Source organism: Polypterus senegalus, chromosome 4 (assembly GCF_016835505.1).
Source record: "Polypterus senegalus isolate Bchr_013 chromosome 4, ASM1683550v1, whole genome shotgun sequence".
Taxonomy (NCBI): Eukaryota; Metazoa; Chordata; class Cladistia; order Polypteriformes; family Polypteridae; genus Polypterus; species Polypterus senegalus.
In genome coordinates, this window is record NC_053157.1 from 220,135,241 (window position 1) to 220,279,419 (window position 144,179).

The window sequence follows — 144,179 nt, forward strand, 5'->3', positions numbered from 1 at the left end:
TAGTTGAAAGGCAATGATGTACTAAACAGCTACAGGCAGATGTTTTGCTTCTGGATTGCTGTACACCACCACATGTTTAATTGCCTCCACAGCATCTTTCAATGAGTTGCTACTTACATGAAAACTCAACCCATGTCAGGTGCTGTGAACAGGGAAGACAATACATCTCCTTCCCTCGGGTAAAACAATGGGCAAAAATATATACAGTGCTGTCAAAAAGTATTTGTCCCATTCCTAATGTCCTTTCTCTTTGCATATTTTAAACAAGGAATAGCACGAACTTTTAGATGAAATGCAATATTTGAGAAAGTGAGCACACCATACAGTTTTTAAATCATGACTTATGGTCACAACCTCACAGACACACTCCCGGCTTCAAACATGACTATTTTACAAATTATCATATAAAATACAGGTGGAATGGTGACCCCAAGGCTGGGAATCTGCACCAGCAATCAGAAGGTTGCCACAGTTTGAATCCCATAAATACCAGAAGTGATTACACTCAACTGGGCCCTTGAGCAAGGCCATTAACCTGCAATTGCACTGTACTGGGTATGATGTTAATCTGCTTCCAGCCCTGCAAACAGGTCCTCCAACTTTACAACTAGGAAAACATGGGGACTAGTGGCAGGACTGGCACTCCAGCCATTGTAAAAATCCTCACACTGTTCTATTCAAAACTAGTGTAGTGCTGAGATTTTGCACGACTGCATTCTGGTAGTAATTTGGGATCCTGTGGTGGTTTGTCATGTGGCGGGTGCGGCAACACGCTGTATCAGTTGTAGCAGACGACCAGGGACCTTGCCCCACCGGGACGCTTGGAACAGGGAAAGACTGGGAGAAGGGCGATATCGCCCCAGGGCGCAAGAGGGAAGCCCCCCAGTTTCCATCAGGGGCCACGGATACGGAGCTGGGAAGTTCAACCCTGTGGGGGTCCGTGGCCACCACCAGGAGGCACCTGGATGGTTCCCGAGCCCTGGAGGACAGCACTTTCACCACACTAGGAAGTGCTGCCAGAAGACCATCATAGAGCAACTGGACCACATCCGGGACGCTATAAAAGGAGGCCATTGCATTCACTCAGGGCCAGAGTCAGGAGGGAGAAGACAGGAGCCAGAGTCAGGAGGAGGAGGTGGTCTCCTTTATACTGCACCCAGAAGTGCTCCAAGTGCTTCTTGATTAACATCCAGCAGCACTTCTGGGTGTGGTGGAAGTGCTGCATATGTGTTCAGCTCCTCTTCTGGCAGCACTTCTTGTTGTGGTGGAAGTGCTGTTGACCACCGTTACAGAGCTGTCCAGGCACCCAATGGTGGTGGCCACGTCCTCCCACATGGTTGAGTGTCCCAGGCCCGTGGCCCCTATGCAACCCGGGAAGGCTGCCCTCTCATGTTCCGAGGAAAAACTGCCCCTCTCCCGGTCCTTCCCTTCTGCCAGTGTCCCAGTGGGGCAATGTCCCCAGACATCAGTCAGACTGTGCATGCTCCCAACCTCTCTTATAAAATATAGCACAGTACCACAATGTAACTTTACTCTCAATTTTATTCTCCACTTCATCCCTGGCAAGTGTCATCCAGCCCCTGTCCCAACTCAAACTCTCAAAGATAAAGCTGAGCTGCTTCCTTTATCCAGGACCTGGGAGTACTTTTAGAGCCATGACAATGTCCCACAAAAGCACTTCCAGGTTAGGCAGAAGTCCTATGAAGTAGGGGCCATTAATCCATGTAACATCCCCCTGGTGGCACCCCAGGAATCCAGCAGGGCTGCACCATGGGACTACAGCTCCCAACATGCCCTGTGGGCAAGTGTGAAGGTACCTGCGGAGGCTGCCATCAAGCATTTCAGGAGATTTTATAATCCAGGTAAATTGCCTCCTCCTGTCCCTCCATTGTACTGGCATCTCCGCTGATTAAGGATCCTTGATAATCCTTAAAGGATTAAAGGCCAGAAGTTCACATGACCATCATCATCAAGTCCTTCCATGATAACCCTGAATACAATGAGGACTGATCATTTATGTTGTTAGGTAGAATGCCTAGAGGGGGCTGGGTGGTCTCATTGCCTGGAACCCCCGCAGATTTTACCTTTTCTCCAGCCGTCTGGAGTTTTTTTTTTTTTTTCTGTCCTCCCTGGCCATCGGACCTACTTTTATTCTATGTTAATTAGTGTTCTCTAATTTTAATTCTTACCTTTGTCTTTTTTCTCTTTCTTCATCATGTAAAGCACTTTGAGCTACATTATTTGTATGAAAATGTGCTATGTAAATAAGTGTTGTTGTTACTGATAAAGTCTTTCTGGGATGCCAGCATATTCATTTCTGTTGATCTCCCAGCTGTGGTAGGGACCACCTTATCTATATGACAGACCAGCCTCCCGGCCATCTAAGAAATCTTGAACCAGCCCAGCCGGATTTGTCAGCACATGCCTGCCATTCATTACACTTACTTTATGCATGGCACAAAGTTTCCATACCCCAATAGTGCCATAGCTTCAATTCTTGGTTATAGCACCTTTAACAGTAGCAATCGCAACACTTCCTAAAATTTGATATCACTCTTTCACACCACTGTTGAGGAATTTCAATCCACTCTTCTTTTCAGAATTGCTTTAATTCAGGCATATTGGTAGGTTTGTAAGCGTGAACTGCTAATTTCCAGGTCTTGCCTGCTTGGGTTCAAGTCAGGACTTTGACTGGACCGCTCTAAAACTTTAATTCTGTTTTACTCCTCCTTTCAATTGTAGGCTTGTTTTTTGTGTTTTGGCTCATTGTCCTGCAGTATGGCCCAGTTACGATTCAGGTTCAGATCAGAGAGAGATGATCAGATATTCTGCTTAATGGATAATTTTATTACTTAAGTTTATCAAGTAGCAATGTAGTAATGTTGTTATATATTGACTCTGGTACCCTTTATCTAATATTAGATTTTGTCTAAAGATCTGAAGACATCCATTGTGAGAAATACAAAAATAGAGGATAACAGGAAAGGGGCAAGTACATTTTTTACAAAACTATCTTTGGCACATTTTTAAGGTTTCCTTTTCACATTTCCTTTGTTTTCTCATTGAGCGCAAATATAAGTCACTGTGGAGGACCCATTTTCATTATAAGTTTCTGGGGCAAATGGATGTATGACACAATTGTAAAGAATAATGTTGACTTCAACAATATTGAACTTATTCTTTATTACCCACTTATCTAAAGACATTCCTGAGCCTCCTTAAGTCTCTATGTTATTTTATTAGTGTATATCAAAGCAACATCTAAAGCATCTCTGAATCAATCTGATGCAAGCCCTCAGAATTTAAAGCATATATGAGAAAACCTTAACTAGGCCCTGGAGGATTAAAGCTAGTGGATTTTTAAAGAACTTTTTTAGGTTTCATAAACAGTGTGCTAGTAAGTGGAAATAAAATGCTTCACAGTTTCCACAGCTAAAGGGGAAGAAACCTCAAAATCTATGATTGTATTCAGTGAAAAGATTAAAAATAAAAATTACATGAATTTAAAATAGACATTCCGGTCGTGTTCAAGGCAAAGTCTAACACTAGAGGAGGTTTATGTCTTAATTATTCTTAATTATTATTCATCTACTGTGAGAGCGCTCTGCAAATGCAAGCATCCAAACACTACGCACTGGATGTAATCAAAAAGATTTTATAATTAATACACAACTTACACAAGTAAAGCTGGTTTAGTTAGTAAACTGCCTTCCAAAAATCTCCTTTGAACCCTCAAGAAAAATTCATCATTAGCCTGTAAACTGTCAAACAAAGCAGGATTTTGTTGGTCTAAAGATGTTTAGAGGTATTTTTATATCTAAAGAGTGCAATAAAGCTTAAGCAAAGCAACTAAAGAGTGGTTAGGAGTTTACCGATTGCAGATGATAATAATAAAAAAATAGAAGTGTATACAAGTGAAGAGCAGCTGAGTATGCAGCAACATCTCACTATAGTTTTATGACAAAACAGCATTATACTAAAACAGCAGTCAACAGGTTGGAATTAATGTTTGTCATTTTCATTAGCAACCATCTTTCAATTCTGTATTGCATTATATGAATGTGAATATAATACAATTACTGGAGAAAAACAACAAGAAAGGCAGACAGACAGACAGACAGAAAGACAGATCTTTATTTGCACTAAGAGAGGAACTGAGCTTTTTACAAAAGCACAATAAATAAATATTCTTATGAACAACAACTCCTTTCAAATATACACACACACAAAAAAAAACTTCTAAATTGGAACATTTTGCATTATAAAGAGGTATTGGTATGGAGAAACCCCAATAGCTTTTCTTAACACCCTTCTATTGAAAAATTTCTTGACTTATTACTAGCATGTTACGGAGGGGACATGCAGCATTATTCGCAATGGCATTCAGTTTTATCTTAGTTCTCTCCTTCCCTACTACCTCCAGGGGTTCTAGCGTGCATCTCGTAACTGAGCCTGCTTTATTAATTAGCCTGTTGATTCGATAGGCCTCTCCAATCATTGAGCCTTACAAACTATGGTCTGCCCAGTTTTTCCAGGACACCATAGACTCACCCACCTGCATATCCCTGAGTTTACCCCTTAACAGGGATGGCTGGATGGTATTGAATGCACTAGCAAAGTCGAACAACATAATCATCACAATGCTGCCGGCTTTGTCCAGATGCCTTGGGGAGGTGGAAGATAATCACATCTTATACTCTAATCTTCGTCCAAAAGGCAAAGTGCAGTGGGTACAAGTGGTCTTTCACAAAAAGACTCTTATAGCCCAGTCTCTTGAAGGTCCTCATGATGTTGACGAACGTAAAGGCTCTATAATCATTAGGAGAAGAAATGCCAACCTTTTCTTTTTTAAACTGGAACAATAAAGGACAAGTCAAAGAATGACAGGACATGGAATTCTGTTCTAAGCACTGGATCCGTCACCAACTCTACCCTCCACAGCAATATGCTTTCCAGTAGCCCATCTGAACTAGCCACTTGTGTTGATAACGTTTTACTAATTTGATCTACCAGCAATGATGTTAACCAGTGATGATGATACTGACCTATTTGCAGTGTCCACCCTTATACTATATTGCATATCAGTTCATCTGTATTGTCTGGCTCTAATGTTTATATGCCTGTTTGTCTGTATTAGCTACCTTTTAAAAGTCTAATTGGAGTCTATTCCATCAGCATTGTAAACCCATATGTTTTCTTCATTATCCCTTATTAGCCTGGCCTAAGAATGAATATGACTATATAGTTAATTGATTCTGTTTTGAAAGGTTAATGTGCAGTTGGTAAGTGTACTTTGACTGACAATTCACTTGTCAAGCAATAATCCCATGAATCACAATCCTTGTCAGAACATGTTTTTTAAAGTATTTAGCTTTTCAGCCATATAAAATCACTAGCAAAATACCCGCGCTTCGCAGCGGCGAAGTACTGCCTTAATATACCAATAATTATTTGTTAAGGATCTCTTTTTATACCACATTGTGAGTTCGGCACCCTCCAGTTGTAATATGATCAAGCTGTGCGCTGAACTTACTCTTGAGCATGCAACATACAGTTGGCCATGTGAACAGTAATCTTGTTTCAAATCTCACAGCTTGGATTGCTGCTGTCATAATCGGTTTGAGTTTCATGGTTTGTTTCAATTAAGACAGAATTTGTAGGACTTGTGTTGAAGAGACATTCGGCATCTGTCAAGCGTTGTAAGTATACAACCAGTTTCAGCAATAACTTTACATCCAGCTTTTGAGAGTTTAAACATTCATAAACATCAAAGTGTCCACTACTGAAATCGTCACCTGTGAATCTAAGATGTTAAAGAGGCATTGGCGTTTGTCCAAAGGTGTAAAACACACTTGAAAGCAACAACCGAACAATTCACCAGCAGCCATCAACTCGCATGCAGATGCATAGGTGAAGGGCTTAAGCATTTCACTCTTCTAGTGCTCCTGTGTAGAATAATTATATCCTGTACCTTCATCAGTCCACACCTTGAACCTGTCCCAGTCATTTAATACATAAGACACAATGTTCCTCCGGATATCAAGAGTGAGCCTGATATGGCCTTGCAATATGTAATAAAGAGAATGGAAAAAGTAGGTGCCATCTCCGGGCATGGAAACCACTCGGTAAGTGACAGTTCTTTGATCGATGGTGATCACCTCGATAGACATGTTAATGTGGGTACAGTTGGAACGATAAAGGAAATGGGAACCTGAACAATGTAAAGTAAGTCTAAAATACCTACACAATAACTATAATCGTAATAAATGAACAATAAAACAGCGGAGAAGCCGTGGATTAAATAAAAAGGCTGTAGTTATCAGCAGGGAGACGTGAATCCCGTGGCGAAGCAAGGAAAGGAATGTAGAGACCGGAGCGACGGACGGCCTTATATAGGCAGGCAGCCAACAACGTGGGAGGCGTTGGGATGGGGGACCCAACGCCGCCTCACATGGTGACCGAGCTGCAGGCCATGGACGTATATATGTACGTAAGTAGGATTCAGTTAGCGCTGGGAATCTGCGTACCAAATTTCTTGAAGATGGGCCCATAAGTAACAAAGACTGTTGAAAAGTTCAATATGGCGGCCGACAGTGGCATCATACCACCGAAATAAGTACCAAATTTCAGCCTTCTACCTACACGGGAAGTTGGAGAATTAGTGACGTTGGAAAGTTCAATATGGCGGCTGACAGTGGCGTCATACCACCGAAATAAGTATGTACATTGGTTTCGGTTAGCGCAGGGAAGCCGCCTACCAAATTTCGTGAAGATGGGGCCATGAATAAGAAAGTTGAACATGGCGGACGTTGTTGACCGTTATGACCGTTATTCATAGAATTTCTAAATGAAACCTGCTTAACTTTTGTAAGTACGCTGTAAGGAAGGAGCCTGACAAACTTCAGCCTTCTACCTACTCGGGAATTTGGAGAATTAGTGATGTTGGAAATATCAATATGGCGTCCGACAGTGGCGTCATACCACCAAAATAAGTACGTACATCGGTTTTGGTTAGCGCAGGGAAGCCACCTACCAAATTTTGTGAAGATGGGGTCAGCCATCTACCTACACGGGAAGTTGGAAAATTAGTGACGTTGGAAAGTTCAATATGGCGGCCAACAGTGGCGTCAATACCATTGAAATAAGTATGTACATTGGTTTCGGTTAGCGCAGGGAAGCCACCTACCAAATTTTGTGAAGATGGGGCCATAAATAAGAAAGTTCAACATGGCGGACGTTGTCGACCATTATGACCGTTACGGGTAGAATTTCAAAATTAAACCTGCTTAACTTTTGTAAGTAAGCTGTAAGGAATAAGCCTGCCAAATTTCAGCCTTCTACCTACACGGGAAGTTGGAGAATTAGTGATGAGTGAGTGAGTCAGTGAGGGCTTTGCCTTTTATTAGTATAGATAATATCAAAAGCAACACAGTACTTTAAAGGATGAAAAAAAAAAAATCACACTTAATTTAAAAATGAGGAGGAAGAGTGAATGTTTTCCTGTACAGGAAAATACACCCATGCCCTTATCTTTAATGCTAAATTCCAATAATGGCGATTTTTCACATTGGTACAGATCTTCAGTTCAGATATGACACTAGTCAATTTTCTGGAGTACCGACAAGCCATTGATGCATAAGGAGGTAGATTAATTCTTAATATGGCACAATGCATAGCACCCTTTTTGGTTAAAGACAATGATTTAATGAGCTCTGATGGATCAAATGCTTTTTTCTTGTTCTCAGTAACTGTCATGAAAAAACATAATTCTGATAAAAGCATTGTTATTTATTAGGCACAACAATGACAGCTTTATATGACTTGTGTGTTTATCTCAGACTGTGCAAAATCAACAAGGGGAAGATACACACTCTAATAAAATATACATATCAAATTCTGAGAATATTGAGAGGCTTCAGGTTTTGGATTCACAAAACCATTAACACTGTGAAAAATAACATAATAGAGACCCATAGAAGCAAAAGCTCAGGTATTTAGGATGAAAGAACAAGCAAATAAATGTTCATAAGGAAGAGGCAGAATGAAGACAGGATATGCAATTGAGTCAAAAATGAGAAGGAGATGCTATTGAGAGAAAAGGATATATCAGACTGTAACTGAGTAGTATGAAGTGGTATAATTCACTCATTCGTTTTTTGAACCCATGTTTGCTAGAAAAAGGTCATGGTTGAATAGGAAAACCCTTCATTAGGTTATTAGACGGACACAAATCTGAAGAAGACATTCATCTATTGTAAGATGAATTCACACACCCATACACTCTCATGCCACTTCAGCTTGGTGTGCCCAATTAGCTTAACTGAAAGTCCCATGAAAGGAAACTGTATTACTCAGAGGGAACTGAAATCAACTCGTGGAAACTTAAAATAACAGGTATCCAGCTAGTAAATGAAACAGAATCTGGGTGCTGTGGATATTTAGAAATTATTACCAAGACAAATGATTAAATTATTATGCACTTAATTCATAAATAAGCCTTACTTTAGCCTGGATTCAACATCCAAACTTTGAGTCATGTTCTTTCTTGTTGTCTGTGTTGAATGTGTACAGTTGTGCTTGAAAGTTTGTGAACCCTTTAGAATTTTCTATATTTCTGCATAAATATGACCTAAAACATCATCAGATTTTCAATCAAGTCCTAAAATTAGATAAAGAGAAACCAGTTAAACAAATGAGACAAAAATATTATACTTGGTCATTTCTTTATTGAGGAAAATGATCGAATATTACATTTTTGTGAGTGGCAAAAGTATGTGAACCTTTGGCCAAGCACAACTGTATATGCTCCCTGTGGGTGGGTTTTCCTCTCACATCTTCAAAAATGTACAGGGTTGGCTGACTAGTGACTTCAAACTTATCACATGTGCATGTGAGAGTGATTTTGGGTATATATAAGAGTGGGTTCTGAAACAACCTGGGACCCATGGCCAGGGGGTATTTCCTGTCTTGCAACACATCTCTTTGGTACTTGAAATTAAAACCTATTTTATAAACATGGCTACCTGTATATATTATTGTGCATTTGCAAGATTTAGATTGGAGGCTGTTTGTAACATCAAAGCATCTGAAATATGTCACTACTTCTTAGTGCAATTCAATTCAAATCTTTCAAACTATACAATTGCTATATCGTCACTGTAGCAAAATTTAAAAAGTGTTTGTTTTTCGTCCTTCTGTGCAAAATGTGCAGGGAAAACACAGTAGATGTTACAATGACACTACAGTCACAAATTATTAAACAGATCAACGACAATTTTAAAATAAGTACACAATATTAAACAGTTCTCAATCAAAAAAACACAATAAATAAATAAATATCAGATATAAGCATGTAACATTTTTCAAACAACATGTAATAAAATATAACAGTAACATTTTTTGTGTATAATTAAGTGCAGACTCATATAGGTTTTTTACTAAAATTTAAATCTCTAAACTAAGCTAAAACTTAATTCTCTTTTCATACATTTACCTTTCTTTCATGTCAGGCTGAGTAGTTGAAAATCTGACACATTTTTAGTTGTGAATTTCAAAACTATTAAAAAAAAAAGTGGAAATGATATTCCATTCCTTGAGATCCTAATGTTACATATTAAAAAATCACCTATAGTTATTAATTTACAATCACTCTGAATACAACCCTTTATTCTTTGTTAAATTTAGAACATTAGAAAACATTTGACAAGAACAGGTCACTCAGCCTAACAAAGTTCAAAGTCATTTTTTTTTTAGGTACCTAAAGTCCTACTGTCTACCACACTGCTTGGTAAATTAATCCAAGTGTCTATGGTTCTCTGTGTGAAGGAAAGATTCCCAATCTTTGTCTGAAATGTACCCTTAACAAGTTTCCAACTGTGTCCCTCTGTTCTTGATGAACTCCCTTTAAAATAATGGTTTCGATCCACTGGACTAATTCCTTTCATAATTTTCAACACTTCAGTCATTTTCCCTCTTAATCTTCCTTCGCTAAAAATTAAAATTTCAACTCCTTTATCTTTCCTCATAACTCATCCCTCACAGTATATTAATCAGCCTAGCTGCTTGTCTCTGGACTTTTCATAGCTCTGCTATATCTTTTTTGAAACCTGGAGATCAAAACTCTTGGATCAGTACTAGGCTTTTGACTTCAGTATCGATAGCCAGCTTTTGGATCCAGGTAATAGTACTGAAACACTACTAAAGCAAATAATGGATAAAACCCAAACTGTCTACCATCAGCCACCCAGATCCACCACTCAATCGTGTAAATCTGTGTTGCGCCATATAAATGTGTGTCTCCCTGTCTTGCTGTTCCCCTTTGAATTTGCCAATGCTTTGATGGAAGAAGGAGAAGGAAGGGATTGTCCCCTGTAGAGTCTCCACTGTCTTGATAATCATGAACGTCCCAGTGATGTCAATGAATGGCAGGAGGGAGGGCAGTTTTGGTCCATGGAGTATCATACGCATCAAGGAACAAAAGAAATTAAAACTAAGCACAAGGTCTTTTAAAACTACCTTTTACTTCCAGTAGCAAAAATATTGAAATGCTAGTACTAAAATATTATAAAATATTTATAAAATATATATTTTTTTATTATTATTTATTATTATATATATTTATAAAATATATTATAGTACTAGGGTGTTGTACCGTGTTAGCCATTATGAATGTAGAGAGGAGCCAAGCAAAATGACACATTTTATTGGCTAACTAAAAAGATTACAATATGCAAGCTTTCGAGGCAACTCAGGCCCCTTCTTCAGGCAAGATGCAATTTACTAACAATTAGATTACACATCATCAAGTCGAGTTGCCTCGAAAACTTGCATATTGTAATCTTTTTAGTTAGCCAATAAAAGGTGTCATTTTGCTTGGCTCTTCTCTAAAATATATCTATACAGTAATCCCTCGCTATATCGCGCTTTGACTTTCGCGGTTTCACTCTATCGCGGATTTTAAATGTAAGCACATCTAAATATATATCACAGATTTTTCGCTGGTTCGCGGATTTCTGCAGACAATGGGTCTTTTAATTTATGCTACACGCTTCCTCAGTTTGTTTGCCCTGTTGATTTCATACAAGAGACGCTATTGGTGGATGGCTTAGAAGCTACCCAATCAGAGCATGTATTACATATTAACTAAAACTCCTCAATGCTATAAGATATGCATCCCGCGTGGAGCTTAATTGTTTGCTTGTCTCTTCCTCTCTCTCACCCTCTCTGACATTCTCTGCGCCTGACGGAGGGGCTGTTTGCTTAAAAGACACTGACGCTCCTCTAAAAAAATGCTGCTTTATTGAGGTGCTCGGCATATTTAAAAGCACCAAAGCACACGTATTGATTTTTTGATTGTTGCTTTAATCTCGCTGTCTCTCTCTGACGTTCTCTGCGCCTGACGGAGGAGATGTGAGCAGAGGGGCTGTTTGCACAGGGGCTGTTTGCTTAGAAGATACTGACGCTCCTCTAAAAATGCCATGGCAAACTTAAAAGCACAAGTATTGATTTTTTGATTGTTTGCTTTTCTTTGCGAGCGAGCTCTCTCTCTCTCCTTCTGAAATTCTCTGCTCCTGAAGAGAAGAAGATCTATTTGCATTCTTTTAATTGTGAGAAAGAACTGTCATCTCTGTCTTGTCATAGAGGGCAGTTTAAACTTTTGACTAAAGGGTGTTATTTCATGTCTAGAGGGCTCTAATAATGTTAACAGTGTGGGAGAGTTTATAAGGGCTTAAAATATATAAAAATAACTACACAAACATATGGTTTCTACTTCGCGGATTTTCGTCTATCGCGGGGGGTTCTGGAACGCAACCCCCGTGATCGAGGAGGGATTACTGTATATATAATTCACTAAGGCAAGACGACCATGGAAAGCACGCCGGAAGGGGCGTGGATTCACTAAGCCGCCGACAAGTGAGACACCTATGGCGCACGCAGGAAGGAGCCACACCCACCAACTCCAAGACCATTGGATACGACAACTCGCAGAGCCACGCCCACCAACTCAGACACGACGACACAGAAAAAATGGCGTCATTTATGTTCGTCTGTCGTAGAGGCAACATGCAGCTCCGACCCACGCTGACTGTTCATAGAGGCATGTTTCTCGCGGAGGTGAATCTGGACTGTACAAAGACGACAACGACTTGAGTGTCGAGTTGGAGGTGGGCACATAAGCAGGCGGTGCATACTGAACGAGAAATCAGCAGACTAGCATGACGGAGGGAGCGGAGTTAATGTCCTTCTCCTCCCGTTCCACCCTCCACACCACACGGACGATTGTGTGTTGGTTCGTTCCGTGCATTGGTTAAAACCCAATGAATGAAGCAGTCTTTAAAAACCAATAAGCCCTGTGCCTCTGTTTCATTACCATCTCACCTGCTTCACCAATGCAGGCCCCGCAACAGGGCAGCCAACTGGGTAACCAAAGTCTTTGGGTTCAGGGGGGAGTATGGTTACAAAGCTGAAACTTAAAGGAATTGACGGAAGGGCACCACCATGTGTGAAGCCTTTCGCTTCATTTGACTCAACACAGGAAACCTCACCCGGACACGGACAGGATTGACAGATTGATAGCTCTTTCTCGATTCTGTGGGTGGTGGTGCATGGCAGTTCTTAGTTGGTGGAGCGATTTGGCTGGTTATTTCCGAAAACGAACAAGACTCCCGCCTGCCAAATAGTTACACGACCCAACAGCGTTCGGCGTTTAAATTCTTAAGAGGGACAAGTGGCTTTCAGCCACGTGAGATTGAGCATTAACAGGTCTGTGATGCACTTGTATGTCCGGTACTGCACGCGCGCTACACTGAATGGATCAACGTGTGTGTCTACCCGGCGCGGGGAGCCGTAGTTAAGCCGTTGAATCCCATTCGTGATGGAGACCGTGGCTTGCAATTGTTCCCCATGAACGAGAAATTCCCAGTACGTGCGGGTCATACGCTCGCACTGATTACGTCCCTACCCTTTGTGAAAGGTCGTGTGACTTGGTGGATTATATATAAAAAAGCAGCCGGAACCGCAAAGAACAATGAAAAGTCAACGTGGAAACCGACTGAGACGGTGTTTGGAAAATTAACAGTCAGCGTGACTCACAGGTGCGTGTGGACTGTACACAGACGAAAGCGACTCAGGTAGGGAGTTGGGGGCGGGCACATAAGCGGGCAGTGCGTACTGAACGAGCACCGTTCAACCCCGTCCTTCGCTTTGGAAGGAGAAGGCGCGACGGCGCTCCTCCGGTTTTCGGTCACGGACAATTGTATGTTGGTTCGTAGCGCACATTGTTGCAATGTTACTTTTCTTGGTGGTTTATTAAATTATGGATTTTTCAAATGTTTATTTATTCCTCTGTGCTTAAAAATCATTTAAAAAGCGGCCTGATTATGCGGCGTATGGTACGCCGTGGGTTGGCTAGAATTATAAAATATTTTATAATGCTACTTTTTTAGTACAGGTGTATGGTGCAACACTCTCTAGGTGCAGAAATGCTAGTTTGTTATAAAGCTTAAGAATAATTTAGTAACCTCTGACGTGAATTATCTTTTGATTCAAAGAAGCTTGTGTATATGAAAACAGGTTTAACTAGAAATGATCTAACCATTTTTAAGACCTCTGGGTTGGAAATTTATTTGAATAAAAATGTACTCTTTTCAGTTAACTCACTCATGGCATGTTATGTTACACTTTCCACTGACTTTCCACTAGCTAACTCAGAATAATATACTGTAGGTATTTGCGAGTCACAGTTACAAAGAAATGTAAAGATCTTTTTATTCTCAGCTTCTGCACAATGTTGGTGACATTGCTATTTACAAAGCACAAAAAAGTGAACAGACCTGAAGGAAAAAAAGACCCAAAAAACAAGGATTTTAAAACTACAAAAATGTCCATAAAAAGGATGAGAATCCTGAGACATGAACAATTCACAAATGAAAAGACACGGCCAGTAAAAGGAGCAAAAAAAGGATAAAGGCATAACCATAAAAAATCAAAGAAACTCCATTATCTAACAAATGAAGGGGGTAAAAAGAGCAACATTCACAGCAGGATAACAGAACACAAATAAAAATGTCCTTTAAATACTAGGCGGGGAAGTAGTCCAGCTACATTTTTGGAGGCCATACCTTCTAAGTCTACCTCATAAAGGAAATAGAACAGGCAAACAAATAAACTGCACGTATATTAACATAACACAAAAATACCAAAAAAGTAATAAACAACACAATTTATTTCAAAATCATATTCCAAATTTATATACAACAAAGACAAATTTAAACCAAAACACAAATCATAACATACAGAATAATATTTTAAAAAACCAAGGCAAGAACACTGGCTGAAACATAACACTTGAAAAGCATTTATCATGAAGGTAATAGGTAGTCATTTCTTCATCTCCCTTTTCCTATAGTAGAAACAATTAACATTATTAAAATGCCCATTTACATTAATACATATTTTTTTCAAAGTCTTGAATAAACTGCAGGTCTGTTTATATGGAAGAGAAAAAGGCCTCAGAAGCAGAAGGTGTCATGATGTTACTGATAGGTTGGCAATATATTTGCAATTCAAAACAATGGAGGAAAACAGAAGGTATTGGGAATGCACCTTGCTTTGTGCTCCAGTCATCGATAAATATCATCAATTTACTAACAATTAGATTACACATCATCAAGTGGAGTCCACCATACTATTATCTTTAAAAAATTTAAAAACTTCAAACTTCATAATCTCCATTAACTAAAAAGGATCAGCTCTTTAAATTCTCTCTTTTTTTTTTGTAAATTAGCTTTCTTCACAGAGTGGCTGGGCTCTCTCCTAGAGACAGGATGAAAAGTACAGACAGACAATCAGGAGAGGTTTGGCATACAACAGGCGACCCTCCACATCGAGAGGAGCCAGCTGAGATGGTTCAGGCATTTGATACGGTGTCTCCTGGGGCGCTTCTCTATGATCAGCTGGAAGGAAACCCCAAGGTGAAATCACGGCTGACTTGGAGGATTATACCTTCCAGATGGCCTGGGAACACCTTGTAAACCCACAATATGAGTTGGCAGGAAAGGGAAGTATGTGCTTCACTGTTAAGACTGCTGCCCCTGTGACCCAGTATTGGATAGGCTGCGGAAAATGAATGAATGAATTATTACAGACATAAAATCTGCATGCAGTACTCCAGGTGAGGCCTCACTAGTGCATTATATAGTTTGAGCCTAATCTCCCTTTCCTGTACTCCTCACATTAACGGTGCTAACCTTTGATTTGACATCTTAATGGTTTCTGTACACTGTTTCATATCATATATGCAAATATATCATTTTTACTTCCAACATGTAATTACTTTCATTTACTTATATTAAAATTCATCGCACACAAATCTATGTATACCCGGATTCTGTTCAAGTCCATCTGCAATGATTTAGCAGATTCTATATTACCTGCTATTCCACGTGATACCATCTACAAATTTAATCAGCTGTTTTTGGTATTGTTATGAAGATGATTGTATCATTCATTCATTCACTCACACACACACACACACACACACACATATATACAGTGCATCCGGAAAGTATTCACAGTGCATCACTTTTTCCACATTTTGTTATGTTACAGCCTTATTCCAAAATGGATTAAATTCATTTTTTTCCTCAGAATTCTACACACAACACCCCATAATGACAACGTGAAAAAAAAGGTTACTTGAGATTATTGCAGATTTATTAAAAATAAAAAAGCTGAGAAAGCACATGTACATAAGTATTCACAGCCTTTGCCATGAAGCTCAAAGTTGAGCTCAAGTGCATCCTGTTTCCCCTGATCATCCTTGAGATGTTTCTGCAGCTTAATTGGAGTCCACCTGTGGTAAATTCAGTTGATGTGACATGATTTGGAAAGGCACACACCTGTCTATATAAGGTCCCACAGTTGACAGTTCATGTCAGAGCACAAACCAAGCATGAAGTCAAAGGAATTGTCTGTAGACCTCCGAGACAGGATTGTCTCGAGGCACAAATCTGGGGAAGGTTACAGAAAAATTTCTGCTGCTTTGAAGGTCCCAATGAGCACAGTGGCCTCCATCATCCGTAAGTGGAAGAAGTTCGAAACCACCAGGACTCTTCCTAGAGCTGGCCAGCTATCTAATCTGAGTGATCAGGGAAGAAGGGCCTTAGTCAGGGAGGTGACCAAGAACCCAATGGTCACTCTGTCAGAGCTCCAGAGGTCCTCTGTGGAGAGAGGAGAACCTTCCAGAAAGACAACCATCTCTGCAGCAATCCACCAATCAGGCCTGTATGGTAGAGTGGCCAGACGGAAGCCACTCCTTAGTAAAAGGCACATGGCAGCCCACCTGGAGTTGTCAAAAGGCACCTGAAGGACTATAAGACCATGAGAAACAAAATGATCTGGTCTGATGAGACAAAAATTGAACTCTTTGGTGTGAATGCCAGACGTCACATTTGGAGGAAACCAGGCACCGCTCATCACCAGGTCAATACCCTCCCTACAGTGAAGCATGGTGGTGGCAGCATCATGCTGTGGGAATGTTTTTCAGCGGCAGGAACTGGGAAACTAGTCAGGATAAAGGGAAAGATGACTGCAGCAATGTACAGAGACATCCTGGATGAAAACCTGCTCCAGAGCGCTCTTGACCTCAGACTGGGGCGACGGTTCATCTTTCAGCAGGACAACGACCCTAAGCACACAGCCAAGATATCAAAGGAGTGGCTTCAGGACAACTCTGTGAATGTCCTTGAGTGGCCCAGCCAGAGCCCAGACTTGAATCCGATTCAACATCACTGGAGAGATCTTAAAATGGCTGTGCACTGACACTTCCCATCCAACCTGATGGACCTTGAGAGGTGCCGGACAGAGGAATGGGCGAAACTGGCCAAGTATAGGTGTGCCAAGCTTGTGGCATCATATTCAAAAAGACTTGAGGCTGTAATTGCTGCCAAAGGTGCATCGACAAAGTATTGAGCAAAGGCTGTGAATACTTATGTACATGTGATTTCTCAGTTTTTTTATTTTTAATAAATTTGCAAAAACCTCAAGTAAACTTTTTTCACATTGTCATTATAAGGTGTTAAGTGTAGAATTCTGAGGAAATAAATGAACTTAATCCATTTTGGAATAAGGCTGTAACATAACAAAATGTGGAAAAAATGATGCACTGTGAATACTTTCCGGATGCACTGTGTGTGTATGTATGTGTGTATATATATATATATATATATTGTCAGGGATGCCAGGGGCCATGACCCGGCCGGGACGCCAGGAGGGACCGGAAAAGGGTCAGAACCCTGCCTGGATCACGTGGGGTTTGCCTTCCGGGTTGCTTTGGGGGCCACGGGTCAAGGGCATGGAAGCCTTTCCCTGTAGGGGCCCGTGGTCACCGCCAGGAGGCACCCCAGTGCCTTGGGGACTTGTTGCCCCAGCACTTCCGCCACACCAGGAAGTGCTGGGGGGAAGATTTATGACGGCGCCCGGAGAGCAGCCGGGAGGACAGCCGGCACTTCCGCCAGGCTGGGGCGTGGCCAAGAGAGGAATGCCGGGAACACCTGGTGCTCATCCGGGACTTGTATAAAAGGGGCCGTCTCCCTTCATTCGAAGCTGGAGTCGGGTGGAAGCAGGACGAAGCTCAGGAGGAGAGTGGAGGCGCCAAGACAAGGCATTGTGGCCAGGACTGTTTGGATTTGGGGTTTGTGCACGTGACTGAGGTCTGAGTGACCATTGGACTGGGTCTTTGTGACCGTTATTAGTTGTAAATATTGTATTAAATAAACGTGTGGTGGTTTGAAAACAACATGTCCGCCTGTCTGTGCCCGGGTGCCGTTCACAATATATATATATATATATACACAGAAAGTATTCAGACCCTCTTCAATTTTTCACTCTGTTATATTGCATTTACTAAAATCATTTAAATTTTTTTCCTTATTAATGTACACACAGCACACCATAAAGACAGACAAAAAAAAAAGAATTTTTGAAATTGCTGCAGATTTATTAAAAAAGAAAAACTGAAATATCACATGGTCCTAAGTATTCAGACCCTTTGCTGTGACACTCATATATTTAACTCAGGTGCTTTCCATTTCTTCTGATCATCCTTGAGATCACCTTCATTTGAGTCCAGCTGTGTTTGATTATACTGATTGGACTTGATTAGGAAAGCCACACACCTGTCTATATAAGACCTTACAGCTCACAATGCATGTCAGAGCAAATGAGAATCATGAGGTCAAAGGAACTGCCTGAAGAGCTCAGAGACAGAATTGTGGCAAGGCACAGATCTGGCCAAGGTTACAAAAAAATTTCTGCTGCACTTAAGGTCCCCAAGAGCGCAGTGGCCTCCATAATCCTTAAATGGAAGACGTTTGGGACGACCAGAACCCTTCCTAGAGCTGGCCGTCCGAGGGAGAAGAGCCTTGGTGAGAGAGGTAAAGAAGAACCCAAAGATCACTTTGGCTGAGCTCCAGAGATGCAGTCAGGAGATGGGAGAAAGTTGTAGAAAGTCAACCATCACTGCAGCCCTCCACCAGTCAGGGCTTTATGGCAGAGTGGCCTGTCAGAAGCCTCTCCTCAGTGCAAGACACATGACAGCCCGCATGGAGTTTGCTAAAAGACACCTGAAGGACTCTGAGATGGTGAGAAATAAGATTCTCTGGTCTGATGAGACCAAGATAGAACTTTTGGCCTTAATTCTAAGCGGTATGTGTGGAGACAACCAGGCACTGCTCATCACTTGTCCAATACAGTCCCCACAGTGAAGCATGGCGGTGGCAGCATCATGCTGTGGGGGTGTTTTTCAGCTGCAGGGACAGGACGACTGGTTGCAATCGAGGGAAAGATGAATGCGCCAAGTACAGGGATATCCTGGACAAAAACCTTCTCCAGAGTGCTAAGGACCTCAGACTGGGCGAAGGTTTACCTTCCAACAAGACAATGACCCTAAGCACACAGCTAAAATAACGTAATGGCTTCACAACAACTCTGTGACTGTTCTTGAATGGCCCAGCCAGAGCCCTGACTTAAACCCAATTGAGCATCTCTGAGAGACCTAAAATGGCTGTCCACCAACGTTTACCATCCAACCTGACAGAACTGGAGAGGATCTGCAAGGAGGAATGGCAGAGGATCCCCAAATCCAGGTGTGAAAAACTTGTTGCATCTTTCCCAAGAAGACTCATGGCTGTATTAGCTAAAAGGGTGCTTCTACTAAATACTGAGCAAAGGGTCTGAATACTTAGGACCATGTGATATTTCAGTTTTTCTTTTTAATAAATCTGCAACAATTTCAAAATTCTTTTTTTGTCTGTCAATATGGGGTGCTGTGTGTACATTAATGAGGAAAAAATAATTTAAATGATTTTAGCAAATGGCTGCAATATAACAAAGAGGAAAAATTGAAGGGGTCTGAATACTTTCCGTACTGTGTGTGTATATATATATATATATATATATATACACACACACACATATATATACATACAGTATATAATATATATATATATATAATATATTATAATATAATATATATATATATATATATATATATATATATTATATTATAATATATATATATATTATATACTGTATGTATTAATAATAATGTATTATATTATTTCTATTATATATATATTTTATATATATATTATATACTGTATGTGTGTATATGTGTGTGTGTGTATATATATATATATATATATATATATATATATATATATACATATACACACATACACACGAGGTGTGGCAGAAAAGTAATGAGACTGATTTTTTATTTACCAGAGTTTTTATTTCACACGGACTGAGTCACACGGACTGAGGTCAGGTGAATAAGGGGGCTGGGGAACCACAGGAATGCCTTTTGAGATCAAAAATTCTGTTATGGAAAGGGCAGTTTTTCAGCACCATTTTGGCACAGACCTTTCGCATGTGCAAATGTTCAGTCAAAATTTGATGAACGGTAAATCTGTTCAAATTGAATTGTTCACTCAACATTCTTAATGTTAAACGACGGTCTGATCTCACAAGAGTGTTCACACGTTCGATGTTTTCATTGGTTTTCGAAGTTGAAGTCCTCCCTGAACGGTGTTCATCTTCAACGTGTTTTCTGCCTTCCAAAAATGATTTGTGCCAGCGAAAAACTTGAGCTCGGGATAAAGAATGTTCCCCATAGGCCTGTTTTAAACTTTTCAAACATCACACTTGCCGTTTAATGGCACAACGTTGCTCCAAATTCCGTGTTCCATTTCGCGTGACGCAGAACCAAAAACACAACTTCGCTAATAGCAGTCACAAAAATCACGTAGTTAACGGAAGGAGTTGAAACTCGCACTGAGCTATGGGAGGGTACTGATACACGTGCTCTATCAAGGACAACAGCGCAGCGTTGCCAGATCGCTTGCAGTGTTGCCAGTCTCATTACTTTTTTGCCACACCATATATACACATACATACATACATACATACATACATATATATATATTAGTTACAGTCCAGCTCAGAATTATACTTCTTGTGGGAATAAACATAGTGCATGCAGTACATGAAGTATTCATAGTTTGTAGGCTGCAGTCTTAAAGGCTTGTGTTAAACCTGTAAACCTTGAAAGATCGTGGTAAGTGCATCTTTAAAAACACACCACTACAGTTCACAATTTCCCCCATTTATGCATTGGATTACCTTGCCCATGCCCAGCTTTAATGAATGTGGGTATTTTCTAAGTGTAGTGAGTATGAGCGGTTTGTTTTTGATTTCCAGCACACTCTATTAAGAAATTTGTTTAAAGATATCTCAAAATCACTTAATGAAATATTTCTTATTCTTTCAATATTTCTATCCAATTTAAGATATCCGAGAATGAATTTTAATTATCTTAAAATACACAGGGATTTACTCTGAGGTATCTTGAAATGCCCTTCCGATTTATGAAAATGGGCAGTAAACTATTTTGAGATATCTGAAAACACGTTTCAGATATGTTAAGTTGTATTTTTTCTGAAAATGATATTCAGATATCATGCAATGAAATTATATTAGTAGTTTAACCACATTTAAGATATCTCAAATGGAGCACAAACACATGTAAGATATTAGGAAACGAATGTGGGATACCTAAAAATACATTTCTAAATACATCTCAGACATGAATCAATGTGACCATTTCTGAAATACCTTTTAAGACATCTTGATTACATTTAAAGATATAGTATCTTGAAATAACATCCAGACCAGTTTGAAATATCTAAAATATATTTCCAGATATCTTCAAACAACCTCCAAAACAATTCATGCATATCACAAATGATTTTTTAAAATAAAAGAATGTTGAATTGAAGTCTCTTTAAGATATATCATTTCGAAATGCGTTTGATACAGCTGATTGAAACACCAGCTTCACTTCACCAACTGATACATGCAATGATATCACTCCTGCAGATCCTGAGATTGATCTATCTTTATATATTGTACATTTTTTTAGAAAAAATATACATATAACATTTTTATCTTATCTTCATTTGGCAAGGACCTCCCTTCCCCACGCATGTCTTTCTACTTTGACTTATGCCTTGGTGTAATCTGCAAAGCTACAGTCCTTTCTGTTTAGCTATTCATAAACAATAATGATAGGCACACCTCAAAACCAGTTCTGTCCAGACACAAAACAGATGTTTGGCTGCACTTTAGATTTGCATGGCAATTGGTGCTCAAACCAGAGGATTCAATAGACTTGAAGCTTGACAAAATATTTATATGCAGGCTTCCAGCTATTTAACTGGGAACTCAAAAACAACAGTAACACTTTTCATCTGTAAGGATATACTGCCTTAAAACGTCATTGACAGAGAAGGCTTTTATCACCTTGTACACAAGCTTAAAATTGAAACTGAAAATTGAAACTGAATCGGTTTCTGGTTTATCTGAATCAAATCAAAAAGGCAAAGTGTGGCCAATATCCAGTCCCAGTGTTACATCCCACTGAAAGTACTGGGATGTAATTTTAAGATACCATGAAACCCATCCATCCATTATCCAACATGCTATATCCTAACTACAGGGTCACGGGGGTCTGCTGGAGCCAATCCCAGCCAACACAGGGCGCAAGGCAGGAAACAAATCCCCGGGCGGGGCATCAGCCCACCGCAGGGCACTCGCACACACACACACAAACCAAGCACACCCTAGGGACAATTTAGGATCACCAATGCACCTAACCTGCATGTCTTTGGACTGTGGGAGGAAACTCGCGCAGACATGTGGAGAACATGCAAACTCCATGCAGGGAGGACCCAGGAAACGAACCCGGGTGTCCTAACTGCGAGGCAGCAGCACTACCCACTGCACCACCATGCCGCCCATACCTTGAAATACATATGAGGTATCTAAAGAACAGCAGATAATCTAGAATCAGATTAGTATAAATTCTATTTGTTTTTTTAACTGAGAATTGTTCACTGTGCTCTGCAGATGCACTCAGTGATGAGTGAAATGCAAAAAATAAGTTGTACTGTATTGTGTTGCATAGTTGGCCTTGAACAGAATTCAAAGATTTGAAATTATCTGGCAGATTAAAAGAGTTCTGTACAAAGCAGTACTTTCAGGATTTTGAAAAGCCAGCAAAATTTCTTTTTGCACAAATCAGGTGAATAGGATCAGTGAAGTATTTTGGGTGGAATGGACTGTTAATGTCAAATTGCAGTCATGTGAAAAAGTAAGTACACCCCATGAAATGTGTGTGTGTGTTTTTTAATATATGTGAACATATCAAGATTTGATCTTCATTTAAACAGTACATTTATATAATGGTGATGTTAAAATGTTTTTTTTCCAATCATTTATTCATATTATAAAAATGAAGATACATTTTCCAGAGAAGAAAAAGACATAAGTAAACAACTCTGCTCTAACAGCCGATTTTGCCCCCTTTGACAGAAACAACCCAAAGTAGATGTTTCCTATAACTGTATGCCAGTCTCTGAAATCAACTAGGAGAAAGTTTGTCCACTCCTCCATGCAGAATTTCATTCAGCTGTGTGATGTTTAAGGGGTGTCTTCAATGCCCAGGCTGTTACAAATCTTCCCACAGCATCTCAATGGGATTCATTTCCGAGCTTTGACTTTGCAACTCCTGAACCCACCATTTCTTTGTTGGTGGAATTACTGACACGTTTAGGGTCAATGTCTTGTTGCAAAGTCCACTTTCAGTTGAGCTTCAATGTTCTAAATGCTGGTCTCATAATATCTTCAAGCAACCTCTAAGCAGCCCCAAACCATAATGTCTCCACCACCATGCTTTACAGATGACATCAGGCTCATTTGGCCAAATGCAATCTTTGGTTTTTGCCAAGATTATCTTCTGGAACTGTGGCCAAGTAACTGTCTTTGCCTTGTTCGTCCAGAGGACATTGTACTGTTCTAGAAGTATTGGCCTCGGCCTAGGTGTTCATGGTCAAACTTTAGTCTTGTCCTGATGTTCTTTCTTGATGGCAAATATTTCCTTCTGGCACACCTCACATGTACATTTAATTTGTGTAGCATCTTTCTAAAAGCAGACTCATGCACTTTGACATCAACAGTGGCAAGAGCTACTTGTAAGCCCCCAGATGAAACTGTGCGGTTGTTAGAGATTTCTTTCAGCATCTTGCATTCTGCTTTCAGGCTGAACCTGCTGAGGCAGCATGGCATGCACAAATTGACAATTGTCAATTGTCAAATCCTCTTCACTTTTATACAGTATGATCTTCCAGACAATGGAATGCTTGATTTCCAATTATTTGGAGATCACTTTAAATTACTTCCCATACTGACAGGCATCTGTAACCTTCTTACTGGAGGCTTCAGAGAGCCCTTTCGATCTTAGCATGGTGATAACATACATTTCAATGCCAAACAGCAAACCAAACTAAATGTCTGGTTCAGACATGATCCACTCTAATGATGTTCTAATCATCTGTACCTTGTCTGGCGTGTATGATTCTAACTTTAGAGATTTGAGGCAGTGGTATATGAAGGGGTATACTAACTTTTTCCACATGTAAAATTTGCCTGTGTGTTTATTTAAATTACAAGCTTACAAAATGTGGACTACAAAATGTAAATGTGGCGTGATATTTGTTAAATTATATCACTTTTATCTAAAGATGCTATTTCAATGAAGTTCACATATTAAGTTGAAGATCAAATCTTGATATGTCCACATATGTTAAAAAGAAAAAAAAAATATGGACATACTTACTTCCTCACATATAGAATTAATTTTAAAATATCCTAAAATCCATATCAAATATCGGAAAATGCATTTTGAGATATCTAAATAATAACTGAGCTTGCAACATTATACAATTATTTTACTATTCTGTAAGAGGGATTAAGTATTTAAAAAAATATATCCTAACCTGGGGACTGGTGGCAGAATTGGCACTCCAGCCACCATAAAAATCCTCACACTGGTTACAGTCCATCTGAACAAGTGTGGTGCTGAGGTGTCACCCATTGCATGGCTACACTCGAGTCCAAATCTGGGATTCCGAGTTGGATTGTCATGTGGTGGGTGCGGCAATGGGCTGCATCAGCTTGTGCTCCTAACCTCTCTCTCTCTCTCTCCATTATTATATTCTGGGTTTATTCCAGACAGCCCATCTACTGTAAATAATCATTCCAATGCATTTGCGTTACAACAGAACTTGACTGGGATCAACCTAACTTTTTTAGAGAATAAGGCAGTCTGCCTTAGATTACATTCATCATTTCTAGGGCAATTTTACATAATGGATAATTACAGTCAGATTTGTATTTATTATTGTTATTTACTGGAAAAAGAAGTTAAGGGAATCACTAAGGAAAAAAATAGTATGGTAACTTGTATGATGTCTCCGTTCATCAATATTTTATCCATAATTAGCAATAGACACAAACAAATGCAAGCCTTGAGCATGAGATTAACTGAAAGTTTAAACTTGGTTGCTATCAAACACCAAGATAAATTAAAATATAGAAGAGTAAAGACATCAGGACCACTACCAAATGCACAACAGTTAACAATTGTTTTACCCTTAAAGACTTACAGATGTAAAACATGGTCATTAAAAACAGCAGATAGAAAAAAAAAATTGACATTTTTGAACTGTGGTGCTGGAAGAAGTGGTTCTGAACTACATCACAAATAGGAAAAGCCTAGACAGAATTAAAAGCAGTGCAACTCTGGAAGGCAAGATGACCAGACAAAGGCTGACACACTTCGGTCATGTTAAAAGCGCCAACTAGCTAATGCTGGAAATGGTCAGTGGGACCAGGAGGAGAAAATGTAAAGAACACAATGGCTCGACATTGTCAAATACGACACCGATATGTGCATGAAAGGACTGAAGGAAACTGTCAGACACAAGAATACAGTACATGGAGACATCTTGACAATAAAGTCAACAGGTGTCTGACCTGAATTAATGTATGTATTCAAATCAAATTGCCTGATAATTCATTACTGTTGTGACAGATTAAGGGTATTGCTCGCACCCTTGTACCCTCAGACACCACTTCAGACACCAGATAAAAGTCCAATTATTATTTATTATTATTATAATAATGTGCACAAAGCATGCTCCTCTCCACAATTCCCAATAAACAAACAATACTCAAATAACCAATAACCAAATCCTCCAATCTCCCAGACGCTTAGCCATCCTGCCTCCCAGCTCAGCTCCCCGTCAGGGAGCTCCCACAGTCCTTTTATATTCCCTGACCCGGAAAGTGTTCCCTATCTCCAGTCCATGTGATTCTCAATCACTTCTGGGTCAGGTAAAAGTTCTTTTCTTCAACCCGGAAGTCCGTCGCTCTTCCTATGACGAACCTCCGGGTCACAGGGCACGAAGAAGCCCTCGGTCCTCCCTGCAGCTCCCTTCTGTGGCACCCATGGCATCCAGCAGGGCTGTGCATAAAAACCACATTGTCCATGATGCCCTGCTGGTCTTCTGGGGACCTCCATGCTGCAAGGAGGGCTCCACCTGGCGGCTTGGGGGTATTGGCTGGGATGAATGGATGGCCATATCTTACACTGTTTTATTTTGATGTGATTGACTGCACTATTCTAATAAACACAATTCTCTACTGCACTCGCAAATTCTGTTTGACTCTTGGGATCTATTCTTAGTTGGTTTACTTCATACTTATCAAATCATTTTGAAATCAAGTCAAATCATCATACTTATACATATGACAAAGCTACCAATCATTGCTGTCTGCAGATAGTATGGTGGAAGACCTTTAGAGTTCTGCTCTAGGACCAATTATTTATGCTCTCGTTATGTTGCCATTAGGAAGCATCATTAAGAAACTTGTTAATTTTTGGCTATATAGTGACAATACTCATCTATGTCTTGTAGCACTGTGGAAACTGATAACTTTAAAAACTATTAACCTATAAACTATTTTAATTGATCAAATGACTACTTTGGTCCAAGTAATTGAAGTAGACACATGAATGAATGTGTGCTGTATTTAAATATTGAATCATTTTGTATATAGAATTTAAAAATATCAGGATATAAAAAAACTAAACTAAAATAACTCAAGAAGAAAAAAAATAATATCATTAAGTCAAAAAAGCCTAAGAGTAAAAAAAGACTTTTGAATAATAATGGACTTGTTACTATAATTTGATGTCAGCAGTCCAACATGAAACTAGACCAAATAATTAGGCTTTCGGGGTTTTTTTAGACCTCAGTGTTAGAATGGATCCACTATAAGATTTATTCATACACATGATCATGAATATAGCTGCTAGGTATAGTATATTTGGGATAAAGAGACTTAATAATGTTTGCAAAATATAAATGACACCAACTGAAAACACTTTACAGGGAATGGGCAGCTCTTGGATGAGTGAGATAAAACCAATATTCTATTCTGATTACACTTTCTTCTCCAAAAGGCCAGCTTCCCAGCAACAGCTACCCTATAGGCAGAAAGCTGTGTTGCTATGCCCAAAAATTCTCTTTCAGTTTGAATCAAATACATCATCTGCACTGGAGTAAAATAAAATGCATCTCACTAAGTCAGCCTGATTGTTTATTGAATATGATACATTTACAATTTAATGACATCTAGCTTTCTTTCAGATCCATGAGATGTCAATTAAAGACCTGCAAGGTGCCAGCCCTAGAATAAATATGTGGCAATGATTTAAAATTCAACTCACAAAATTAAAATAAAGCATAGCCAGTACATTTAACAGACTACAGTCTGAGGTATTTAGTTGGCCAATGTAGTGAGACACTATTGTATTTCAGTAACTCGTGAGTAACAATGCTGACAAGTGATAAGTGAACCCAGCAGACAATTTATGAAGGTCATTTGATATGTTTGGTAAATTTCTATAAGATGGCTCCAAAATTCATTTGGTGACATCATGGCTAGCAAGTGTCACTCTTCAAGCTAGGTCAGGCTAAATTTCAGCCAGACGTAGCACGTTGTTTACCTTCCACACACGTTTGGTGCAATTTTATTCCCAAAAAACTGTGTTTAACTTGCTTTATTAACATACTTGCCTAACAAGCCTCGTATTTGTAATATTTGAAGTAATACCGTGGTTCTAACCTTCGTTCCAACACTAGTCACTAGCATAAATTTCTCACATTAACCAGTTTCACAACACGAAGAGATCCATTGTTAAGCAGTATGCAGAAGCGGGTACTTTACAGCATTGCTGGCTTGTCCATTGCTTGACTTCCAGGGACGCTTACACTTCATATGTGAATACATTGAGCTAGTGCTGCTTTTGAACACCATCTGTTTTTTTACACAATGAAAAAACATTTTCTTTGATTTTTGGTTGAAATACTCCCACACAGAGGAGAATTTTACCCAGTGTTTGAAGAAACCTTCTTTGAAAAAATTGTGTTCAACTGCCGCCTTGACCAGTCTACTCAAAAACAGGCCAGAGAGTCGTAGCATGCTGGAACTCAATGTGGGGCACGAGCAGGGACAACTAGCCAATTAAGAAAGTATAATTTGGTTAAAATTTTTAGCCCATTAGTTGATTAATAACAGCAGCCCTAATGTTTTGATATGAAAGTCCAAATAAATATCGCAGATGGGTGTGAGCCCTCCAAAAATCTCTACGAAACGCAGGCCAAGACTTTCACTAGCCAGCCCAGATGAGCCAAATCTGATACAGTCAACCCCAGATTACTACCTGAAGACTTCGGTCTGGCTAGGCTCAAAGTGGAGAAAACAGGAAAGTTTATATATATGAAGAAATGTCCCAAGAAATATCAACTGCCCTATTAGAAAGGGATTTAACGTAGATCCTTGATATGTACATTTAAATTTATTTGCTTAGCAAACACTTTTATTCAGAGGTTCTTACAAAAGAGCTCAGCATAATCAAGTAAACATCAGTCTGGGGGTCTGTTGAAAAACAAGTGTTGCAAGACAAGGGTACAAAATTAGTCATCAGAAATGAAGAGCTTAGATCAAAATGCAAGTTTCAAAAAATGAAAAATAACCATTATCAGTAACACAGAAATTCACCAAATAAGAGAATCTTCATACTCCTCCTTAAAAAGTTCATATGGAAGTGGTCAGCCTGTTCCACCAGCTAGAAGCTGCATATGAAGAGAGTCTGGATTGAGCATTGCACATAAGCAGAGCTAAGTGGGACAGAAGGAGCATAGGATTGCTCAAGTGTCTCCAAATATACAGATGCTGACCCACTGACTACTCTGTAACCGAGCATCAATGATATGAACTTAACATGTGCTGCTACAAGGGCCGATGTAGTAAATCCAACCATAAACAATGCTTAACTGTTGGATCCTGTTTTCTGGCTGGGAATATAAACTGCAGAAATTGGCCCCAACTCCTGAAGCTTCACCCACATCCAAACGAGGCACATTTAAAAGGCTGGTACATAATTACAAATATCACAGAAAACACATAAAAATATGAATATTTTAAAATTAACAATAAAACAAAATATAGATAAATTAAGTCCATTAACAAACAATCTATAACAATAAAACTGAATGGCACATTTTCAGTAATGCTATCAATTATATGCTTTTGCATGGTAAAATGTAAAAAAAAAAATCATTCTGTTGGTGTTGGTATTTCAAAATACTGCAGTCAATAAGTATTTAGTTTGCTTTCACTGTTTAACCGCAAAGAATTTTTTTTTTCTTGTTGTTGTTTTGAACTTCCTCCTTCAGTTGCATAACTTCAACCAAATGCTTCCTGTAAATGCAGAATAGGGTTTAAGAAGCATTTTGTTACATTATGCTTTACAGAACTGTTTCAGTTATTTATTTATGAGATGTATTGCCTGAACAGCTTTTTTCAGATCATGCCATAGCATTTCAAAATAACTGCAGTCAGAACTCTGAGTTGGCCATTCTAAACCGTGAATTGTCACAACATCTTTGATTTACTACTGTGTTGGTTTCATCATCATTCCAAATTACACAACTTATATGGACTATTTTCAACTGATATAAAGTGTAATAAAATTTGAGCTAATTTTTTTGTTTTTGAAAAGGACCGAACATTGGCTAAAACAATTAGTGTCATATACCATGCAGTGCAAATAAATCTATCCATTTTAAATCTATTTAATCCATCCTCATTGTCATAAGGAGCATATGCATATCCTCAACATACTACACTAATGGGACATTCATATCTCCATAACACAGAATAATACAAGTTAACATACAGTATATACTGGGTAGGTAGTCCTGCATTTGCTCTCAGTATAGCCTAAACAAGAGTCAAATGCAAGACAAACAGGTCTCATGGTGTATCTCAGTATTGCTGGGTTTTAGGACTTCCACTACTACCCTACTATTGTTACCAAAGGAAAGCAAACAGGCCCAATCTGAGATCAAATGCCACTTATAGATCAAAACTGCAGCGACAACCAATGAATGGACACACTCCAAGTGGTTTAGATATGATTTTTACACACAAAGAAAAGTGTGCATCAGCAATGATGTCATCCAAAGAATAGCACAACCGTTTAAAGAAAAAATGAATAGTAATTGTCAAACAGAATGCAAAAATACAGGTAAAACGTTGAGGACATTGCATATGTTTAAGTTAGTTTGATCTAATTTTTCAGATGTAAAATCCATAAAGGTACTGAAACCATAAAAATGGAAAATACAAAAATATAGTTCTTAAGCAGAGATCACACTACATGACGTTCAGCATTCCAAAGTCACTAAATTGTACACCTTACATGACAGTTGTCTTATTGTTGCCGTAGTGTGCATATTACACCATCCAGCTCACATGAGGTTCATAAATTACAAGACTGATCTTCTATAATCCGGCTGCTTTGTATCCCATGTAACAGACAGTGAGATGACCTGTAAAATCCGCCTCAATCAGCATTTCCCTCATTCTGGACACTCTGTGCAGGTGGAGTAACTGGAGAACATGGTACTAAACTGGATGCAGCAGTGGCTCAGTCAGTATTATCCTAGGTTTATACACCTTAGGTTAGGCTCTTCTTTGTTTCCAGGCAGCTTGTAGCATTGCCACATAAAGTATATATTATTCTTTTCTCTATGGAAAATCCCGTTGTCAAAAAAAAAATATACGGAAGATAGGCGGGTTAAATAGAGAAGACCTTTTGGGAGGTACAGGGTTGTTCTTTACAATTTCCGCGGGTTGCCATGGAAACTGACGCACTATTGAAATAGAGGCGGGAAAAGGCAGAAGAGAGAAAAAAAAAGGAAAAGACTGCCCGAGTTTTATGGCGAAGAAGTGAAAGGACATGACCATTCTAAGTCCAGGACAAAGATTTGTTTTCGGGGAGCACCACAAGTCAACTGCAGTCTGGGGTGGCCACCTCGAAGTTTTCCCGATACACTGAGGATACCAGGAAAAGGATCGAAACAGTGTGAGCGGTAAATCTTTTTATTCTGGGATTGGCATGCCTGATGAACTGGACTATGGAGAAATAGTAAAACGAGAAAAACACTAAATCAAAAGGACGGAGGGGAAAGCCTGGGAATTATAGTTTCATGTTTTGTGTTCATAGTGTATATTGGGAGTGAGGGTGTTTTAAAAGTGTATTAATTATAGTTTTTTGTTTTTGCATTTTCATTTCTCTGTGTGGGTTTTTTAATATCGTTTTATTATTATAAATCACCTTTCGGCGTTGTATGAAGAGATTAAAGGCAGGGTGAGGTTGGCTTGCAATCTTCAATTAAACTTATTATCAAATCGTTACAAGCTGCCCCTCAGTTTGTATTCAGGAATTGTTTTGAGTCTTAATGAGAAGAAAACATGGCTTCTGATATTAGTCTTTCGCTAGTGTTCAGCAACACTGTAGTACATGCACATTCTTTTTATACAGAATGTACTAAAGTGATTCTTATTGTTGAGACTATGTGCCCCGATTATGAAAGCGTGTCCAGACTCTTCAGGCAACATGAGCTCACTGCAGTCCTTGTATACACACATGCAGCACAGCAGTCAAGGCAAACTCATGAAATGAAAGGTATTTGTGAACCTCTGCTTCATGTGAAACGAGTTTGTAAATGATCAGAAGCACAAAAAGTGGTCAGCTTTTACCTATACAGATATCGAATAATCAAAACCACAATTTCTATTTCAAATGACTACAGCTGGCTTAGAATGCTCTTGTCATTGTTGCCTAAGGAAGACAGCTGACATTAAACACTGCAGCGAATCTGAACATAAGCTGGTGTTCCTGTGAATCTCCCCACCTGCAGTGTGTGTCTGGCTGTGCCTGCTTCCGTTGCCCTATCAGTCACGCTGTCTAGGTAAGCTGGCAATAAAGACTGGCGTGTAATTTTTCTCGGATCCTCATAAATAATGTGACAATCTTCAATGTCAGGAATATCTGGCTACTTTTGGACTCCCTGGTTAGACAAGCTCTGATAACCAAGCTGTTACATGTATGCCTGTGCTCCATTCCTGGACTACTGTATGTCTGACAATAAAACCAAACTCAGTATCAAATGACTGCTGAATATGTACAAATTATTCATTAATATATTGGGTCATTTATGTTTTATTGAAAATGTTGTATACATATTAAATGCTTGTTTGCATTATTGAGCTCAAGTGTGGGAAAAATAATTCTGTTGTCTTTGCAACAAAGAGAAATAATGCAACTAAATTTTGTTTTTTTCTTTTTGTAACTGTAATCCATTTCATAACAGACTTAAATAATAGTGTACCTGTTCTGTTGACTATATAGTGTGGCCAGTATGTAGCCATTCTTACGGTGAATTCAGAAATTATTCAGATCCCTTCACTGTTTTCATATTTTGCTATGTTGTGGCCTTGTACTGAAATCATTTAAATTATTTTTTCCAATATCAAACAACACTCAATACCACAGAATGACAAAGTGAAAACAGGACATTAGAAATTTTTGCATATTAATTACAAATATACAGTAAATACAGTATCATATTGACCCAAGTATGCTGACCATTTGCTACGACACTTGCCCTATTCGATTTATCATCACTGCAGATTACTGTGCCTTGTTTGGAGTCCACATGCGGTCAATTCAATTGATTGGACATCATTAGGAAAGGTGCACTCACTTGTCTTTAGAGGGTCCCACATTTGACAATGCACATCAGAGCAAAAACTAAGCCAAGAGGTCAAAGGAATTGCCTGTAAAGTTTAGAGACATGATTATGTTGTGGCACAGATCTGGGGAGGACTACACAAAATTCTTTCATCACTATAGGTTCCTAAGAGAACAGTTATCTTCACGATTCTTAAATGACAGAATCTGGAACAACTACTGACGGAGGTGGCCACCAGACCAAACTGAGCAATTATATGAGAAGGTCCATGGTAACAGAAGAAACTAATGATCATTCTGGATGAGCTCCAGAGAACCTATGTGGAGACAGGAGAAACTTCCTGAAAGACGAGCATAGCTGCAAAACTCCACCAAACCGAGCTTTATGAGAAATGGTGAAAAAGAAGTCTTGCCTCTGTAAAAGACAGATTACTCAAAAAGGCACATAAAGAACTCTCAGAATGTGAGAAACAAGATTCTCTGGTCTGATGAAACCATGGTTGGTGTCATGTGTGGAGGAAACCAGGCATTACTCATCACATGAACAATACGATTCCAACAATGAAGCACAGCTGTGGCAGCATCATGCTGCGATGCTGTTTTTTAGTGGCAGAGACTGGAAGACTAGACAGGGATGTGGAAAAGTGGACTACAGCTATCTAATATAATAATAATAATAATAATTTTATTTATATATGAAGCTCAAAGTCTGTCTGTTTTTGTGTGCTGGGTGAATGAATCTGTTTGGTATACAGATTCATACAGTCGGACCAATCTTTTTCAAAATTTGCACATTTCCCTTATATGATCAGGGAAAGACTGTGGACAACACCCCAAACCAAATTTTTGGCCCAATATATCAATATTTACCATAGACTGTGTCTTGAAAGGCTTCCCCATTGCGCAGTGTTCTATACATTATAATAAGCATGATGATTATTTTTTTTGTAGTAATAATGTGCCACACTACCCTGCCTCAAAACGTGCTATACTGGACTCCAATCTGGTGACTCCCAGCTCAAACAGGTTACTAACAATCTCACTTCTTTGGTACTTCTTACACTTGTCCCTATTTGACTTCTTTCTGATCAGTAACAAAATCAGCATGACTACCACTTTACTCACCTTTTAAAACCCTTACCTGTTATAATGCACATAGTAACTTAGCTTCAGGTAACAGAGGTACACGTGTTCTCACACAAGGGAGTAACTGCTACAAACTCTTCAAAATAATAGGGCATTCATGCTATCAGAAAACCAGTTAAAAACTTTAAGTACAGCGGTGCCCAAAGTTTCTGGTCTAGTGGGTCAAAATGTAATTTACAAAGGGGGCAGATGGCCAGACCTGACGGAGGTGGGGTTCTGTCTATCATTATAGTTCTGTTTGTTCATGTGTTCTACATAAATATTTAAAGATCTTACAAACAGAATACAATTTTACCAAACTGTAGTGGAGATCTTACAAATACAGTATATTTTATGTGTTACAGTAAATGTGTTTCATTCAGTAAAAAAAAAAAAAAAAACTAAATAAAGCTACATAACTATTAGTTTAACTGAAAAGTACAACAAAACACCCGCAATTCTCTTTTTCCATGTCTATGTGACACAGACAAAGTGTTTTACTTTTGCTGCACTGTCATATCCTGAGGCATAACTACTATACAGTGATCTGCAGTATTGCTTAGCTTTTCCATGGTTCATACAATCAGCAGTCACGGAATGACAATATTTTACAATATCTTCCATGATAAATGCTTTTCCACTTTTGGCAGTCATTTGTTCAGTGTTTTTCTAGAACTTGTAGCACTCTTTTACTTACAAGAACATTTACCTTTGCTTGCAGTTAGAGGTGGTACTATGCTAGGCTTATAATGACTCTTACAATACATTAATGTTTTTAATTCTCTCATTCTCCCACTAATAGTAGTATTAGAATACATGCTGTTTGTACATACACACGGTTCCTCTAAAGCCCTCCACAGCCTCTACAATCATATATGCCACATCATTACTGTGCTGTAAACAACATATTACATACTTCAAATCAACAATGGAAAGGGAAAAAAATTGTAAAAACAGCACAAACCAGAAACTAAAAATCCAAACCATTATCAGTTCAGTTGACAGTGTCACTGAACACAAGCTGTAATTAAAAAACTGAATTTAAAAACTTTTCCTTCATAACTCAAGGTGCTAATCCTTTCAGAGGGTAGATATTTTATTTTTAACAATTTTATGCATAGTCTATGCACGGCTAAAGTGACCTATTTAGATAACAAGTGTACTGACATAATTACGAGATTTGTAGTCTGACTGGTCTAAACAGACTGTGTCTGTTCCTAATACCAATACCATGAGCATGTTTTGCTTCAATGCGCCTCCAAATGTATTCATTGAATACTGTTAAACTACACTTTCTTGGAAAAAAGTCATACTGCCTTTCCTCTGCCAACTTTCTTTAAAGTCATGATTTTAATTTTTCTACCAGCTCCTTCAATCTAACTTTATTTTCTGTATTAAGGACATAGCTACAAATATATTTTAAGGAGTAGATCACAAATATTGACTCTTAATAAAGATTAAGAATATTGCCATTATAATGGTTTGTACTGGATTTGAATGGAAAAAATTTACAAGCAGCACTATTTTGTGAAAATGAATTGAGGGACAAAGCAAAGTTCCCAAAGTTACCACCATTTTGACAGCTCTGACTTGGGAATTATTAGAAATTCACTTCTCATTATTATATAATAGTACAATGCTTCAAAGTTGGTAATAGATTTTTTTTTTAAATGGCTTTATGCTGTTTTAGGATCCAAGTAAGAAGAACTTCTTGTGGGACAGCAAAACTGAAATCAAAAACTGCACTGAAATTTATGTCAAATTTTTGACTGAATTCTGCTGATCTCAGTCCTTGCCAGAGAAACTGCTGTGGACTGAACTTACCTTTCTGTGCTCAATCAAAGCAGACGTTTCTGAAATAGAAGAAATCACATTTCTTTTGCTTTCTACAAATGTATTTCAAAGTTGAAACAGACTTTGAAAATGAATCACATAAAAGAATCTTACTCTGAAGCACCATTAAACTCCTACTTATTCACAAATGAAAAGAAGCCCACTGGAATATGGGTATGCCCTTTGAGCAACAAGATGAATGGCTCTTACTGTTTAATTGTAAGGAAGAAGTGAAGAGTGGTGAGCAAAAGGCAAGCCTCCACAGAGAAGGCTAAGCCACCCTAAAAGTCTCCATTATTCATGTCACATGTGACATGACATATATTCGAAAAATAAAATCATGAAGACTTCCTCTTTTATATTCAGAATACATAAACCTTTATACCTATGCAGAAATGGATGTACGAATGACAAGCTGTAAAGTGCATTTTTTTTTTACCTGTGACTGAACCAGCCACATTTTTAACAAAAAATACATCTTGTTTTTAAGAGCTAATATATAGCTGCTGCTCAAAAGAATGTTACATTGTTCAAAAAAATGAAAAATGAGAATTGAAAGGCAGATATGTTTATTCACTGCTCTAATGTGCATGGGTGTCTTCCTAATGTAAAGATAGCCACAGCTACGCCTCTGTGAAAGCATCAACTTGTCGGCTTGAAAAATCTTAGTTCATGTCCCATCAGCTGCATCCACATGAAAAAAAATGTATTCCATGCTGCACAACATGTTCCTGTCTAAGACTTTGGCATGGTTAAGAAAAGGATGCCTTTGTTAAGAAATACCATGTGTGAAAACCTGTCTGAATTAATAACATGAAGCAAGCACACTACATTTTTAACTCACGTCTGCTTACGTTATAGATTATTAAAGTCTGTTTTTTTCTGACATTATGTCTTTCTGATTCCAGTTGAATGAGTATATATCAACGCATTTTCCATCTCTTTTCACCAGCATTTATTATGATGGTCTACAAGGAATCTACTTGCAGGTTTTTACAATTCATTTTCCCTTTTTCTTTCATTATAAGAAATAAACTTCCCCATGACAGATCCTGCAGATAAACTTTTCATGAAGTATATCAAAATATGTAAAATCCATCAGTTATACGAAACTTAAAAATAAACAAAGAAAACTAAACAAACCAATAAATAAATAATCATAGAAAGTGCATTTCCCAAGTGTTTAATGGCATTCTCACTTACCAGCAACATGATACAGAATGACAACAAAAAATGTTTCGTGCACATGCAGGGTTAATCAGGGAAGGAGATGGAGGGTCCCAAATAAGTAAGTTCATATCCTGTTAGAAATTAAAAATAAAATAGAATATACATATGAAATATGAAAAATTAAAGGAGATCAGTCAGTCAGGCTTATTTGTTTTGCTAATAGGTAAGCCATCACAAAACCTAGATACTTCTTAAAGGTTATCAAGATTTCTACTTCAAATCCATGTCATTATAGTTTGCTACGGAGACCTACAACTTGTAAAGTTTCTGTCTTCAGTCCTAAATGCATTTTCCCTTAATTTCCATTGGTGCCCTGGAATACAGCATTCCCACTTAAGCTGAACTGTACTTTTTGAGGATTTTGTAGACCTGGATAAGAACCCAACACAGTCTCCTCTGCTCAAGGCTAAAGTATCCCCTTATATTCTGAGATGCACTTGGTTGATCCTTTCTGCATAGCTCAAAGTGCCGAGAAGTCTTTTTTGCAGGGTGGTGGCCATGAGTGCACACAGGACTCCAGATGTGATCTCACGAGTGCATTAGACAGCCTGAGCATAATGTACCTTTATTGATATTCTATAGTTTTTAGAATATAACCAAACATTTAATTGACCTTTTTAATAGCATTTATGCAATGCTCAGATGATAAAAATGTAGAGTTTGCTTCCTTTAGAACAATGCCTATCATCTTGTATTAACAATTGACTCTCCTATTGCCCATGTGTAGCACTTTTCTATGTTAAACTAAATTTTCCTAAGTGTGGAACCATGGGGCCACCTCATAGACAGCTAAATGGAACTTACAAGTGAAGAATAAATGTTGCTTTTGCAAGTTTTGTGAGAAGGTGGGATATAACCATTCCCTTGAATCGGTTCTGTTTGCTCTTAATTTGAAGTCCCTCTGTTATGCTAAAGAAATTGCCACAAGCAGAGCACTACGAATCAACTATCAAAAGAAAACATTAACTTCTAGCAGTGAACACATTAGACATCCATTACCAACAATTACTACCACAAAGGGTAGCACATCTTTTCCCCCCGAGGTCTGGAAAAAAAACACTATAGTATCACCAAGTGGCACTAAGTAGTGTGTATCACTTATATAAGTTTGAGAAACGATTTTGTTAATTTTAAGAATATTTTTAAAACACCCAGGAATGTCTAATTCACTTTACATTTGGAGCAGTGCTAAGGTAGGTGCTAAAAAAAAATAAAGAATAGAAAAGAAATGAAAAAACTCTTATCTCTGGCTACGATTCTGTCAAAAATCTAACCGGCATGTGCTCAAAAGTATTAAAACTAGTAAAGCAAGGCCCTGAAGGTTGTTTCAGACTGAAAAGAACAAGCACTAAGCCTCACGCTTTCTGTCTCATAAGAGCTTCCGTACTCCCCACGCTCTCCGCGCTTAAACATCCAGCAGCCACGTTTCACTATTTCCATCATTAAATGATCCGACCAATCGTCTGTTTAAGCCCCGGAGGTAAAGCACCAAATCCCTACATTGGAAACTCACCCATAGACACGAAGAAGATTGACAGGCACTTGCAACCAATTCTCCGGTGGCGCCACTTTTCCCTATATCCAAAATGCACCAATCATCTGTCTCTCCGCATTAATCTCGTCTTCCAATTTGCCAACGCCTTTTTTCCACGACGTACGCATTCTCATGACCGCCCCCAGCGTCAACCTGATGAGTCTAAACATTTTGAATGACATTCATTTGGACCACTCAGATTCAAAGTTTGACAGGCTGAACTTCCTGTTATTCGGCTTTATGAATGGCACGTTTTCTAGCCAATAGAAAATAGTAAAGTCGCTCGCTAGCTTAAAGCGACAGCAGTTTATCCTATGGAAGTGTTCACCAATGAATCAGTACCAAAAGTGGGTTGTCGCTTGGCAAATGTGTGATTGGAAACGGGGCGGGCACAGTGTTGCTAAGGCTGGGTTTAACGTGAAGTATAAAGGGAATATCATGGGCGCTGTAGTCGCTGTTTATGTTTACGTATAGTACTGTCATTGGAGTTGCGGGCAGTGAACTGCCCCTAAACTTTCTCACTGTCCTTCTTCGGTGGCGACTCTTATATATGACCGTTTTATCAATGTGCCACCCGCCCAATGGAAAAGGGTCTGCAGTGTGGAAAGGCGAGCGTCCCTTTACTACTGTTGCTGCTCTTGCTGCGAGCTGTGAACGGCACTTGCAGCGAGCTGGCTGCTACTTCCTCTGTAGGGCCTGTGGCTAGGGAGACTGGGCTTGGTAGCGTTGCAGCGGAGGTAACCGTGGAGGATGACGAATATGCAGGCTGGGGTGATGGAGACGAGCAGGTCGGCCAGACTAGCGGAGAGACCAGTGGAAAAAGGTAAGACGCGCAACAGAAACCAAAAGGAGACATTGCAAAAAAGTTATTTGTTAGTGCAAGAGCGAAGCATGCGAGGATTTATGTCAAGAAGGGAAGCGAGGCGAGAGAAAAGAAGTTGTAGTGTTGGTAAATGGTAACCAGAGAAAGTATTCCTGGGGGATCAAGGTGAAAAGTCAAGCAAAATATGATTACAATGTGCAAGCTTTCGAGGCAACTCTGGCCCCTTCTTCAGGCAAGATGTAATACAGAAACTGGAGTTCCCTGTGTTTATGTACACACTAGGACAAGAAACAACATTGGTAAATCTTTCAGTGAAAAATCTTAAATGTAAAAAATTAATAGACTCCTTCAAGCAAGTTCTCCGACCAGGGTAGCGCAAACAATCACTTGTCCATTTTCGGAACAGAGGAACGTTTCTGCGGTGGTACTGGTACTAGTATGTTTTCACCCACTCGGTTAATATAGATCACTAAACCATGCCACAGCTGCAGTTTTTGGTTTGATCTTCTACAGACTTTTGGACGCCGCCCAGCCTTTCTCCGATCCTACGTGCTATTCCGGGTTTGTTCACTTTGTACGATGGTGTGATATATCGATGTGCGTAACAGTGTTAATTCTGATCTGACGTGCCATTCGAGATGTATCCAGCTGCAGGTAGGATAGTTATTTTTAACAGATCTCGTCTGCAGCTGGAGTCAATTGGGCCGTTTCGTGTTTCCTCTACATTATGCAGAGTTGTAATGGTGTGTCCTGCCTCTGTGCATTATAGAATTCATTCAGCCTCGGCGGAGTGCCCTATATTTCACACTTTGGCTAAAACGCGGTTTTAGAACTGAATGACATTCATCGAGCCTCCAGTACATCCATTTTACTGATATCACTCACCAAAACAAAGTATAACATCGGCGGTATCCGCCTTTAACCAAAGAAAAATACTTCGTAAGTGATACTTCTCAGTTTGTCACTTGCACAACAGGAAGACAACACCAGTCTGCGTTTCTTCCCGTCTCAAATATGCTGCAGTACTGAAAAAGCCTATTCTTGCGGGACTGGTTCACCCTTTCCAGTTTGTTAGGAACAGAAAGTATTACATCTGCCAATAACTTTTTTTTTTTTTCTTCATGTGGTGTATTTTTTGTTGAGATTAACGTGCCTTTCATTATGTCACCAAAAACATGTAATAGAAAATGTGGCATGAAGTCAGATCTAAATAGAGATAAGATGCTTGTTTGTTTTTGTTGTTCTTTTTACATTTTTAATGTATTTTATTTAAAACACCAAAGCACAGTCACACCCAACTGAATAAAGATACACTGGTGAGCAATTCGACAGTGCATCTATTGTATTCCAAAAAAGCAAGACAAGCCATTTATCAAAATTAAAAGAAAAGCCACAACTTCTTTCAACTACCAATAAACAAGAGAGTTGTATAACAAAAGAAGCCTAATGTGATTACTCATATGTATTAAATAATTACCTTTTATATAGAGCTTTTCTAATCTCCTTGATGCATTTTAACAATGGGGAACCACTTTAACCACCACCAATATTCAGCATCAGCCTGGATGATACCACTAACGTTGTTGTGTTAGTACAGTCACCACGCTTTAGCTATTAGGTGGTGAAGGGGTGAGGCATAGTTAGCCAATAAGCGACAGGGGATGATTAGGTGGCCAGAATTTTCAGGCCATGGTGGGCAATTAGCTGAGATGTTGTTGAAAAACCCTTTTCATTTTGGTAGGTGCCCCAGGATCATTCATGACCACAGAGTGTCAGGACTTCATTTTTATGGTTCATCCGAATGACCGTGCCAGTGTTTACAGCACAGTGTCCCTGTTCATTGCATTGGGGTGTTAGAATCCACACACAGAACATAAGGCAAGCACCCTCTTATGGACTCACCAACATATCTGCCAGCAGCAACCCAAGCTTTTCCTAGATTGTTTCCCATCCAAGTACTGGCCGGGCCTGAACACAGTTAGCTCCCACTGGATTACCTGTTCTAAAGTACATAGTGCTGCTGACCCCTAGCAAAGTGCCAGCAAGCTATTGTTTGAAAATATTCATGCATTCTGGTCTAATTTAAAAAAAAAAAAAAAAAAAGCACTTAGTATTTCACAGAGAGAATTTTTGGATACTGTTTCTTCCAGTTAAATAAAACTAGTATTTGTGTGAGCAGCATAGTAATGGACACCACTTTAGATTTTCCAATAGACAGTGTTATTACATCTAGTGTTACCCCAGATATTATTATGAATGGGTATGGGGTGATTGTAAATCTTAGGCGATCTGAACGACATGTTAAAATAGTAGTCCAAAATAGTCTGATTGTAGAGAATTTCCAAAATATGTGACTTAATGAGAGGGCAATTTTTAGCAGTATTTATAATTCAGATCCCTTTTTTTTGTATACATTGTAGACTGTTTAAACAAGCAAGTTGTTGGGGGTTCAAATCCCTCCACTGACAATGTGTGACCATGAGCCATTCACTTCACCTGCCTGTGCTCCAACTGGAAAAACAAAAGAAATGTAAACAATTGTATCTTGAAATATTATAAATTGCCTTGGATTTATCAGCCAAGTAATACAAGCTTTATACAGTCGGGTCCATAAGTATTTGGACAGTAGCACAATGTTCATAATTTTCGCTTTGTACACCACCACAATGGATTCAAAGCAAAGCAGTCGGGTGTGATTAAAGTGTAGACTTTCCGCTTTAATTTAAGGGATTTAACAAAAATATTGCATGAGCTGTTTAGAAAAGACAGACATTTTTATACAGTGGCTCACTATTTTCAATGGCTCAAAAGTATTTGGACAGACTTAACATAATCATAAAAGTAACAATCATTTTCAATATTTGGTTGAAAATCCTTTCTAGTCAATGACTGTCTGAAGTCTGAACTCAAGGCCACTTCCAAGTGCTGGGATTCCACCCCACTTTACTGCGGCTGTCTTCAGTTGCTTCCTGCTTGTTGGACTTTCTTTCATCAGTTTTATCTTCAGCAAGTGAAACGCATATCCAGTTGGTTTGAGGTCAATGATTGACTTGGTCATTGAAGAATATTCCACTTCTATGCCTTGAAAAGCACTTGTTTTGCTTTTGCAGTATGTTTTTGCTCATTGTCTGTCTGTGCTGTGAGGTGTCATCCTATCAGTTTTGCAGCATTCTGTAACTGAGCAGACCACATACCCCTGCACACTTCACAGTTCATCCTGCTACTTGTGCCAGCAGTTGTATAATCAATAAACACCAGTGACTGAGTTCCATTCGCCACCATGAGGAGTTGGTTTGGCTAAATGTTGTGAAGGGGTTTATCTTCACCAATGACAGAATTTTGCGATCATCCAGCACTGTTGTCTGTGGTTTTCCAGACATTTTGGTGTTGCTGAGTTGTGTTCATTCTTTTAAAGATTGTACCAAATGGTTTCTCTGCAGAAAAATGGCCGTCATTCCTAAATGGCTTATACGGTATTTTTGTTACACTTCAGTTACATAATGATTGCTTAATTTCAATTCCATTGTGGTGGCAAAGTCAAAATTATGAAAATAGTGTCATTGTCCAAATACGTATGGACCTAACTGTAGATGACCTCAATCTTAACGTAATTATAATATTGTTTGCACAGTTTGAAATACAATGTGTTTTCTGAAAAGATGAGATCTTTTAGGGGCGAATGTCAAAATTTGATGAAACCTCTTTATCTCACTATGCCCTGTCTGTACATATGACAGTAATAACAGTATTGGTGTATGTATTAGCCAGTATTGCTTCAGGAAAGTGAGAAAACGTCCCCCTCCCCATTTCCCCTAGCACCCCCAAAATTATTTTTGAGACAACGTAAATGTGAAGACACTGGTTAATAGGTTCATACAGTCAATTTTATGAAATGTATAGAGTACAGTGAAATTCTAACTCTGCTGTTCAGCATGCAACACATTACCACACGTTGTGAATATTACGGCCTTATTTCGAAACTTCTGTCTTCCATACCTCAAAAGGCAGTTTCATGAATCCAGTACCCAGGGTCGTTGGTTTTTGTAGAGTCTGTGCATTATCCTTGTCGATGTGGCCTTGAATTCTGACTTTCCTCCTACATTCTCCAAAACATATGGGTTAGGGCAATATTTCCAAAAGTTAACTCTGTGTGTGTGTGTGTGCCCGCGCCCGCACACATACATGCATAAGTGGAGCCTGCAAAAGACTTCAGTTCTTCCCAGAGCTGTTTCCTGCCTGTGTGCATGATGCCTCTTGGGCAGGCTTTAATCCCCCATACACAACATATACAGTTAATAATACAGGGAACTGGATCATTAAACTGAACGTAACTGCAAGTACAAAATCAGAAGTTTGAGTTGGAATTCTATAAAGCACAAAGTTATCAAGGCTTGCCTTGCAAGTCTGAATTCTTAAGTTTGAATCACAGACTGATTAATGTTTGATAGAAGTTTGCATTTTCTCCCAGTGTCTACATAGGTTACTCCCTGGGTATAATAGTTTTCTTCTGCATTTCTAAAAATGTGAGCATTTACTTATTTTATTACTAGCTGAAATACCCAGCGTTGCCCGGGAGGAAAATAAAGTGTTGTTTTTTTTTTTTTGTTTGAGCAAAAAAAATGATTAAAAAAACACAACTTTAAAAATAAATTAACAAACAATAAAGACTCACTAATGTGCTTGTTTTGCGGTCTTGTATGTATGTTATCATCCAGCTGACGCTCAAATCCGGCCAACTGTATTTAATTTGAACAGCAACAGGGGTGCGGTGGTGCTCAAACATAAAGAATTCTGGCAGTCGCCTACTATATACTAACTGTGTAAGGGATCCTAGAAAGTATTGAAATCGTCAGAACTACTCTGGGGCCAGCGTTACCCGGGAGGAAAATAAAGTTGTTTTTTTTTTAATTGTTTGAGATAAACATAATTAAAAAAAAACACAACTTTAAAAAAAAAAAAATAAAGTAAATAAATAAACAAAAAAATGACTAACAATAAACCTGGGTTTGCTTCCTGGGTCCTCCCTCCATGGAGTTTGCATGTTCTCCCCGTGTCTACGTGGGTTTTCTGCCCATACCCCGACTCTACGTCTCACTTCCATGTGTAGAACTCTATTTAATTCCAAAAGCAACAGGTGAGCTGCGGTGCTCAAACATAAAGAATGCTGGCAGTCACCTCCAGTTTTCCCTCTGGTGCTCGTTCTGAGTGTCAACTGGATGATAACATGCATACAAGACTGCAAGATCAGAACCCCCTGCCCCCCATACTACCCAGAAGTGATTTCACCCTACTGTATTTTTAGTTGACCAGTGAGGAACATGTGTACCAAGTTTCATGAACATGGCTCCTATATATATATATATATATATATATACACCTATATATATATACACCTATATATACCCAAGTGGCCCTGTTTAATGTGTAAGAGTTGCTTGAACATTCTGGATTTGTTCAAACCTTTATCATTGATATGCCTTGAAAACCTAATCTAGATAAAGCAAATTTGATAACAGATTGATAAAAAGACCTGCATGTGTTGGAGATCATACTTGTAGCAGAGACAGTGTGATGCTGAGATAAATAGTCCGAAAGATGATAAAATGCTAGGTGAATACTTGTGATGTTTATTGCACTTGGGAATTTTATAGTACAATTCTGCTTTATAATTTCGTTTTGTAGAGCACTTTTTGATGATGCTTGCTGTTTATTGTCCTTTTTTAAAATATTGATTATTAATATCTATTTTTACAAATACTCATCAAACCAAAATATGTATTAAAGCTTACCTGTGTTCAGTATGGTTGACCATGTTTCCAGTTTCTGGTTCTTTTGCACTGACTTATGTTACCCCAGCCAGTCAGTACTTCTGTTGTGGTTACAAGGAAACTATTTTACTGTGCCCCGTGCGTGTTCACCCAGTGATGGACTGGTGCCTTGTCCTGGTGTCTCTGTCATGAGTTTGATGCTTGCTGGGATAGTTTCCACCATCCCCCCAACTTTGCTCTAGCTAAGCTTGTTAGGAAAATGGATGGATGTCATTATTATCCCAGTAGTTAATTGGAGAAAATGGCTTATAATTGTTTGAATTCCATCTTATATTTGTTACACAGTACTTGATGACATCAATACACAATTTAGCAATACTTGAGAAAAATAAGTGATGTTAAAGAAGGACCGTATAATCTCATGGTAGATACCTCCTTTATAGGATTTGAAAATTATGTTATAAAACATTCACAAATTAAGGAAGTAATTTACTGTACATTTCATTTCCATATAGTGCCTTTAAATGAGTAAATTTGTGTCCTCATTATACATAGGCATGCTTTTAGTGTATGGTGTTTTATTGTGTGTGTGTGTGTGTCTGTGTAATTGCCTTGTTGGCAGGAAACTTCAAGATGTCTGCTAAAAGTGGCCCGTAAAGCTCACTTAACCGGTAAAGCAATGTATCCCAGTGTTGACTGAATACTATATAATCTTTCCAGCTCACTTTCACACCACACTGAAGTGAACAACATGTTGACTATGAACCACTGCCGGCAGTGAAACGCTGGCTAAATAGAGCGTTTATGCATGTCTCCCCCACCCTGCTTTCTTTCTAATGTTTTGCAGTAAAACTTGAAAGGGGATTTTTTTTTTCACGTCTTATTTAATGACTAAAAGTTTATTTTTTTCTCTGTAAATATTTACTTAATGTTAAGTCGGAGTATCTTATTTATGAAGGGTGTCTGCTTTGGTTAGGCTTATTACAAACACGTCATCCCATCTTCACTGATACTGAGCTCATTTTGTAATACCTGCCAAGTAGTTACATGAATTACATTTGTGATGAAAAAAAATGTGATTTACTTTGTCAATTTTTTTCATATCCATTGCTAGTCTATTTTTCGTCTTACTTCTATTCTTTTTGCATGTGTATTATTTTATTAATTACTTGCATATTTAAAAAACTCAAGGTTGCATTGCAAAGCATAAAATACATCAAATGATAAGCACTATTAAATAACAGGAAAAGTCTTAACACAGAGAAGAAGTAAGCTTTAAAAAGATGAGTTTTAAAATTCTTTTTGTGCAATAAAATTGAGTGTGACGACCTATTATGCATAGAAAGTGAATTCCAAAGCTTGCTCTTCCGTAGTGGAATGTTGATTAGTATTTTTCGTGTTATATGGTATATGTTAAAACTTCCTATCTGTCTATCCTGGAAACTCCTTTATAAAGCTTGCATACGAACAGAAAGGTGCTCGAAATGTGTGTATGCAATTTCCCACACAAACAATAGAATTTTTAAAGGAAAATGCGACTTGGATGCATGCATCCACTTACAGCAAGTCTGACCCTTACGTATGCAACATTTCAGGAAAATACAGGGAAATAAGGACACCCTTGATGAATAGGGAAATATAGCCAAGCCAGCTATAATAATTCATATCCCTGAGCCTTTATTTTAATGTTTGTTAACGTGACAAACCTCTTAAACCTCAAAAGTGTTGAATATCGTATGTACACAATATTTCAGTTCCCTTTTAAGATGACCAGTGCTGCATTTTTTCACTGAACTTTTTTGGGTTTTCATCAGTTTGTTGATTAGTTACCAGCAGATCAGGAATATCTCAGCCAACCTTCACTCCATCATGCCCGTTGTGCTGGAAAACATTAGCTGACTAAGGAGACACTATATACAATTTTTTATAATGATGTGGATGTTTAAACTTAAACATGTTTTTGACAGGATGAAAAGGCAATTTTTCAGCTGTGTCCGGTTCTTTTACTGCACTCAAATTGCAATAAGGGCAGCTAGCAAGAATTAAGCTTTTTTTGTTAACTACAAGATGTTACATTATTAACACTCAAGTCATACAGTATGTGATGCTTTGATCAACCCATGATTAATTTATTTTGAGGCCCGCTAGATTAGGCAGACCTTAGTTTTTTTTTTCTTCTTTTAATATGTTTTATACTATTTGTTGTATCGGCAATTTTGTCAATAAATGTGTCGGGTGATCGTGGCAACCTGCTTATACACTGGCATGATAAACCTTTCCCGGACCACCGGAACACAGAGAAGAGGCACTATAAGGTTGCAGAGTGTAGAGGATTGCTGTTAAATGCAGCTGGCGTCATCTTAATACATCAGGAGTGAGGAAAACTTATTTGCGTGGACCAATGCACATTTACAAAGTAATTGTGATTTATAATCGATAAGTTGCATGGAAATCTGTATATGCCAGGTATTTTTTTTTTTTATGTACACATTTTCATGATCGAATCCACAGGCGTCAGGCCAAACAGGACTTAACCAGTGTTTCTAATTTAAAGAAAACATCTTTCAGCATTTGTTAGGGGGATATTATCAAGTGGTGTGTTAGATAATTCCTTCTGTATGTTCCTTTCCTGCATATACCCAGAAGACTGTTCTCAATATATCCTCAATATGGGGAAAAACTCCACAGTACCTAAAGGTCCTTCTAGATTCTAGAGGTTCTGGATGGATAAAACAGTTCCTTTAAAGCATAAGGAGGTTTCCTTTAAGCATTCAACTCAATGGTAGAATTCAGAGTTACTGTCTATGAAAGCAACTGGCCAACGCTTTGAGAAAATGTCACATAAGGCTGGCCTTACTGTGCACATCCAGTCTTTCTCTTACCATCAAAGATCTTATAGGGACGCACAAACGGCAGCCAAGGACACACGTTATGGCAGAATAATAGAAAGTGGCCATGTTAACCTGAGGGGTTTGTTCTCTGTAGTTAATAAACTACTTCAACCTGCATCTGGCACAATTACCTCCTCTACCGAAGCCTGTGAACATTTTTTTCTGCAATAAAATGTAATGATCTAAATAATTTAACAAACATAAATCCATCATCCAGTTATATATTTCCCTGTCTTCCCTTTCCATCCAGCTTTTTTTTTTCTTCTTTCTTCTAAATTTTCACCAGATACTTGTGCATTTGTTAATGACCTGCTTTGTAAGATGAGGCCCACTACTTGTGTAAAGGGCCGCATCCCCACCACACCAAATCACTTCTGTAACCCCAGTGTTAAAGTCTGGTCTTGGTGCTGGCAATCTTAACAATTTGCTGCCTATTTCTAAGTTGCTTTTCTTGTCAAAAGCTCTTGAGCGTGTTGTAGCTTCCCGATTCATCAATTGCATAACTTTTAATAATTTGATGGAACCCTTTCAGCCTGGCTTCAGGGTGCAGCACAGCTATGAAAGTCACTGCGCTGCTTGGGGTAGCCAATGATTTGCTTATAGCAGTAGACTGTTGACAAACCAGCATATTAATTCTGTTAGATCATAGTGATGCATTTGACACTGTCAGACATGACATTTTATTATCCAGAATGGAGAACATACTGGTTATGTCTGGCACTGCCCTCCAGTGGTTTAAGTCCTGTCTGACTGATAGGCAAGAGTTTGGTAGTCTTGGCAACAGGAGGTCCAGCACAGCATTGGTCACAGAAGGGGTTCATCAGGGCTCTGTCCTTGGCCCTCTGCTCTTCTGTATCCATGTGCTTCCCCTTGGCCATATCATTTGTAGCTTTGGACTGGGTTATTATTTTTATGCAGATGATGCTCAGCTCTATTTCAATTTGAAAAGTGAAACTTCATCAGAGCTTTCTCAGCTCACATCTTGCCTCAATGAAATTAAAACCTGGATGGAACAGAATTCTTTAAAATTAAATTGCAGCAAAACTGAGTTCCTGCAAATTAGCACTAAAGCACAATTTAAGAAAATGAGCTCCTTCTCAATCACTCTTGATGGTGATCTCGTCAAACCTTCTTCTGATACAAGGAATCCTGGTGTCATTTTTGATTCCTCCCTTCTGTCCACATAAACCACGTTAAACTGTCCTACTATCACCTCTATAACATATCATGTGTTTGCTCATTCCTTTCCTTTTCTAATGCTTTGAAACTTGTCCATGCTTTTATCTCATCCTGTATCAATTATTTTGCCCCTTCTGATCTTGTATCGCAGCTCCATTTGATTCTAAACTCTGCTGCAAGAGTCCCAACGTGGACCAGCCGCAGCAAGCGCATCACACCCATCCTGCTTCACCTCCACTGGCTCCCTGTGTATTACAGAATCCAGTATAAAATTATATTAATAATCAACAAAGGTTTAAATTTCCTCACACCAAGCTGCTATCAGTGACTTTCTCCCTCACTATGCTCCTGTTAGACCACTAGTGTTCTCTTATTCTGACCATCTTGATGAGCACCACACTAATCTGCACTCTATAGGTGACGGCACCTTCAGCTGTATAGCACCCAGACTCCAGAACAACCTCCCTAAATTAATAAAATTTTAATTATTATTATTAAATGTACAGTTTTGTGGAACTGTATTTCCAATCGGTCAGTTAAAGTGTGTATTTTTAAGGGGGGTTAACACCTTTCCATGCCAAAGCAAATCCACATACTGTGGACCGGCTATGTAGACCCTTTTGAGGCATGTAATCAATAGGGACTGACATGAACCTTAAATTGCATTTTTTTCTGGGTAACTGCAATACTGTTTTTGCTAAACTCGGGGTAATGGTAATTTATCAAAGTTTCATCCGCATTTATGAAATTGTTTTTTTTAATTTCTCCTAGTTCATTCCTTGTGCACTGGTATTCTTTGATTCTTCATTGCATTTCCTTCAGCAACAGCAACTTTTCTTCTCTGGTTTGTGTCCAATGCCAGCCAGATGTTGGATCATTATGTGAGGCATCCTATAACAACAGAAATCATTCTTTTTTCATATCAGACTTTTTCCTTGGATATGGTGGAGCATGAGGCTATTCCATCAGCAGTGGGTACAAGCCAATCCTTTCTATTGCAAGGCATGCTGATGCTCATACCTAAGGTCATTTTAACAGGTTAATGTTTTGAATCTCCAGACAGGCCACCTTGTACAACTTTGAGATATGAAAGCAAATTAGACATATGGAAAACCTGTAAAATCAAATCTTAATACATTGACCTTGAGGGAATTTGAGCTTAAATATAAGATGGCATGAAGCACCAGTGCCTTGCACTATAGCATTATCAAGGCCTATAGGAAATCACATTTTGGGATTGTTTTTGTCTTGTACCAGTGAGCTCATCTTCAAATACCCAGGTTTTAAATAGAGCAACAACAGACTGTTACTATTCTTTAAGCATCATTCTTAAGGAAAGGTACCAGGTCCAGGGAACTTTTGGCTCAGCTTCTCCCCTTAATTAGAAACCCTATTTATTCAGCTTTTGTGTGCGACTGAGAGTATTTTGTTTATTTCTGATAAGCTGATAGTCAAAGCTGATACAGCTAAATATGTTGATACATCTTGCATTGAAATACAGTAGCTTTCAACTCCAAAATTTAGAATCTAGTTTTGATTTTACGGACAACTAGAATGTTTGGTTCTAGGTTCGAAATCACATTAGTGTCCATCCTTTTGTGGAGACATTGTGCAAAAGACTTTATATTATGTATATTATTTCCTTATGTTAACTAGATTTCTTACAAGGTTGACCAGTTAATTCTGCTAACAGAATTATTAGAAGTGAGCCATGGGACGGTGCTGGTCGGCCCCACACTACCCGGTCCTACTGGGAGCCTATTGAACCGGCCTCCACCAATAAAGTAACCAATGGATGAGCCAGGCAAATGAGGAGACCTTTTCCAAGTGGAGGGCAAAAACATAGAATTCTACCTTTATGGAATATTTGACTAATACAGAAGAAAGCTGTTAAAGCTATATTAAAGTGTATTTTTATAATTGAACTATAGACCACAACTCTTAGCTGTTTATTTTTAACAATAAAATGAAATTCTATAGGCTTATTGTTCAGTGACTGTAAAAATACTAAAAGCAATAATTTCCTTAAAATCGATGCTAAAAAATATATAAAGCAAGAAAAAGAAAGATGAGCTACATCGTCGAATGAGCAGAGACAGCAAGAAGCACAAAGTAAAAGGGATGTTAAGAGCTAGTGACAGTTAATGATCGGATTTCCTTTAAATTCAAAAAATGTTTTAGAAAACATTACAGCAGTAGCTGCTTAGCCTTTGCTTCTAATGTGTGGCGGGATTGGATCTCCACCATGTTTTCATCTGCATTGTCTTAAAATTAATGGTGCAATTTACCATCATGCCAGTGCATTGCATCCAGCTAATGGAGAAAGAAGACAGTTTTCCAAAAATGTTGTATATCAAGAAATCTTTAGTACACTAAATAATACAGGTTTATTTTTATCCAACCCTAATCTGTAAAATTAAAGAAATCAATAATATAGAGTAAAGAAGTTCTCACCGATCCAATAACATGGGGTACAAATTCTGCACTCTTCAGATGATTCTGCCTTTAATAGAAATGGCACCTTCTGAAGTCCTTGCATGACAACATATAGGTTTCTTTTTTTATTCTTCCATTGTACCATTCTTACTAAATAGCTTTTTGCTAATATAATAGTTGTCATAACCATTGAGCAGTTAACAATATGTATGTATGTTTTGTAACTTTGTTCTGTTACAAAACATCTGCCAAGCAAATAAATGTAAATGTATGATTTAACCACCAAAAAAAGTAATTACTGTATTACCACTAAAATACCATGCAAATGGTCATTTGACCAAGACAGTAACATTTTCTAGGAGATCACCCAGAAAAAAAACAGACACTGCCAAACATGGTTACCCGTACTGCTATATTAGATTTCTGTGGTAAATCTGCTTGAGTTCACCTTTTTTATTTTTTTCCTGTTAAAATATACCTGATAGTATACTGTATTTTCTATATCCTTTATTTATTAACACCTTTATTTACACCAAGTTATATCTCAGTCTGTCTTGTTGTTGTAGTCTTATGCCACAAATAGCCATTTTCTATTGTTTTAATAGTTTATTTGGTCATAGCAGTTTTATCAATTCCGTCGCTGAGTTTTTTGAGCATAGCAATTTGAAATTGGAGTTTAATTTGTGTGTCTGTTAAAATAAGTTCACTGCCTTGTGGTAAAGTTAAGTGTTTGTTTTTATTTGTATCTATTTTCTAATTTTTCTATATATAATAGAGTAAGACTGTTAGGTATTTGTCTAAGTGAAAAAGAAATTTTGCTTGCTCTTGAAAAGAAATACATATCTATAGCATACAAGTGTTGAACGTTTGTGCTTGATGCTATTTCACAAGCCTTTAAAAATACTCTGGTAGTAGGCTTTTTTTTTTTTTTTAAAGGCTGGGGTTAAGTTTCCTATGGGGGCTTTCCATTTACTTTGGACATGTGACACATGGGTGGGAAGATCACACATGCCTATAGTAGGTGATAGCTTAGCAGTAGTTTGGCATAGGCAGTGCATTGATATGAATGTTTGTTGGAGGGAGTTTCCATATCTGTAAAGATACTGTATAAACTATTAATTGATACATCATCTAAAGATAATTTAAGTTTGTTGTAGAAAGATTAAATGTCGTAGTTCCTCCCACCACCCCCTAATTCTTCTGTGTGTGACCTAACTCAAGCCTTTGGGGGTGTGCTAAACTGCCTGTTCATAGAGCACACGTTATCCTTGCCTGCGACACTTTCTACATTTCTCACTAGGCTCTTAACATTGATGATCGCAGCCAACCTGCTGAATCCTGTTTATCTTGTCAACAGTGAAAGCTGTTGAGGGGTGCTGTGTATATTTGGCATATGGAACAGTGTTCAGATTTAAGAGATCATCCTGAAACAGTGTGGTGCCTGTAACTTCTGTCATTCTTGGCATGTATTTCACCTCTAATGAGTGCCTGAATGGCACAAAGCTTAACCGGTGATAAATTCATTAATTAAAATATATGTTTGTTAATTACATTATAATAAATAATACCCAGATCACTCTGGCATATATTACGTCCTATGTCCCATTCATTTGTTTCAAAATCCATTCCCTACCCAGAGAAATCATGTTTTTAATGCCCTAATTGGTTTCTCGGTGCCAGATAATAAAATCTAACACAATTCTCCTTTAAACGTTACACTTTCAAATGGATGGATGTGCGTGTGTTCAGTTTTATTTAAAACTAGAACTTTTGTGAAGCATGAGAATAATGCTTTGAGTGAGGTCCGCTGCTGGGAATCCATCCCCTACCTTTACACTTTGGACTTGATCAATAGTTACCAGCATTGAGTTATTTTGAACTAACTTGTTAATAACATTCGTTATCTGTTTATAGCTTATGACTTCAGAAATATGTTTGCTTGGGAATCTGAACTTTGGATCCCATTGACTAAAGTTCATTTGTAAATGCTATGCAGTGGTGCTTTCCCTGCTTGGAATCAGACATTCTCATAATGCATATAGATGTTAAAAATATACAAAAATATATTAACTGCATATGCATTTGTGTATTCGTTAATGTGCAGTTAAAATCAAATAAACCATCCTTTAACATTATTTAGAAACAAAGTACCAAATGAAGTATTTTTTCTGCAGTCCTTTACAGTTTCTTATCTGTATCCTGCTGTATTTACTGTAGCTTATTATGACTGAGGCACTATGGTGGTGCAGTGGGTAGCAGAGTTGATTCCAGTTTAGGGGAGGGTTCTCATTCAATCCTTGCGTGCTCTTTAGCATCTATACATTCATCTCATGTTCTATAATTTTTTTTTCTGACGATTCCAGTTTCACTCTGAAAAACATTAGCGTTGGATAAACTGACAAATTTTAATTTGGTTCCATAAAAGAGAGCATTTTTTGTTTGTGTGTGAATTTGACCTGCAGTGTTTCTCATCAATGGCTGGTCCCAAACCTGTGTCTGGAACTGCTGCGTTAGTTTCTACTTAACTAACAAGAGAAAGACTATTCAAAATATCTATTAATCCTTTAAAGAATTTAGAACATTTGAACAATCTAGACAAAAACGGGTCATTTTGCCCAACAAAGCTTGGCGGTCCCATCCACTTATTTCTTCCAAAATAACATCAAGTCTAGTTTTGAAAGTCCTATAGTCTTCCACACTACTTAGTAGTTTATTCCATGTTTCTGTCATTCTCTGTATGAAGAAAATATTCCCAATGTTTGTGTACACGTAAAATTTACCCATAACAGGTTTACAACTGTGTTCCCGTGTTCTTGATGAACTCATTTTAAAGTAAGTCTTGATTGACTGCACTACATGCATTCATAATTTTAAACACCTCAATCATGTCTCCTCTTATTCTTTTGCTTAAACTGAAAAGGCTCCGTTATTTTAATCTTCATGATTTTAGCCCTGGAACTGGCCTGTTTGTTCTTCTTTTTTTTTAGCATAGACACTAAAACTTCACACAGTGCTCACGGTGTGAGGTCTAACCAGTTACATTATAAAGCTTGAGCAGAAACTCTCTGGACTTGTGCTCTACACTTTCTGCTATATACCCTAACATTCTTTTAGCCTTCTTAATGACTTCTGAACACTGTCTGGCAGTTGATAGTGTTGAGCCCACTATGACTCCTAAATCCCTCTCATAGTGTACTTTCGACTTTTCCTATTGTGTATTCAAATCCAACGTGTACTTCCCATATATAATACTTTACATTTACTTATATTGGTAGCATCGAGATTAAAGTGGAAATGTCGAGAATAAAGTCAATATGTTGTTTTTATTCTCGACATATAGTTTTTTTTTCTTTCTACCCTGTGTCTGTATTTTTTTTTTTTCTTTTTCTTCAATTGTGGCTCTAATACGATTCCATAACATTATAAATGCAAGTTGCAGTTTTATTGTTTATGTATATAGCTTAGCTTGAAGCAAGGTCTATATTAATGCAATTTGCCTAAATGATGGTTCAGTTGGTAAAGGTGTCATCACTAAGTTGCACTTGTTTTATTTTCTTTTATTTTTATTTGGTGAATACTGTGTAATGCACCTGGGCTTGAAGTCTTGAAGTAATAGTATTATTGCTGGAAGTTGCACTATTATTTATTGTTATTATTTATTAGTTTAATATTATGCAGTTTAATGATAGTAAAGTTGTTCAAAAAGTCACTTTAATGTGTCAGTGGACAGAGATTGTTAACATTAACAGAAAGTATAATTGGTTTACAAAAAAATGTACTATTTATTCCTTTTCTAAGACATGTTCAGTGCTATTCAACATTTGACAAGCACCTCTGGATATTTTACTAAGTCTAAATGCCTCTTTAGGTGGTTGACAATATGTTGTCAAAATTTTAGTTTAAGAAGTTTGCAAAATGTGTTCAATAAAAAGGTTCTATATTTTCACTGCAACTGTCGCGCAATGTGATTCCTTTCTCTTCAATAGTGCCACCCCCTTGAAAAGTATCACTTTATGGGGCCATGCAAACCTGTATTTATACTTGTGTGCACATTAAAATGTTTTTTTTTTTTTTTTGTACAATTTTAATGACAGTGGAATAGGTTATTCTTGGCCAGTCTACTGCAGTAATTGCAGTGGAAAATCTGGTCAACATCCACTCTCACATTGAATACCGTCGAATACCGTGAAACCGGTATAATTTAGAAAAATACCGTGATATAGAATTTTTGGTCATACTGCCCAGCACTACTTTCTGAAAATCAAGATAAATAACTTCACTTTGATCACATAATTTTTTCTTTCTCATAGAATTCTAGCATGTTAGTAAAACTTGACATCTTTCTGAACCCATGCTGGCTGTTAATTAAAACTCCTGTTCTTGCTATGTGTTGCTCAATCTTTCCCTTAATTCCTTCCATAAATGTACCTGTGATGCATGTTAAGGTTGCTGGCCAACAGTCACTAGGGATGGCCCAATTTCCCTTTTTATTTAACGGGATAGTATTTGTGATTTTCCAGGCCTTCAGACTTTCCCCAGTGCGCAGTGACTTCCTAAAGATATCAAGTGTTTATATATGTACTCGCTAACCTCTTTAAAAACTCAAGGATAAATATTATCTGATCATGGTGATTTTATTTCATTTCAACCTATTTAATCTGAGTAATAATTCTCCCTCCACAATTTCCAAAACCGTCAGTACATCCTTACTGCTGGGAGGTTTTCTGCTTTCGCACACGTGAAGATCTCAGAGAAATGTGAGTTTAGAGCATCTGCTATTTTACTGTCTGTATTCCTGATGCACTTCACCTCTTCCTTGACTGTTCTTTTACTACTAAAATACTGAATGAATCTTTTTGGGGTTGTCTTTCGCATGCTGGAATTTTTTCTAACTACCTTTTAACCTCCCTAATATCCTTCTTAGTGGTTGCTCTAATGTTCTTATACGCCCTACAATGCACATTGAAGTTACTAATCTTATACTCCTTATACAGTTGGTGTATAATGCTCAGATAAAGTTACGAAATAGTTTAACTGTATAAAACACACAAGATATGACAAATTAAATATAAATAAAACAAATCTCTACTATTCCACAGGTTGTTCGTATAAAAAATATTTTTCTCCCCTTGTCTACCAGGTAAGGTGGCTTATCAACTTATCCACCTCTTAAGTACTGGCCAGCACTTTTGCTCAGAAGTCCACACCTCCAGTTATAATACCCTTGGTCCTCTTTGGTCAGTTTTTAAACAGCTTTGTAATTTTTTTTCTTCTCATTTCATTTCTCGCTTTACTTAAAAGAAAACATAAGACCTGTCCCTTTCAAGACAGGGGCCACGCACATCAAGCGGTTTGGTAAAAAGTACTGGTCTCCTACAAGTCTTTGAAGTTGTCCTTGATTGATCATAGTTTACATAACTACTAACAGGAATATTGAAAATACTTCAGTTCTGAGGTTTTTCTCTTTCTCTCTGTCTGCCTTGATATATAGGGCCTGGCATCCACAAGGCATCTATCTGTCTTGGTGGTTCATTGTGTGCTTCCACCCGTGCTGCTGTTCTTGAAAATGTGCAATTTGAATTGCCTGTCTGACTCGCCATTTCTGACAGGGTCTCCTGTTTGTGTATGAGGCTAGGATGAATGCATCAACCTGGTCTCAAAATTGTGGTGAAAATGAGCCTCTGAAAGCAAATTTCAATTTATCAGTAATCATAGCACATGCAGTTTGTATTGCAGCCTTCTTCATATTACAAGTTGAGAAATTAAATGACAGAACACCATCACAGTGGAATGGAAGTGGATATAAGTAACCATTGGCTATCATTTCTTTGAGCACTAAGAGCACCAAATCTTTATCCTCTTTCCTGGACATCTGTGTGTGTTTTTGCAAGCTGGCCCTTACTGAAAAGGTGTTTGTTATGTTTTTTTTCCCCTCTAGTCAGCAATTCTAAATCCTATTCTTAGGAAGGTGGATTAATTTCTTTGACAGCAACTGTTTTTGTCCTAATACTATTTCATTTTCTAACTTGAGAAATGTAAAGATCCTCGTGATGTTCTCATACTCTTGTCTCCTCTGTGTAGATGCTTCCTTTTTAAAGAGATTGATTTGTCTTCCTCCAGTTTCTTCCATTATGTGAGAAAAAAAGTTTTGCAAATCCCAATATGTGCCCCATTTCATCAATAACTGTAGACTTTCGTTCTTTGTTGTTACTTTTCCTTCTTGTTCTCTTTTTTTTTTTCTTTGTGTTTGACAAGTACCGTCCTGCAGCTGTTTTCTCTGCTCACAAAATATGAACACTATTGATAAGAAATGAACATTATGCTTTGATGTAATATATAATGTAAGACACTGAAATGTAAGAGTTTAGTCACCTTTTTTGAATTTAATCCATCTTTAATAAACCTTGACAATGTTTTTGCTGGTGTTGGTATTCACATGTTAATTAATTAGTTTTGGATTAAAATGTATACAGTGGCGAATGGGTTAAACTTTAGATGTGGGGGTGCATGGTCATTCCAGGGAGAAGTAAACCATTTTACTGGGTCAGGTACAGCAAAAAGTATTTCAGCCTTATGCTTCTACTGTGTGACCCTGAACACATCATTTACAGTATTCTGTCTTTGTTCCAAAAGAAGAGTGGCATGAACCTGTAAAAAGTAGCATCATGATCTTGGGAGTTGTCTTGGAGAAATGAATCTGCCAAATATGTTAGAAGCAATAATAATCTTACAGTGGTTTCCCTTCCACATCCCAAAGATGGTTGAAGGCCATTCTGAACTGGGTTAATCTGATTTAAGAATTTTGTGCTGTTAACAAAGTGGTGGTTTTTATCACTTTTTGTACCGATAGATCAACCTCTTGTATTGCATCAATGGCCAGAACCAGGCTAGTTGGTTATTTTATGCAATCCCAGATGCCATCTACTCCTAGAAGATGTTGGCTTTCTCACTTTTCATAAACTATTGGATTTTATGAATATTCAATCATTTCACAGGTTAGTTATGTTTGTGTAAGTTTGGCTTGCCATGGTAGTTTGAAGAACCTATTCTTCACCAGTAAATAATGTGCTCTGTATCCTTTTTAATGTCAAGTCCACTTTTTCCATATTTAGCATAATGTTCAGGTTTTCATCTTTTTTCCAAATGCAGTTTTTATTTGTTTTGTATTTTTTTTTCCAAGTGTGTCTTTTCAAATGTAAATGTATATGATGCATGGCAACTTCATATGCATTTCTGTTAGGGCAAGGTTTATCTTTAATTTTAATGTGCTCAAGATGCACCCCCATGTGAGCAAGCAGGCTGTTGTAGAAGCTACAGCAGATGGAAATGGCTGTGGCATTTGTAGCACTGCGCATGTGGCAAGAATTGGGCAACAACAGAATGAGTATATATAGAGTAATGCAGTCTGGATTACCTACAGTGTCACTCCTGTAATGCTCTCAAACATCGCTTGCTACATGACCACTCCTTTTCCTCACACCTAAATTCCAATGTATACCTCACATGATGTTCTCTTAAAACACCCCTTACACTTTTTCCTAAATATGGAGTTCCTTAATTAAGGTTAGGGTTGGAAGAGTGTCATTGTATTCTACCTGTAAGTCCATTGTCTTGTTTTTTCTTCTTTGATTTATAAATTACATAGGTGAATGTGGGATGCAATTAGAACCTTCTCAAGTTAGCAGGTCTCTGTGTATCAGGTTTGTTTATTGTTTCAATTCTTAACTATTTCCATGTATCTATTAATAACTTTTGTTAACTTGCATTTTTTTTCAGTAACCACTGTCATGTCAGGGAATTCGCACTTAGCACAAATATTATAAAATATATAAAAGTGTATTAAAATACATTTTGGCTAGGGTAATGTTGGTGTTTGTCACATTTATTTAGGAAGCCTTTGCAAATGTCTTTATAATATTGGGCATGTGTGGTCTGAGTGCAGCACAACTGACCACTGAATGTCTGGAACTGGTGGGACTGAAGCTAATGCAAACTGTTGTAAAGGTTAAAGTCTGTGGGAATAAATGCAAATCTGAAAAAATAATTTAGATAATCTCTGTCAGAGGAGCTTAAAGGTGTATAGCCGAATATAATGCATTATTTGTGCACATCTTTTATGTCTGTTTTCGTATGTGAGATTTTTTGCATGTGATATAAATTGAGCTCTGTAGCCATCTCCTAACCTAGAATGAATGTTTACCTAGGAACCGAAATTACATAAGTTTTTATTACAACATTTTGTTAAAGATTCATTATAATTAAGGAACATTCAGTAGGAAATCACACAAGGAAATGGTGGAAAAAAATCCAAAGCAAGTTTTTTTTGCCTCTTGGGCCTTACTACACCTCAGAATAATCAGCTGTTTATCACTGCATTTACATTGAGTGCTGTGGAGTTGGTACACAAAACCTTCAACTCCTACTTCAACATTTATGGTGCCACCAACTCTGACTCCTCTATTTATAATTTAAGCTGGGCAAAAGTTTGAGGGCACCCATGAATTTTCACATTTTTGATAGAAATTAATACTTTTTATTTAATCAAGATAACACTAAATTGATTGAAGTGGCAGCTAGATTAGAATATGTATTCTCAGATACTAAACCCTTTTAAACTGCATACCTATATAGGTTTTTGTTTTTTGTGCATTTCCTATAATGGCAATCAGATATATGCCTATACGTTGTCTTTTGCTTAAACCCGTTATTCATTAAGATTCAGAATGGATTTAAGCAGCATTAATAAATGCCATGTGCAAAATACAAGATGCAAAAGTAACAGTGAACTGAACAAGTTGGTAAATGAACTAATTATAAGTAGGTCTAAGTTACGCACTTCATGTTGAGAGACGGTGACCAGATTCCCAAAACTTCTTGTCCCAACGTGTGTAATCAACTGTCTCAAAAAAGACACCATAGTATTGTGACTTGATTACACAATTAAAACATTTATCTCTGACAGATATAGAACAAAATAAATGCATGCAAATAAATGCACAGTGTTGGTTATCCAGATCTTTTTCATTGAGGCAATCCACTTTGAGTAACTGAATTTCCATCACTTTACAGCACTTCTAGGTAGTGTGCATTTGTACTTATCACCTGCTTCTTTCATAGGGATTTCAGTGAAACACTTGTGAAACAAGATTCCAATACAAAGTTTATTCAGCAATTTCAAGTCTCTCCCGCAAACAAATATTAAGGATGCAGATAATTCTTTCGTTATTACTCTCAGGGTTGTGGCGCATATATAGTACTGTGCAATGCTGTAAACTATGAATGCTTACACAAATAGAAGTGTTACTAGTTTATCAATTAATGCAAAGTGAATGAACAACAGAGAAATCTAAATCAAATAAATAATTGGTGTGACCACCCTTTGCTTTCAAAATGGCATCAATTTGCTAGGTACGCTTGCACACAGTTTTTGAAGGAACTCTACAAGATCTTGGATAACTAACCACAGATCTTCTGTGGATGTAGGCTGCCTAAAATCCTTCTATCTCTTCGTGTAATCCCAGACACACTTGATGATGTTGAGATCAGGACTCGGGATCAGCGGGCCATACCACCACTTCCAAGACTCCTTGTTCTTCTTTACTCTGAAGATAGTTCTTAATGTCATTGCCTGTATGTTTGGGGTCATTGCCTTGCTGCAGAATAAACTTGGGGCCAGTCAGATGCCTCCCTGATGGGTGTGCATGATGGATATGTATCTGCTTGTATTTCTCAGCATTAAGGACACCATTAAACCTGACCAAATTCCCAACTCCATTTGCAGAAATGCAGCCCCACGCCTGCAAGGAACCTCCACCATGTTTTCACTGTTGCCTGCAGACACTCATTATTGTACCACTGTGTAGCCCTTTGGCAAACAAAATGCTTTCTGCTACAGCCAGATATTTAAAATTGTGACTCAGTTCAGATTAGTTGCTGCCCATTTTCCTGCACCGCAGTTTTCACCTCGGAGGTAGGGCTTTTTGGCTACAATTCTTCCATGAAGAGTTCTTCTGGCCAGACTTCTCCGGACAGTGAATGCGTATACCTAGGTCCCATAGGTTTCTGCCAGTTCTGAGCTGATGGTTGTGCTGGATGTCATCTGATTTCAAAGGCAAGTAAAGTATGATGTGTCTTTAATCTGCCGCAGTAAGTTTCCTTTGCCGACCACTGCATCTACGGTCCCCAACTTTGCCTGTTTCTTTTCTTCTTCAGAAGAGCTTGAACAGCACATCTTGAAGCAACAATCTGCTTTGAAATCTTTGCCTGGGAGAGACCTTGCTGATGTAGCATAAATACCTTGTGTTTTGTTGCTGTGCTTAGTCTTGCCATGCTATACAAACTGTGACATGAAACTGTCTTCCACATCCTGACCTTGGTAGCAGATGTTTTGCTGTCCCTTACCCAGTTTTAAGCCTCCTACACAACATTTTCTGTTTCAGTTAATGGCTGTTTCATTTTACATACAAAAAAGATGACCATTAGCACTTCTTTGGTATGATTTGTTAGTCATACACCTGAATATAATACTAAAAAATCCTTGACTTTGAGCAAGTGTACCTATAAGAACTGATGCTGGGTTGAAGGCAAAGGGTAGTCACACCAAATATTGATTGGATTTAGATTTTTCTTCTGTTAGCTCACTTTGTATTTTAATTGATAAAAATAAACAATGTAAATTTGTGAAGCATTCTTACTTTACAGTATTTTTTTCACACCTACCTAAAATGTTTGCACGGTACTGTATGTTTGTGTCTCTACTCCAAGCCTGCAAGCAACCACTACTAATCCTGCACAGTGCTACCCAGAAACCTGCACAGTGCACAGTAACCCAATTGGCTCCCACCACAAGCACTTCACATCTTGTTCATTACACTACCACCCCCTCCTGCTGCCCCTTCAGTGCATCAGATTTGGTCATTTCAAGGTGTAGTAAAAAGAGAGTACAAATAATACATGTAAATAATTATATAATTAACCTAATCCTGTTGACTTCCTTCAGACGTCCCTTCATTTATATCCTTAACAAACACTTTAAAACAATGCTTAGAAACAGTTTACATTGGCAAGCAGGAGTAACCACTAGTCGTCCTCTGTGGGTTGGCCCTTGTACATCTGCATGGTGTGACACCAGTGGAGGGGCGTGCCAGCCACTCAACCCGACACAGACAGATGCAGGAGACACACTTGATTTTTATTTTGTTTCTTCACTTGTGGGCAATGTCTTCCCCATTCCCACAAGTACACAACACAGTCTCAAGCACAAACAGCTTGAGAACACTATTTTTTTCTTCCTCTTTCACTTTTATCCTCCACTCCTCCTCGGCAAGCTTAGTCTCCCTCATCCCGACTCTGGCTCCCTGAGTGCTGTCTGCTGACTCCTTTTATACGTTACCCGGAAGTACCCAAGGTGCTTGATGACCTACTTCCAGCAGCATTTCCGGGTTGGGGCGAACAGCTGTAGCACTCCCTGGCAACACCCCAGGATCCTAATAGGGCTGTATTTTTGCAGACAAAATATTGTTTCCTGTGAAACTGCTGCTGATGTCTAGCAGTAGGCTGCCATTTCTCTTGCCTTTCAGCGGCCTTTATTAATAGAGTCATCACACACATCAGCAAAGCCTTTCAATGTCATGTCTCTGCTTCCACATGCGTCCAGGAATGTTGTCTGCAGTAAATGGTTGCAGATGGTTATGATGAACTACTTTTCCACCCTTAATCCAATATGAATCTGGTCCAGGCACTCTGAATAACACAAGGTGCCTAAAGTTTTGGATTATGACATTTCTTAGCAATTGCCATTTCTGATATAACCCAAGTCTTTACTGTACTGCTTCAGTTTTTCCACAGCAATACTGGCAAAATACATCCTGTCAGCCAGTCCCACACGTTATCATTGTTGGGGTATGGTATTGTCTTTGTTCATTTTTACATTAGAAACTAAATAATCCTGTCCAGTCCCACCTGTTATATATGATGGTTCTGGATCTAAACCCATGAAAGTTTTTCCTGAATTATGGATAGTGACGTTGGCTGCCTTCAAGAAATTGAAACTTGGAAGAAGCGAATAATGCATAGGAGCAATGCATTTTTCCAAGTGCATATTTTGTTTCCAATAGAGATTTCCATAAAAATCTCTCCCATATCAGCCTTTCTGGACTATGCATTTTACAAACATTTTTAATTCCAGAGTGCTTCTTAGCTGAAAGGAGCTTATAATTTTCCTCCAACATTATTGTAGCTTCAGCTGCATAATCAACCACAGTTTTTACCTCAATTCCCTGAACATCAAATATCGTGGAAGGTCTAGGTCCTCTGCTCCCAGCTCAACCTGCAAGCAAAATATTTGTCTCAGTCTTTCTTATCCTCACTGAGGAACGTTCCTTGCGATACTGAGCTAGTAGGTGCAGTTTGCTCATTCCTTGTGGCCTAGCTTGAGTAGACCTAGGAGACCTTGGAGCAGCTTCTGCAAAATGACCCTGTTCACCACAATGGTAACAATTGGCATAATTTGCTCAAGGGTGGGCTGGGGAGGCTGAACCCTGTATCGATTCAACTTCCAGATTAAAATGGCTGCGAGTCTACCTTGTCTGCTTATGTGAGTAACAGTGCTGAAGTGAAGTGAGCATATGGCAAAGTGCACCCGAAACTTAATTAAGTGATGGGACTTCTCTTTGACTTTACTGGCTAGTGCCCATGTCCTTGCAGAGGACATGACATACCTGTAAGTTGTCTTCTTGCCCTCAAGTGACCGCAGTTTGCTGCTGAGACCCTGGCTGTATGAGACAATTTCTGTTTCACATAATGCATTGTGGTTCTAGTTTCATTTCATTCAATGTGGAGTCTCCTTTGTATTGCGATCCCAGTGTTTGTGGCAGTTTACTATAGAGGCTTTGGTTTCTTCTTTCAAACTTTGTTACTCTTGGTTGGTCTACTAAGTGTGTGTAATCTTGTTCTTTCTAGAGTCATTTTCAGCCTCACTTAACAGCAGAACTGGATCAGGAACTGAAACTGGAAGTGACACTCTTCTTTGTTAGCCAAATGCTGTGATAAAATCAAAGCAATTTGTCACAAAACCTTTAATGTATTCTGGATTCTGATTGTGTTTATTAAAAAAATGCCTAAAATAATTACCGTAGATCCCGTTATATAAGCCGAGAATTTCGTCCTAGATTTTTGGCTTGGAGTTTGGGGGTCGGTTTATACAACAAGTATCGTTTCAGATTCAAGATTTCCAGCGCAATGCCGGTTTTGCCGATGAATACGGAAGTAAATAATGACAAAACCACAGAGCCATCTTTCAGATGAAGAAGTAACTTTGCATGCCGGTACTTTAAATTAAATAAAGAATTTATTCAAAAAAGTGTTTCAGTTGTTGATTTTATTAATAAAATCTATACTAATAAAAGGCAAAGCCCTCACTCACTCACTCACTCACTCACTCACTCACTCATCACTAATTCTCCAACTTCCCGTGTGGGTGGAAGGCTGAAATTTGGCAGGTTCATTCCTTACAGCTTCCTTACAAAAGTTGGGCAGGTTTTATATCGAAATTCTACGCGTAATGGTCATAACTGGAAGCAGTTTTTCCCCATTTACTGTAATGGAGATGAGCTTCAACGCCGTGGGGCGGAGTTTCGTGTGACATCATCACGCCTCCCACGTAATCACGCAGTACATAGAAAACCAGGAAGACCTCAAAAAGCGCTGAAGAAAATATGCATTATATAATTGAGAAGGCAGCGAAACAATAAGAAGCGGCGAGTGACATATACAACCATATTGATGAGTTCTGCTACTTCGGAAACAAAGTACGGTGTAAACCTACACTTTAAATTAAGTTCATAGACAGGCTGCCGCTGGCGTTTGTAATTTAGTGCCTGCCCATATAAGGCCGTCCGTCAGCGGCAATCCAATAGCAAACTGCCACTAAATATTCACGGGTTAAGGACTGTGCTTATGGAGAGGAAGATGAGATGGTCAGGGTGGTGTTTGACACAAACTCAGCGAAACTGCGAGAGAAAGTTTTAAGTGCCAGGACTAAGGTAACATTAAATACAGCCATGGACATCAGCATGAGATGGCACCAGCACAGCTGGGAAACTTCGATGCATGTACACGAGCGGCTCACGTGAACTGGCGCAGTGCACAGATAAAAGCAACAGTTCCAAAGAGCTGAACAAAACCGAATTACACAATTGAAAAGGCAGCAAAAATATGAAGCGTCTCATACATACAAGCATATTCATAAATCCAACTACTGCGGAAACAAAGCACACGTTGGAAAAAGTCAATGTCCGCTAAAGGAAGACAGTGTAAAAAACCCGTGCATGCAGTGTGTCAGGTCTCAGATAAAGAAGAAGAGCTGTTTATTGATGCAGTAAGAAGCGAATCGATGAATGAAACCTGTCATCTTTACAGCGATTGACAAACACGGAATGTAACTTGAACACAACACATCCTACAAATACGAACCTGATTGAAAGAAATAATGATAATCAAATCCTTGATGACAGCAACACTCAGTAACACTCACAAAACAAATACTGTATATTGACAGTCATGTTACGTTATTTTTAAAATGTTCCCTTTTCTTTTCTAGCTTTTTAACACACTACTTCTCGCTGCGATACGGGTATATATATATGTATATATATATATATAACCCGATCTACATACTCGAATAATGGATACTTTATTGCCATCAGTGATTGTTTTGGTAAAGCCATACTCAGTGTATTCATTAGATGAACGGTAAAAAAGTAAGGGCAAGGGGAGGATGACTTATTGAGGCATGCAGGCTGTAGTCTTGGCGTCAACTCTATCTGAATTGCGATCACATTTGAAAAAATATATCTTTTCAAGTTCTATTTAGTCCATATGTGTCAAACTCAAGGGCAGCGGGCCACATCCGCCCGCGTGTAATTATATCCGCCCGAGATCATTTTATATACTGTATTATTGTTATTAAAGCCCGGGTATATGAAGCGCTGGTAACACAATAAACTACAGATCCCATAATGCAGCGCTTCAGCTGCCTTGCCGAACAGTTACCGCGTTAATCAAGTCTACCTTAAGATGCTGCAAGTTATTGCGAAGCTAGCTCACACGATGCTGAAGAGAAAAGTTGATTCTGAAAATAGAGCCTTTAAAACCGATGGGAGGCTGAGTATATGTTTACTGAACCCGTGTGTCTCATTTGTGGAGCTAATGTGGCTGTAATTACAGAATTTAATCTAAGACGGCACTATAAAACAAAACATCAGGGTAACCTGAAAGACCTGAATGCAATGCAGAAGATACAGAAAGCAGAAGAATTAAATAAGAATCTGACACTTCAGCAGACGTTTTTACCCGTGCACAATCACAAAGTGATTTCAATTGAGACTGCTTTTATGGGAGACACAAATGCACCAGTGCACCTTGCCCCACTTTCCCTGTTACCAAGTAATGTTAAACCAAGTCGTCACTACGGTGTTCCCAAATACGCACTTTGCTGATAAACTGAGCACACTGAGTTTGCACGGCGCTTTGGTGACTTTGAAGAACAAAAAGTCCGTCTACATGCGGCTCGAACCTTGTGCATGTTTGGTAGCACATATCTGTGTGAGAAGCTCTTCTCAGTGATAAAGACTAACAAAACAGCACACAGGAGTCGCCTCACTGATGAGCACCTGCAATCCATCCTGAGAATCTCCACAACACAGAACCTCACACCAAACAGAAACGAACTTGTTGCCAAAAAAGATGCCAGGCGTCCAGCTCTAAAATGACATATGAGCAAAGACAACTGAATGATTTGATTTGTTATTGCTGAAAGGAACACATTTTATTTATATTTACAGGTTTTGTTATGCAGCATGTTCATATTTGAATTTGTATAATTTTGACAGGATATATTTTTATGGAGAGCAAAATCTTTTGGGATATTTAAAATCTAAGTTTATTTTTTATAAAATATAAAATTACATAAGAGTAAAGAAATTTGAATGTTTGTTCTTTTAATGTTTACTTTATTTCTAACTTGTATAATTTAGACAGGATATATTTTTATGGAGAGCAAAATATTATAAGTTGTTTAAGGTTTGAGTTGATTTATTCAGGAATAATATTCCTGTCTGTTTTTACCATTCCTACCAAAGATATTTCTGTCGACTAAATAAAAATTCCTTCTATTTAAAATTTAAATAGAACTTGAACAAATACTTCATAATATCCACGCAGACTTGCACGTAAGAGCGGGTGTCATCCGTTTTAACAAACAGCGTATTGCACTGATACGAAATAGCTGTGTGTGTATATATGTAGATATGTATGTATATGTATATATATGTTTATATATGTGTGTGTGTATGTGTATATGTGTGTGTGTATGTGTATATGTATATATATATGTATATATGTGTATGTGTATATATATATATATATATATATATATATATATACACAAATATATATATATATATATATATATATATATATATATATATATATATATATATATATATATATGTGTGTGTATGTATGTGTGTATGTATTTATGTGTGTGTATATGTATGTGTATATATGTAGATATATATGTGTATATGTATAGATATGTATATATATGTTTGTGTGTGTGTAAATATATATATATATATATATGACAACAACACTCATCACTCACAACAGTGACAAAACAATAACATTGACAATCATGTTACGTTATTTTCAAAATGTTTCCTTTTCTTTTCATTGCTTCTTTAACACACTACTTCTCCGCTGCGAAGCGCGGGTATTTTGCTAGTTTATAATAAATTATCGGGAAGTTTTAAAATGAAATTTTTTGTTTTGATTTACGATCAACATCTTGCGTTACGAAACAGATGCGGTCACGTGTATCCACTTGCGCGATTGTAAACAAACAACCAAGAGCGTTAGTAGCGTCAGTTGGAGCCCAGATACATGTGTTTGTGGATGTAATTTCTGTCATTGCAGTGATTTACCTATATATATAATTCATTAAGACCATGCAAGCAAGACACATAATTGCTAAAGAAGGAAGAGAAGGTAAAAGTAAGCGATCACAATCGAAACGAAGATGGACATTGAGTGGAAATATCTCCTCCCTTCCTGCAGCCCAAAGATGTCAAATTAAATGGTGAGTACAGTATGAAATTGTTTCTAGAATAGAATGCCTTTTATTGTCACTATATGCATCTACAATGAGATTAAAAGCAGCTCCTTCAGTTCAGAAAAAAGTTCTGTATAGGGCTTGTATGATTGTTTTTTAGCTTTAGCATAACGCCGGATCTGCGGCTTTGTTTCTGCTTTCTTTCCCTCCTCCATCTGTGTTGTCTCCTAGACCTGACAACAATCCACGGAGAGCCCGTTGGTCTCGCTATGTTGTCTGGGATGTTGTGCGTGTGATGAAAAACACTCGAAACAGATGTCCGGCTCTGGACACCGATGTCTATAAGGTTCTGAATGGTGTAGCGGATGTTCGCCAAACCGATCGTGCACAAACAAGGACAAAAAAAAAGTACAAAAACAACAAAAAAGTGCACTGAAAAGGAGAGCCCTGAGCCGCTTGCGACCATGCGTGCCGCCATGCTCCTAGCTTAATCGAAGTAGGCTAGGCACTTTTTATAACTTTTTGGTTAGTACATTAGAAAAATTATTGGTGTTTTGGTAAATTATGCACATTATATTATATATCAAAAATGCCGGCAGTCTCAAATTCTCGCGGATAAACATTATAAATCTACACGAAGAGACACTTTTAAAGAAATTTAGAAAATTTTGCTTGGAGAAGGGGGTCGGCTTAAATACCGGTCATCGGCAAATACATGTAATTTAGTAGGTAGAGAAGGGGTTCGGCTAATATACCGGGTCGGCCTGTATTCCGGGATCTACGGTATTTCATATTTTGAAGTTGTTTAATGTGTGTCCACAAGTATAAAATCTGAGCTACATTTTCTTAATGTTGACATACCACTAGAGTAGTAAACTTCCACTTAGGAGTGATTCAGCTTTTTCCATCATGTAGCATTCATATTGTATTATATATTTGTATCTACTCTTTCTTCACAAATTGAATTGCTGCTGTGCTTCTTAATTTTATTGTTTGCATTACAGGGCAATTGTTATGCACCTGAAAACCTTGTTTCACATTAAATACTCCTCACTGTCTAAAAAAGTAGTATTAAAAGGTGAGTTGAATGATTAAGGCTGTGTTAGGATATCCTAGATTATCAGCATGCACCAGTACCACAGTATATAGAACCACTATGCTTTCTTTAATTGCAAAAATTGTAGAAGTTGGGTGAATAGGATTGACTAGCTTTGTTGGGCTGAATGGCCCGTTCTTATCAATTTTTATAATGTTCTAACAATAGTGGTCAAAAATGTATCTAATCTATCATATCTGGGACACAAAACTGAGTTAAGAATAATGTTGTGAAATGTATGTATCCTTTACACTCCTCGATAATGTGGCTGGATTGTAAAGGCATAAACTCTATATGAAAGCTAAAATGTACGTTTGTTAATAAAATGGTCCAAATAACCCATGCATATGAGAAATAAGTCATCTGCTCCGTCCGATAACTTAACCCTTCATCTTGATATCCATGAGCCAATGAAATAATGTGTGGGGCGCAACCCTAAAATCTTCTTTTCCCATTGTTAAAAGTTCTGATGATTCTAATATGGTGAGATGTGTTGTCCTGGTATGATTTAGGACCATTGATTCTCTAAGAGGGGTCATATCGGCCAAGCAATTCTGAGTTATTATGTTCACCCTATGATAAAGTATTTCTGTCCTGATGGAAGTGAATTCTTCCATGATGGCAAAAGGACAGGACTGATCAATCAGTGGTTTAAAGAGCCACAGTATATACACAGTATACACAGTTAAACAGATCTTCATGTCTGAACCTCTGGAAGGTTATCAAGCAGCGGATAATGTTCTTTCTTGCCATCAAATCATCAAATGATGGAATCCATCATTAATAAATTATATCTTATCCTTCCAGTACAGTGTCATATACGCACAGAGGTATGCCTAGTTAACAGTAAAACATTTTGTGGTTGCTTGTCTTTGTCCAGTGTTTTATGAAAACATTTTTTTTTCTTTTGAGTTATTTGCCTGTGGGCAATTAATACTTTTTATGTACATGTGATTAACCTTTGTGTTAGTTGATCACATGGTACTGCGGACATCTGTGTGTTTTTGTGATGCTGTCAAAATCTATGGTCTTTAAAACTTTCACTATAAAATAGGGCACTATATTTAAATATCCTTAAGAGAAAGTGTTCGATAGTCCCTTTCTACTTAGCTTGCACATTTGTGGCCATGCCAGTCTAATGCACGATTTGTTTCTTGTCCTAAACCAAATTAACTCCAGCTTAATTCACATAACCTTTATGAAACTTTTGTAGCTTGGTTTTGAAAAATGTAAAAAAAAAAAAAAAACAAAACCAAAAACACAATAATAAGTGATACATTCATTGTAACTTTTTAAAACACAACATGGAATAAAGTCCATAATAGTAAATAAAGGGAGCCTTTTTTATTTTTAACATCCAGATTCTATCTCTAAATGTATTGCTTCAAATGTTCTTTGGCAATTGGAGTGAACCATGTAATTTTGTTACCTTACAAATTATCTGGTCATGTTTAATGTGGAGTAGCCAGGGCTATGGAGTCGGTACACAAACCCTTTGCCTCGGACTCCTTGATTTATGTTACCTCCGACTCCATTATCTTATAAATTAAGATGTACAGTACAGTACTGGCCAGAAGTTTGGGGTCACTGAAAAATGTCATGTTTTTCATAGAAATTGATACTTTTTTTTTTATCAGGATGCATGTCAAATGCCAGTGTCGTCTGCAACAAAGAGAAGACAAACACATTGAGGAGATGGTGGCTGGAAAGGTATAGTATGCTCAACATCTCCGAGTCTTCTCTTTTTTCTGTTGCAGACGACACTAGTATTTGGTGGTATTGAAGAAGGCAATAAAGGGCCTGTAAGGCATTTGTTTCTCATATTTACTCTCTGATGTTCTTATCCTCTTATGCAGTTTCCCACCTGGGCCTCCCCTTTCCTTTTTCTAGCCTGGTTAAATCCTATTTGCCTTCTTCACACAAAATAGTAAATTGACACCTTTTGTATGAAATCGTTCTCAGCACTCTGTCACATTAAATATGTTACATTCTTTCTGCAAAAAAATAGACTGACATCTTTCTTGAGAAAGCCGTTTCATTTTGTCCATTTTTGAATCCAGATTCGAACTTTAGAAATGTCAGTTCTTTAACACAAGTGAACAGGACAACAGTTTTCTGTGGTGTTAATGCACTCAGAAAGGTTTCTCTAATAAACCAGTTTTCTTTAACACACAATTAAGGATAAGCTAACGGAGCTGACCATTAAGAAATTGGGACTGCAAAAGTCACTTTACTACCATATATGAATAATAAATTAAAAATCAGTCATTTCAGGCAGTAATAGCCATTATATGCACGATTAATGCCTTGGCTATATTTTTAAATCAATTTAGTATTATTTAGATAAAATGTATGACTTTCTATCTAAAACATGAATATTTATGGAGTGAATTTAGTGTATATACAGTAGTGTATTTTACTGTTTTGACTGAAAACACACAATATACAAGATATAAAGCATTTTATTATTGACAGTGTTAATCATCAGGCTACTTTTTAACACCTTAACCTGTTTAAATTTGGCTTTAAAGACTGTAGTGCTGCCATTGTAGCTTTTTTTTCCATGTTTAATAAGTTATTTTAATAGGTAACATTAGACAAAACTTATAAAACTGTTGTTTTTGTGCCCCTCCCCCACTCCCCAAAAAGATAGATGAGAAACGTTTATTTGAATTAGTATACTTGTATGTAAAATTGTAAGTTTTAACACAGTTTATATTTAGTTGGAGTCAGTACATTTTTACAGATAGTAAATATCCCCAATAATTGATTGTCATTAGAACCATTGAGACAAAGCATATATACAGTGTGTGTGTGTGTGTGTGTGTGTGTGTGTGTGTATGTATATATATATATATATATATATATATATATATATATATATATATATATATATATATATATATATATATATATATATATATATATACATTTTCACAGATAGAGCAGGTGATAACTGTAGATCATTTCAGTAAACATTATCTATCTGTGAAAAATCTAGGTCATTGGTTACTGCAGATTGTAATGAAATTCTGGTAGAACCAGATACTTTATAGATGATGACTAATTTGATGAAAACAAAAACAAATTACAATTCCTTTCTTTTGTTTTCTTCAGCAGAATAGTTTTGTTCTTTAAAAATGTCTTAGGTAAAATGTGACTTGTAGTAATGCACTTCATATATACATTCTGATGCTAGCCTAATGGACTGTTAAAAAAAAAAAAAAAATCCTCTGCTAAAAATAAATGCATGAAATTTATGTAGTTTTGATTATGATAGGATTAGATTTTTTTTTTTTTGGAAGGCATGTAGAAGTTGCTGCTCTTAAAGATTGTTTTTCAGACTAAGTAATAATGAAACATGATGGTTTTTTTTTTCGTTTTTTTTAATTCTTTCTAACTGTGATATATTATAAGCACTTTTTTGAAGACAGCTTAATATAGCAAACAATGCAATTTCTTCAAATAAAAGTCTGGAAGCAAAGCTGATCTCTCTCAGCGCATGGTATTAAACTCTATTCGCACTTTTTTTTTTTTTTATATGCCCATAAGACAAACCTAAAGTGATTACACAAAGATAAACATTTCAATACAAATAAAATACCAACTAGAAGGCACAATAGGGCAGTGGTCACTTCTGCTCCTTTCCCAATCCGGTTTCTTGTTCAAATTCTGCACCGGGCCCTTGTTCTTATGGAGTATGTTTGTTTTACAGTGCCAGTGTGTGTTGTGTTAATTAGCAATTCTTAAATTGGCCCAGTGCAAGTTGCGTTGTGTATGTGAGTGGGCCCTGTGGTGTACTGGCATCCTATCCAGAGTCGTTTCCTGCCTTGTGCCACAGGGTTAGGCTCCACCATCTTGTAACCATAAATTGTTTTAAGTGTAAAGTTATGCACAATAACAGATTGAAATGTCCTCAAACGCAGAGGAAATAGAGGCTCTAATTAGCTTTTTTAGTTTTTGCAGTTATCCGCCTTTAAAATATCTTACAGGTGATGATTGTTCTGCACTTTTAAATTGTGTTTTTTGCATATTTTTCTTTCTAGTTGTAATTGAACACTCCAAATTAGCCTAGTATAAGTAATTGTGAGGTTTGTGCTCCACTGTCTCCCATGATGCACTGGTATCTTTTTAAGGGATTGTCCCTGTCTTGTGAATATGGAAGACTATAATTCATTTGCTTCTACATCTTGCCTTAGTCATGAAATGTTTACCTTCTAAGCTAAACTAAAGTAACAAGGTAATCTTTTTCTTTATTTCTTTATTTCTCTCCCTTTTCTTTCTTTCTTTCTGGTCATATATGAAACATTTTTCATTTTCTTCATACAAAGGGTTCATTTATCTGCTTTGACCAGTGTAGTATATTTCATCTACTAGTTGGTGATATGTACCACAGAAATATAGTAGTAATAATAAAATGCAGCCTGCCCTGAAAAGTGATGGTCTTCCCACCAGATGCAATTTGACTGCTACAACTGGACAATCCCTATAGTATAAAAGCAGTGGACATTGTTGGAATAGCATACTTAACATGTCTATGCAGTTTCCCATGAAAGGCAGGTAAAGTACACTTTGCTAATGGTCCCCATTTTTAAGAAAGGTGACTAGAGGGGGTGTTCCAAGTACAGAGGAATCATACTTTCAACTTTCATGGTAAGACCTATTTCAGGGTGTTTCTGAGGAGACCACATCTGATGGTTGAGCCTAATTTGAATTCTGTGCTTCTCCTTGGTGCAGTTGCTGTATAGTGAATTGGAGTATGAAGCCAGTCTACATGTGTTTTGTAGATTTAGGGGGAAAATGCATATAACCACGTCAACTTGGCATGTGTTTGAGGTACTGCATGGATATGGGGTAACGGGGCTGCTCTTGCATGCTACTAGTTTCCTAAATGACTGCAGAGAGCTGTGTTTGAGTTCTTGGTGTTAAGTGAAATTCACTCACTGTGGGTGTCAGACTTTGTAAAGGTTGTGTCTTGTTACCACTCTTATTTGTGGTTATTATGGACAGAATGTCAAAGTGCAACCAGGGATTTGAGGGTATCCATTTTGGGAGGTACAGCGTAGCCTTGTCGCTCTTTGCAGATTATGTTGTCCTCTTTGGCATGTATTTTAGGTGATTCTGTCTATATGCTTGTCCTTCCCAATGGTAATAAGCTGTGGGTAACGACTGAAAGAATATGACTAAGAGTACAAGCAACAGAGATGTGGTTTCTTCACAGGGCCACTGGGCTGATGCCTACTGATCGCATAAGAAGCTCTGATTTGGTAGAACCTCGAAATAAAGTTGCTGTTCTCTTGATAAAGATGAGCCATTTGATGTGGTTTGGACATGTTGTAAGTATGGGCCCCTCCCTGGCTTGCCCTGTAGCTGCTACAGGGCGGCCACCCTGCGTTAGACCTAGGACACACCATAAGCAATTATCTCTCTCGGCTGACTTGAGTATGCCTGGGAATTCACCTGGAAGAACTGGAATCTATAGCTATGGACAGGGAAGTCAGGGCTGACTTGCTTGACTTTATGCTGCTTTGACCTTCGCCAGCAGAAGCGGCTTCAGATGATGAGATGAGCTGGGCCATCAAGTAAGCAGAATGACTGAAAATTAGAAATAGCTACTGTATGTGAATTCCTCCATGCCAATGAGTCCTGGCAAGACTATATTGATAAGTTGAATTTCTACTACTACAATCAGAAAGAGAGAAAAATTTAATGGTATTTGACCATGAATCACACTCTTGGATTGACATGTAACTTAGTTATATGTTAAGTATTCCTTAAAATCTGTTTTTTTAAAGCGAGCAAACTCGTTATGTAATCTTTTGAAATGCCTTTACATTTAACTGGGCCAAAGAAAATCCAGTGAAGCCTATAGATGTTTTTTAAGAAAAGATGGAAGTAGGTACAGTCCTGCAAGTGTCTGTTATGCTTTGAAGACGTTGGAAAGGCTAAACTAAACAGTGCACCAAGAGCAGACACCAAAACCAAAGACCTTTTGACAAAATGCGACTATTCCTGAGAGCTTTCACAGACTGCTGGGTAGAAAAGTGGGCAAGGTCAAGCTTTTTTTTTGTGTGTGTGTGTGTGTGTGGTGGTGGTATGGGTGTGTTTGTGTGAAACCTATTCCTGTAGCTATGTAGTCTGTAATGATATTATCATGCAAAGGCAATGTTGGAAAGAGGAAATCCTTGTAAGCCGATTAAAAGTCCAGTAATCAAGAGTGTATACAGTATATAGTAATCCCTCATTCTGTCACATTTTTTCTGAAACTTAGTTGTTTTACTTGATCTGTCCTGCCCCCAGTATGTACAGTATTCCTCAAATGCCACTTTATATGCCCTTTTGTGTACCTGGTATTCAATGTAGTTGTGAAGGCCTTTGCAATCTTGAAATAACTAAAATTCATTATGACTTTGACATTATAACTACTACTCTTCTCCTTTTTTTTTTTTTTTTGGATCATATTTGGCTTTGATATTGATGAATAAAAAACGAAAAACTGAAGGGTTGTCCACTCACTGATAAGTACTTGCCATTAATGCAGAGTTTTAGCTTGTTTGGGTTAATGAGGTATAAGTGTTAATGAAATGACAAATGAATACTTGCATTTTATAACGGAGAACTCGGGCTGTTAAGACTGCAAGCTAGTTTTTGGTTGTTCAGACAGAGTCTTGCCAAGTGAGGCTCTTGATGGCAGTGTTTTACAAGCCTTTGCGTTGAAGGCCAGCATGCAGACCCAGCATACGCATATGTATATGCATGTGTGTCTCTCTCTCTCTCTCTCTCATATGCTCGCCTGTTCTCTCTCTCTCTCTCTCTCTCTCTCTCTCTCTCTCACTGCTTAGCAACAACGAATCAACTAGACAGAGCTGGGTAACTAGTTGGCCAATTAGACTCCAGGAGGGGCGTGAGTTTGAGTTTGAGTTAGCCGCGTCTGGCGGCTGCTGAGGGGGGGTTAGTTCATGTCCTTGTTTTGTGTGGGTTTTTCCTTGTGTTTTTTTTTTTTTTTTTACCAACCCCAGTCCCCCAGTTCTTTCCCAGTCTAGTTCTGTAACTAGGGAAAGTTTCTGCTTGAAGCTTCGAAGCTAAGCGAGTTCCCTCAAATACATAGGAGCTTTCCAATTAATACAAGTGAACTTTTGCAGAGGATGCCCTGATGCTCTGATGAGAAGGTGAGCTTTGCTTTGTTTTCATTTTAAGTCTTTTTTAATTTGCTTCTTGTTATGTAGTCGTTTAGCTCTTAGGATGACAGATCTGCAGTGTTATGTTCTTGATCACTGGCGACCATGAGAAATAAAACTCGACAGCAGAAAGTGCAAGAATTACTTTAATTATCTACAGCCAATGTGTCTTTCTTTCAACATTAGTTGATGCATCGTTAGGTAGTAGTTAAAGTTTTTTTGTAGTAATTTATGGCTGTAAGGGGTGGTCACTAATTTGACAGATTAAATCACAGAAAATATGTTTACTTTTTTGATGTCACTGAACGCCCAAGTCATTGTACTTATTGTACTTAAAAAAAAAAAAAAAAAGTTCAACTAGTTTCCATTAGACCACAGGTTATTTGCATTGTTAAGTTCATGCTTTTTTGAATACGGAAGGTGGGAAAGTGGTAAACATCTCAAGGGTGGTAATTCTCATGTTGCTACATGCATTTTGGGGGGGTGGGTGGCATTGGGACCTGGAAGACTCTCTGATTTCCCTGCTCCGCTCCCCACTGCTTAGCAACAACGAATCACCCAGCCAGGGCTAAGCAGAGAGCCTGCCAATTAAAACAATGAGCGGCCGTGCATCGGAGTTTGAGTTAGGCGCGTCTGAGGACACGTAGTGCCAGCTTCTGTCTCCATGCTGTATATGTGCCCACACCCTCCGCCAGGTTTAGACCCCCCTCCCTCCCCGTATCAATTGGGACTTAACCATGAAGAGTGGTTTTTAAAAGGTATACTGTTGTTATGAAGGCATGCACATTGGTTCATCAGTCACAAAATTGTGCAAAAGTAGTTCAAAGTACCTCTGCTCATCCCTGGTATTGGTGTTTTCGGGTGTGTCACTTGTCCATCGTTTATGAAGCCTACCCATCAGCATCTGTCTGGACAGCATGAAGGTCACTACACAACCTTGCTTCATGTGCCCACATGTTCTTGGACTACTTCAAGGACACACGGCAAAAATGTTTACCATTAGTGTTGTGTGCTACTAAGAAAGCAGTGTGCAGCAAGGTGAAGTGGGTGGTGCATTTTTGCTGCAGCATAAAATGCTGGAATTCTCCATATCAACTTTATCACAAAGTGCCGTTCTTCATTATATTACATTTATTATCAAATTCATTCCCTCAACAGTAAAGCCACAAGTCCCAACTCAGTGTATTAACAATAACTTGACTGAAGTTCATCATTAGTAGCATTCTCTTGTGTGTGTGTGTGTTTTTTTGTTTTTTTTTTGCACACGTTAATTATTTTATACCTTTTGTATTCCTTTATTATGCAATGCCTTAGATTCAGGAGCCCCTGCCATCAACTCTTGCCGCATTTTGGAATGTTTGTGGATTAAACCATGAGAGGAATTTAGTGGAATTTACTTGTTTACACTTTGTACTAGAACATGTTAATTTTTTTCTGGCTTGATGGAATTCAAACCTGAAATTGCCCAGCCAGAAAGAAGATACTAGAAGTTGTTTTTCTTTGTTTAAGACTATTTAAGAATCTTTTTGCATTTGAGCAGAAACAGTGCACTGAGTTTACAGGCAAAATGGGTGGGGGGTTTGGGGAAAAAAACAAAAACAAAAAAAAAAACCTAAAGTCTAATACAATGTGGTCCATGGCAATCAATGTTACTGGTAATGTGATGTTAATTTCTGAAATTCTAGAAAGACCTCTTTCAGACATTAACAAAAGAAAAATTGAGAAATTAAATATTAGTGAAGCTAAATGTAAGGCTCTGATCTTTATTACCTCTTTTATTCTGCTTTGTTAGATAGTGTGTGGTTGTTTTTTTTTTGTTTTTTTTTTTTAAAGCTAGAAATGTGCTTGACTGTGTTTTCACTTTAATTTACATCAGCACACATTACTTGAGGCTTTAATTTTGCATTGAATGACCGGTCTGTAGTTTTTCCCACACATGCTGAGCTGTTCTTGGCAGCACAGTTTCTGAAATTTTCTCAGTGTGTGTATTGTTTTACACTTTGAATAGAATTGGGTGGTAAAGTAATGCCAATATAATGTTTTGGGGATTTCCTGTAAAGCTGCATCACTGAAGTTATTGCCTGAAGATCTCCATTTTTGTGTCACATGCAGAGAGTACCTTTGGATGGCAAACGTCCAGAAATGTCAGAATATGTAATTTAAAAAAAACAAAAAGTGATTAGAACATATCATTATTTTAGTTATATGTGGCTGCTGAATGTTTATAAAATTGGTTGTGTTATAAATTGTACTTTGTCATGAGTTTACAGGAAGAACAAAGAACTATCACGCCTCCATCGGCAGCCTGTAAACTTTACCAGTCATTCATTCACACTTTTTGGCTATCTACCACACATTATTAGAATATCTAAATAGTCTGGTTTAAAGATGACTAAGCTGGGTGTCGCATGTGTGGATGGCACAGAGTACGTATTGCTCACATCAGTGACTTGATAGAGTGAATATTAATCAGAATTCTCTTTTCACCCGACCCCGTAATAAAAAAAAAAAAAGTAAATGGAAGCCTTTTGAATTTAATTAAACTGCATGAATACTAGTTTCATGGTGCTAGTAAAGAAGAGTGGATGGGAAATCCAATTTAAATTCCCAGCTCCCTGCTTCTCACATTGCAGACTGAAATAACCGTTCCTTCACTGTACAGTAATAGAGTGAAGTAAAGGTGTCAATTTTTTTAGCTGTAAAAGATTTATCTGCAAGATTCACTATCATAATGTTCAGATCACATCTGAAAGCCTGCCTTTTGTTCTCTTTCCTTTTACATCCGATGTGTTTCTAGTTATTTTGTTTAAACTGACATTTTTATACATACAATACTGATGTCTGCAGTGCTTATTCACTTTGATTTTCTGAGTAAATGTCAGTGCATTTTGTTGAATGGTTTAGCATCAATTCAAATGGCTTTATTTGCTATAATACAGATTAACACGAGCTATTTTTATTTGCCTTGTAAAGTTCCTAGCAGTAGTATGTTCTATACATTAGGCTATCCAAAAAAAAAAGATTGATTAATGTGCAACCAAATGAATGGCTGGTCTGACACCATGCTTCAGAGTGAGTAGCAGAAGCAGCTCTTCTGGCCAGTTGTTTACTGTTCTTTATAACTGGCAGTTGTGATTTATACATCATGGAGACCATTTGAAGTTGTACTTTTAATAAGTAGGCTGCCCAATATGGTCTGTATATTCCAATCCAACTATGTGGATTTCTGTTCAGTTATCTTGATCTATCTGAATGGACTGCTTACTAGTTAGCCATTGAAGTTAAACGCATCCATTTTCTCTAATTCCTGTTCTGCTGAAACCAAAAACATAGCCATGGATAGGATGCTCGTCAATCACAGGACAAAACATTTCTGGAATTCTTAACGGTTAAATTCTACCAACAGGTGTTCAGTGGGATTAATGTATGTTTGTCAGTGCAATTCTGTTCAGAAGCTTTAATAAATACTTCCTGTCAAATACAGAGAAAGCCGAGCTGTTTAAAAGGCTTAGAATTCTATATCCTAATATGCTTGTTTTATTTAACATTCTAACATTCTTTTTAACAAAGGTTACTTCTTTTTATTAATATTATATATTTAACGGATAATTCAGGCATGTTGCGTAACTGTATTATAAGAGCAAACGCTGGGAAAGCATTTTCTTTCTTAAAATTTGGTATTCATTTTGGTTGGCATGAATCCGATGACGACAGTCATTGAGTTAAGCAGGTTCAACAAATGAATGGGCACTATCTATTGTTCTTTTTTCAGTTTTAGGAAAATGGAAGCATTGTACATGCATATTGTCCTAAACCCTCACTTTGTATGTGATTTTCATGAGTCTCCCACAATTTGTGCCACCTTGACATTGACTGTTTTAATATTGCTGTCTGTTCAGACCATAATGGATGTACTCATACCTGTGTTATTAAAATGTGATGAAAGCCCTGACTAGCACAGTTTACAGCAGGGTTTTTAAGGCTAGTATCAATGATGTATTTCATGTTACTATTTTTGTTTTCTTCTCTCTTTAAAAAAACTTTTTACACTACTCTCCGGCATAACCAGACAAACAGAAGTTTTGCCTCTTATTTTAATGTGTATTTTTATAATTAATCTATAGACCACAGGTGTTAACTGTTCATTTTTGTATTAACAGAAATAATATTCTCTAGGCTTATTGTTTAGTGACCATAAAATCCTAAAATCAATTTTCTTAAACTACTTACTTTAACTAATAAAACACATACAGATATATTTATAATATAATGCACATGCCATTAAAAATAAAATGCTTTTCATAATTACAAGCTGTCATATTTTGTTTTGTTTTCTGTAATGTACCTATCTGAAACAAAGATTTTCACCGTTTCTCTAACAACAAAAATCTATATTTTTTTTTTATTTTTTTTATTTGCCCGGAGGGGACTGGGCGGTCTCGTGGTCTGGAACCCCTACAGATTTTATTTTTTTTCTCCAGCCTTTGGAGTTTTTTTGTTTTTTCTGTCCACCCTGGCCATCGGACCTTACTCTTATTCTACGTTAATTAATGTTGACTTATGTTTATTTTTTATTGTGTCTTCTATTTTTCTATTCATTTTGTAAAGCACTTTGAGCTACATTTTTTTGTATGAATAAGTGCTATATAAATAAATGTTGATTGATTGATTAATTGATTATTGGAATCCATATAAAGCAATCAAGTTTTTACAAAAAGAAAAATTGAGTTAAGAACAGATTGATCCCCACCCCAAAAATCTATTTTTACACAACCAATTAATTGATATTGGCAGTTAAAAGCTGCTAAAATGTAAATATACATGTACTTATATTTTAATCATTTTTAAATAATTAATTGCACTACAGCTTTTTGCTATTAATATGTACATTTGTTATATTTATACACGTTTTTTTTTCTTCAGTTTATCAAATAAAACTTCATAATTCTTGAGGTGTAATTATAAAATTTGGATTACCGTTTTAGTTATGTAGTACTTGTCTGCAAATCTTTAAAAAAAAAAAGCCTATTGTTTACTAAGCAGCACTTTCAAATCCGTCTTTCTTTTCATTTTCTAATTAAAAATGTAAGCTTCCGCATTTTAAACAAGAATGCTGTCCAAACTGAAGCACTGTCTGTTTTAATTTAATGGAGAAAATAAAGGTTTCAAATCCTTAAAGTAGCTTTTCTTGACAATTGTCTAATTGCAAATGACTTCTCAGACTTTTTTTCCCCTTTGTTTATAATTGCACTTTCTTCAGTGTAAAGGTTAATATATCATTTGCCTCTTATTCACTTATAAAACAAGCTTCCACTCGCTGCTCTTCAGTTACACTGCAGGAAGTTTGCTGCAAAAAAAAAAAAATAGGCATTCCCTGGCTCATCTTCCATAATACCTTGCTTATAGGAATTTTCCAACCCGCAATATCCTAGCTACAGGGTCACGGGGGTCTGCTGGAGCCAATCCCAGCCACCACAGGGCGCACACACACACACACACACACACCGAGAACACACTAGGGACAATTTAGAATCGGTAATGCACCTAACCTGCATGTCTTTGGACTGTGGGAGGAAACCGGAGTGCCCGGAGGAAAGTGCTTATAGGAACACTACAACTAAATTAGCTTAAAGCTTAGAAAAGCAGTGGCTGAAAATAGTTTTTTTTTTTGTTTTTTTTGTTTTTTTTTTTGTGATCAGCCTTTTTGCCAATCAGCAAAATATTTTTTTAGTTAATCGTCAGGTTTCAATTGGAGCATCCCCTAGTTTATAGTGCATATGCTCTAATCAAGGTGTGTGTGTGTGTCTTTAAATTGCAAGATAGTATAATTTGATGAAGACATTTTATCAGTCTAAATGTGATTTAAGTTCAGTATACATCTTTGAAAATGAAGTTCAAATTTATTTTTCTGCATGCAGAACTATGTATGCTGAAGGGCAACTATTAACAAGTTCCCAACAATAGACAATGAATACAATATTGAATTTTACATAAGACATTAAAAATATATTTATATAATGTATTCAACAGATTGGATTAGTTTAGTTGCAGTGCAATTCTGATATTAATGAATTGCATTAATAACACAATCTTACGGTTACAAATGTTCCTGAATCTAGTGACGTGAGTGTCAATGGTCCTGCGTGTTTGCCAGAATTCAGGAAAGTACTTTAGTTGTCAAACATCAGGACATAAAAATTCTAAAAATGCCAAAATATTGAAAATAACTGGTGAATGTGTGATTATAAATAGTCAAACTGCATAATCATAACAAGCATTGGAATGTTTAGTCTTTAACAAGGAAATAGCGTTTGATTTTTAAAATTGTCAAAATACAGTACTAATATGATAGGCCTCAAATGTGGCTCATGGATGTATTTATAGTCTGATTTACATGTGGGTATTCACGAGGCAGCTTTGGAGGAAGGGGGTAGAACTGTCACTTGTGTGGAGTTAAGTGCCATGTGTAACTCTAAGGAGATGGGTCAGGCGAGGAGCCATCCTTAATTAACCTCCCTAAAATGTTTTAAATAAACTGAAGAGAACCTCGCCCATATCGGAGGTAATGGAACCCATTCCAGGAGCCATTGCATCCAGGCCTAGGAGGGGGTGTACCCCATCCAGCACCTGGTGACACGGTGATTTACATGACTTTGTAGGGTTCCATCTGAAAAAGCTAAGTGGAACTGCCATGTAAACTCACCATCTCCAAAGTGGTCAGGTGCAGTGAAAGATAAGAGTTGGATGAACCAAAGCATATTAGTCATTGTAAATAGAAACTGAACTCTGGGATATGTAATGTAGCTTCTCTTGTGATGAAGGAACCGTAAATTGTATGAGAGGTTGGTAATTACTGGCTAGAGATGACTGGACTTGTGTTTATATACAGTATTAGCTGTGTTAACCAAACTTTTCCATGAAGAGTTGTGGTGTCCCTCTATAATTCTCCAACAGTGTGAACTTTAACATAATTGGAGTTGGTTTTGGTATATGAAAGGGTCACCGCAGTGCAACTTTGAGTTGCACAGTGGAATATTTGACTGTTGAAGGTGCTCAACTTTTTAGAGACATTGGGTTTGGTGCTTAAAAGGGTATTGTCTGCTAACCCGGGAATCTTACTAGGTGTCTTCAACACTGATGTGGGGAATGATGACGACACTTGGGATGGGTTGAGGCCTGGAGGAAAAGCCTAGATTTCTGTCCTACTTATGGACTGTCCGTAACAACCACCATGCTCAAACACTGCAATACTCTGAAGTATACCTTGTAGCAGAGTATGTTGGGCCAGAGGTGATTAGAACAATCTAGATGAGAACAGGCCATTCAGCCCTACAACGTTAGCCATGCCTATCCACTTTATTATTAATGATTTAATGATTATAGTGGTGCCACCTGCTCTGAGGCCATATGTTCAGTACACTTTGGTTAAGAAAAGTGTTAAGATGCCAGCTGATCACTACTCTGTAATCTCAGACAGGTAGTGAGGGTTGGCTGGGAATGTCCAGCAAAAACCTTTTCGGAATAGGTTCACCATCGACCTCTGGAAGAGCCTCTCTTGCTTCTTGGGAGAGAATATGGATGAAGACTTTGAATGGACTATTTTCAAGATCGCAATATTGGAGGCAATTGCAAGTAGCTCTGGCCACAAAGCTGTTGATACGTGTTAGTGCATCCCCTTTTTTAAGACCTGTTGATAGTCCCCAGTTGGGAAGGAACTTTGTCAAATTGAAGCAAGGGGATTCCACTCAATATTAGGAGATTTGACTGAGATGCACTGACAAAACAAGATTGTCTGTGGCAACATTGGCTTAAGTGAAGTCCCATTTGTAATTGTAGTTTTGTGAGTCCATTAAGTATAACTTTGGTTCTTGTAAGCCATATATAATGACTTGGCAAGGATTGGGAAGATGTTTCCCAGGCTGTTCTCATCAAAACTAGGGGACTGTTGAACTCAACTGGAGATGATAGTGCGAGGCACGAATATTCACCAGGTTTATGAGTTCTTTAAAGTCATCATATGTCCTACTTGGAACAGAATGCTCCAGAAACATTGAGGTGGCTTCATTTCTCTGGCTGATGTCATTGCAGTAATTGGCAAGGCAGCAAGGATGGATGAGAGGAGACTGAAAATGGATAGGGTTTGTGTATGTGTACACATAGAAATATATATCTGTGTGTGTGTCACTCTAAAAATCCTTATCATATTTGAAAGGCATTGTTACAGTCCATGCCTGGTTTCCCCAGCAGGGATGTGCACAAATGTCTACCTAAACAGTGTTCTAGTTTTATAATAATAATAATAATACATTTTATTTAATAGGCGCCTTTCTTAGCACTCAGGGTCACCTTACAATAAAATTAAACGACAGTAAAATAAAATCAAGAGAGTGATAAATCACAAAGCAATAATTAGCAAACAAACTAAAGATAACAGACCGGAACAATGTAGAATTCACAATTGGTATGCCAGTTTCAAAAGATAAGTTTTGAGTTATTGAATCGAGCAGATGTATATGAGAGGGAAGAGAATTCCCGAGTTGAGGAGCACTATGAGAGACGCTCGAGCTCCCATAGAACAGAGTTTGATGTGTGGTACGAAAGTAGAGCTGCAGACGAGGATCTGAGTGAGCGAGCTGGAGTGTAAGTCTGGAGGAGATGTTATAGTATTTTGTATTGTATTCTGTAGTTAACAGGGAGCCAGTGAAGTTGTGGGAGAATAGGTGTAATATGTTCAGTGGATTTAGAACCGGTTATTATCCTGGCAGCATCATTTTGAATAAGTTGTAAGCGATGGATACATTTTTGTGGGATGCCAGATAGAATAGCATTACAGTAATCTATACATGAGGTGACTCGGGCATTAACCAGTACTTCAGTACTGTGTTGTGTAAGAACAGGATGAAGTCTAGAAATGTTTCAGAGATGGAAGAAGGCAGTCCAAGAAGTGTTACTTATATGGGAAGAAAAAAAAGAGTACTGTCTAGAATGATGCCCAGGCTCTTAACTTGGGAAGAGATGTTTGTGTTACGCCCTGCCCGGGGTTTGTTTCCTAACTTGTGCCCTGTGTTGGCTGGGATTGGCTCCAGCAGATCCCCTGTGATCCTGTAGTTAGGATATAGCGGGTTGGATAATGGATTAATGGATGGATGTTTCTGTTAATATTGTTAATTAAAATAGAAGAATGGTTATTAGCAAGTGTAGATTTAGAGCCAATGAGGAGCACCTCAGTTTTATTGCTGTTTAGTTGGAGAAAATTGAGAGTCATCCATGTCTTTGTCTTGGAGACATGCCGTAAGAGCATCTGGAGAGAAAACAGAAGTAAATTTAGTGGATAGATGTAGCTGTGTGTCATCAGCATAACAATGAAACTTAATACCATGGTGCTGGAAGGTATTACCTATTGGGAAGATATAAATGAGAAAAAGAAGCGGCCCCAAAACGGAACCGTGCGGAACTCCCTGAGTAACAACTGCGTTCTCAGATTTAAAGCCTTTTATTTGAACAAATTGCTTCCTATTAGTGAGATAGAAAGAAAACCACTGGAGGACAAGGCCACAGACTCCAAAACTAGCTAGACATTTCAAAAGTATCTGATGGGATATGGTGTCAAATGCAGAGCTGAGGTCAAGAAGCACAAGAAATGGTAAAAGTTCCATGTCAGCTGCCCGGAGAAGATCATTTGTGACTTTAACCAGGGCAGTTTCTGTGCTGTGTTTAGGGTGAAACCAGATTGAAACTGTTCAAAAAGGTTATTTTTTGAAAGATGGGACATGAGTTGGGAGGCAAGTATCTTTTCGAGAACTTTAGATATAAATGAAACATTTGAAATAGGCTGATAATTGTTAACAATATTTGGGTCTAAACCAGTTTTTTTCAGAATTGGAGTAATTGAGGCTGTTTTTAATGAGAGGGGGAGCATGCCTGTATTAGGGAAGTATAGTAATTATCATGGATGAAATATGTGACAGACAAGAATTATGGTTTCTCTGCGGTGATAGAATTTTTGTATTTATCCAGGCCATAGTACATTTAGGTAGTAATGCTTACATTCTCTTTCACTAAACCATTTTCTCCATACATGCATTTTCGAAACTGGAAACCCAAGATACTAAGAGGAACTTAAAATGAACTGTTGCTTTTCCCACTTCAGTTCAATGCCTTGTTTACTCCATATCCTTACTTATTCTCTTTGAAGTTGGTGGTGCATAGAAATTAGATGATTATTGCTTGTCAGTTAGAATAGGAAACAATGTTATCACTGACACCTACCTTGGGTGGTTTGGGAATGCATGAATCTGATGTGAACCAAATTAATGAAATTTTGAGAACAAGCTTTTTTGAATTTAACACCTGCGTCCTGCATTGAGCAGGAGTCGAGTCTCGTACAGTAATAGCTCATTCATTGGCTGCCATGGTGCTTCATGTCATATCAACATTGCATAGTGTAAAAGAGGTATACAATTAGAAATAAACTTAAAAATGTCAGAGAAAACATTATCGTTTAGCAAGTATGCATTATATTTGTGTAATACTTCATCAACCAACAGGTTTATTCTGTGTTGAAAAAACCGTAAGTACTGCAGTTGTGACTTTCCACTATGAATATAAATTTTATGATATGCAAATGAGGGAAGAGGTGGGTGTTCAGTTCAAAGGCTCAATTATGTTTGAATGCACGTCCCTGTAATACATGAGGATTTTCAAGAAATGGTTTGTTAAACAAAATTTTAGATAAAATACATGTGTTTGGGAAATTGTGGGTATTTAACTAGATAACAGATGTGCATGTACAGCATAAATTTTTTTTCCTTAGATGTTTTGTATTGTTTGCGACTGTGCAGTGTGGGTCCCGATTAAGTCTACTGTATGAAAAATTTTTGTTTTCACCATTCTCCATGGAAGAGTGAGATTAAAATTTTTTCTGGTCCATCACTATGAACAATATGGGGCAAGTAACAAATAAAATGTAATTTTAACGTAGAGTATTCCTTTAAACAAGTTTGAAGATGGATGGATATAGAATATCTCAAATGAAATTTATTAGTATGAAAGCAGTGTATCTGGCTGCATTAACACGTTGGGCAGGCTGACCAATATAGTCCAATTCGGAGCCTGAACATGTACTTGGTCTAACCTCATCTAAGCAAAATTAACAAACCTGCTTAATAAATTTCATCATCTATGCTGCGGTTATTATCTTGCACTAGGCAAGAACAAGGCACGGAAAGAGACCAAGACAATTTCAGGACAAACTCATGTTTGCCCTGTGGAGACTGATGGAAGCCAGCACAGACACTGACATTCAATCTGTCTGAGCCAGCTTATTATGAGCTGATTGAGTGACTTAAATCAGGGATTTTTGTGGAAGCTTGCTCAAAGCCTTCCAGTTGGGTAACAATATGTTATACTCTCAATTGCCTTAATGCTTGTGGAATTTATTATATAAACTTTCACTTCCAGCTCAAAAATGCATTTTTTTTTGTTTCATTGTCATTCTCTTTAATTGTTTTCAGTCTTTTCTTTGCCTTAAACTGCATTCTTATGTGCACTATAAAATGCTGTGTGATGGTATTCTGCATAATGGGAGCCTAAAAGAACTTTTATGATGGTTTGTGTGCATGGATGTGAACAACTCACTTTATGTAAAATTGGTTTGATGGCATGTAGTTAGGATGAATTTTTGTTGATATTTCAGTGATACTAATATAGGCTGGGACGGAAAGTAAGAACAGTAGTTACTAACTCTGACAGACTGATATAATGGTGTCATGACTGTGCTAGCCTGTGGTTTAGTGTCGCAGTCCCTGGTACAAAGTCTGCCACATCCCTTCATTCCGTACTGTGTGTATGGTGTAGCAGACAGCTGGTAGGCACCAGGACCCAGTAAGCGCTTGCATGTGCATTCTCTCTCTCTCTCTCTCTCTCTCTCTCCCTCGCTCTGTCTGTGTCTCTCACTTAACTGCTTAGCAACAACAAATCTGCCGGATGTTTTGGAAAGCTTGCTGGCCAATGAGGATCTAAGAGTGGGTGGGTTGTGGATCCTGAAAAGCAAAACAAGGAATTGACATCATGCCCATTTGTGTGGAAGAAAATCCCGAATTTGTTGAAATGTTACCTACTCTGAAATAATAAACTGCGGGTGGTAGTGGTCCAACTTATGGTGGAGGTGGGAAGGGTTTAAGTTCTCCACACAGCAATGTACTAGAATCCCAAGCATGCATTTGGACCATGCACATAGCTCCTAGACAGTGGCTGAATTTCTAATGTCTCAGACGTGTCTATGTTACTGACCTACAATTGCCGCGTGACACTGAAGCTGGTGCGCGTCAGGTGAAGTCTGCGCCCTATATTTTCAGGACTCTGTTTTCCTTTCATGCGACTGCGGAAAAGCACATTTGCAGTCTGTCTGCCGCCAGACCAGGCTATCGAAGCTTTCAACTCCACATTGTACCGCTGATCTTCAATCTGTCTGCTTTCACTCTTAAGACTAAACGGGAGAAATGTGACTGATTTTCTATCTTTAACTCCTTGAGAATGCATTATTGAGGGGCAGGTGAATAGGGCGATTGTTTGCAGTTCAGCTTTTAATGCACTTAATTTTATTCTTGTACTGTTTTTTGCAGAATTGAACTAATGGTGCAGTTTTTTTTTTGTTTTTTTTTTGCATTGCCACTGTATCACAAGAACACTTCACTTATTATCCTTTAAGTTAGGGCAAACAACAGTTGAGAATGAAAAAAATTCATACATCATATATGTAATGGCTTTTTCATCACAGGATAGAGAGCTTCAATTTAGCATTAAACTATATTATAATGAGAGTGTGTACATGCATCCGTAGTCCTTCAGTGTGTTTTAACACGTCTGCATCCAGACATATAGAGACTGCTGTGTCTTGTTGGTGCACAGGTCTGTAGTTGACAAGTAAAACATTATACTATATTTTTTTTCTCCCCTCTTGCTGTAGGATGACTAAACTCCTATGTGCCTATAAATTTCACGGAGTAAGTGGAGGACTATGTCAGCGTTCATCTGCAAAGAGAAAAAGTTATTTCCACCCTGAAAAGGACGGAAGGTTAAAGATGCAACATTTCAGCTGTATAGCATGATGACTCAATAGCCGAAATGTTTTGTTTTTAACCTTCTTTCCTTCTAAGTGTAGAATTTACCTTAAAGCTAAGTTAAAGCTTCATGAAAAACTTTAATTATATACCCTTTTGATTTTCTTAAACCCCATCTAAGATGTCATTCAAGGTGCTGAGAATGATGGTTCATTTCGCAGATATAAAGCGGTGCTCATTCCAAGTTATTTTTCTGAGCTTTAATTTTTCAAACACTGTTTGTTTTTGCTCATTCACTGGAGCATCACTGTGATTTGGGTACATGTGTTTTTGCACTCAGCCCGAGATCAGAAGGTCCCTTGATGAAGAACATTTAATAAACGTCACATTTCCACTTGTATAGCTCCTTACGAGAAGCATTTCTATCCTGAAGTCTGCACGTCGTCTTTCAGGAATCTGTTGCTGTGCGAAAACGAACAAGCTCCTCAGAGACCCTTGAGTCAGATTGCTAAAGCAGCCTCCTATTGCAGTCAAGCACTCCTCATAGCTACTGTCGTATCTGCACAAGTTGTTTAACCGCAGCTTTGAGCAGTGTCCGTCTTTGTGGTGATTGTGAAGTATTCACTTCCAAAAGATTATATTATTCAGTACATTGTGGGGGCAAAGTAAACTATCCCAAGGACACAAAATATAAGACATCCACATCATCACTAGCACTTTTCCAAGGTGGACACCATCATGAGTTGCTTTATCCATATGCTGTTTTTTTTTTTATTTTATTAATGCTATTTCTGTGCTGTTAGCCCAGGCGGACCAAGTAACCAACTCGTGCTCTTATAATAAGACTCTGGTGAGGTTTGAGTCTGTGATTTGCTGCTTTATGTATTGTATAACTAATAAAATAAGTACCAGTTTTTAAATTAGCCATGCTTTGAAAGGGTATGTTGATGGGAATTGTCTCTACCTTTTGCTTTTAACGTAACAGTATAAAAAAAAAAAAAGAAAGAAAGAACATTGAGCAGTGAGAGGTCACAAGCAGCATTATTAAAAAATGGTGGTGTAGGAGAAGGGTTTGCTTCGTGTGTATTTACTCGCATGACTGGGTACCTAGGAGTTTGGAGGTTTATAATGTAGCCACTTAAAATAAGTAGGAACATGCTGGACACAGGAACACATTAATTCACTCATTTGCTCGTTTTACGTGAAACTCAATTCTCTTTAAAAACTTTTAGGCTGAGGCCGGCTTTGATCTAGCAAGGTACAAATCATACATGCACGTTGTAATTCTCCCCTTGCCTTCCACATCCTCAGTATTTCTGAATATTTTTTGTGACTTTCTAAGACTACACAGCACAGTTTTAGGGACTAGATCAAGAAATTTGTTTTACGTTATTGCCCAGTACTTTTGCCGTTAAGCCTGCTTGTTAAGCACAGTGTATTGGATTCTTTTGCACTGTCTTTCTCAGTTTTGGTGCTGAAGTTCCCTGCCCTTTAAATTAAGGACATTTTGTTTCCACTTGATCCCAAATATTTGTACAGCTTGTATTGAAGTGCCCTTTCTGTGTATTTCAATAGCTTGCAGAACCCCTTATCACATTTGACTACTGGTAAGACTGAAGGATTTAACAATTGCTCGGCTGCCATTGGAGATAAAGAGAAGATTAAAGTCCAGCTCTCTGAAATGAGCCTTAAAAGAAAACGGCAGCCTTTCTATTTGTGAAGTTGATCACACGCTGTGCTCTTGGGTTGAGTTCACTGATCGGCTACAAGTCAAGCATTTGATTTACTAAGTGCCCACAGAATGCAGAACTTGACTCTGCAGCTGTAAAGATTTGAAGGAAGGTTGCACGTTTTAAGCAGAGGCGTATAGGAATCTTAACAGGCTTGTCTATCAAGTCCTTCATGCATGTTCCAATGGACAGTGCAGGGAGTAAAACATAAACCATAAGCACTACATTGCTAAATTGTGGTGTGGCATTTAAAAAATTGTTAGTTTTTATTTCTTAGTAGAAATAAAAAAAAAATGATATCTGTGCTTTACATAAATGATTGTGTGTTGCCTTGGATTTACTTATTGGCTATGTAACCTAATGCAAAATGTTACTTTTTGTGTACATCTGTCCATGAAGGCTTTTTTCACAGCTGTCCATATCCTGTATATTTCAATCTTTTTGTTTCAGTACCTCTCATTTTTCCAAAATATCTGCCCCCCTCTTAAGGTTTAATAGCCTTTAGTAAAATATTAATAATATGCGTTTTTATGGTGGGATGTGCATTATTTGTATCTTATATCTTCTCCATATATGTTTCCTATTTAGGTCTCTTGTGATCATCAGCACTTTAGATGGTCGAATTTCTGCCTTAGACCCAGAAAATGATGGCAGGAAACAATGGGACCTGGATGTGGGCTCCGGATCTCTGGTGTCTTCGAGCCTCAGTAAGCCTGAGGTAAGTTCAAGCCGCCTTGTTTTCTGTAGATGTATCACAGCATGGTTAGAAGGGTGCTTTCTTCTAATATAATATTCTTTTCGTGACATTACAGTTTATAGTTTTCAGAAAGCCACTGTACTCCTGTCTTCTTCTAGTGGGATGTTTGTTGACAAATTGGGCATTCTGTTAGGCTTATAGTGGCACACAAGGCCTGTTAAGACAACAGATTTAACAGGAATGCAGACATTCAACTGGGCTTGTATTGGTCAATGGAGTTAAAGAAAGTGAGTCCAATAGGGTTGCCCTTGACAGGTGAATGGAGTGAGGTTGAGCAAGCAGCGTGAATGTATAGGCACTTGAGGCAGTAGATGAGATTGCACTGAGCCACACTAAAAGAGCCATATAAGATCAGAGAAGCAGAATATTTATTGAAAGACAATCAAGGAAGTAAATGGCTGTTTTTGGCATAGATGCTCAATAAACAGTCCCTCCACCCATATTCTTATGTATCCTTCTTCCTCCTATGGTTCATCTTCCACTAACAAACATTTTTATATTGAACTTGGAACACTTGCACTTCATTATCTGAGGCATAACTGTGTGTGTGTGAGAGAAAAGGAATCGGGTATCTTAAAATAAGAATAAAAAAACAAGCTTTTGGCAACCTACCAGGTGTCATCAGAGGGAAAACAACTGCACATAAAGGAATCAAAGGTGTGTGTGTGTGTATATATATTTATATAGATTTAGTGTCATTTGCTTTTTCACATTTGATTTAATTTCATACAACTAAATACTGCTTCACTAAAAATCTTTGTTTGGAAAACACCCCAGTACTCAGATGTTCCTAGGAAATGAAAAACTACCATTGTTATCTTTTTTTTTTTGTTGAAAGTAGAGTAAGTTATTATGCAGGCTGAGAGGGGCTCCCAAACATTTTCATATGACTGTATATCTCAGTTTGCGAGCATAATTCGTTGCGGAAACATGCTCGCAATCCAAAGCACTCTTATATTAAAGTGATTTTCCCCATAATAAATAATGAAAACTCAGATGATTCTTTCCCAAAACTATTCATATAAAAATGACGTGGTGTGAGGGCTGAACGCACGCGAAGGAGATGTGCTCGGATCATCTTTTGGGTTGCTGCAGATGTGTGTTCTGCTTCTAATTGTTTTAAGAGCTGGGAGCACCTGCAGTTTGTCTGCCAAAAGCATTCCAACAACTGCTATGTTAGATGTCCGTGAACTTGTTATAAATTGTTGGTAAGTAGGGCGTGACGTCTCACGGGTTTTACTTCCTAAGGTTGTAATATCTAGTCTTGCGTGTCTTCAAAGTGTCTCTCCGAAATGATCTGATCTTGATAGCTTTGCTCAAATCCCCCTGCTGGGATGCACGCTATGCTCCTGCCACATCGTGTCTCTCCTTCTCACGTTGTAAAGGGGGGAGCTGAACGCATGCTAAGGAGATGCGGAAAGATCAGCTACTGGCTTTTTGCTGCTTCTGCCAAGATGCCTGTTCTGCTTGTCACTCTGCGCGTTGATCATTTAAAAGCCTGTACAGCAGCTGTCCTTCTGTCTCACTGCCTTCTCTTGCATGACGTTAAAATGTTTTATAATAGAGAGATGTTAATCATATCTTTAGCCCGACATCCACATATCATATGTGTTTACAAAGTGTTTTTTAATAAGTTTACATGTGTTTGAAGCGTGTGGGGTATATTTTAAGGCTTAAACTATAAAAAAAAGTTTATATGGTCTTTCTATTTTGCGGATATTCACCTATCGCTGATGGGTCTGGAACGTAACTTAACTGTTCTTTTGAATGCCCAAAGTAAGAAATCGTGTCATACACAGAACACAATATTCAGTATACCATGCAGTGCATGCCCAGCTGTAATACATGGGACAAACATCTAAAACACTTGCAGCACACGCAGAAGAACATTGTGATGCTGTCAGAAGGAAGAACCCATGATCTCTGATCTATACACATACAAGTTAAAGTGAACACATGTTTAATTGGTACACAGCGCAAGTAAAATTCAGTGCTAATCCTAAAACTGCCAGAGAGCTGGCTGAATCATGTCTCTCAGATGAAGCACCATTAACAGACATTTAGACATGAACCCAAGCATATGCAGGATTAAAAAAAAAGACACTTACATAATAAAAAGACTTGATGACCAGCACCCTCTGAACCCCACCTTATTGTACCAACCCCACCCCCTCCTGATTTGCTATATATTGCCTTTGATTCCTGTATCTCTAATCAGTTTCCTCTGATGACAACAGTGTGTGTGTGTGTGTGTGTGTGTGTATAAACCCAGGTTTTATGTGCTTAGAGTGTTTGCACTGGTTCCTAGCCATTAGTTAAAATCAAATAAGGATCTTTTTGTCTTGTTTGTGGATGACCTGACATCGTGCCTGTGCCTTTAGCCCAGTTCAAACTTTATCTTGACCCACCACACCTTGGAATGTGTTCACTTTACTCAAAAGCATTAAGAAATATCGGAGTATAGTTTTTAACACTATAATGATGCTTACGTGGTATCATTGCTATAAATTGCAGTGTTTTGTGTACATTCTCTGCTCCTTAATCATTGTGCAAGCCTGAATTGGGTTTGATGTGTGTCTACATCATTTGCATCTTGGACAGGAAGATATCCAAGCAACATTATGTACTGTGTCGCTTATTTTTATTTATTTATTTTTTTAAATCATATGGGCATTTGTTAACGGGGTTTTTAATTTGAATTATACTTACTAAATATGTGCCTCTGGTGTGAAAAGTGTGATTCTTCAGCAAAGTGAAGGACAATGATTCACAGCCTGTTCTGTGGAAAAGTTCACTTCTCTGGAATGTTTTGGATCAAGTGGAAATTGGAAATCAAAGTATTGTATTCATGCAAAATAAAATTTCAGTTGTCTTGTTTAATGTTATCTTGCAAAAAGAATTTCTGTGTACAGTAAAATCTTGAAGTGTGCTCTATGTACTGTACTCCATGAACCCAATGTATGTATTCTGCAATTTTCTGTTATCTCCATGATCTCACCCTTGCACCATTGAGTTTGCAGTTCAGTTCAGTGTCATGCCAAAAACTAATTTTGTGTCTTTGTTTTGCCTCTGCTAACCCCCCCCCAAGGGCTTGTTGATTAGAAACACATCGATAACATTGTAGTGCGCTACTTCATGAGCCCTCGGCCATCAGTTTTTACATATAATTACAATTTTTAGATTCATGTTTTGATATCCAAATATTAATGGAATGATTTTAAAATAAATATATTCCTAATAAACCTTCCTACTACACTATTAGGCAGTTGTATTTGTGTCTTGCCTGTTAACTGTGTATTTGCTAGTTTCACTTTTGAAAAGTTGTTTTGCTGAACATTATGCCGTAACTGGATGTTTGGGGTGTTGGAATGACCGCCCTTTTAGATTTAGACTGTATATAAAGCTACATGTCTCTGTTTGACTCATTGACTGGCACTGAAGAAATTCTTGGCCATTTGCAGACAATCTTAAGAACAGCATTTTTTTTTAACTAATGGATCAATCTCCTGGGTCCAAGGCCCGCAAAAACGCACCTTTTAATGGTGGAAAAAAATCCAAAAAGTGCAGTAATGTTTCACATTTAATAGTCAGAAAAGCCCATCTTTGTTCTGGTCTGCAGTGGCTGCAGAATGGTGTCACTAATAAGTAAGATCTTTGGCGCACTGAATGTAAGCATTTCTGAGTGCAAATCAGCTACATCATGGTTAGAGTCCCAACTGTTTTAATTGTTTTTTCTTATTATTATAATCTTGGTATTAGTTATGTTTCATTACCAAAAATAATCCTCCCTCTGTTTTTGTGTTTTTTGCTTATTACAGCTTGAAATAAATTTCTCTCATTCCCATTTTTTTCAGCATCTTATTTGCATTATTGCATTTGGCAAAGCGCTACATTTTGCAGTGTTTTTTTTTGTGGTGCCTGCCATTTTCAAGTATTGGGCCAAGGGATGACTGGTGTGGAAGCTTTAACTTCTAAATATGAAGAAAGGTGGACATTCCTTTTTTTTTATATATATATAATTTTATTGATTTTATTGAAATCTCACATATAGCATGAATGAGTCCATGATTTGCTAAATTTATAAGAAAGAAAAAGAAATTCATAAAAGCTTAGTGCAAGTGTGCCAAAAACTGAAGGCTCTAGTAAAAATGTACCATGGCCCTTAACATGTGGATTGAAGATCTAACAGAAAAACATGCATCACCTACACTCTCCAAATGGCTTTCAGTGAAAAGCAAGAAGCAACCCTGGATGGGGCAAAGGTGCATCAAGGGCACATTTACACTAAGCTAATTTGGAGCGATTAGTTCCCATATAATGCATTTCTTTGGAATATTAAAAGAACTGAAGTACCCAGAAAAAACATGCACGGATACAATGGGAATATTTGTACTTCACACATTAACTCGTCTCACAATTCAAACCATGACACCTGTAGTGCTACGTTGCAATGCTAAGCATGCCATTAATGTTTAATGGGGGAAGGCTTTTAGCATGTGTGCTAATAGGGGTGAAGGGGAATGCTAAACGCTGTGCCACACTACATAATATGTTGGTCTAATTTTATGGGACGGGGTGGTGTCTGATATTTATAAATTTCACCTTTTTACAGGAGGTCTTGGGCCAAAAAAAACCCATCCCGTAAAGAATAAAGGGACTTCTACAATTCATACAATACTTAAAATTTCATACCACCTCTAAAATAACCTACCTACCTTTTTTATTATTAAGATGTGCATTTATTTTAAATTATTTTATTGTCTGGAAGTATAATAACATTATTTAATTCACTTTTTTATTGCTGGACTTGCTCCTGCATATTTATTTAGCTGAGATTTTAAAATAATCACTGCAGTGCATTGGTATATCATTACTGTTCTGTAACTTTAGCTGTTCTTATATACAATACTATCATGTTAACTGTTTTGTCCATTTCAACAGGAAATGGCTTTCAAAATGCAAGCCTTAATTACTACTAGTAGATGTTAAAAGGGTGTTGTTATGTGTATACCTGCCTGGTTAATGCTGCTGTCTTACGGCCTCATGGACCTGAGGTTAATTTCTAATCGTTCTATTTATTTGGTGTTTTTATTTTCTCCTTTTTATTAGCATGTTTTTTTTTTTTCCCCCCATAAACTTGGAATTTTGGAGTTGATAGTGAGTTAATAACTAAGCTTATGTTAGCTTTTGTTTCCCCTGAGTGATCATGTCAATGTGCTACCATATCATTAAGTGTTAATTTCTGCTTTACACCTATGGCTAATAACTTTGGATGATCCTGAAATAGGTTATGTCATTTTTTTATTAATTTTGTTTCCCCCTTCCTGGTAGAATCTAGTGCCAGCTTTGTGTCATGCGTATTAGTACTTGAGTTGAATCTGTTTTTATAGCTTACGCTGAACTTTATTCTTATACAGGCTTGGGATTATTATTCATCAATCACATTGCCTTTCGTTCGCAAGACATTTTCAGGAAATCTTTTCTGTCTTTTTAAAGAGTTTTGTTAAACTTTTTAAGCAAGATCAATAAAGCTTTTTTATTTTTTTTTTAAATTGATACCCTTTCAAGTTGTGCTTCTCTAGCACTTTTTCCAGACTCTGTCGGACAGCACCAGCCTCTCACCCGACTGGCTGCTGCCAGCTTCAATAGGCAGCTGATTGGTTGTGCGCGTCATCAACCTCTGGTACTTTGTAACCAGGCAGTCTGATTTGCAGGGTCTGTCCTCTCAACACCAGTCTGCTTAGTGATTAAGGCTGCCCAATACCATTGGTTTAAAGCTGTCAAGCTGAAATGCCGCATTTACCTATGTATGCATCTGAGGAATGTGGCAAAACAAGTCAAACAGTGTCACATCAAAGCGATCAGGATGCAGCCAATCTGCACTGAGTCATCCTGTAGTAGATTAGAAGCTGAGGTAATGCTCCGGCAGAAGGACGATGATGTCATTTCATTGCATAAAACCCCTCCCTCAGTTGTAAAGAGTTCTTTAAAGAACATTGTCTACCCTTGTGCTGCAGTACTTTTTGTTTCTAGTTGCTAACCTATGTGTGCTCAGTGCTCATTGACAGCTACCCTACCTCTATCTGGACTGCAGGTAGAGAAAAAAAGTCATCTAATGATAGGTCATTTTGTATGGCAAATTTTGACTTCTTCACCTACTATTCCTATAAAATAAGACAGGGACAAATTACCAAAATAATTGCTGTGCATCAATAATGTATACATGGTGGTAGTAGTGTCCTGTTAAAATGAAGTCTACCACAGAGCAATAGGAGGTGTGCATTAGGATTTCTGTATTAAATCCCCACAAGTGTTAAGATATCATTTGTAAGTAGTCTTTTGTAATAAAATAAAATGGACACTCCTCTTTGCACCACGCTGATCTCTGTACATGTCTACAAGTAAAACCTTTTGCTTCTAGACAGTCTGGTGGGTTTGATGAAGCTAATGTTGTTTGACAAGCACTACTACAGTGTATAAAGCCAAAGTGCTTTGCTGTCTGCGTTTACGTCTGTTGAGGGCAGATGTGTTCTGTGACTAGGCTGTGGTCTTCCCTTTGTATCGGTCTGCACTTCAGAACAGTGCTCATTTAAAAGTATGCAGAGTTGAGTTTGAGTGAAAGGAATGGTGTTCACTTGTAACCCTGCTATTTCAAAGCAATTTTAGTCCTGAGTCCCTTAGGATTGAAGTTTTTCAGATTTTAATATTTATTGGTAAACACAATTGAGCATTAGACTGATTTTTTTTTCAAAGGAATTAACTGTTCATTACTGTTACTGGTTAAGTATTAAGGAAAATGCAGTGACATAAAAAGGCTTGTGTCTCATTCATTAGTTGTAGTTTGTGCCACTCTGCGTGAATTTAAATTCAGAATCTTGTAATTGCTGTCATGAAGGTTTACTAGCGTTCCCTTTGACTGTTTTAATACTATTTAATACTACTACTCTCAGTCCCTCCAATTGTTCTGCACTGCCTCTGCACAATAATATGGATTTAATCAACACAGTGGGTTTGTTAGTCTTTCACACCAGTAGAGACCAGGGTTTATTTTCTATCCTGGCCAGTGACTCTAAGTTTGCACATTCCCTGCATGTTCACATGAGTGTTATTAAGCACCCTAGTTTCCTCAATATGATGGTGGATATAAATTTTTCTTGTGTGTATTTGTGGGTACATGCATGAGGGGTCCTTATGATTTATGTTCAGTTCATGGTGGATTCCTGAGTTGTGCCTAATACCACCAGGGTAAGTTCATTTAATGGGTTTATCTTTTGAATCTAGAATTTGTATTTTTATGTTATAACTTTTTATCTCGGGCAGCACGGTGACGCAGTGGTAGTGCTGCTGCCTCGCAGTAAGGAGACCTGGGTTTGCTTCCCGGGTCCTCCCAGCGTGGAGTCTGCATGTTCTCCCCGTGTCTGCGTGGGTTTCTTCCGGGTGCTCCAGTTTCCTCCCACAGTCCAAAGACATGCAGGTTAGGTGCGTTGGTGATCCTAAATTGTCCCTAGTGTGTGCTTGGTGTGTGTGTGTGTGCCCTGTGGTGGGCCTGCGCCCTGCACCAGAATTTGTTCCATCCTTGAGCCCTGTGTTGGCTGGAATTGGCTCCAGCAGACCCCTGTGGCCCTGTTTTAGGATATAGCGGGTTGGACACTGACTGACTGACTGACTTTTTATCTCCATTTCAAACACACATTCAGTGCCCATTTGGGGGTGTAATTAGTTTATTCTGATTGGAATTATCTTGCTTTGTGAACCAGTTACAAGATGGCAGAATACATTTACACCAAGTCATTGGAATAGTGAAGTTTGGATTTTTAATGATTGAAAACAAATTAACTATTAAAAATATTTACTAAAACTAAACAATTCTAAAACCAATTTGAAAATTAATTTTTAACAACTGTTGGCCCCTTTTGAAACTGTTTGATGTACGCTCTGCACACATTAGGTGATGTTGCATGTTGAAACTCTTGTTAGTAAAATATACTGTAATGTTGAAGTGAATATATATTTGTGTTGAAAAACTGAGTATTACAGCTGGGCTAGATCTTCCAATTTCAAACTTGGACTGTTAAATTGGAGCATTTAGAGTGTGACATTGTAGTTTCTCTGTCAAGAGCTTAGTTGGATTTTTTTGCAGCTTGGACTGTTAAATTGGAGCATTTAGAGTGTGACATTGTAGTTTCTCTGTCAAGAGCTTAGTTGGAATTTTTTGCAGCTGGCCTTTATGTGCCTGCCTTTTAATACTTTTGGTGAAGGCAAATACTAAGTGAACGTTTAGTTTGCCTAATACATCTGCCATCATCAGTTGCGTAGGGCAGAGGCTACATTATAAAATTCTGCAAAAATATTCTTCCTAATGCTTTCCTGCGTTTATTCTGGACAAAGCAGAAATTAAAGTTTGTTTGTTTATTGTGTATGTCTCTTTGTTTCCTATTTTATGAGTGAAAGTTGGTTTAAGTTTAAAGACATATATTGAAGTAAAACCTTCATGTGATGGTATTTCTGAAGTTCCATTTCTTCAAGTATTCTCTCTATCTATCTATGAATGACATACATGGAGTGACTTCAGTTACTAGATCTGTGAAGGAAAATAAAACATTGAATGCGTCTGAACCACTTAATATTTTGTTCTCCCACTCTCTCTCGTTGCAGGTTTTTGGAAACAAGATGATCATCCCATCTTTAGATGGAGCCCTATTCCAGTGGGATAGGGACCGGGAGAGTATGGAAGCTGTTCCTTTCACTGTGGAGTCCCTCTTGGAATCATCCTACCGCCTCAGAGAAGACACTGTGCTGGTGGGAGGAAAATCTCTTACCACTTATGGTCTAGGTGCCTATAGTGGCAAGGTGAGAGCTTTCATGGATTCCTACAAATGGCAAACTGTGTCCTGCCACTATGCACTGTTCAAATCTGATAACTTTGTTGTTGTATATGAGGAAGTTTTACATCTGACTATGATGAAGATAGCACGGCAGAGGAGCTTAATAATAACTATGTGACTGCTATAGCATCGCTGTAAATGAATCCTCTATAAGATGTGTTTTACATTTTAAACTTGTCTACTCTAGTTGAGGTACATCTGCTCTGCTGTGGGCTGCAGCCGGTGGGATGAGAATGAGCCAGAGCCAGAGGATGTGCTATTGCTTCAGAGAACACAGAAGACTGTACGGGCTGTAGGACCACGCAGTGGTAACGAAAAGTGAGTGACACTGAAGTGGAAATGATATTTGAGGACTTCCTCAATGGCCTACGGTGTCTATAACCTAACCTGTTTTCTCCTAGGTGGAATTTTAGCGTGGGGCATTTTGAACTTAGGTTTGTTCCAGAAGTCCAACCTGGGGTGAATTTCTTAGAAGGAGATACCCACAGCAACAGTGTTAAAGATGATACGAAGGTAATTCGGGAGGAAGAAGATCCTGCTGCCGAAATGAAGGATATGGTGATCAAGGTCTCTGTGGCTGACTGGAAGGTTATGGCCTTCAATACAAAACATGGTGGGCAGCTGGTTTGGGAGCATCAGGTGAGTGTGCAGGCTGGTGAACTGAGTGAACCTCTCTTAATGTTTGTAGCCTGTTGTGAGCATCACAGTATTTAATATATCCATAATGAAAAGCAAATGAGGAGTAGTATACTTTAATATTGAGCCATTCAATGTCCTTCCTATGTCTGCCTGTTCCAAGTAAAAAAAAAATAAATAAATAGCTGTGTTAATTTATTGCCTATTATATTACTTTTAATGAAACTTTATTAAACATGTTTTGTTGCTGTTTCTTTTCCTTAAGATTTTGTTAGGTCGATGCACTCCTAATTGGAATCTATTTCAATATTTTATTTCAATGTCGCATTTTCAGGGAATGTTAAAGTATATCATGAGAAATAATTTAACATTCTGTTCCCTGATAGGGTGCAAAAACAACTATTTCATTGAGATTAGGCACAAAGCAAGAACAACCTCGGATGGGGCACCCGTCCATGCATTTTGCCAATGTAGACTCTATTTAAAAAGGAAAAAAAAATGACGAAAAATACAGACACAGAGAAAGCATGCACACTTCATATAAACAGTAACCAGGCATGCGATTTAGACCAAGAATGGTGGATTTCTGAAACAGAAGCACTATCCACTCCTCCACCGTGCCACTCTAGAAACGATATGAGCAGTTTAGATATGTTATAATTACAGTAATATTTACATAGGGGCGTGCTGGCTGCATCTGGACTGAAAAGTTCATGTAGATCAATCTCTCATAATAATATGTATATTACCTTTAACTTCTGTAAACAGAAGTATCACATGCTTATAAAATGTTTCCTGAAATTCTGTCTAATACTTAAAATACATAGTGTATGTTCTATGGATAGCAAAATGAATTGCATACATGAGTTCAATTTAAGACTTGTTTCTTGGTCCTGTTATGCTATATTTGCATTTGAAAAGAATTGTATTAAAGTAAATGGAATGTGAAATACCAAATAAACACCAAAAAATTTTATATTTTTTCATTTTTTTCACCAATTAATGGAAACAATGTATGGCTGCCTAGATGGGAGGTGAAGGGATTTTACTGTATTGCTGAATGATATTTGCCACAGATGGTTTACATTTAACTAATTATGGGGTATGGGTCAGATTGGCGTTAGGCCTTGCATTTATCTCAAACCACTAATAGTGGTAATCTGCAGGTGAAAGACCTTATCTATTTAAAATTTGCAATTTAATATAAATATAATTCATTGATTTAAAAAGCTTACACTTTATATTGCAAATCTGCAGTTCATCTTTAGTGACTGAGCGTCTGGTTCTGAGTACCTCCCATGTCCTGATTCTGTCTGCAAGTGATTAATAGAATGCTCCTCAGATGATTTTTTTTTTTTTTCCTTTCCCATCCCTGCAATTGTTTTCTTGTTAGGGCTTTATGTAATTTTGTGTAGGAACTAAAAGCCAAATGTTTTTTTTTTGTTAGTTCTGCACTCCCATTGCTTCAGCATGGTTGGTAAAAGATGGAAAAGTGATTCCTATTAGCCTGTTTGATGACACTAGCTACTCCTCACGCAATAGAGAGATTCTAGAGGATGAAGAAGACATTGTAGAAGCAGCCCGTGGAGCCACAGAGTCCAGCGTGTACCTAGGTATGTATTGCAGAGCAAGAAAATTAATTGCGTTTCTATAAAACCCCAGAACAAACGTATATATCTTGTCTTTATTTTGTGTTTCAGGCATGTTTAGAGGACAGCTGTACTTGCAGTCATCAGTGCGCATTTCTGAGAAGTTCCCTTCAAAATCAAATGCACTAGATAGCAAGAACAACGAGAATGGGATTATCTCCCTGCCTACAGTCAAGTGGAAGCCACTGATCCGTACGTAGCAGTTATAGTGTGGTTTTTGGTTTATGTTAGTGCACTCGTATGTAGTTAGTTTAAATCTTCACTCCTTTTCTACCTGTTGTTCCTATTAGATTCACCCTCAAGGACCCCTGTCCTGGTGGGTTCAGATGAGTTTGATAAATGTTTGAACAATGATAAATTCTCCCATGAGGAATACAGCAATGGAGCCCTGTCCATCCTACAGTATCCTTATGGTATGTTGGCGATTTACTGCAGTTAATGCTAAGGAATACCTTGGTTTTCTTGAAATGTGCACTGGCTGTCTTGGTACTGTACCTGCTTTGCTCAATTGTGTTGCTTTGCACAATGCCCTTTTACTCCTCAATAAGCTCCACATATTTTGTATGCATCTCTAGCAGTTACTTTGTAGATAACTGAATTCTGTCTGCATGGACAATGCCGTCTGGGGCATCATAACTAAAGGTGACTGAGTAACAGCAAGACACCAGCTAAATATGCTTTCAATACTGTTCTTGTAACGATACACTTACGTTCATTCTTAATTTTGCAGACAACGGATACTATTTCCCATACAGCAAACGCTACAGGGGTCGGAGAGAGACTCAAGTGAGTGTTCTCATGCCCCCTCACCCATCTCGTGTGGAGCCACGCCAGAAAGATCCAGTGCTACTGCTCCCCTGGTGGAAGGAGATCATTGGCACCATTGTCTTCTGCATTGCAGCAACTACCTACATTGTGCGAAAGTTCTTCCATCCAAATTCTGTCCACATAAGCAGAGTATGTATCTCCATGTTTCTCCTTTTTCCCCTTACAAGAAAATACTTAATTTTCCAAATAGATGCTAAAAGTGTTGGCTTTGGGTGAGGGAAAGGTTTTTATAATCTTCTGCTCTGGTATGAGAAGTCAAAGCACATATATCCCCCTAAAATTTCCCAAAGTTTACTTGGGACACTGCAGTACTTTTAAAATCTAAACCTTTATTTTCCTTCCTTGGTAGAAAGAGTCCATTACTCTAAATTGGTGTGTCACTTTGCAATAGAATCTTAGTGGGTGTTGAGAGCTGAACATTTTCCATTTAAGATCCAACAGAATAGTTTTAATAAAATTCTCACTTTAGTGAGAATTGATTATAAATTTTGATTTGCCCTGTCGCTGACAGTTTAAATTCTCTGAAATATTACATTTCTTTTTTACTGTTTCAAATTTGGTTAGTTTTTTAAAATGTGACCTCATTGTTTTTCAATTTTTTTCCCTCTTTCTTAAAGCAAAGAAAGGAGTCTGAAACCCAGTGCCAGACTGACAGCAAATTTGATGAGGGTAATGAGGAGTCCCGTGACATCTGTGGCATTGATGGCAGGAGCAGTGAATACATCTCAAGGTAATTTTGCTTAATAATAGCAAACATAAGAAAATTATCCAGATCAATCTGGCTTTTTTTCTAAATGGCATGTTTTAAATAAGATCACAATCTCACAGTTGATTTTCTAAAGTACAAAACAGTGCAATTCAAAATCAGACTCAAATTCAGGGCAATATAATGTAATTCAAATATGAAATAAATCCCGGGGAAAATTTTTCAACATTGTGCAAAGTCTTCCAAGTTCAGCCCTCCTAGTTGTGTAACTGCGGAGTTTGTGCCTTTCACCAAAACAAAATTACTTTGTGAGTGAATGGTCTTCCAGTCTGTTTTATGTTTGGTCTATTTCCTTAAAGTAAGCGATGGGTTTGGTCTTTTATCATGTCCAAGCTAAATTTCTAAGTGAAAGTGTTCATTTCACAGATTATTTCTTCACTTAAAATGCTTTACAATGTCCGACAAGTTTTTCTTTTTGAGTGAGGAGCAGTTTAGGAGGCTACTGCCTGATCTGTTAGAGCATCGGCATGGGAGAATGTAGAATTTTTAATCCTCCCAAAATTAACTGTGTAGGTTCAGGTAAGTGGGGATACACCAGTAGTACTTGATGGTACTAATATTGGTCTGATATATCCCTGTACATACTGTGTCAGTATCAGCTCTATCTCTTGGAGTACCAAAATGTAAACAGGGACAGGTTCATTTCCACTAGAGCTGGTACCTTCAAATTTGAACATTTTTTTAATTAATAATTTTGAACACTTTTAATTTAAATCTTCTTTCTATTTAACTCTAATCAAAAAGAGAGAAGAAAGGTATGCAATAGAAAGAAAAATATGAATAGCAGTAGTGTTTGCTCCATTGTTAACTTCCAAAATTATCATCTGAAAGGCACTATGGCTGTTGGATGCTTTTTCATTTTTGAACCTTTGTACTCAATAATGTTTTAACCTTTATGGAAACAAAAGTGTTCTGAAAAAATGTAAAATTAGTTTAAAGGCATCTTTCACAGTGTTACTCGCAATGGTATGCTAAAAACGTAGGAAAAGTGGTGCCACCTGAAGCCATCAGTCAATAAACAACATTTACTATTTCTGTGTTACTTCCCTCTCCCTTGTAGGTATCTTACAGATTTTGAGCCAGTTCAGTGTCTTGGACGTGGAGGGTTTGGAGTAGTTTTTGAAGCCAGAAACAAAGTGGATGACTGCAACTATGCCATTAAGAGAATAAGGCTACCTAACCGGTAAGGCCAGTGCAACAGTAAAATTTGACAGGATAAGCTGTGCTTTTCAGATACATCATCGATTTTTAATTTAAATCCTTTGATTATTGTATTGCATTCATTATATTAACATTAAAGAAGATACACTTTTTGCTTATGATAAAAAAAAATAATAAAAATCTTCCGTGGTCAGTTATTGTAAGCATGAAATACCAAGAGAAAGGGTTCTGTCTACCTTCACTCTTGTCACTTGGCCATTGTAAAGCTCTTGAGTCGTAAAAACTTTTGGGTGGGCACTTCCAAGACTGAATCTAAGCTTTTACCCATCTTTTTGTATATATCATGACTACTGTTGGAAATAAACCATCTGTGGTTCTCAGTTACTTCTGTTCCCTTACAAGCTGACTTTGATGTAAATATGGGTGACAAAAATGTTAACAGTTCTCTGAATCCAAAGATAAGTCTCAGTATGTAGCACTTGAAAAGCAGGGTAGCATATAAGGTGGTAAGGTTAAGGACGCATCTTATCCCATTTCTAAGCAAGTAGGCTCAAGATTGAAACCACCTACCTAATATCGTGTAGGTCCCCCTCGTGCTGCCAAAACAATTTTGACCTGTCAAGTCATGGACTCCACAAGACCTATGAATGTGTTCTTTGGTATCTGGCACTAAGACATTAGCAGCAGATCCTTTAAGCCCTATAAGTTGCAAGGTGATGCCTCCATGGATTGGACTTTGTTTTTATTGCACATCCCACAAATGCTCAACCGGATTGAGACCTGGAGAACTTGAAGGCCAAGTCAACACCTTGATCTTATTTTCATGTTCTTCAAGCAAATTCCTGAACAATTTCTGCACTGTGGCAGGGTGTATTATCCTGCGGAATGAGGCCACTGCCATTGGGTACAGTTGCAATGAAGGGGGGTGTGTGTGGTCTGCAACAAACTTTAAGAAATTGGTAGAGGCCAAAGTTAACTCCACATGAGTGCTAGGTTTCCCAGTCAATATTTGCATAGAGCATCACACTGCCCTCTAACATTGCCTTCTTACCCTACTACATCCCCCTGCCATATTCCCCTAACCCCCCCCCCACCCCCAGTAAGTGACATGCACGCACCCAGCAAATCCATGTTACTTAAAGGAAAATGTGATTGATCAGACCAGGTCACCTTTTCCCATTGTGCCTTGGGCCAGTTCAGACATTTGCATGCCCATTGAAGGCACTTTAAGCTGTAGACAGCAGTCAGCATGGTTTTTTTGACTGGTATGTGGCTCTATAGCCCAATACACAGCTAACTGTGATTCTCGTGTGTGTTCTGCCTCCTTTCTGTCATGGTCAGCATTACGTTTACTGTAGCACAAAATCACTAAGTAGTCTATATGATTGGACCTGATGGGCTAGCCTTAACTCCCCACTCTTTTCAGCGAGCCTTGAGAGCTCATGACCCTGCCATCAGTTTATAGATTGTCCTTCCTTGGACCACTTTTGGTAGGTAGTAACCACTGCATACTGGGAACACCACACAAGATCTACCATTTTGAAGATGCTCTGACCCAGTTGTCTAGCCATTACAATTTTGTTCCCTAGCACTTTGAGCTACATCATTTGTATGAAAATGCGCTATATAAATAAATGTTGTTCCTTGTCAAAGTCACTCAGATCCCTATACTTGTCCATATTTCATGCTTCCAACACATCAAGAAGGGACTGTTGCGCCTAATATATTCCACCCCTTGGCAGGTGCCATTGTAATGGAATAATCAATGTTATTCACTTCACCTGTCAGTGGTTTTAATGTTGTGACTGGTTGATGGATCTGGAAAGTATTCACAGCGCATCACTTTTTCCACATTTTGTTATGTTACAGCCTTATTCCAAAATTGATTAAGCTCATTTTTTTCCTCAGAATTCTACACACAACACCCCATAATGACAACATGAAAAAAGTTTACTTGAGATTTTTGCAAATTTATTAAAAATAAAAAAAATTGGGAAAGCACATGTACATAAGTATTCACAGCCTTTGCCATGAAGCTCAAAATTGAGCTCAGGTGCATTCTGTTTCCCCTGATCATCCTTGATGTTTCTGCAGCTTAATTGGAGTCCACCTGTGGTAAATTCAGTTGATTGGACATGGTTTGGAAAGGCACACACCTGTCTATATAAGGCCCCACAGTTGACAGTTCATGTCAGAGCACAAACCATGAAGTCAAAGGAATTGTCTGTAGACCTCCAAGACAGGATTGTCTCGAGGCACAAATCTGGGGAAGGTTACAGAAAAATTTCTGCTGCTTTGAAAGTCCCAATGAGCACAGTGGCCTCCATCATCCGTAAGTAGAAGTTCAAAACCACCAGGACTCTTCCTAGAGCTGGCCGGCCACCTAAACTGAGCGATCGGGGGAGGAAGGGCCTTAGTCAGGGAGGTGACCAAGAACCCAATGGTCACTCTGTCGGAGCTCCAGAGGTCCTATGTGGAGAGAGGAGAACCTTCCAGAAGGACAACCATCTCTGCAGCAATCCACCAATCAGGCCTGTATAGTAGAGTGGCCAGACGTAGGCCACTCCTTAGTAAAAGGCACATGGCAGCCCACCTGGAGTTTGCCAAAAGGCACCTGAAGGACTCTCGGACCATGAGGAACAAAATTTTCTGGTCTGATGAGACAAAGATTGAACTCTTTGGTGTGAATGCCAGACGTCACGTTTGGAGGAAACCAGGCACCCACCGCTCATCACCAGGCCAATACCATCCCTACAGTGAAGCATGTTGGTGGCAGTATCATGCTGTGGGGATGTTTTTCAGCGGCAGGAACTGGAAGACTAGTCAGGATAAAGGGAAAGATGACTGCAGCAATGTACAGAGACATCCTGGATAAAAACCTGCTCCAGAGCGCTCTTGACCTCAGACTGGGACGACGGTTCATCTTTCAGCAGGACAACAACGCTAAGCACACAGCCAAGATATCAAAGGAGTGGCTTCAGGACAACTCTGTGAATGTCCTTGAGTGGCCCAGCCAGAGCCCAGACTTCAATCCGATTGAACATCTCTGGAGAGATCTTAAAATGGCTGTGCACCGACACTTCTCATTCAACCTGTTGGAGGTGGAGAGGTGCTGCAAAGAGGAATGGGTGAAACTGGCCAAGGATAGGTGTGCCAAGCTTGTGGCATCATATTCAGAAAGACTTGAGGCTGTAATTGCTGCCAAAGGTTTATCGACAAAGTCTTGAGCAAAGGCTGTGAATACTTATGTACATGTGATTTCTCAGGTTTTTTTTTTATTTTTAATAAATTTGCAAAAACCTCAAACTTTTTTCACATTGTCATTATGGGATGTTGTGTGTAAAATTCTGAGGAAAAAAAATGAATTTAATCCATTTTGGAATAAGGCTGTAACATAACAAAATGTGGAAAAAAGTGATGCGCTGTGAATACTTTCTGGATGCACTGTATGTTTGCCACCTAGTGGTTGAAATAAACACAAATTATCAGGCCTTTTTATTATTGCACACTAATGAGGAAAATATTTTGCAAAGCATAAGCAGTGCATTAGCTGCAGAAGTAGTGTCTGGAAGGCAGAAAACACTAATGAGTACTAGATTTACAAGGAGCTGGCTGACCACTTCAGGGCATCTTGAAATGCAAGAGAAACAATGTCCTATTTTTCAATAATAAAATTGGCTTATAGTTTTATTCAATGGAAGACACTGTCTTTCCAGAATCTGACAAACTGGTGGCTTGTTCTAAAAAATTTTAACATGAACAGGATTTACAGCTCAAAAAATCTTGCCAACCTTACCCTATTACTGTTAGAAAATTAAGTCAACATTTGAAGGTCCCTACTATTGCGTAACATACTACTTTGTAATTTATTGCATTTGTCTATTTTCTGTGTGAATTAAAAATTTCAAATGAGTGTGAGAAATTTCACCTTGCGAATGAAGATGCAAATTTAGAATTATTAACCAATGATTCAGTAGTCTTGGGAAAACATATCTTATGCTATTGCCCCCTATTCCTGCTCTGCAATTCTGTCTGAAGTCTTTGCTTAGTTCACAGTTAGTAGGTATAATGAGTGGCTTTTGTATTAAGCATCTTATACTTCACAGTTATCCACTTGTAATTCACAATGCAGCTAGACTTCAGCTTTATCATTAATTTTACACATATGCATTTATTGTTATTTGTTTTACTTTGTTCTCTTGTTTATCCTTGTACCAATTTCTGATGCATTTACTTTGCTGTCTGGTAATACTGCCTTGTAACTGCAAAGTTTAAAAAAAAGAGAGAGAAAAAGTTACACTTCTAAAGTATATGCTTTTTTTTTTTTTATAGAAATATGGATGGTTCTAAGGATAGAGAGCAACAGGTCACAAGTGTATTCACCAACATGACATCTACTTGTCTTGTAGTATATATTGGCAAAAACTGCATGAGAGAATTGTTTACCTCTAAGGCTGTGTTAATTTGAAACACTAAATTTTGTATTGATGCTTTATGGTCAGATTTCTACTTTCAGTGTGTCATTGTCCAAGATTTGATTGCTCACTATGCCGAGTAATCCACACAGTCTACACTACATTCAATCCCCTTTCCCTCTGGTTCAGCGCTGAGTGAAATCATCTGTGCTTTCCTACAGGGAGCTGGCAAGAGAGAAGGTGATGAGAGAGGTGAGGGCCTTAGCCAAGCTTGAGCATCCTGGCATTATTCGATACTTTAATGCCTGGCAAGAAACACCACCAGAAGGGTGGCAGGAAGAGATGGATAAGCGTTTGCTCAAGGATGCCAGGTAAAGAAAAGCTCAAACCTGATTATGCTAGTGCACTTGCGCCTATTTACTTGTGGTGTTTGATTATGTGCTTTATACATGTAAAAGGAAAACGGAGATATGATACTAGCCTGGTGAGCTGCAGCTAAGATGCTGGGTGTCATCTGTTATACTTGGCTTGCTTTTCTTGATGCTTAACAGTATGCCATTTTTTTCAGATTACTTTTTTTTTTCTTTCTTCCCTTCAGCACCACAGACTGGCCTCTGAGCTCACCAGATCAGTTGGAGGCATTATCTGTAAAAGTGCCTGTCCCAAAGCAGGTTTCATCAGAGGAACCCTCTGAATGTTCCCCTCCAGTTTTTGCAAATGGACATGGCACCTTCTGTGCCCTGGCTGCAGGTCAGCCAGTCATATCTCCTAGTCTCTTCTTCCATATAGATTCCACCTCCACAACAACAAACAAAGAGGCTGGTAAGGCCACAATGGACAGCTTTTTGTCAGAGGGGGACAGCCAAGGAGAACTGGAGCTTTCCGATTCCCCTCATTCCTTTGAATTTTGTCCACCACGGCCTGCCGATGAGCGAACTTCCTCTTCTTTCGATATTGTCTTTGAGGACTCGGGCTGCGACAACTCCTCAAATTCTGCAGACCCAGCCCATTCTGATCAGGGCAGCCGCAGCACGTTTACAGAGCGCCCCAGCTCAGAGTCTAGAACTCAGGAAGCAAACTGCAGCAGCATTGCTTGTCCTCCACCCTCCTCTCATTCGCCACCAAGGCCCACCAGCCTCAACTTGTGTGTATCATCTGTTCCTGTTGAGCATGCCAAGCTGCCATCACCAAAGGTCTACCTGTACATTCAGATGCAGCTGTGCCGCAAAGAGAACTTAAAGGACTGGATGAGTAAGCGATGTCTCATGGAACAGAGGAACCCTGTGGAGTGCCTGGGCATCTTTCTGCAAATTGCAGAGGCTGTCCAATTCCTTCACAGCAAGGGCCTTATGCACCGTGACCTCAAGGTGAGCACCTGAGCAAGAAGCAGTCCAATATGGCAATTGTAAAATGCACACAAATGTTAAATCTCAGTACAGCTGTTATTGGGTTTGTTGCCTATATGTGTGTTGTATTTGTAGATAAATCTGTTTTTTTTCCAATTGGTAAATCCAGCTCTAATATATGCTCATATCAAATTGACGTTTGAATGCATGATTGTGTGGAATGTTTATTTTTTACTTAGCCATCAAACATTTTCTTCACGATGGATGATGTGGTGAAAGTAGGAGATTTTGGTTTAGTGACTGCCATGGATCAAGAGGATGATGAAGAAGCTGCTGTTCTTACACCAATGCCCTTGTATGCCAGGCACACTACCCAAGTGGGCACTAAGCTGTACATGAGCCCTGAACAGGTAGCTCTGTTTTATTTTTATTTCTTTAAACTATTTTAGTTATTGCAGCAAATTCCAATGTACTCTACTTATGACAATACTACTGCTACTGTTCTGCCAAACATAATTTATGATATCTGTTTTGGGTTTTAAAATCAAAAAAATGAACACCTGAAAGTTTTTTTTATTTTTAATTAACTCCTGGACTGTTTTGTCTTTTCACAATTTAGCTGTCTGGCAACTTGTACTCTCACAAAGTGGACATCTACTCTCTAGGCCTTATCCTTTTTGAGCTGCTCTGTCCTTTCAACACACAGATGGAGAGAGTTCGGGTAAGACTTTCAAATTGCTTTTAGTTTTATCCATGTAATTCAATGATTTCCTTTCCTTTTAAAATGAGCTTTGCATTTCAACAAACTTTTCTCTTCTTTGTAGACTTTAATGGATGTAAGAAATCTAATATTTCCATCAGAGTTTTCACAAAAATACAAGCAAGAGGTGAGTGTGTGTTTTTAGTGTTTCAGTAATTGTAATATATTGATATAGAGACCTGTGGGGTTCTTTTGATTAGCAAATTCCCATTCTACAATTAGTTAGTTGTATATTTTAATGCTTTATATAGATATACAATATATATAGATAGATATATAGATATACTGTATATAGATAGATATATATATATCGATATAGATATATAGTTTCCTAGAAGCTTCTGTGTTTTAAACAGTGTAGTTTTGTACAAAGATGCGCTTTAAAGTAATACTTGTCCAAGGAATGATTTTATACTTGTTACTTACCCCATATGGTTTGTAGGGATGGTGGAAAAGAAAAAAAATTCAAACTCTAGTTTTAATTAAGAACGGAGATATAAAGTTCCTGATATAAGAAGTGCTTCTGGGGACTAATGATGGTCAACAACAAATGATTAACAAGTCCATGAAAAAAAAAATTGATTTCAAAATTTTAAGTTACTCAACCACATTATATAGGCATATTGGATTGTGAAATATGATAACCAAGTAAAATCTGAAAGTTTGTTGTTGCCAATGCGTGCAGTTCTTTTTGAGTGCATTCCACCTGTAAGTCTGAATGTGTTTCTAAAGGACATGTGCTCTCATAGCCATTGGGTGGTGGTGCTGCTGCTCACAAAGTCAGGGCTTACTGAAAGCTCAGTTGTTGTCACCAGGAAGCACACTGCTTGCAATGGTTTAGAAACTCTTTCTTTCCTCTCTTTCTCAAAAGTGTTAAGGAGCTGCTTCCGAGTGTGCTCCTTAAAATAATTGTTGGCCACCATCTGTGAACCTGTAGTGATTCCACAGAACAAGTGATGAACTGGAACAGCAGTAGATGTCTTATCTATTGTTTTGTTTGTTTTTTTTTTTTGTTGTGTTTTTCTCTCCCTATTCCCCCCAGCCCATAAACAGGAAAGAATAGTTTCAAATCAAAATTATTTTATGCAGTCATTTTAAAGCATTATGAGAAAACAAACTAATAGGTTTCAGCTTTGTAGAATTCTTGTTGTTGTCTTGGTGCAAAAGGCATTCTTAGAAGAACAAAATGCAAGGCAGAAACCAGTTCATTGCTTTTGTGTTTTCACGTTTCCATGCTTCTCAAGTAGATCTCAGATATGAGCAGATACTTTTTAAATGCTTGAGCTCCAGACTGCTACTGCATTGTGATAAGGACAGTAGCGGACGCTACCAAAGTAATGCCAATGCATTTACTACAGCTCTACTGTATATGTTGTGTCTTCACTCGTAATAACATCTTGAAATCCCCACTAACACCACCCCACCCTACCCCAAATCCAAGATATATATATATATATATATATATATATATATATTTTTTTTTTTTCTTTATTTTTTTCTCGGTTCCAGTCACCTCTGTTACTTTAGGTCTCATTTTGTGGTTATTTTTAATTGGTTCAATTTAAAGTTGTCTATACAGTATATTGCCGCCCAAGTAGAACATTTGACTTTTCCCTCTGCACAGCCTGCTTTAACTAATAGAATTGCCTTTCAGTTCGTGTTTTCCACAATTACATTGTACAAAAGTGTGTTTTTGTTTTTTTTTTTTTTTTTGTTTTGCTTTTTTTGTTCCTTAACTGTCCACACTGCCCCACCAATCTTATTCAATTTGTTTTCAGCATGATATGGTACAGAAGATGCTATCTCCTTGCCCAAGTCAAAGACCAGAGGCAGTGGACATCACGGAGACTCCCGTCTTTCAGGACCTAGAGATCCCCAGCAGACTCCTCCTGAGGCAGCGATCTCGAACCTTCAGCTCTTCTGGGAATCGTCATTCCCGGCAGCCTAGTAGCTGAAATGATTGTCCCTCAAGAGTTAAGGGGTCAGGAATGAAATGGAGGTTTGTGGCAGCTTCCTGACTTCACAGACAGCCGCTTACTCTGTCTTCCAGTAATATTCCAGACTTTTGAGGTCCACATTCTAATTTTGTATTTACTGCTAGCACCACCCATTCTGGAATGTGTGCACGTGTAGAGACTTTGGTATTTCTTTTGTCTACAATATTCTCTGGCAGAGTAAATGGAGACCTCTTTTCATGCAAAGAACTGGATCCACTTAACCACACTTTAAGCATTCTTCATGACATCTTGCAAAAAAATACATTTTATACTCAAATGGTTAACCAAAAACAACCTTGTCACAGCAAAGGTGTCTTCCTATACATCATGATGTCTAAGATTTGGAAAAGTTAACTTTGCAGCTAGAATACTGACATTTCTCCATGCATTTGTTTTTGAACACAGCCATGATTAAGAATTTTTGTATAAAAAGATAAGGGAAAAATAAAAAAACAAGTTTCCTCTGGTTGTTTATTACCTTGCCATGTCCCACAGTTATAAATATAATTGACGACTATGGATTCTGTCTTCACAACTGCAGTTTAGCACTCAAACGTGTTGGTCTCCAGGAGCCACATAAAGTGAAAATGCAATCTAGTGGCTCAGTTTCATTGTGCTGGTGTCCAGTATTGAACCAAGAACTACAGCAGCCATTTTCATCTTAATGTCAATAATGTCTTCTCCAGCATTCTTCTCCTTTTGACTTTCCACTCTTGATGAAAAAATGCCAGCTTGTTATGTGTTCTCCAGTGTTCCTTGTTCGCTTCAAGTTTAATTTGCTTTTCTTGATGCTTAACAGTATGCCAGAGCAACATTTTTTTTTATGTCAAAAAAAAGCTTGGCTGTTCTACAATCACTTGCTTTCAGTGAAGTTGCCGCCATCAATAGCAGTTACAGATGTCCAACTGCACCTCCGTTTTCAAAACCTTTGAATCTTACTGATATGTCCTGTCACTTTGTGTATTTTGTAAATGGACTTCTTTAAACAGGAAAAAAAACTTGATCAAAGGGCAAGCTTTAATACCTTTTGTAAATATTATTTGTTCACATTTTGTATTTTTCTTGTCTTCTTTAATGGGCATTTGCAAGCATTGATTGTTGGATATCCAGATAAATGACTTGTCACTACATTGATTAAAAAGGGAGACAATGAAAATGGGGGTGAGGGGAGGACAAAACGATCAAAGCACTTAATTTGTTAGAAGATGATGCATGATGCAAAATGTGCCCACTGTATATAGTTTTATACATTCTGACTTGTTTATTTCAAAAATGGGGGGAGGACAATGGGAAAGTTTTAAGTCCCACCTGTGTGCTTGTGTGTGTGTGCGCGCTCACTGCTTCCAAAGTGTCCACTAAATGGAAGAGAATATAGCAGATTAAGAAGCTGGGTGGGGTGTGAATTTTTTATATATATATGTAAATATACTGTATACACCAATTCAAGCTTTTTGAATATTTTTCTCTTCTACTGCCATTTTTTTTTTTTTTTAAAACAAGGCGAAATTAGATAGACAGTTACAGTACGCTTTGTTATGTAGTAGTTCGTTTAGCATTTCTCTCACATTACAGTGACTCACTTAATTCCCTTTTGTATTGCTGCTGCAGTTTTGTAACCAGTTCATCATGTATCCATTATGGTTAAACCTCACATGCCTTTATCTTGTCAAACCTTTCCCAGGCAATTGTTATACAATCATAATGTTCCTACCTTGATCTTCCTTTTGTTCCAGTAGAGCAGATTCCACCTAGTGATACGTTTATATTTTGAAAAGTCGCCGTTGAAGAGAGGGGCTTTGGCACACTATATGATGTACTAAAATGGGCAGGTGGCTGACCAGGAACACTCAAACAAGTGAGTAGAGTTGTATTAATTTGCTTGTCTGAAATGGTGTTTGTTAGTCACACTTGGTTGGCCAGTTCTAAATCTCTCCACTTGGACATGCGGGTTTTTTTTGATTTATGTATTGTTTTCTTCAGGGTAACATTTTTCTGTGCATCTGATCCCTTTCTGACCACAAATATCGAACTGAACAATGTTGTTCAGTAATAATTTTGAAAGAAGAGCCAGTGTGATCAGACCTTACACTGTACGTTTCACACTCTTTACTTTCTGTGTGAAAAGTGCTTATGGCAAAATCGCCTTGCTCAGGTTCCAGACCTGGCATTTAAGGAAGGTGTCAAAAACTGTGAACTGTATGAACAGAATGGTCTTCTGTCCCTCACCTGTAATCTAACATAACCTATTCTGGAAGGGCGTGGTTTGTTAATCATTATCTGGCTTCACTTTAAATGGACAGTTTTCTTAATTATCTTAGGTGTGAATTAGAGTTGCCTCTCAGGAGATGCAGGCAATGTAACATCATTTTCAAGAAATTATTTGTGCACATGTGTTTTCCCTACTGCTTTTTCATAACGGTGGCATGTGGGATTGCCTCTCCATTTTTTTAAGTAGCTAATAAAAATATCTGTTATTGGGATTGATTCATACAAAAGACCATTGTATTTGACAACTGAATCTTCAACAAAAATTAGAAGACATCCAGATACGTTTGGACAGAAAACTGCTATCCTACAGAATGCAACAAAAAAGTAATCATTATTCAAAGAAAAGTCCACTTGTCTGCTGCTCTATATATGGAAGTCTGATCTGGACAAAGAACTAGGCGTGCAGCTCACTTTGAGATGTGGATCAGCCATCATATGACAGGCGTCTGCATACATACTCCTGGAGGGCTCTAATAGCTACAGGTTTTTGTATGTTTAATCCAATTACTTAATTAGAAACCAAACCTTGGAGGTCTTATTTAACTTTATGGCTTTTTAGTGTTTTCATTCTGCCATGTTGTCATATCCTTATATCGTAGAATTTTCTTTTCTAATGATGATATCCAAATTATTTGTATCCTGAAGTGCATCAGCAATTCTCAGCCCTTCACTTATTTTAACTTTTTTTTTTAGTTTCCTTCCAAATATTACATGAAGATAGATAGTTTTTGGTGAAAATACTCCTGTTTAAATGGAAGCAGATCAGATGGAGAACTGCTGATTCCTTTGTCATTTACATTTTATTGTTCATAAGAAGCAATTAAAACAGTGAATGCAGCTTTTTAAGACTAAAATAAGCAGTTAAAGCTGGGGAATCTTAATACAGTAAGTGAGGCATCTGATATGAAGCACAACAATGGCTTCAACAGCAATGATTAAATTCTCATTAAGGAAATTGGGTTGGAATGAAAACCTGCAGCCACCACAGCCCTCAAGGACCGATTTTGCTGACACTTGACTTGAGTCATTAACTACAATAAATACTAATGGGTTTTTACTCCCAATACAACTTTTTCTTTATCCTGATTCTGTAGCAGTTTTGAAAAAACGGGGAATCCATTGACTGCTTTTGTTGCTGAATTCCTAATAATATATAATATATAAATAATTGGCGAAATTTTCAATTCACATTCATTGCACAAATAAACACATTACAAAATACATTTAATGATTAAATGTAAAGGATATGCAATTAATGATGGTAATTAATTCATTTGATATTTTGAAGAAAACATAATGAAGGTGTTGTCCTTTACTCTGTACATATTCTGACAGCCTGTTGTGGAAATTCTGTATTGCTCGACGTAACATGTCAAGAGGAATGCCAGCGATTTCCTCTTCAGTCCTCCTTTTTAGTTCAGAAATGGTTGCAGAATGTTTGCGGTACACTTGGCTTTTAAGATGTCCCAGATCTGGGGATCTCAGAGGCCATAGAATGTCGCCATTGATTAAAATGACGTGCCTTCCAAACAATTCTCCAATAGCTGCCATAGATTGTCGGGCAGTATGTGAAGTGACTACACCTGGGGACTGGCTGAACCAGTTTCTTCGAAATTATGCACCCATGTTGTAAACGCATCAGCAGACGGGACACAATCATGATGTCCTAACTGGTAATGACGCCGAAATTCCCTTTGTGCGCAGCAGTCAGACTATCACCGTTCTTATAAAAGGCTTTCACAGCGAACGCTTGTTGCACACCACTCCACTGTTCCATTTTCCCTAATAACAAGGGGTTCTAAACGAAGTCACAAACAACTCAACACCTAGCTCCAAAATGTCCCGTTTCCCTGCGCCACCATGCATTATATAAGCTCACCTTCACTTAGTAAAGAGAAAATTTGTCATCTGTGAAACATTTGGTCAATTACCGATTTAAACTCATTCTGGATTTTGGATGTTTGAGTGTTTCAGAAAATTTATTTTTTAAGTAGGAGAATTTTAGCACCTGCCTGACTTAGCCTCTCTTCTTGGTTATTCTAAGCTTTTCATGCCTTCTCGGTGTAGTACCCTAAAATTCTACCAGATGTTCTGTTTTAAATCATGGCAACTCAAAATACACAAGACTCTCACCTTGCCGTAAGGTTAGATGATGTATGACAAGTGGCACCCATGGGCTGGACCTATAATGAGATGACTTATGATGGAGTTGTACTATTCTGGTCTTGGTCATCTCAACGGCAATTAATTTTGATTTCCCACCAGTGTGTTTCCAATTCCCTTCTACAACCCCCGCCCCCAACTCTTGTATTATATGCAAATTTCTTTCAGCTCCATCAGTAGTTGCCTATACCCTGGAATGTTGGAGGCGGATCCTTAACATGGGAACATGATGATTGTTGTCTTCCTGGCAAGATGACGCCATTGAGCATGTGATCTGTTGTCACCCCTGCTGATAACTCAATTTGCTACCAAATGTTACTATTGTATGTAAAATTGGTCCACTTTCTTTTCTCTGCTCTGTAAATATTTATTTTTTTTTTTTTATTTATGACTGTATAATCAATCCTTTTGGGTTGGTGGTATGAAGGAACGCACTTTTTTGCAATATTGAAGTGCATTAAAATAATTAGACTTGTAAGAAGTCAACATTTAATAAAATGTTTTATGACCTTTTAATTCTGTCTCTGTACAATCTTTTTTTTTTTTTTTCCCCCTTGACGCTGATCATGCCTGCCCTTGGCAAGACTAAAATATTGGCTGAATAATTGCATATAAAGTTTGGAGATGCCCAAAGTTTTTGGAAATACCAAGGTCTAGTGCTTCAGATTACAGGTGTTTCTTTCCTTTTATTTCATATGTATTATGGATAAGTATTCTGTGCATGTTTTATTAGTTAAATAAAATCTCCTTAATATACATTTTTATGATCACTTATCACTAAGAGTATATACCTTATTTTGTTAAAATAAAATGAACGGGTAACGCCTGCAGTTTAAATGAATGTGGTACATAAGGCTTCTTGTGGTTTTACAGGAGTTAAGTATAAAAAGTGTAAAAGAATAAAAACAAGTAGAATCCTCCAATTCTTGTGACATGGAATCAGTGGTCTGTATTGATCCAAAAAAAAAAAAAACAACAAATTGAGTTACTTGAGCCAAATCTCTTTATCAGTTGGTCACTTTAAGATGCAGGGTGTGTTATCCTGCTAAAAGATGCCACTACCACTGGGGAGTGCTGTTGCCATGAAAGGGTGTACCTGGTCTACACCAATGTCCAGGTAGTGAGATTGCGTCAAGTTAGCTTCCATGTGAATTCCCGGACTGATGGTTACCCAGGAGACCGTTTCCCAAACCATCACATTATTTTTTTGCAGTGCATCCTGATGCTATCTGTTTTCTTGGAAAATAACCCACACATACCCACCCGGCCACCCACAAGATACAAAAGAAAATGGGATTCATTGGACCAGCTAATCCTCTTCTTTCACTGATCCAAGGTCAAGTTCAGACACTCATCTGTCCAGTGTAGGCACTTTTTATGCTATACGGAAGAGTTACCATACAGGGTTTGATGCACTGTGTGTCACAACACGTTATTCCCGTAACCCTCTTTAGAATTATCTCTGATTTGTGCCACAGTGACGCTTCTGTTACTTTGTACCAGAAGGGACAGCCTTCGTTACCCTTTCACGTCATTGAGTCTTGGTTGCCCATCAGCGGATTTGTGATTATTTTATTTATTTATTTTTTCTCCCCATCCTTGGACTGGTGTTGGGAGGTACTCCTCATAGCTCAACTCCTTAGGTGGAGTGGTGACCCTGAGGTTAGGGATCTGCATTGGCAATCGGAAGGTTGCCGGTTTGAATCCCGCAAATGCCAATAGGGACTCTGCTCTTTTTGGCCCTTTTAGCAAGGCCCTTAACCTGCAATTGCTGAGCGCTTTGAGTAGTGAGAAAAGCGATATATAAATGCAAAGAATTATTATTATAACTGATCTGAGCAAGTCTTCTGGCCATAGCTTTTTGACCCTTATCATAGTCTTCCAGCTCTTGACATCTGCCCATGTATTTTATATTCAAAAAATATGCATGTCTAATTTATATTATTGTACTTTTGTCCCCTGTTCTGCAGAAAGATGCAAGTACATGACAATAAACTTGACCTTTAATTCTGAGTACCACCATAAAAAAGAGGCACTTTCTGTGACACCTGCATATTTAGACTTTGTGGCTATGGTGCTAGAATGGATGTCTGCTCATGCGGATTGAGGTAATTGCCTGCCATGATTGTGTCATTGCCACAGACCAGCGCTTCAGGTCTGGTTATTTATAGCAAGGGTGGTGGATAAGGGTCATTTTGAGGGTAAAGCAGCACTCCCCTGCTATGTGAACACCATCAGCATTGGCAATCTCCACCATCATGAAGACCAATGCTGGTACTACAGGCCTTGTGGGGCTCCAACTTTTACCATTTTTCTGTCTTTCTCCCAGCACTTGTCAGAGCTGTGCTCCATGACATTTTCAACAGTCCACCTGACACCAGTTTCAGCTCCATTGAACAGTACAGGCAGGAATTAAAGCAGCAGTTTTGGGCGACCTTTGGCAGTAATTTCTCAAGGTTTGTGTATCAGTTATGGAGTAAAGAGCAATACTTTGTTTCGAGTCTATTTCATTTATTAGGCATTTTGAGGTTATTGATTACAATGGCTGTGGATATTCTGTATAAAGTGTGTCGTATCTTGTTTTGCATTAATAATTATAAATAACAACCCAGGGGTACAAGAGATGGAGGAATGGACTTGGCACTCTGACAGTGTTGATGGTAGTTGGCTCTTAAAAGGACCATCAGTGCCTTCACGGTTGAACCCTCTGCCAACTTCATCGGTGACTCCCCAAGCTGCCCCCAGCTACCTCGCCCTGACCCTGCACATAGTGTCGTCATCCCTGCCTCACAACTCTTGTTATGGGCAAGCCATAGTCCCTCACCTGGCTCATGTTTAAAGTGCTTCTTTTTATTATGTTTGAACAATTAAGAGAACATTTTTTTTACTATCTTTCATAATATTCTGTTCATTTAACTGTGTCTTGTCATTTTTATTCTGTTTGTCTCTGTGTGTGTGTGTCTTGCTCTTCTCCTTGTTTCTTGTATTTTATGAGGCGGGGCCACCTGACCATCACAGTTTAGGACACGCCCCTCAGACAAGCCTGAAATAGAAGTCTGGGGTGGTTCATTCAAAAAGGCCCCAGTGGATTTTGGTGGTTCTGTGAGTATTTTCTTTTTTAATACTTATTTTGTTCTGCTTATTAGAATTATTGATTTTGTATTGGGAGTCATTTTGATTTGAATTGTTGTACAGTATAGGCAAACTTCTTTTTTGTAGTGCTTTTACTTGCAAAGAGCCTTCCCAATTGTGCCAGAAACAGATCCCAGACTTTGAAAACAGTGACATCTTGTGGTGTACAGAAATCATAGCAACCTTGAACTCAACTTGCCATTGGTGGAAGCCCATATTCAAGTCCTAGTTGATTGTATAGTTTTACTCGGACAGATGTACTAAAAGCCTAATTTCGATTTTATGATAATCATGTCATTAAAATGCAGCAATAAATGTGCATGTCAGTAGGGCTCTTGATTTTCTACAATATGCTAAATGTGCTGTCATCGGTATGTAAATTGTTGCCATTACGAATATTTCAGCGCAACACCAGTGCTCACTTGCGCCGAGTGCCAATGGGATTCTCTGCTGTGTTCCTTGTTCTTGTCGCTAATTTGCTATCCTCAGAAGGACCCCTTGCTGCTGCCTCACTAGTTGGAATTGAGACTTCGGAAGGTTTGCCTTTTTATAGGCTCCCCTGTAGCTGGCAAACAACCTAACCAACTAATTGTGTTGGTGACTCCGTCCCATGTTGATGCAGTGCGTCAGCACTGTTACCACAGCTATGTAAATAACAAAAATCCATTGCCATTCAGAGCCAGCGAGCACTGGCATAACACTACAGTGCATTAGAAGCCACCATTAATTCATGATTATCTAATAACTTTTTCACAGGAGGAATTTGTGCTGTGAGGCACTGTAAAAGAGTATCGTATACACTCACGTGTTAGTCGGGTCTTGAAACCCAAAGAATCAATCATAAAGTCAGACCCCGACTTATACACCCGTTCAAAAATGCGACTTTTGCCTCCTCCAATCTTGCACCAGTTTCTCAGACGCACAGAATTTTGTTGCAGCAGCACAGTTACCAATTTCATTAGCTACTTCAACAATGTTTAATTTAAAACCAGCTTCATATTTTCTTCTGATCGTAGATGAGAGATGCTCTTATGATAAAGGTGTATGAGGGTGTGCAATACAAAAAACACAAATCGGTGTATACGTGCCTTTGGAATAGTGTGGGTATTACCATGTAGGCAAAATATGCAGGGGAAAAAAAGGCAGTCCGCTCAGGTGGCTGTTAGCATAACACAGTATTATGGACCAATAGCGTGAGTTTTCAATCTTAATACGACAGACATTATAAAATACCAGAAATTATACTTTAAAATCAAGTCCTGACTTATCCGCAAGTATATACGGTAATATTTTCTGTCAGTGTTTGGGCATAGGCTGTGATGAGGTGTGGAAGTGGTCCGTGGCAGTGTGTCAGTTTTAATTAAAAACCATACGACTTGGCCCCATGGCTGAGGAGGTGGGCTTGCCGCAGGCTGTTCGGTGTGGAGATGCTTTGATTCTTTAAAGGAAATGATAAAAAAAATAAATAAATAAATACAAGAAAAGGTGACTGCCGGCTGTGAGAGGTAAAGCAGGTGGAGTACGAGGTGGGAGGCATCTGTCTCGCTGATGTACAGGCCCCCCAAGTGAGAGCTCCAAAAGAGGTGGAAGCCCTCTCGTCAGCTGAACAGCCGAAAAGTGAGGTGGAACATGACCACGGGAGCTGACGAAGGGAAAGGGTTCTGATATGGCGTTGCACACATAATGCTCTGGCACTTTAGGAACTGGTGTGTGGGTTCGGTGTGATGCGTCTCAGGGGATCCCCAGGGTCCTGATGAGGAAAGAGAAAAAGAGGAACAACATAGTTTACTTCTCCCTTATTGATTTTAACTGATTGAATGGATTATCCATTTGTATCCATTATGATGGACACTGTTTTATAGATTACTCAAGTTATTTATTTCAAGAACTGCACTGCACTTTGTATGTGGAGCTTTTTGTGAAAATTAAAGTACTTCGCATACAGCCATGGATGGTGTAAAGTGATATGTGTCCTCATTGCCTTGCTCATCCTCAGACATGACCATCGAGGACCCGGTTCCAAGAGAGTATGCAAGCTGCGGGCACCTGGGCCATCACAGTGGCAAAAAGAATTATAATGAGGTTTAGGTTGATAACTTCTTCTCCTGCAATTCCCATGCCCATGTCTCAGCTCCACTGTCTTAAAAACCTTCCCTTTTAATCTTACATTAATTCATTGATCACACAATAATCCTGCCACCTTCTTCCAATTGTTCCATCCACGCTGCACGCTATGGGACATCTAATTTTCCATCATAGGCTACCACTGCCCAGAGAGATTTCTTCCCAATGGCTCTCCCTGCAGGCTCACTTCTGACCCCTATTCATCATTAAACCTCAGATACTCTGTCTTCTTCCTATTTATCTTCAATCCTCTACTTTTTAAAGCCCTTCTCCATTCTTCCAACATCCTCTCCACCTCCTCTTTTCTGGTACCGCACAGCATGATGTCTTCATCAGAAAACCTGCACCAGGGGTATTGGTCTTTTATCCCATAATTGAACACATTGATAGCCAGATCAAAGAGGTAAGGACTTTAAGACCACCCCCGGTGCAGACCTGCTCTAACCCGGATCTTGTCTGTTACCCCAACACTGCTTTTAACCAAAGTCCTCACTCCCTCATATATATCCTGGACAATCCTCACATACTTCTCGGGTCCTTCTCTACTAGCTTGCTTTGGACGACCATATTTTATATAGTTACAATGCCAGTCAATATAACTTTAATTTGTTAGGGAAAGTTGGAAATAGTGTTTACCTGTTAAGGAGAAAAATAACATACTGGTGCTTACAATGTTATTTTTCAGGAATACATTTAGGCCTATTTCATTTAAGGAAGCAGCACAAAAGCATGCATAATATGCTTCAAGAAAAGTACATGCAATTTTATTGGCATTAATTTGATGATCCAATGTTATCATTTTCATATATTAAAATATTTTGTGTTATTTCCATAACTTAATGAAATTCATAAACCATTTTTCTTTCTTTTGTACTGGTATTCTCCTTGCATCGTCTTTTGACTGCTCCCATTAGGTGTGAACACAGAGGATCATCTTTTTCCATATCTTTCTGTATATCCTGTACAACTCTTACGTACTTCTCTGCCACTCCCGACTTCCTCATACAATACCACAGCTCCTCTTGAGGCACCCTGTCATATGTTTTCTCCAAGTCCACAAAGACGCAATGCAACTCCTTCTGACCTTCTCTAAACTTCTCCATCAACAACCTTCAGAGCAAACATTGCATCTGTGATGCTCTTTCTTGGCATGAAACCATACTTCTGCTCACTAATCATCACCTCAATTCTTAACCGAGCGTCCACTACTCTTTCCCATAACTTCATGCTGTGGCTCATCAGTTTTATCACCCTGTAGTTACTGCAGTCCTGCACTCTCCCTTATCCTTAAATATCGGCACCTGTACACTTCTCCACTCCTCAGGCATCCTCTCACTTTCCAAGATTCCATTAAACAATCTGGTTAAAAACTCCACTGCCATCTCTCTTAAACACCTCCATGCTTCCATAGGTATGTCATCTGGACCAACGGCTTTCCCATTTTTCATCCTCTTCATAGCTGTCCTTACTTACTCCTTGCTAATCTATTGCACTTGCTGGTTTATTATCTCCACATCATTCAATCTTTTCCCTCTCTCTCTCGTTCTGTTCATTCATCAGCCTCTCAAAGTACTCTTTCCATCTGCTGAACACACTCTCCTCGTTTGTGAGTACGTTTCCATCTTTATCCTTTATCACACTGACCTGCTGCACATTTTTCCCAGCTTGGTCCCTCTGTCTAGTCTGCAGGTCCTTTTCTCCCTCCTTAGTGTCCAACCTCTCATGCAACTCATCATATGCCTTTTTTTAGCCTTCGCCACATCTCTCTTCACCTTGCTCCTTATCTCCTTGTACTCTTGTCTACTTTTTACATCTCTCTGACTATCCCACTTCATCTTCGCCATCCTCTTCCTCTGTATACTCTCTTGTACTTCCCGATTCCACCACCAGGTTTCCTTTTCCTCCTTCCTCTGTCCAGATGTCACGCCAAGCACCCTTCTTGCTGTCACCCTTACTAGATCTGCTGTAGTTTCCCAGCTGTCTGGTAACTCTTCACTACCACCCAGTGCCTGTCTCACCTCCTCCCTCAACTCAACCTTGCAGTCTTCCTTTTTCAGCTTCCCCCATTTGATCCTTGGCTCTGCCCTCACTCTCTTCCTCCTCTTGATCTCCAACGTCATCCTACAGACCACCATCCTATGCTGCCTAACTACACTTTCCCCTGCTACCACTTTACAATCTTCAATCTACTCTAGTTTGACTCTTCTGCATAGGATGTAATCTACCTCTGTGCATCTTCCTCCAATTTTGTACATAACCCTATGTTCCTTCCTCTTCTTAAAATACATATTTGCCACAGCCATGCCCACCTTTTTCATAAAATCAACTACCATCTGACCCTCTTCATTTCTCTCCCATAGCTACCCACCACCTCCTCATCCCCTCTGCTCCTTTTACCAACATGTCCATTGAAATCTGCTCCATTCACTACTTTATCCAGAAATCTTCTTTCTCATTCATCACTCGCCCAACTTGTGGGGCATAGGCACTAACAACATTCATCATCACACCTCCAATTTCCAGCTTCTTAATCATCACTCTGTCTGACAATCTTTTCACCTCCAAAACACTCTTGACATGCTGTTCCTTCAGAATAACCCCTACTCCATTTCTCCTCCCATCCACTCCATGATAGAACAATTTGAATCCACCTCCGATCCATCTGGCCTTACTCCCCTTCCGTGTGGTCTCTTGCATGCGCAATATATTATCCTTCTTTCTCTCCATCATATCTGCTAGCTCTCTCCCTTACCAGTCATGCTGCCAACATTCAAAGTTCCTACCCTCAGTTCCACTCTCTTTACCTTCCTCTTCTCTCCCTGACTCGGGACACGTCTTATCCTTCTTTTTCTTCTTCTTCTTCGTCCAACAGTAGCCCAATTTTCCCCAGCACCCTGTTGTGCTCTGAGGCTAAGCATCTGCGCTGGTATCTGGAAGGTTGCTGGTTCGAATCTCCATCGCTGTCCAAAGGGATCGCACTCCGTTGGGCCCTTGAGCAAAGCCCTTAATCTGCAATTGTTCCAGAGGTGCTGTACAATGGCTGACCCTGTGTTCTGACCTCAAGGAGTTTGAGAAAACAAACAAATTCCCAATTCAAGAAACTGTATAAGGCAAAATAAAAAAATGTATTGTTCACACATTCATCTGGCAAAATGTTACACTGAATGTCCTTCTTGACATATCCCTCCCCAATTATCTGCGCTTGGGACCGGCACAAAGAAACACACTGGTTTGTGCATCCCCCGTGGCTGGGGTTTGGCATTCTCCTTACATGAAAGGTGTAATTTGTATGACTTGATTGTTATATCATATGAAAATATACTGCATTATATCTTTTGAAACCTTGTCAAATGTTTTGTTTTAAATGCATCTGATGCAATATTGTCTTGTTGAGGCTGCGTGTTGGTGGTGACATTATTCTGTATGAGAGAGAACAGTTAAAAAAGGAAATACCATTCTTAATGTAGCTTAGAAGGTTCATTTTTGATATGATACTTCATTTTTAATGTTAAGCCTGTCTCACAAATGACCTAGCTAAAGTTGCCTATTAGGATTTTTTTTTTCTTTTCCTTATTTAATTGTACTATATGCGTACATATCTCTCTCTCTCTCTCTCTCTCTCTCTCTCTCTCTCTCTCAGCCAGATATTGATGTCAGGAAACTTGCAATTGAAATGCACAACTTTCAGATTTGCTATCAAAAAACTTTTGAACTTTTAGCATGAAATAAAAAAAAGAACTAACCGATATCTACCACAATATGTGGGTGGCTCTAAGAATCTCTGCCACTCTTGTGCCACAGTTAGTGGCTCCTGCCTAAAGGAGCTCCTCTAAGGTCAGACTCATTAAAACCTACTTAAGGTCTTCAATGGCACAAGATCGTCTCGCAGGACTTTCCATCATTAGTATTAACCATGCTGCCTCAAAACAGCTTTCTTATGACGGTGTTCTTGATGACTTTGCTAGAAGAAAGACAAGACGGGTAAAACTATAGAGTAAACAAATCTTTGGCTACTTATTCATAATACTCTATGGTTGGCATACATACAGTAGGTGTGTTCAATGCCCTTATTTATATTACATTTGTTTTCTTTTATGTCTGCATTGCTTTTTGTTATTGTGTTTTGTGAACTACCAAATTTATATTTTGTTTTATGTTGCTTGCCTGTTTAATAGTTTTTTTTTTTTTTTATTAAAGAAAAATTCAAAAGACAAGTTTCTATCTGAATGTAAGAGTACAATTATTTATGGTGAAACAAACCGACTGCGATGTACGCGGCACCTGCTAAAAGCTTCCCTAGGAAATCAAATTGCTCAGGGCCAGCTCTGAAAGGAACAGGCCTGTGTGCTTCTCTCTTCACTCTGTACACCTCCGACTATACATATAATGCCAGGTCATGTCATTCGCAGAAATCCTCGGATGATTCTGACTTTATGGGTGGGTGTGTTAATAAAGGTGGATGAGACAGAGGAGAGGAGGCAGAAACTGCTTATTGACTTTCACCGCACCAAAGCACCTTTGTGTGAGGTCACTATTCCAGGAGTGGACGTCAAGGTGGTCCACTTCTACGTGTTCTTGGGGGGTCCGCATCAGTAACAGGCTGGACTGGTATCAGAACACAGATTAACTACACAGGAAAGGGTACAGCAGGCTCCATTTGTTAAGAGACTGTGTTACTTTATTATGGGAAATAACATCCTTCTCATCTTCTATAACTCTGTGATGGCCAGTGTGATTTTTCTGCACTGTGGTATGCTGAGCTGGTAACATGACTTCAAGAGAGGCCCACCGAATTAACGGGTTATTTGAAAAGGCAAGCTCAGCTCACTGTGGACCCTCTGGAGGTCGTAGTGAAGGAGAGGATTAAAACAAAACTGAGTGCCATTATGAACAAAGCTGCACATCCTCTCTCTGACTGACTGACAGCCAATGAATTATTTAGCAGAGGTGTTTAAAGAAACACTACTCGGCTGGTTTCCTTTTATACTAACAGCAATACATCTGTGTAGTGACTCACTAAATCAAAAGTTTTCTTTTTTTGTATTTTTTTGTATTGTTTTTTTTTTTGCTTTTCAGTTATTCTGGTGTGTGTTCAGACAACAGTGTGCATTTATTTACTCATTAATTTGTTCATTTATTTGTATGTATCATATTTAGATATTTACAGAGCTTCCTTTTAAAAGCCATATTTCCCCCTGGGTACAAATATCTATCTATCATATAGTGCCTTTATCTATCTATCTATATAGTGTCTTACAGTTCTATCTATCAATCTATCATATAGTGCTATTTATCTATCTATCGATCTATCTATTATATAGTACCTTTCATATTTATCTATTTATATAGTGCCTTTCATATCTATCTATCCCCAGTAGTTTGCACTACTGTTTGCTTGCTTACTTGACTGATATTATTATTCCTGTATGATTTTACTGCAGGGGTCCTCAAGTTTAGTCCTGGTGCTCCACTGTGGCTGCAGGTTTCCGTTATAACTAGACTTTGTTTTTTCTTCACACTTACTCTTTAATTTATTTTGATCCCGCAGCATGAGAGTTGGTTAGTTGGAAGGAAAAAAAAGCATGGCGTTTGCACAATCAATCAATTGCATCCAAATCGTGCCAGTTAAAGAGAGGAGCGATCCCAAGTACAAATAACATTGAATGCCAAGAGGGCAGCCACTTGGAGCAAAGTTAATTGCCACCATTTGAATGCAGTTAAGCATTCAAGTTAGAGCTGAAAAATGAATTACAAATTTGGGAAATGAACAAACAGATGTTACCGTGTAATAATAAGGATGCATTTAAAAACAATTCTTCTTAATTGTTATATTAGTATACGTTTATACAGCTTCACAATATTAAAGTAAGACATGGGGGGCATCTAAATAATTAAAATGACTTAAAAGTAAGAATGGCTGTATAATTGACAAACTGTTTGGTGCGAAGAACCTTGACGTATGCCGTAAATGAAAGCGGTGTCGACTTCCTTGTTGCATTTTTCACATTTACCTGTTGATTATCTCTAGTTTCTTGGTTCATTTTGTTAAACTTTCTAGCTGAAGAATTGGTGTGGAAAGAAATTTATGATTTTCTGTCCCCAAGATGTGGTTCACTAAACCATGTAAGTAAAACTTCAGAAGACAGTCTTTGAAATTCTCATAAGGAGGCACTATGGCAAATAGTAGTAAATCCGATACTCTGTTGGCTTATTAATTTTATTAAAGCGGGACTGATCGGGAACTTCCCGGTCCTCCCTGTGTGGAGTTTGCATGTTCTCCCCGTGTCTGTGTGGGTTTCCTCCCACAGTCCAAAGACATGCAGGTCAGGTGCATTGGCGATTCTAAATTGTCCCAACTGTGTGTGTCTGTGTCCTGCAGTGGGCTGGCGCCCTGCCCGGGGTTTGTTTCCTACCTTGCGCCCTGTGTTGGCTGGGATTGGCTCCAGCAGACCCCCGTGGCCCTGTAGTTAGGATATAAGTGGTTGGTTAATGGATGGATGGATGGTCGTGAACGGCTCTGGGCAATGTAACTGTCCTGCGAATTGCCGTTAGATGGCAGCATAATGTAAGCCGATCGCCGGGCTGATTGTGCCGACTATAAAGGCAAAGCTGTATCCCCCAGTCGGCCCGACAGCGGTTTATTTCAATGTAACTCAGTCTTTTAAGGTCGGGGCTTTTAGGAAGTGAAAAGGTTTTGAGAAAGAACAAACGCCAGGTTAGGAGACGGCCGTTTTCTCTATGGTGTTTTTTTGTTTCCTTCTGTTCTCATTAAGCGCCTGACTTTAATGTATTTCATCAGTTTAACTGAGGATTTAACTATTAGTCACTTCCATCCGTTCCAATTTAAAGTCGCAGGGAGCCGAAGCGTCAGTCCGTGCCCATCTCACATATCTACACCCACACACATCCACTGCGCAGCGCAACCAGTTCACTCGTCTTTGAACGTGGACGTTTGGGATGCGAGAAAGGTAAACGCGCATGAAAGGGGGATAAACCCGCCAACTCTACACAGGCAGATCCTGGCCTGAGATCTGAGCTCCTGGTATTGGAGATGGAGCCGGGGGCGCTAAACTCTACGCCACCTTGACGTGTGATGCGCTGTGCTCCTATCGAGACTTATGTTATGTGTCGTACTCTTTTAAATCGTGTTACTTGCGCCATGAATTAGACTGGCGACTCGTCCAGGTTGCTGCTTTGCCTTCAGTGCCACCGCGGCGTGAGAACGCCGTATGCATGTTATGGAGGTTAACGCCAGCAGCGTTAGGAGAAGTCGGCTAATCAAAATACAATAAAATGTACTGTATCTCTCCTCTTAATCCTTGTTTACAGAAAAGGCCCTTAAATGCTGATCGTTGCTCCCTATACATATCGTGGATTATCTTTACTCGCTCGCCGGGGATCTGGCACTCATTTATTCCAGCCCGGTCTTTTTGATGCCCTCGCCTAACGACATTCTTCTAGTTGCCGATTGGTTTAATTGGCAATAAGACACCGAGATTATTATTATTATTATTATTATTATTTAACTGTACCATAGCAAACCAATTTGTAAACCCGAATAATCCGGGAAGCCTGAAGCCGATCTCAGCAAGCATAAGGTGCCAGGCAGGAATACTCCCTATAGACACATCGCCAGGCCATCCTAATATTTCTCATTTTCTAAACAACTGATACATTTGAAAAGACTCTTAAGACATACAGGACTGAATGCTAATCGTACTCATTCATTTGTAAGGCATTTGGCACTAAGGTGGTCTGTACGATGGGTAACGAATTCTGCTGTCTTCATAAAGTGTTGTATTAATTTTGAACAGCGCTGGTTGTTTCTAAACCCTGGCATCTTTTTAAAGGAGGACACAGAATGCTTACCAATGAACTGAACCGTTACGAGCTGCTTTGATATACACGAAATAAAGAAAGCTCCCGGAATGTTTTCAGATGTACTTTACAGAATAAAGAGTGCCGGCCAGTTCCATCACTCTTGCTGTAATGTTTTGAAAGGCACGATTATGCCATCAATTCAATGAATTCTTCTGGGGACGCTACTTAGGGAAATGCTTGTTCTATAAAGTGTTCGGGTATTCTTTGAGCGGCTGCACCAAAATTAAAGGCGCTGTATAATAAAGAATACTTGCACTGTTTCACACCTCTTTATAGTGCCTAATATAAAATGAAACCTCTCTTCCCTGATGTTCTACAAAAGACTTATATAGAATAAAAATGCTTACCAGTTTCATAAATTGCTCCTTAGTGCTTTAAAAGATGCATCACAAAATAAAGAACGCCTAAAAATTCTGTGATGATACTCTGAAAGGAGCTAAACAGAATAAGGAATGCCTGCCGATGCCACGCGTTGTCCTGTAATGCTTTGACAAGAGCAATATAAAGTTAACAATGCTTACCCTCTCCGTTAGTTATGTACTGCCGGGAAAGGTGCTGCACAATAAAGAATGCGTACAGACTGCAGTGGTAACTCTTCCATAATGCTTTAAAGAACATTATTTGCAATAAAAAATGCTTTTAAAAAGCTCCAAAGGTGCCATCTATAAAATTAAAATTCTTCAAAGATATGAAAAGCACTATATGATAGATGGATAGATATGAAAGGCAGTATATAATCTGTAAGGCACTATATGAACTATATGATAGATGGATAGATAAATATGAAAGGCACTATATCTACTCAAAATCCTAAGCCTATAAAGTGCAACGATTTTATGTGACGTTTTAATGTGACTTTTTTGTCACGCTTTAATTTGGACTTATTTTAAAACCTACATATATATGTTTGGTATTATTCTTTTCAGAATTTAACGAACCTTAATGTGATGTTGTTAGATTTTCAGATTCTTATTCCATTTTTAAATTATTAACTAAAAAAATATCAAGAACTTACATCCCGCCGAGACACCTTTAACCAAGAGTGCCAAGAGATTTAACCGCGCCTGGGGCCGGAAATAAAAGACAAAGAGTAGATGACAAAGACAGCTGCTGTACAGGCTTTTAAATGTTCGAAGTGCCGCAGCAGCAGCAATCCAGCAGCTGACTGAGCAAAGAGGAGGTAAAAAAAAACTGCATTTGTTTCCCATTGTATCAGCGTTTAAGATGGGGTTTCGGAGAAGTGACTGCATCTTCTTGGGGTGCGTTCAGCCCCCTCTTCACAACGCGAGTGGCAGACTGGCGGTTGGGTGCTGAAGGAGCCAGGGGGGCTTGCCCCCCTAGTGATAGATAAATCTGTAAAGCACTATATGATAGATGGACAGATAGATATGAAAGGCACTATATGATATAGATAGATCTGTAAGGCACTATATGATAGATGAATAGATAAATATGAAAGACTCTATATAATAGATAGATATATATCAAATGCACTATATAATATTTAGATAAATCTGTAAGGTACTGTATGATAGATCGGTATATAGGATCTGTAAGGCACTATAGGATAGACAGATAGATTATGAAAGGCACTATATGATAGATGGATGGATAGATAGATCTGTAAGGCACTATATGATAGATGGATAGATAGATATATGAAAGGTACTGTATCATAGATTGATAGATCTATAAGACACTATATAATAGAGAGATCTGTAAGGCAATATATGATAGATAAGTAGAACTTTGTCTCTTTTTTGGCTTTTACAGCAGCTCTTTAAATAAATGCACACATAGGTAGATGAGTCCAAAAATAAATACACACGCACACACTATGTTCTGAACACAGACTGGAATGACTATGAAGCAAGAAAAATTCAAGAGAAAAACTTTCCGACTTGGCAGTCCCAGTGAGACATCATACAGATGTATTGCTGTTGCTATAAAGCAGCCCCCCCGTAGTGTTTCTTGACCCACTTCTGCCGAGTGATTCTTTGCCCGATAGTCCTCAGTGTGTCAGAGAGAGAGAGAGAGAGAGAGAGCATGCGCAGCATTGTTCACAATGGCACTCCGTTTTGTTTTAATTCTGCCCTTTGCTACGACCTCCAGGGAGTCCACAGTGTCCTGAAACTGAGTCGACTGTTTTAGTTAGTTTGTTGTACTGCATTTAAAGGCGCATCAGAAATGAGGAGTGCTTACCAATTTCGTGAATCATACCGTAATGTTTGGAAATGTGTTTATAGAATTAAGACTGCTTAGCCGCTTTATGAATTGTTCCTTAATCCTTTTACAGTCTACAACGAAAAAAAATCCTTTCCAGTTTCTTGACTCAAATAGCAAAGCTTCCTACAAAACTTACACACGAGACCGTGGCTGAGCTCTGAGGTTTGAACCAGGGGCTCTTTTGGCGTGAGACCCTCAATATCTGAAGTAAAGTTTGAGTGCTAGTCTTGCTCGTCGACTTTAAAGGTCCCTTACACAGCTAGCAGTGATTCCTTAATGAGTTTGTAAATCGCTCTACATACTGGCACATTGCGAAAGGTGTCGTGCAAAATAAAACTTAAACACCTCTTCTTGTTAATGTCTTTCTAAAGTTGTTTGAGGTCTCAGTCGATGTGGAAGCTGCTTATTAAAATTACGAGCAACTGTTTCTTTTACTAGCTTAGTTTATCGCTTTGTGAAGATGGCCAATTCATTTTTTTGGTGGCGTGCGGCTGAAATTGACCCTGGATGGGATGCCAGGCTGCTGCTGGGCACACACCTCTTCATGCCAGGACAGTTTTGGGGCCCATTCACACTTTTGTTTGAGCATTTTGCGAACATTTTTCCAGGTTTTTATGTAGCACTTTTGCAGTGAAAATATGATTGTCATCATTTCCACTTTGTGGGTTGTGAGGTGCTGTGCGGTGATTGTCACATTTCCAGAGTGTCTTATTGCTACCAACTCTGGTGATTCCATAGGCCTGGAGAGCAGATGGTGACAGCGTCGCGAGCGCTCATTCAGGGTGCTGCAGCAAAGGGAGGTGGGAGGACAATTCTGGATTCGGGCAGCATACTGAAAACTTCCAGGATATGGTTGTCGATAAACACGTAAGTAAAGATATTTGAATTGATATTAAAGATATTTGAATAAGCAGCATGATCTAGTAGTCAAAGGAAAAGCGCTCTCTCGCAAATTGATAGTCTACTCAAAAGAACTGAACATACGATGGACGTTCAAAAAGTTTCGGCACTTTTTTTTTTAACTCTGTTCATTAAAAGCTTTACAAACAAACTGCATCACTTTTCTACATAGTCACCTTCATTTGCGATGCAGTTTTCCCAGTCAGATGACACGCTCAGACACGACCAATTACTTCTCATCCTGACTTCACCGTTTCCAACGAAAATATAAAAGTGCGGAAACGTTTTGAGTGTCCCTTGTACAAGGTGTTCATATACATTTAATCCTGCATGTGCCCAGTTCAAATTCACTGGGAGCGATTGGTCATCAACAGCTTCATTGGGCGTAAGGGAAGAAGCAACATGGTGGACGACGCGTCGCTCCTTTTCAGGGCTCAATGGCATAGCCCAGCAGAAAAGAGTGCCACTGGGTGCAATCCATTCACATAAACCTACTAATAAAGTGTCAGGTTAGTTTTAATTCATTTATTTGATCAATTATATTTTAAAACAGTATGATCGGGTGGCGCAGCCGCCAATGCTCACCGAGGCTTCAAATTGGGCATGAAAAAACAGGGATGGGTGATATACTTCACGAAAGACTAAACGTATCTTCTTAATTGAACATTATTGCGGACAGATTTCCAGCATTTGGTCTTAAAGCCGGTAACGATACTCATTTAAACATACTTATTAATACCTGTAGCTGTCACAATATCTATATATACTTCGGCGCACAACCAGAATATTAGTAAAATATATAAATGTACAAAAGAAAAAATATTATTTATTGGAGTCAAAATCACGAAGAAAAATTAATTATTTAACGGAGTAAAAAAAAATAATGAAATGAGAATAAAATATTTATTCTCTTACTGGTTAGAGTATTCCTGTTAAACTGAGGTCTACTGTGCTCGATGAGGATTTATAAGAGACTAAATAAACGTTACATTCGTTTTAACTGACAAAAACCACAACTTTCTTGATTTTTTAGTTTATAATTTAAAAACGGAATAAGAATTTGAAAATCTAACAAAATCACATTAAAGTTCAATACATTTTGAAAAGAATGATACCAAATAGGTTTTAAAATAAGCCCGATTTAAAGCGTGACATATAGCGTCACATAAAATCGTTGCACTTTTAGGCTTAGGATTTCATATACAGAGAGTAGATATCCATCCATCCGGCCATTATCCAACCCGCTATATCCTAACTACAGGGTCACGGGGTCTGCTGGAGCCAATCCCAGCCAATACAGGGCACAAGGCAGGAAACAAACCCCGGGCAGGGCGCCAGCCCACCGCAGGACACACACACTAGGGACAATTTAGAGCTTTGACATTAACACGCAAAAACTTAGTTACACTTTTACTATAAAACTTAAGTAAAAACAATTTTTTAAATGAACTTTTCTTCATGATCGCATTGAACTTTGATTCCGTGTTTGGATTTACATTGTGACAACGCAACGTATAACTGCCCGTGATTGAATATCGTTTGTTTCTCTCTAATAAATAAACCGACTTTTTTGAAAGTTTGTCCTTGTAATTTGTTAATTGTCATAGCTAAAGCTGTTCTAACGGGAAACTGTAAACGTTTTAATACAAATGGCATATCGAGATCTTCTTTGGTGTCTAATATTATCTGCAGAATACTATATTACATTTCTTGTTGCCTGTTTTAAATTAAAAAAAAATACATTTAAGAATTGTTCGATACCATAGTCAATTGATAAGCATTTAAGCAATTTGTTGGTAATGTGACAATTTTCACATTAATTCATTTGACTTCATCGTTTCTCGGTGCTAGGATTGCCCATGTACTCATTTCTTCTGTTGATAACCCTTCGGGATTAAATTCTTTAATAAGATTCAGACATAATACATCTTCTTTTATTGAGAATTTAAAATGAGGAAAATGTAAACATTTATAAGAGCTGAGAGAGCAGGAAATGTGTCCGACAAAAGCATTCACACGAATGAGAGGCGTGGCTGAATGTGGTTGAGAGGAGGGCGGGACTTGAAAAAAATCTCCTGGTAATAGTCTCAAGATTTTCTTTTATAACAGAGACATTATACACACATATATATACACATATATATAAATTTGATACTTGAGTTTGTGGATTATATATTGTAAATGATATTGTCTTATATACAGTATAAACATCTATGCGTGTGTGCATGTGTGTGTTTGTGTGTGTGTGTGTCTGTCCAGCCTGGAAGTGAGAGGTGGAGTCTGGGTACGGGCTCCACCTCCGAGGAAGCAGAAAAGTTCTTAGCCATTAATAAAACAAGCGAGGCGAGCACGTCAGCAAAACAAAACCTCAGAAGAAAGACAAAGTTGCTTAGCCACTAACAACAGCAAAATGGAATCCCTTTTAGTTTTTTTCCCTCCGCTAATGCACAAGGGATGCGAGCATGTCGGCAAAACGAAACCTCAGAATAAAGAGAACGTCGCTTAGCCGATAACATTGGCAAATCGGTATCCCTTTTACTTTTCCTCCCACATGCTAATAGACAAGCGAGGCGAGCTTTTGGGCGAAACAAATCCTAGGACAGAGATGACCAGAGTAGCTCCTTTCAATTACATGACATCTCTACTTTTCATTTTTTTTTTCTGACGATTTCAATAGTTTCTAGGACCCCGGGCTTTTTACAGCACGGGCTTACACGGCTAATATATTTTAATAGTTGTGGCACAATCTTATTGTAGATAATATTTTCTTTTCAAATACAACTTTATTTTATTTTTTTTTACCTCAATGTGTTTGTATGTAAGTATACAAAGGTGGTCTGAACGGAAGGGTGCTGTGGTCACGTGATCAGGTTCATTGGTGGAGCGGAAATGCGCTTATCGAGACACTTAATGGACGCTAAGCTGAAGAAGGGTGTTTTTCCTTTAATGAGATGTACATGAGTGCGGTATCAGAGAGCTTGCAATAAAGACTCCTGAATTTCTGGTCAGAAGGTGCACATGGTATGTTTTAATTTCGTTATCCCTACACCTGAGTAACTCATTTATTGTTTAATTGACTAGCTTTATTTTCGTTTTTTATGGTGTTTGAAGTATGACTTCTTGTCAGAAACTACATTCAAGCATACGGATTCGCAGCCTTGAGTAAAGCTATCTGTCCACATTCACTACAACCAGTGGGCTGATGCACACTCCGTACGGACTTGGTTTTAGGAGAGAAGCCTCGCTATTACGTCGTTCGGGGATGGTATGTGGATTATTGACTCTTGCTCAATGTGATGAAACACGAGTTTAAATGATTTTAGCACAAGGCTGCAACTTAGCAAAATGTGAAAAAAAGGGAAGGGGTGGTCTGAATACTTTCTGAATGCACCGTACTACACAAATTTCACTTGAGTACTTTCTTCAGGGCCAAATTTCGAGTCAATTTTCAGAAAGGTATCTCTGACTTTTCTCCCGTATGGCTGTTGGGTACTTTATACAACACTGATGGCGATGAGTATTATGGACCTGCTCATTCCAATATAAAGAAGGTGCAAAGGCAGTAGCTAAACCTGGATTGGGTGCCAGTCCAATGAAGGGGACATCCATTGATTGTGGCACAATTTGGAGTCACTCCTTGACTGGAAACTGGAGAAGACAACTACAGATGTAATGAGGACTTCACTTCACAAACTGATCGTATTTCCAGGAAAAAGGAGGCAGCAGCAGCGGTCACCGAGCTATCCTACTGCAGAAGGTACTCTATAAAATGGCAAATGAATGCTTATTTTCTTAATGAGTTTACTTGTCTTCACTTTATGGTAATGAGGATTCTTAACCTGCTTATTCCAAAATGTGGGAGTATCTATTACATCATGCAGGGCAGCTGTCAAACTTTGGTCGGGTGCTAGTCCAATGTGGCGCAATCTAATTGCTGTAGGCCAGTTTATCAAATGCCTGTAGAAAATGGGTTCATGGACCACATGCAAGCTCCACACAGGCGTTCGAACTCAAGTCCCCAGAGCTGACAGGCAGTAATGTTAATCACTGTGACACCATGTCCCTGCTGCTGCTGCTTCTTCTTCTTTCAGCTGCTCCTGTTAGGGGTTGCCACAGCAGATCATCTTTTTCCATATCTTCCTGTCCTCTGCTTCTTGATTTGTTTTGCTGAAAAAAGTGTAAATGACTATATGATGGTGGTGGTTATTGCTAAAGGTGCTATAAGAATTAAAGAATAGATCCCAGTTTAGTTAATTGTATGCAAAACATCTAAAGTCTGATAGAACCATAACATCTGATTGCTAATGCGGATTGTATAAATAGAAAATATTCGGGAGTACTCTCCCCTCGACTTTCTCGTATACTAACAGAGGAAAAGGTCATCAGAACTCTTTCTATTTGGGCGATATTTCTCAAATGTCATATCTCTTTGTTTCTCATCATAACTAATTGATAATATCGATACACAATCATTTATCTCTGTTGTAACAAGAAGAGACTCGAGGCAGGGCGATGTTTGGGGCAGCCACCCGTTTAATGCGGTTTCCATGCTGCAAAAGCAAATGATTCATGTAGACAAGTTTACACGACCGAGTCCAAAACAGAACTGCCTCCCAGAGCAAAGGCGGGAGGCTTTATAGGACGTTGGGCGGAAGTGACGTCGTCCTCGGGCCCGGGACCGGAAGTGATGTCGTCCTCGGGGCCGGGACCGGAAGTGATGTGTCCCGCTTCGAGGTGGTGGCTCCTGGTGGGATTTCCCGGGAAAGACCTGTAGGGAACTTAGAAAGAGCGTCAGCGTACCCGCCCCCCCCAGGCAGATGTACAGGTATAATCGGTCCTCTCTAAGCCCTTCAGCTGCCTCCTATGCACACGTGTGTGACAAGACTCCCCCCTCAGCCCAGACCCGTCAGGTTGGGTGTCCTGAACCAAGAGGTCGTGGGCCCGGGAGAGGGCATCAGCGTTGGCATGAAGAGACCCCTGCCGATGAACGAGCGAAAACTTGTACTGCTGCAGGTCAAGAAACCACCTTTTGACCCGCGGATTTGACTCCCTGTGAAGGGCCATCCACTTCAGAGGTGCAGGATCCGTCACCAGAGTGAACACCCGACCCAAGAGGTAGTACCGCAGCTGAGTCACTGCCCATTTGATCGCCAGAGCTTCCTTCTCCACCGCTGCATACCTGGTCTCCCGGTCCAACAGTTTCCGGCTCAGGTACATTATGGGGTCGCCTGTGTCCGAAGCGTCCGTCTGGAGTACAAATGGAAGAAAGAGGTTAGGGGAGATTAATACAGGTGCTGAAGTCAGAGCCCTTTTCAAGTCACTGAATGCAGCTCCCGCTTTGTCAGACCATACCACTATGTTAGCAGCTCTTTTCTTCATCAAGTCGGTCAAGGGCGCCGCTCTCTCAGAGAAGTGAGGCACAAACCGGCGGTAGTACCTGGCCAAACCGAGAAAGGATTGGACCTGCCGCTTGGTCTGCGGACGGGGCCAGGTCAGTATGGCTTGTAACTTGGAGCACTGTGACCTCACAGTACCCCGGCCCACCAGGTAGCCCAAATATTTGGCTTCTCTTAATCCAAAGAAACATTTCTTGGGGTTGATTCGAAGCCCGGCCTCCCCTAATGCCCGCAATACTGCTGTGACCTGCTGTATGTGTTCCTTCCATGTGCTGGAATAGATGACGACGTCATCCAGGTAGGCAGCACAAAACGAGTTATGGGGTCGGAGCACTTTGTCCACCAGACGCTGGAAAGTCGCAGGCGCCCCATGTAACCCGAATGGAAGGACACGATACTGCCAGTGTCCGCTAGGAGTGCTAAACGTGTTTTTTTCCTTCACAGACTCCGTTAAAGGAACCTGCCAGTACCCCTTTGTCATGTCAAGCGTGGTCAGGAATTTGGCTGGTCCCAGCCTCTTTGAGGAGGTTGTCCACGTGAGGCATGGGATAAGCATCAAACCGGGAAACCTGGTTAAGCCGACGGAAGTCATTGCAAAACCTCCAGCTGCCGTCGGGCTTAGCAATCAAGACGATGGGGCTGGACCAGGGACTACTACTTTCCTCGATCACTCCTAGTTCCAGAATTCGCTTGATTTCCAGTTCCACCTCCACTTTCTTTGCCTCCAGGAGTCTGTAGGGCCGCTCTCAGGCGATCACCCGTCGGGTCAGTCAATATGTCGCGCCCAATCAGAGGTCCGACCGGGCTGTTCACTCAACACCTCTGGGACTGAGCGGATAGCTGCTTTGAGCTCCTGTCTCTGTCTGGGAGATAGCTGCTCGCCGAAATTAAGGGAACTTACTTGAGTGAAGAGAGAGCGGAGCTGACCGGAGGAGGGATCGGGGTCCCTCTCCTTCCACGGTTTCAGCAGGTTTACATGATACACCCACTCGCTTGGTCGCTTTCACCAAATAGTCGACCAAACCCTTCCTCTCCTTAATTTCATAAGGGCCCAGCCAATGTGCGAGCAACTTGGAGTGAGAAGTAGGCACCAACACCATGACGCGATCCCCCGGGCGGAACTCCCAGAGAGTAGTGCCACGGTCATAAAGGCGGGCCTGTGCTGCTTGCGCCTCCTCCATATGACTTTTTAGAATGGGTCTAATTGCATCAAATCTATCACGCAATTGGGCGATATATTCCAGAATATTTGTTGAGGGAAGTTCCTCTCCTTCCCAGCCATCTTTTAAGATATCTAATATACCCCAGGGCTGTCGTTCGTACAACAATTCAAATGGAGAGAAGCCCGTAGAGGCTTGGGGAACTTCCCGGTAGGCAAAGAGGACGAGGGGGAGGAGTTGGTCCCAATTCCTCCCATCCTCGCTGACCACCTTACGTAGCATCTGCTTGAGAGTTTGGTTTAATCTCTCCACTAACCCATCGGTTTGAGGATGATATACCGAGGTCTTTAAATGCTTTATCTTTAGTAACTTGGCAGTCTCCTTGAACGTTTCTGAGGTAAAAGGCGTCCCTTGGTCCGTTAGGACTTCTCTAGGAACGCCCACTCGCGCAATGCCTCCTACTAGTTCCCGTGCGATTACTTTAGAAGTAGCCGAGCGCAACGGAACGGCTTCTGGGTATCGGGTTGCATAATCCACGAGGACGAGTATATATTTATGTCCTCGGGCTGAGGGTTCTAGGGGTCCAACTATGTCGACCCCAATCCGGTCAAAAGGAAAGTCAATCAGGGGAGGGGGACAAGAGGAGCACGGTCCCTCCTGGGAATCTGCCGCAGTTGACACTCCGGACAGGAAATGCAAAAGCGGCGAACCTCCTCATTAATCCCCGGCCAAAAAAAACGGAGCTTGATTCGCTCCAGTGTCTTGTCGGAGCCGAGATGGCCTCCAAGAAGGTGGGAGTGTGCTAACTCGCAGACCTGCCACCGGTAGGTTTGCAGGACTAGCAACAACTTCCGGACCTTCCCCTCATGCTCAGCGACCCGATATAATAAATTAGCATTATCAATGACGAAGCGAGGTCCCTGTGGCATGGGTTGATGGGTGCGTTGGCTGTTAACGAGGACCACTGCATTCTGCATGCAGAGAGTCGTCATTCCGTTGTTCTCTCTTGAAAGAAGCCGGCGTCGCTCTAAACTGAAAGTGCAACTCAGAGAGCAGGTCCGGTCTGACCTCAAGGGGCGGAGACTCCTCCCTCGCTGCCAGGGTGCTGGTAGATGACGTAGCAGCCCTCGACGGTCCGGGAGTGGCCCTCCGCCCCACTCCCTGTCGGCTGATTACACGGCATGGAAGCAGCTTGAGATGAGTCTTTCTCACCTATAAGAGGCCCAAAGCTTTTCCGGGAATGCTCTCTAGTCTACCGCTGTTACTTTCAGACCAGTCCCGCTCGAGGATTACTGGAAACGGAGGATCTGGGTGAACCGCTACTGTGAGTTTTCGAAGGGTCCCTCCAAAACACACAGATTTGTACATGCGGATGTCTCCGTGTATACATTTTAGGCTGGTCTTTCTTTTAGTCCAGTGTTGCTTTACAACAAAATAGCGAGCACCGACAGACACGTTACTCCCGGAGTCAAACAGGGCCATCACTTTATGACCGTTAATGAGAAGCTCCCCCGTATGGTTGTCTGCCAGGGGATTGCTAAGGGCACACAAACAACACTGCCGCAGCCCCCTACAGTCCGCCTTGTTCCCTGACTGGTCGCAGGCCAGACGGTCTGGCGACTTTGGAACAGGCTCTGGAGTGCGTGGCAGGGACTTCCTCAGTGGGACATAGCTCCCGTGTAGTCCACCAAGGGGCTGTTCTGCCCTCCCAGGTTTCAAAGCCTGCCTCGGGGTCTTTAGGAGCCGTAGGAGCTCCTGCATGGAATGAAATTCACCCCAGGCCGGCTAGGCAAAGTCCTGGGGTAGGTGCTGCAACAGCAGAAAACAGGCAACCTGCTGCACGATTTGTAGTGGGGTCAACTCAAATGGCCGTAGCCACAGACCCACCTGCTGCCAGAGAGCCATAGCCTGTTCTGGGAGCCATTAATTTGGGTTAAACACCCAGGTTTGTAACTCCTTCACCTGCTGGCCTGGGGAAAGCCCATCCTTATCAGGGACCTTGGTCCCGATGGGCGGCTCGGCTCTCCTGCCCAGGAGAGCATAATGAGCCCCTTTAGTGTCCTCCCCAGAAACCAGCCCACGCCTGTGGGTCCCTTCCACCTTCTCCACCAGATAGGGCTTCAGCCCAGGGTTGCCCTCGTGGAGCAGAGCCTGCACCGTGTCCTT

At 38.8% G+C, this 144,179-nt stretch overlaps 1 protein-coding gene across 2 annotated transcripts; it reads left to right on the forward strand.

Moving 5' to 3' along the window:
- The first annotated feature begins 38,703 nt into the window (after nucleotides 1–38,703).
- Nucleotides 38,704–119,710, forward strand: eif2ak3 (eukaryotic translation initiation factor 2-alpha kinase 3). Of its 2 annotated transcripts, none has more exons than XM_039751986.1 (17): nucleotides 38,704–39,114; nucleotides 92,152–92,281; nucleotides 100,976–101,170; nucleotides 101,393–101,523; nucleotides 101,607–101,844; nucleotides 103,289–103,454; nucleotides 103,542–103,682; nucleotides 103,781–103,903; nucleotides 104,221–104,447; nucleotides 104,936–105,048; nucleotides 106,145–106,267; nucleotides 110,882–111,031; nucleotides 111,259–112,027; nucleotides 112,246–112,416; nucleotides 112,626–112,727; nucleotides 112,831–112,893; nucleotides 114,545–119,710. In XM_039751986.1, the coding sequence occupies exons 1-17, from the start codon at nucleotides 38,873–38,875 to the stop codon at nucleotides 114,719–114,721; spliced, it is 3,261 nt and encodes a 1,086-aa protein (XP_039607920.1). In that variant the 5' UTR covers nucleotides 38,704–38,872; the 3' UTR covers nucleotides 114,722–119,710. The 2 variants fall into 2 exon arrangements, with proteins under 2 accessions (XP_039607920.1, XP_039607921.1); XM_039751987.1 differs by lacking the exon at nucleotides 38,704–39,114 and adding an exon at nucleotides 76,746–76,763.
- The last annotated feature ends 24,469 nt before the right edge of the window (nucleotides 119,711–144,179 follow it).

Excerpts from the sequence above, each read along its gene's own strand:
- eif2ak3 (XM_039751986.1), top strand. The coding sequence starts at position 38,873 with ATGGAAAAGGGTCTGCAGTGTGGAAAGGCGAGCGTCCCTTTACTACTG. Across the intron at positions 112,028-112,245 it reads TTATGCACCGTGACCTCAAG|CCATCAAACATTTTCTTCAC; the intron begins GTGAGCACCTGA and ends TTTTTTACTTAG. Across the intron at positions 112,894-114,544 it reads CACAAAAATACAAGCAAGAG|CATGATATGGTACAGAAGAT; the intron begins GTGAGTGTGTGT and ends ATTTGTTTTCAG.